This window comes from Camelus bactrianus, chromosome 7, assembly GCF_048773025.1.
Source record: "Camelus bactrianus isolate YW-2024 breed Bactrian camel chromosome 7, ASM4877302v1, whole genome shotgun sequence".
Taxonomy (NCBI): domain Eukaryota; kingdom Metazoa; phylum Chordata; class Mammalia; order Artiodactyla; family Camelidae; genus Camelus; species Camelus bactrianus.
Genome location: NC_133545.1, coordinates 83,077,510 through 83,201,967, shown reverse-complemented (window position 1 = coordinate 83,201,967; position 124,458 = coordinate 83,077,510). Strand labels below are relative to the sequence as shown.

The 124,458-nt window shown below is 39.4% G+C and overlaps 1 protein-coding gene across 3 annotated transcripts; it reads left to right on the top strand.

The window, feature by feature from the left end:
- The first annotated feature begins 22,829 nt into the window (after positions 1-22,829).
- On the top strand, positions 22,830-113,254 carry COA1 (cytochrome c oxidase assembly factor 1). 3 transcript variants are annotated; one of them, XM_074367705.1, is made up of 6 exons: positions 22,890-22,974; positions 91,131-91,182; positions 100,665-100,764; positions 102,861-103,009; positions 111,968-112,044; positions 112,909-113,254. In XM_074367705.1, the coding sequence occupies exons 3-6, from the start codon at positions 100,680-100,682 to the stop codon at positions 113,009-113,011; spliced, it is 414 nt and encodes a 137-aa protein (XP_074223806.1). In that variant the 5' UTR covers positions 22,890-22,974; positions 91,131-91,182; positions 100,665-100,679; the 3' UTR covers positions 113,012-113,254. The 3 variants fall into 3 exon arrangements, with proteins under 3 accessions (XP_074223805.1, XP_074223806.1, XP_074223808.1); XM_074367704.1 differs by lacking the exon at positions 91,131-91,182 and having other exon boundaries at positions 22,830-22,974; XM_074367707.1 differs by lacking the exon at positions 91,131-91,182 and having other exon boundaries at positions 22,926-23,063.
- Positions 113,255-124,458: the final 11,204 nt, after the last annotated feature.

Genomic DNA, 124,458 nt, shown 5'->3' with positions numbered 1-124,458 from the left:
ATTTGCAAATATTTTCTCCCATTCTGTGGGTTCATGAAGCTTTTTGATGAACAAAATTTTTTAATTTTCATAAAGTCCAATCTGTCTAGTTTTCCTTTTGTTACCTGTGCCTTTGGTGTCATATTCAGCAAATCATTGCCAAATCCAGTGTCATGAAATGTTTTCTTCTAGTTTTATTGTTTTAGGTCTTTAGGTCCTTGATGCGTTTTGAGTTAATTTTTATATATGATGTTAGGTTAGGGTCTAAATTTATTCTTTTTCTTTGTGGATATCCAGTTTTTCCATCAACATTTGTTGAACACACTGTCCTTTCCCCATTGAATGGCCTTGGCACCCTTGTCAAAAGTCATTTGACCACATTTGAGGGTTTATTTTTGGGTTCCCTATTCTAGTCCATTGGTTAATATCTCTGTCTTTATGCCAGGTACCACACTGTTTTGATTAATCTAGATTTGTAATATGTTTTGAAATCAGGAAATCAAGGATAAGTCCTCCACTTTAGCTCTTTTTCAGGAATTTTTTGGTGGGCAATTTGAGGTCCCTTGAAATTCCATATTAATTTTAGGGTGAGTTTTTCTATTTCTGCAAAAAAAATCATTGGAATTTTCATATGGATTGCTTTGAATCTATAGATTGCTTTGGGTATTACTGACATTTTAACATTCGGGTATTATTGACATTTAACGTATTAACATTTAACATAATAACATTTAACATTTAATATTAAGTCTTCCACTCCATGAACATGGGATGTATTTCCATTTATTTATGGCTTCTGAAATTTCTTTCAGCAATATTTTGTAGTTTTCATTGTACAAGTCTTTCACCTCCTTGGTTAAGTTAATTCCTAAGTAGTTTATTCTTTTCAATGCTGTTATATATGAAATTGTTTTTCTAATTTATTTTGAGGTAGTTCATTGTCAGTGTAGAGAAATGCAACTTGTTTTTGTGTGTTGGCTTTATATACTGCTACCTTGCAGAAAATTGATTAGTTCTAACAGTTTTGGTGTTTTTTTTTTTTTTTTTTGGTGGATTTGTTTTCTACATATTAGATCATAGCATCCATGAACAGAAATAATTTACTTCTTCCTTACCAATTTGGATGACTTTTATTTCTTTCTCTTGCTTAATTGCACTAGCTAGAATTCCAGTATTATATTGAATAGAAGTACTGAAAGTAGGCATCCTTTGTTCCTGATCTTAGAGATTTTGGTCTCTCACTATTGAGTACGAGAGTCAATGGCGAGTTTTCATAAATGGCTTTTAGTATGGTGAGGTCATTTCCATCTATTCCTAGTTTGTTAACTATTTTTATCATAAAACAGTGTTGAATTTTGTCAAATGCTTTTTCTGCATCAATTGAAGTGATCCTGCAGCTTTTGCCTTCATTCTGTTGGTGTGATGCATTACATTGATATATTTTCAAATGTTGAACCATCCCACTTATGGTTATGGTATATAATGCTTTTAATATGCTGCTGAATTCTGTTTCCTAGTATTCTGGTGAGAATTTCTGCTTCAATAAACATTGACCTACTAATGTGAGATACTGATCTGTAGTTTTCCTTTTTTATGGTGACTTTGGTGCCTTTGTCTGTCTTTGGTATCAGGGTAATGATGGCCTCACAGAATGAGTTAGGGAGTGTTCCCTCCTCTTTTTTTTTTTTTTTTTTTTTTAATTTGAGAAGGATTAATATTCTTCTTTAAATGGTGGAATTCACCAGTGAAATTTTTCTTTGTGGGGAGAGTTGTTTAAATTACTAATTCAATCTTTTTGCTAGTTACAGGTCTATTCAGATTTTCTACTTCTTCATGATTTAGTCTTGGTAGGTTTTGTGTTTCTAGAAATTTGTCCATTTAAGTTACCCAATATATTGGTGTACAATTGTTCATAGTATTCTCTTATAATCCTTTTTATTTCTATAGAATCAGTAGTAATGTCACTACTGTCATTTCCAATATGAATCTTCTCTTTTTCTTAGTCCATCTAGCTAAAGGTTTGCCAATTTTGCTGATCTTTTTGAAGAACCAACTTTTGGTGTAATTGACTTTCTGTTGTTTTTCTATTCCCTATTTCATTCATCTCTGCTCTAATCTTTATTATTTCTTCTTGTCTGCTACCTTTGAGTTTGTTCTTTTTCCAGTTCCTTAGGTTGTAAAGTTAGGTTGATGATCTGAAATCTTTCTTGTTTTTTAATGTAAGCATTCATACCTATAAACTTCCCCCTTAGCACTGCTTTTGTTGCATCCCATAAGTTATAGTATGTTATGTTTTCATTTTTATTCATCCCTAAGTATTTGCTAATTCCCCTTGTATTTTCTTCTTTGACCCGTTGGATGTTTAAATGCATATTGTTTAATTTCCACAATTTTGTAAACTTTCCAGTTTTCTTTTTGTGATCGATTTCCAACTCTATCTATTGTGGTCAGAGGGGATACTTTGGATGGTGTCTATCTTTTTGAACTTATGAGACTTAATTTGTGCCCTAACATATGGTTTAACCTGAAAAATGTCAAAAGTGCCCTTGAGAAGAATGTGTAGTCTGTTTTTGAGTAGAATGATCTGTGTTATGTCTACTAGATCAGTTGGTTTATTGTCTTAAGTCCTCCATTTCCTTACTTATATTTTGTCTGGGTTTTTTTTAGCCATTCTTGTAAGTGAGGTATTGAAGTCTTTAACTATTATTGTAGAATGGTCTATTTGTCACTTCAATTTTGTCAATTTTTTCTTCATATATTTTGATGTTTTGTAAACTAGGTGTGTAAGTGTTTATAGTTGTTAAATCTTCTTGCTTGAACATTTTATTAATGTACAATGTCCTTCTTTGTCACTCATAATCTTTTTTTGTTTTAAAGACTATTTTGTCTGATATTATTATAACCATGTCTACTCTCTTTTGGTTACTTTTTTCATGAACTATCTTTTCCCACCCTTTCACTTTCAACATGTTTGTGTCTTTGGATTTCAAGTGAGTCTCTTGTAGACAGCATATAGTTGGATCATGTTTTTAAAGAATCCATTCTACCAATCTGTGTCTTTTGATTGGAGAGTTTAATCTATTTACATTTAAAGTAATTACTAATAATGAGGCTCTCCTGTCATGTTAGCTGTTCTCTCTATGCCTTGTAGCTTTCTTGTCTCTCATTTTCTGCATTACTGTCTCCTTTTGTGTTTAGTTGATAGTGAAATGTTGAAATTCCTTTCTCATTTCCTTTTGTGAATATTCGACAGCTGTTTGTGGCTACCATGGGGATGACAGTTAACATCCTAAAGTTATAACACTCTAATTTTAATTTATACCAGCTTAACTTCAATAACGTACAAAAACTGCTCCTTTACAGTTCCGTCCTCCCTGCTTTCAGTTGTTGATATCACAAAATTACATTGTGTGCCCCAAAACATAAACTAATAGTTATTTCAAATTCATTAATCTCTTAAATTATATAGAAAATGAGATTTTGAGTAACAAATCAAGATAAAATAATACTGGCCTTAAAATCTTTTTTTAAACAATAATGCTAGCTTTTACACCAATAATTGTTTTTTCTTTAAATGTTTCTTAAATCACATAGAAAACAAAAGGTGCAATTACAAATCATTGTTACAATGCTACAGCTTTTATGATTTCCAGTGTAGTTATTGCCTTTACTGAGATGTTTATTTCTTCACACAGCTTTGAGTTACCATCTAGTGTCCTCATTTCACTTTGCAGGACTCCCCTTGAGCATTTCTTGCAGGGCAGATCTAATGGTTACAAACTCCCTCAGTTTTTTGTTTATTTGGTAATGTCTTATTTCTCCTTCACTATTGACGGACAGTTTTCCCCCAAATAGAATTTTTATTGATATCTTTTTACCTTTTAGCACTTTAAGTATATTACCCCACTATCTTCTGATCTCCAAGGTTTCGGAAGAGAAATTTGCTGGTAATCTTTTTGAGAACACCTTGTATGTGATATTTACTTCTCTCTTGCTGCTTTCAAGATGATCTCTTTGGCTTTTGTGAACTTGATTATATGTATCTTGGTACGGATCTCTTTGAGTTCATCTTACTCGGAGTTCAGTGAGTTTCTTGGATCTTTATATACATGTCTTTCATCAAGTTTGGGATGCTTTCAGCCATTGTTTTTTCAAATATAGTCTCAGCCCCTTTCTCTCTCTATTCTTCTTCTTGGACTCTCACAATGCATATGTTGTTCTGCTTGATGTTATCCTATAGGTCCAGTAAGCTCTGTTAACTTTTCTTCAGTTTTTTTTTTCCTGTTCCCCATACCCCATAATTTTCATTGTCCTGTCAAGTTCACTGATTCATCTGCCTGCTCAAATCTGCTTTTGAATCCTTCTTCTGAAATTTTCATCTACCGTATTGTAATTTTCAGTTCTAAAATTTCTTTTTGGTTCATTTTTAGGTTTTCTATCTCTTTATTGGCATTTCCATGTGGCTCACACGTTGTTTTCTTGACTTTCGTGACATCTTCCTTTAGTTCTTTAAGCATCTTTAAGACAATTATTTTAAAGATTTGTCTAGTATAGCAGCCATTAGGTTTTTTTCAGGAACAATTTCTGTTTATTTCTTTGCTTTGAATGGGCTATGCTTTTTTGTTTCTCTCTGTGCCTTATGATTTTTTTTTCTTTTTTGTGGAGCATTGATAATTTGAATCTAATAATGAGATAATGCTGAAGACCAGATCTTCCCCCTTTCTCCGGGTTTACAGTTTTCCGTTTTTGTCATTGTTTTTATTTATTGTTTTTGTTTTGGTTGTCTGTGTGGTGACGCTTAGCCTGAGGTGTAAACTTAAAGTCTTCTCACGTCTTTTGTGAGCCTTTCCCTGGGCATGTGTGGTCACTTTCCAATTTTCTCCTTATAAGCAGTCGTTTTTATGTCCTACTTTTAAAGGTCTGGCTCCCAAAAGCAGAAAAATCAAAAGCCAAAAAGGAAGGCTGGCGGGAGGGGGAATAGGATTGACCCTTTTAATCCCCTAGATGTCACTTCAGTTGGAGAGGAAGGGCTTGCAACACTGAGAGGTGGGTATACTGACAATGGTCGCCCCCCTCTTTGACTCCATTTCTGTGATCATTAGCAGCAATCAGTGATCAGAGCACATATATTTGGAGGACAGACTCCTGACTCCTGCAAGCTGTATATAGCCGCTCCGGGACCTTGTGCACAGCTGTCTGCCATGTGGCTGGGGATGGGGGAATGGGTAGCTGCTACTGTGCTAGAAGCTGAAATTGACTGAAATTAACCTCAATTTACTGTCCAAGTCTTTTCCTGGAAGGGGAAATCCTTCTTGAGACTCCAGAGTTCCAAAATACTTACCTCAGACAGATCCTGAGAGTGCAATTATTGTTTGGGTAGGGAGACAGATTCATGGTGCATCCTCCTCCACCATCTTCTTAGGCTCAGGACTCTCACCTGTTAGGTTGACTGAAATTTCCCATAAATAAAGAATTCTTTATTCTATGACCTGCTTAACTAAGTGAGGTTTTGTTTGGTGTGGAGAGAGAAGGTAAGTCTTTAAAAAATTTTTGTTTGTTTTTTTTGGCAGGGGAGGGTAATTAGGATTATATATTTATTTATTTTTTAAAATGGAGGTACTGGGGATTGAACCCAGGACCTTGTGCATGCTAAGCATGTGCTCTACCACTAAGCTATGCCCTCCCCCTACTGGAGGTAATTCTTTTTATCTTGCCTTTAAGTTTTTAATCCCCATACCTATTTCCTGAAATCCATACTCCTCTGTTCAGCTATCTACGTAATGTCTCTTCTTGATACCCAAAATACATCTCAGTCTTAACATGTCCACATCTGTGCCCCTGACCTTCTCCCCAAAATGTACTTTCCCCATGTTATTGCCAACTCCATTCTTCCAGTTGTTCAGCCCCCAAAACTTGGTGCTATCCTTAACTCATCTTTCTCTCACATCCCATATCCACAGGTCAGGAGACTGTTGGATGGACCCTCCAAGCAAATACAGTCTGATTACTTCTTTCCAAACCTCCTTCATCTCCCACCTGAGTCATTGAAGTCTCTTCCTTCCTGGCTGCCTTGCAGTTTATCCCCACAAAGCAGCCAGAGTGACCTTGAAAAAAAGAAAAGATGAAAAGATCATGTCCCTTCTTGGCTCAAACCTTCCGGTGGTTGCCCATTTAATTCAGAGTAAAAGCCAAAACCCTTACAAGTCCCTTCAAGGCCCTACATGATCTGCTCATTGCTCTTGTTACCTTCTAATACGCTCCGTTATTTATTTATTTACTCTGCTTATTGTTTATTATTTGTCTCTTCCATCTACCTACCCCTACTCCCGCCTCTCGGTCCACAATATTGCCCTTTCTTGAAACAAGCAGCTGCCACAAGAAGGTTGCAGTATTTTCACGGGCAAGGCTTGGATCAGAAAGTGAAACTCTGGGCTCTGAATGTGAGATCGTTTAAAATAAACTACATGGAGAAGAGATGGTTCCCCAGGAGGAACTGCTGGGCTCTGTTGCTAGAGGAGATGCCGGGTAGGCAAAACTCATAGACGTTCACTTGATGAGTCAGACGAGAAACACCCAGAGGAACTTTGGGGAATCCTGTGAGAGGGGCCACACGTGTCCTCAGGTGTGGAGTGGAAGATGAGACGGCCAACACCGTAACTTTCTTGTCATGATATGTTATGAATTTGTTAGTTTATTTTTCTTAATCCTTGTGAAGTCTGATTTTATGTTTATTCCTTTTATGAGGACCGAGTAGTAACCCTCTCTAACCTGGAGGGTTTTCTGGTAGGTTTGTGGGGACAGTAACAGGTGGCCTCAGGTGACAAGGAACAGAAAGCCCCACTTGAACAGCATTTAACCATGAGGAGCCATGTTAGGGCTCCAGCTCCACTTCTCTGCCACCCTTTTTGCTCTTTTTTCCTCCCACAAGTAACACATTTTGTATAGATTTATATGGATTTTGATTAAGACAGCAGAATACACTAGATGTGAAATTCTAGGATCAGATCGCCAAGCATATAAGAAGGAATCAAAGGGAAGGGACGATTTGGAGATGAAATCTCTGTTCAGTCCTTGCTGTGCTATGATTTCCCCTCCTCCCCTTCTGAGGGAAGCTGCGGTCAGACTATTTCCCTCTCATCATGCCTGCAGGTTCCCAGAAGGCCACCCGGGGAATTTGGCAAATGTGTCAATATACTTGGGGGACCCTCTGGACTGTCATCTCCTCACCTGGGGAAGACAGGCTGCAGGCAGCAGGGGGCTGCTCTGCTGGGGTTGTCAGCACCCACAGAGGGTGGGTGCACAGGATGCATTTGCGTTTCCCGTGGATCAGGGGTGGGACATGCAGAAGAGACGGTCCTCTTGGGTCCAGTCCAATAAAGCCACTGAGTGGGGCAGAGGGTACTCTCAGGAAGAAGATGGAAGTAAACATCAGATTTTTAGAGGCTGAGGAAGGAATTTTATGGTCGTCTACCTAAGGGCAGGAGAATTGCTGGAGCAAGGTCCTCAGTGAGGGTCATCTCCAAAAAGTTTGTAAAAATCCCAGTCCAAAATTAAGATCCTGTATGTACATCTCAAAAATCTCATAACAGGAACTGTTCAGTTAGGTTCTGCTTATTGTTCCTTGCCGGGCAGAACCTTTTCAGTATCTCCCTCTTTCACAGACTCAGCAAATTGCTTATAAATTCATTTTGTTCTCTTGCAGAAAGTTTGCAAGAGAGAGGTACTACCCCCCCCCCCGTGTTTTGTTCCATCTTAAATGTCAAGACCTATTTGATTTAATTAAGACTCAGAGATTCTGACTTCTCCTTCTGATCCCTCACTAGAAGTGCAGAATCACTGGGATAATTGGGGTGGTTAAAGTTTGGGAGGGGGGAACCCTGTTTAAACCACTCAGTTTTATGTTTCTCTAATGCCTCTCCCAATACAAAGGTTCCTGTAAACTTAGTCCAGCTTATATGATAAGTTCATTTTAGAGCAGATCAAAACACATTGACTCCAAGCCCCAGTTCCCTCCCTTCAGGGACATCTAAGTGCAATTTTAAGGCTTTATACAGCCCGTTGGTTAGAACTGGTCTCACGGCTCCATCTAACTGCAGGACTGGAAACATGAGGGACTGAATGGAATCTTTGGTGAGTCTTACTATCTCGGCCACCTAAGGGCATAATGGAGTCCGTCATTCTACAGATATTTCTTGAGCACGTGCTAAGTGAGAGTTGGTATTCTGTGTAATGGGAACATACGTTAAAGAAACAGTTCTAGATGGCAGTGCCTGCAGGAAATCGTAGTTTTGGAAGAATCTCAGACAGAGGCAGGAGAGTGCAGCATCCAGCATGCATTGTCCTGTTTATGAACCCCTCTGAGATGTCACTTGAGGCGGGTGGGGTCACTGCATATGTAGGTAGGAGTGGTCAGCCAGAACAAAAATGGAGAGTAAGGCAAATGGGACCTTAGTTGTAGACATAGGCAGGGGGAGTTTGAGGATATCAGAATTACATCTGCATATTCTAATATTTTGAATGTGGGGAACACACACCTTGGAAGCGATTATCATATTTTCTGTGATATCAAAAAAAAAAAAAAAAAACAAAAACAAAACCCTGTGTCCTTGAGAGAGAGGCATCTGGATCCCCTTTAAGATTTGGAGGGACTCCTCCCTTGCCAAGGGGTCCAGCTGAGGAAAACCTACCTTCTTTTTGTAAAAGGAAGCGGCGGTCTGACGTGCTATTTAATCGCCTACCCAGAAAAATGGTTCAACTGCTCCTTCATCAATTTACCTCTCCACCTCCTTCATCTTCCTCCGTAACCTACATTAGGGTTTCTTGACTGACTCCTTTTACTGACCCACATTTTCCTTTCTCCTTGAAAAATATCCTGACCAACGCTAAACACTCGCAGCTCTGGCATGGCACACCCACTTTTATTCCCACCTGCTGGGCAATAAACTTACCAAGCATCAGTGGAGTGGGTGGACTGTTACGGCTTGAATTGTGTCCCTTGAAAAAGATCTGTTGACACCTTAACTCCCAGGACCTCAGGATGTGACCTTATTTGGAGGTAGGGTCCAAACAGAGGTATTCAAGTGAAAATGAGGTTGTTAGGGTAGGCTGTAATCCAAAATCACTGGTGCTTTTATGAAAAGGGGGAAATTTGGACAGATACCACAGAAAGAAGATGTCTGTAAATACAGAGAGTATTGGAATATTACACCTGCAAGCCAAGGAACACCAATGATTTCCAGCAGACTGTATGAAGCTAGGAAGAGGCAAGGAAAAATACTTCATGCACCACATCCTAATGACTTCCAAGTGTGTACCTCCCGGCTTGACTGCTCTCCTGGGCTCCAACCCTCTATGCCCAGCTGTCTGTCTTGTTCCCGGTGATTTTCTAGACCTACCATTCTCCTTGTGTATATTAGTTGGAATTCTATTCAGAAGAATTTCCCCTTGTCAGTTCTTTGGTTACCGTGAAATATTGTATGTACAGAAAAGGCAGGTGAATTCTTATTTATTTATTACTATTCTATTTTCAGAATACTGTATGGGTCCCTAACAACCACCAAAAGGGACCAGTGAGTTTGTTTTCTTAAGTACCACTGTGTACAGCAAAAAAACACCAGTCAAGCAATGAAAAAGCCACCTTCAGAATGGGAGAAAATATTTTTAAACTGTGTATCTGATAAGAGGTTAATATCTGAAATATACAAGGAACTTGTGCAACTTGATAGCAAAAAAAAAAAAAAAAAAAAAAAAAAAGAAAGAGAGAGAGACAGAAATAATCCAATCAAAAATGGGCAAAGGACACAGACGCTTTTCCAAAGAAAACACACAAATGGCCAATAAATACATGAAAAGGTACTCAGCATCACTAGCCATCAGGAAGTGGAAATCAAACCCACCGTGAGAGATCAGTCACTCCTGCTAAATTGCTGTTTTCAGAAAGATAAGAGATAACAAGTGTTGGTGAGGATGTGGAGAAAAGGGAACTCTTGTGCACTCTTGATGGAAATGCAAACTGGTAGAGCCATCATAGAAAACAGGATGGCGGTTCCTCAAAAAATTAAAAATAGAACTACAATATAATTCATTGCAGTATTACTCACAGTAGCCAAGACATGGAAACAACCTAAGTGTCTACTGATGGATGAAAGGATAAAGAAAATATTTATTACATATATAATTATTATGTATATGAATATTATTCAGCCATAAAAAAGATGGAAATCTTGCTGTTTGTGACAGCATAGATGGATCTTAAAGGCGTCATGCTAAGTGAAATAAGTCAGTCACAGAAAAACAAATATTACATGTTATCGCTTGTATGTGGAAACTGAAAAAGCTGAACTCACAGAAATTGTAGAATGGTGGTTGCCAGGGGTTGCCAGTGGGGAAAATGAGGTGATGTTGGTCAAAGGGTACAAACTTCCAGTTACAAGATGAAAAAGTTCTGGGGAGCTAATGTTCAGCATATGACTATAATTAATAATACTTTATTATAAACTTGGAAGTTGCTAGGAGAACAGATCTTAAATCTCACCACACATACACGAAAGATAATTATGCGAGGTGATGGAAGTGTTAACTAACCTTATTATGGCAATCATTTCCCAAGATTTAGGTACATCAAATCACCATGTTGTACACTTTAAATTTACCCAATGTCATAAGTCAATTATATCTTAATACAACTGGAAAAGAATTTAAAGTATCATTATGAACTCAGACTTTAATATACTTAATGCATTTAGATTCAGTGTAGTCATTACATTTTTTTTTTTTAATGTAGTCATTACTTTTCAAATTTGTCTCATCTTTGGCCAGGTCAGAATGACGTCTGTGTCCTTTTAACATGACTGCAGGAGTCTTTGATAGCTCCCTTGTTTTCAAACATCAGAAAATACCCCAGGTACGTTTGTCATATTCCCTGCCCTATATCTGATGCCAACTGGTTTCTTCAAAAAGCCTGCTTTCTTTTAAGAAGAAATAGTATCTCATAACTCCATTCTAAGCATTTAAAGCAGTGGAGGGTATAGCTCAGTGGTAGAATGTGTGCCTAGCATGCATGAGGCCCTGGGTTCAATCCCCAGTACTGCCATTAAAATAAATTAGTAATAAATGAATAAACTTAGTTATCTCCTCTTCCCCCCAAAGTTTCTAGCCCTTGAAGTATTTACTTTTAGTGGACTGTCATTATATCTAGGCCTTTTTAGTGAACAGGGCTAGGAAACACGTATTCATTTAAGAAAAGAAAAATAAATAAATTCTGTACTAATAGCAGTATTTCAATTCAAAATAAAAGTTTTCAAGTTTTTACTGCTTTGATTTTGACACCTCACTTTCTTATTGTGAAAAAATTAGTTCCCAACAATACTAATTAACTTACTTGATTTTATCCTGATACACACATAGACATTAATTGTTACATATATAAGCTATTGTAATAGCTTCAAAACAACAATTTTAGTACAAATATAAGCCTACTAAATTCAATTTGAGGCATCTTTGCAGGTGTTTTTTTCCTTTAGTTATGCAGTGAAAATACAGAGCTTTAAAGTCATAATAACTTTTCTTAAAGTGGTTATGCCACTAACTTTATACAGTTAGTTTCATTTGTCTAATTTTTGGCTTTAAATGGGTTTAAAAATATTTTTAAATGTAATTTCTGCTTTTAATTATGTGAAATGATACTTGTTTCCGAAATTAAAACTATAAAATCTGGTAGAGGTCTGGCTTCCTTCCCTGTCTCCTTTCCTCTGTTCCTCCCTCACTTCCTATAAAATGATTAATTTTATCTATTTTTTTCTAAAAATATTAGCAAAAAATATTCACCTCTCTCCTTGCCCCCCCATCTCCTATACAAAATATAGTATATTATCCATATTCTTCTGACTCTAATTTTTGGTGTTTTGTTTTATTTTTTTTTAACACTGCAACCTGGAGATCACTCTATGGACCTGTGAAGAGATCTTCATTCTTTCTTTTTTTAGCTGCGCAGAACTCCGTTAAATAGATGTATCACAATTTATTTGACTAGTCTCCAGTTAATAAGACCTTTCAGTAAAACCCAGTCTTTACTGATACAAAGAATGCCAAAATAAATGGCTTCGTGCATATTTCATGTTTGTAACAAATTTTAATGGCAGTGTAATATTCTGTCTTAAGGGTATGCTAGATCAATTTATTCATTTTCTTACTGTTAAGACATTTTGTCAATTTTCTAATTTTTATTATAAAGAATGCCACAGCGTCCATATGCAAAATTTTATTTCATCCTCTCTAATTATTTTTCTCTTAATCTATAGATTATATCAACCGTTTTATTATAACAATGAGCACTGAAAATATTATGCTAAGTAGAAGAAGCTAGTCACTAAGACCACATACTATATGGTTCTGATATGAATTGGCACAAATAGGCACATTTATAGAAACAGAAAGCAGATGACGAGTTTCCCAGGACTGGGAGAGTAGCTGGGGATATGGGGTGGTGACAGTAAAAAGATGTGGAATTTCTTTTGGGGTAATGAAATGTTCTAAAATCGACTGTGGTCATGATTGCACAACTCTGAATGTATAAAAGCCATTGATTAGTACACTTTAAATGAGTCAATTATATAGTTAATTACATTTCAATAAAGCTATTAAATAGGATTTTGATTTATGTCTGCTGCTTCTCTATTCTCTTCCTCATCTAACTTCTGCTTTTATCTTTATTAGTTCCTTCTATTGCTTTTTTTTTTTCTGGTTTACTTACTGGTTTTTTTCCCCCTTATATTTTCCCCCTTATTTTGGATCTGGATGTTTAATTCATTATTTTAATTAAAGATTTTGATTAACAGTGTTTAGTGCAATGAATTTTCCTCTGATCACTGCTTTACATGCATCCCATAGATTTCAATATGCAGTGATTTCACTGTCATTCTTTTTAATTTTGTAAATTCAGTCTGAATGTCCTTTCACCAAGAGTGCAAGAGGTTTTAAAATACGAACCTAGACTTCTAGGTTGACAATTTCTTCCATTCCACCACACTGGAGACGCTTCACTTCATTCTGGCCTCCACTGTTTCTGAATAGAAACTAGCCATTCGTCTTATGCTTGTATCCTTTTTTCCCTCTCCCTACTTTTAGGATTTTCTCTCCTCCTTTGGTTTTTAACTTTGATTATGACATGCCGACATGTGGGTTTTTGAAAGTCCTGGGGGATTGCTACACTCCCTGACTCTGTAGACTACTGCTGTAGCTACTGCTTTAAACCACATTCAGAAAGTTTTAGCTAATATTTCACTTTTGTATTTTTTGTGTATTTTGTATTGTATTATATTTTTGTATATTTTGTATACAGATATATTGTATATTTGTATATTTTGTATACAGATATGTTGTATATTTGTATATTTCACTTTTTGCATGTTTTGGAATATAAGATTGTGTTTTCATCCATTTGAGGGTATTTTTTTTTTAGTGTGCCTTCATTGTCCTTAGGGATATTATTCTGCTCATGCCTTTTTTTTCTCGTAGAAGCTTTTATGAGATTCAACTGTGTGATCTGTTTGCTTGCTCCATATTTAAGGGAGATTTCCATACGAGCGGAGGAGGTAAGGAAAGGTGAGCTCTCCTAGCCTCTCAGGTTTAGAGCTCCCTCTTCAATTGTTTTCATAAAGCCCTCCTCCTCCCCCAGTGATTGTACCTTCTGCTGCCTTTGCTCTTCTGGTCCTGACCAGCTCAGCTCGCTCTCAATGTGGGCTTTGCCCTGTGAGAAAACTGTGGTCACTTAGAGTTGAGTTCAAAGGGCTCAGACGAAGCCAGTCCTCCTGCCCTTACCTGCGACCTACAGTCTGCAAAGCTCCACTGAGTTTTGGCTGCTCTCAGATTGGCCTTGCGAGCGTTTTCAAGAATATCTTGAAAATTGGGGGGCTCCCCAGCCCTCAGAAGACCCTCCCGCACTCCTGCTGAGACCATGTGAGTTTTGTTACTGTGGGAGGTAGATTCCTACCTACTCAGATTTGAGAGCTTGTGGGAATATCTGGTCATCTGTTCTGTTGCTAATGTTGTCTGTAGGTTTTTGATGTTCCTACCCCACTTCCTCTGTTTTTATGGGGAGCTTTATGGAGCTTAAAAACATACAATATCACCATCATTTTCCCAGGAGATACAAAGAAAGGAAATGTATTATGAATTTTTTTTTCTAATGTCATCTTCATATTTGAACTGTAGCTAAGAGAGCATGAACTTCTGAGTTCCTCATTCCTGGATCGAAATCCCAGTTCTGCTGTTTATTATGTGATCTTGTGCAGCTGATTTACTCTTAGTGTCAGTTTTCTTACTTGTAGGGATGATTCAAAATTCTTAACAACTGGTGGAGCCCAGGTGCTGGCTGATCACAACGAGCAGTGTGACCTGTCAAAACAGATGCTTTTGAGTAACTGGTTTGGAAGTACCAGTGTGAACTGGCTGAAGATCGACCGTGCTCATCTGTAAAGTGGAATTGTAATTATATATGTCTTGCGGATTTACAAGGAATAAATGCAATAAATGTTTATAAAAGGTATCTGGCACAGAGCCTATGACATAGTGAGCACTTAATAAATGATATTAATTATTCCTACTATTAATCAAAAGTTGGAAAGTTTGTACACTTTCCCTGGATGCTCTCTTGTCTCGTTTAATCCCACCTCAGTGAATACTCTATTCTCCGAGTTTTCATAACACTGTGTTTAAATCACCAACATAGCATTTTATCAACACTTTATTGTATTTAGTGGTAGCGGATAGAGTGATATTCAAATTAGCATTTCAGAAGCTTTCTGGAATCCCAGGCCTTTGGTGGCTGGATCATAGGGATGTCTGGTGGATCTCAGAGATGGGACCTGGTTGTGCCTACGGTGGTGGTTGCGGGGTGCGGGGCACGGTCTATGGCATCAGCTATCAGTGTAGAAGTATTTCGATATCTGGCAACCAATAGGATCACACCGGTGTGTCCTGGATGAATTCAAGCTCTTAGCATAGATTGCGTCCTCCTTGCTAGCTTGCAACTCCTTTGTGGCCGGGAACTTATTGTGACCTGGATGCTCAATCAATTTTTGTTTGCAGTTGGGTTAAAAACATGCATGCACATAAAACAAGCAGGCAGAAGGGGGCAGGCTGTGCGTGGATAATGATTTTGGAGAGGGAGAAATACTTTCAGAGAAAGCGTCCTCAGTAAATAGAGATGAGTAAAAACACCTGTGCTTTACATGGGGCAGAAAGGCTCAGTGAAGATGCCCTGAAGCAAGTTTTTCAAACAATGGTGAAAACCACTCACAGCTAAAGGGGTGAGACCTGGAGATTGTCATTATGCGTGGTCTTGCGTTTTACTCCATCCAGCTGCTCTGTCCCTTTTCATTGGTAAATTCCACCCGTTTGCTCTTAGGGTGATGACTGATAATCGGGGCTCAGTACTGCCATTTTATCCTTTGTTCTCTGGTTCCTCTCACTTTCTCCACTGGTTCCTTCTCCTTGTGATTCTGTCTGCCATTTTAGTTGGTGGTTTTCCTATGATGCTTTTCTGTTTTCTCTTTTTAAATTGTATCACATCTTTGCTCTAGGTTTATATTCTGTGGTTGCCATGAGGTTTGTATGAAACATCTCATAAATAGCCTTTCTTTGCCTATATGAGTTCTGTTCTTTTCCTCTTCCCCTTTTGTGTTTTTATTGTCTCAAATTTTCCCTTTTTACGTTGTGAGTTAGTTACCCAATTAAAGTAGCTATAGTTTTTTTTTCACTACTTCCCCCCTTTTAACTTTTATGCTATAACTGTTTAACAATCCATTCTTAAATAGAGCTGCCATTTTCTGATTCCTTCTGTGTATTTATCACCTTGTTCAAAGTTTTGTATACTTTTGCCTTTTTGTTTCAGCAAGAAGAGCTCCTTTCAACATTCCTCATAAGGCAGGTCTAATGTTGATGTCCCAGATTTTATTTTTTTTCTTTCTGGGAAAGCCCTTATTTAGTCTTCATATCTGAATGATAACTTTGCTGGGTAGAGTATTTTTGGCTGACACGATTTTTTATTTTTCAATATTTTGAGTATGTCATTCCACTCTCTTCTGGCCTGAGGAATTTCTGCTGAGCAATCTGCAGATAACCTCATGGGGGTTCCTTTGTAGGTTACCATCCCTTTTTCCCTGGCTGCCTTTAAAATTCTTTGTTTGTTACTGACATTTGACAGTTTTAATATAATGTGTCTTGGAGAAGGTCTTTTTGTGTTGAGGTAATTTTGTGGACTCAAATATCCAGTCCCTTCTCCAGGCTTGAGAAATTCTCAGTTATCATTTCCTCTTTTTTAGAAGGGGTGGTAATTAAGTTTATTTATTTAGTTATTTTAATGGAGGTACTGGGGATTGAACCCAGGACCTCATGCATGCTAAAAATGCACTCTAACCACTGAGCTACACCCTCCCCCTTCAGTTATCATTTTTTTAAATAAACTCTCTGCTCCCTTCTCCTTCTGGGATACCCATTACCCTAATGTTCCCCTTCCTAACAGAGTTGGATAGTCCTAGTAGACTTTCTTCATTTTTTTATGTCTTGATTTTCTCTTTTCTTCTATCTGTATTATTTCTAGGTTTCAATCTTTGAGCTTGCTAATTCTCCCATACGATCTGCTCTATTTCCAATGCTTTCTGTGGTTTTTATTCCATCTTATTTATTGAGTTCTTCAGCTCCAGAATTTCTGTTTGGTGCTTTTTTTTTTTTTTTTTTTTTTTTTTTTTTGAGTTTCAATCTCTTTGGTAAAGTATTCCTTCGGTTCATGAATTTTATTCCTCAGCTCACTGAATTGCCTTTCTGAGTTTTCCTGTAGCTTGAGTTTCTTTATGACAGCTACTTTGAATTCTCTTATTAATTAGCCCATAATATTCCATGACTTTAAATTTGGTTTCTGGGGAATTCTCATTTTCTTTTTTAATACCATGTTACCATGGTTCTTCATGGTGCTTGATGAGTTGTTCCTCTGCCAGTGTTTTTGAAGTAATGAATGCTTTTCTTCTTTAGGTGAGGTTTTGTGTGTTTTCACATGATCCTAGTAATTCAACAGGTTAGCAATTAAGGGTTTTTCTTTTGTTTCCCAGTAGGTGGCGCGATAGCACAAGTTTTTGGTTTCTCTTACCCAGCTGCCTCTGGTTATATTTGCGAGTCTGCAAGTTCGGCCCTCTAACACCTCTGTCAGGGCTGTTGCTTGGTGCGCTCACTGTGCACCTGGGGTCATCGGTGCCTTTGCTGCTAGTGTCACTGGCATAGCCACTTGGGGGCACCAAGATGGCAGTGCCTCTGCGGTATCTGGGGTCTCCTGTGGCCGTGAAAGGAGGTGGAGGGGTGGGGATGGAACCTGTGTCTCAGGTGTCTACCGTGATCAGGGTGGTTGGATTTGTGGGCACTGCCACTGCAGTGCAGGCAGGATGTCGGGGGTTGGGGTCCGAGTTGCAGGCACCTTCATGGCCCTAGGGACATGATTGCAGGCGCTTCTGTTGCTGCCGTCTGGTTCCCTGTGGCTGAAGTCACGGGTACAGCTGGGAGGCTAGTTTTGCGTGCACTACCGCTTATGCTACTGGGGTCACAGACATCACTCTTTTTGTTTCCCTGGTTCCACCTCTTCTATGTGTCCTAGTCCACCCACCTTTAGATGCACAGATGTGTGGAATTCTCTGGCATCCTGGTGTGTTGGGCAGAGGCACCTTTGTTGAATTATGGATGTTTTACAGGTTGTAGATTGAATGGGAGATGCAAAGAGAGCGTCTCATACTGCCATGATGCTGACCACTTTTTCTAGCTTCTTCAGGTGGAAACTCAGATCATGCTTTTCACTTTTCTTCTATTTTAAAACAAACATTTAATGCTCTAAATTACCCCCTAAATATCTCCAATTGATTAGCGGTTTTCCAGATATTTTCCCGTTACTTATTCCTAGTTTAATTCCATTATTGTTAGATAACACAATGCATGTTTTCAATCTTTTAAAGTTTATTGAGACGTTTCATACCCTGGCATGTGGTTTATCTTGGTGAACAAAAACCACATACATTTGAAAAGAATTTGTGTTCTATAGTTACTGAGTGCAGTGTCCTATAAAATATCAATTAGTTCAAAGTGGTTGATAACGCTATTCAGATCTTCTATGTCATTACTAAACTTCAATTTAGAGCTTCTGCTAAATACTAAGAGTGCTGAAAGCTCCAACTAGCATTTCGAATTTGTCTATTTCTATTTTCAGTTGTCAGTCTTACCGGACTTTAGGTGATTTCTGTATTCAGTTTTTGAGCCTTAAATAGTTCAAAAGTCTTCTCCACGCATGTATTTCAGGTGTCAGCCAGAAATATGGGCAGTTTATATACTGCATTTGGTCTTCCTCCTGCCTTCTCTCCTTTTGGGTATTTCCTGTCTTGGATTTCCCCTCACTTTCTAACTGTGCTAATTTCCCCCAAATTCTGCCTTCTGGTTTTTCAAGTCAGTAAGAGTGAGAGTAACAACCGGGACCAGCCCTCAAATAAAAAGCTATAAAAATGGCAAAACTCACTGAGTCCCATTTCTTTCTTACAAGCATAAACTCCTGTCCAGTATATGCCTTCTTTTGGGATTCTCCTGTATCTTCAGGGATTTATTTTTTCTATTACGTTCAGAGTTTGCAGTTTTTACCTGTAGGAGCATTGGTCCAATAGGAAGTACTTGACTGTTACTGGAGGCAGAAACCCTGATCTTCCTACTAAGGTCTGTAAGACCTGTACTGATTTCTCTTCTCTCATTCCTGGTATCGGTAATTTGTGTCCCTTCCCCTTTCTTTTTGACTTATCAGCTAAGCTAGAGGTTTACCAATTCTATAAATCTTTTAAAGAACCACCTTTTACATTAAATTGATTTCCAAAATTATCTTTACTTCCTTTCCTACTATTTTTGTTTTTTTCCTGATTTTTTTTAAAAATGGAAGCTTAAATAATTTAATTGAGACTTTTGTTCTTTTCTAATGCAAACATGCAAAGCTATAATTTTCCCCTCTGTTTTAAAATTTTTATTCAGTTCAAGATATTTTTCAATTTCCCTTGTGATTTCTTCTTTGACCCATAGGTTATTTACAAATGTGTTGTTTAATTTTGAAAATATTTGGAGTTTTCCCAGAAAGCTTTCTCCCATTGATTTCTAATTTAATTATATTATGGCAAGGTAACATATGGTGCATAATTTCAATTGATTGAGATCTGTTTTATTAGCCAGCATAAAAGTGAATATTCTGCACACTTAAATGGTACATTTTGGTTTTTTGTGAAGTGTTCTCTGAATATCAACAGGTCAAGTTGGTTGATAATGTTGTTTCAGTCTTCTACACACTTACGGAGGTTTTTATCTGGTTGTTCTGTGGATTACTGAGAGATGAATGTTAAAATTACCCACTGTAATTACCCACCCATAGCAGATCCATGCAATTCCCCATATAAACATACAGAGCAGGCATAGACTTTGGATTAAAGGTGACAGTTTGTTAGAGATTACAAAGAGCTTTCCCAGGTTTAAAACTGAGGGTATTGCCGTGGAATTTCATGTAAATAAACTAGTCAGGACTCAATTTCATGATGATAGTATGTAGGATCAGTAAGAAAAGACATTCATCCCAATCTAGCTAATGCTCATTTTATTAGTGTCTTTAAGGCAAATATTATCTAGTTTACACTTACTTTTATGGCAAGATGTAATGGTCTGCTCAATTGTTTTCTCAAAGCATCTGTGTCAAAAAATTTCCCTGTTTTCTCAATAGCTGGATACTTCTTTATCATAAGAGATTATCTACCTCCATCCCCAAAACTACCAGCATGCTTAGTGGGGAAATTCTAGCAACATTCCATTAAATACACGAATAAGACAAGGAAGCCTTCTGTCTTCAGTATTATTAAACTTTTTTTTTTTTTAAATGGAAATACTAGCTAATGCAATTAGATATGAAAAATAAGAGGAATAAAATTTGGAAATGATTAGGTAAAACTATCACTATTTCAATATGGCTGTAATCCTAGAAAATAAAAGAATCACTTGCAAACAATAAGGTAACTTAATAAGGTAGTAAAATATTAATATGCAGAAAACAATACTTCCACATGTATAAATAACGACCATGTATAGTATCTCCATTCAGATTTGATAATTCTAGGCTGCTGCTGAAAGATAGACTGGATATGCTGGATTGGACCCTGCTGCTACTGAGTGCATTTCTCAAAGTGACCATTTCAGCAATTAATAATACTCTTCATGGAAAGCATTATAGTCAACCCCTCACCTCTCTCCATCGTCTACCCTTGCCCTGGCTCCTTAGAAGTTAGGAGGTAGCAAAACAGATCCCTTCCTTAAATATATAGGAAAGACAGACATACGTATCAGATGGGATACATTTGACTGTAAGAAATAGAATCCTTGTCTCAAGTTGACTTAATGATAATAGTGTAACTAACATTTTCGAGCACTTACAACATTACCACCACCATTTAAATTCATTTAATTTTCATACTGTCTTATCAGAAAATAAGAAAAATGCATGAGATATTGCTACAAGAAGTTCAGAAAAGGGGATGAGTTCTGGGTTTGGAATAATGTTTGTATCACTTGATGAAGCTGTCTTCAGCATCAGCTTTATTCTCTAGGGGTTGGCAAACGTCCATGCTGAGAGGAGAATGTGTTAGAAACTTTCCTCTAAGCACGACATGAAAGTCCTTTCCCTTCAGTCTGATTGCGCCAACTTGTGTCACTTGTTCATCCCTTGATCAATAACCATTCCTGGAGGAATTCTGTAGGCAACTGGTTTAGATGTGGTCAGTACCATTTTCTAGTGCTGGGAACAGGGGGCTATCTGAACAAAATAGAGATTTTGTTACAAAGGAGTAAGAGAGCAACAAATATCTGGTAGATATCTACCAATATTATTCACTATAGGGTATTTTTTAAAACCATAATAAAGTTAATTTCAAAAGTTTAGCAGATGATGTCAGTCCAGACCTAGAAACATAAATTCTGAATTTTTAAGCAAATGATCAGAGAAGCCTATTTTACGCTTTCTTATTCACAGATTAAATTAACACATTTCTCTTTCTGGTATGGCAAGAGAATTAATTGATTCAGGGTTTATTTTCATGAACATTGTATAAAATTCACCTGTCTGTCTGTCTGTCTATCTATCTGTCTATCTAAAACCTCAAAGTGTTTTGTTAGTTGATTTGTTCCAAGCCTGAAATGGGGCATTGCAATCTTCTTTGGATGTTTAACAAGTCAATAGTCAGTGATTACTTGATGGATGCATATTTTATTTCTTCATTTCCTCTGATGTATGAAACCATTCAAATAGCCCTTACAGTTCAAGCACCTCAAAATCTGATTAGTTTCTATTAATTCCTCACAAAAGATCTATTCTGGGGATTCATAATCTAATAACAGGCTGCTTTGATAATGCGCTTATTTAGCCAGTGGGCATCAAAGACATGGGATGTATGTATGGGAACCTGTCTGTTTTATGGGAAGAAAACAAAAGTATTAATATTTTTTATCTCACTTTTTGAAAGTTTTATTTCTTGTGAAAGTTTTATAGTATGTGTATGTATCAATACCATACATAGTACGCATACATAATCTAATTTTCTTTTCTGATGGGAGATGTGTGATGGTTTTGAAGACCACTGCCTTAGACTAAACTTGATTAGTCTGATAATAGAACCTATCAAATTTAGGTGACCCACCCATTGTGAAGACTCATTGCTTTGTGGAAGAAAGGTACTTGTGAGGTAGGCTGGGACCCGGAACCCTTTACTGGAGTGCTTGCACCTGGACACACATCTCATGTTCTTGAGCAACAGAATACAAAGAAACTGTAAGGGACTAAGAATAACTGCACACATTTGCACTTGGGGCAATTATGAACAATAAGGTACAAAAAGGCTACAAACCAACTGCCACTTCCAAGGTGCCATGAGCAGAAACAGGGTACATGACCCCTGCACATGGCACCACAAAGGTGGTGGGCAGACCACCTAAGCTAAGGACCCACCCCCATTTTTAACTCCATTTAAGGGCCAAAGCAGTTGCCTTCAGCGGCAACTGTTTCTTGTTTTCACTCCCTCCTGCTGTAGCACAACCCTCAAGAAAGCCTTGCCTGGGATTCTCCTCTGGCCTCCACCAATTTCTATTGATTAAAGAGTCCAGGAGCCTGCGTCGGTAACACCTGGACTTCAAACATAACATTAAAAAAGTAAAAGATGACGTTAACAGTAGCAATGAGGGCAACGGAATGATCAAGATGAAAATAATAACTGGCGTTTATTGAGCACTTACAAAGTGCCAGATTATTCGGAGTGCTTTACATCCTCACAATAAATCTATAAAGTAAATACTATTATCCATTTTACTACTTAACTGCTTGAGAACAGAGACCACTACAGGCTTTCTTAGCACTACATTCCCTGAAGCACAGTAAGCATTTAATAAATATTTAGTGAGTAACAAAAGTTAGTGTTGTCAAATTTCTCAGCCGAGGAAGGCAAGTTGGACTTCAGTGTCAGACGGGGCTCAGATGGCCCGTGGTTTTGCATGCTTGGAGGTGAGCCCAAGCGCCAGGTGAGGAGCAATACGAGCCACTGGTTTAAATTTCCTCGGCAACCGCTGCGGGACTGAATGTGCACAGGGGGCCAACGGGGCGCAGAAAACAAGCGGGGATTTAAGGAGATAAATCGTCTCCCGGCGCGGGTAGGAGGTTCGGCGAAGTCCGCTTGCGCAAGAAACTTCCACAGGATCAGCCTCTGGGGCGCCGCGGGGCCGCATTCAGCCGGCGGCTCGCGCTTGCCGACGCTCTAGCCACGTGAGGAGGAGACGCCGGAAGTCTCGACTGCTCCCCGCGGGGCGTGTCCTCCCGCCGGCGTTCCGCCCACCCGCTCCCCACGCCCCGCGTCCGGAAGGAACCGCGCGCGCTCCCCGGCGTGGTGCGTCTACGCCTGACAGGTTAGCGGCCCCGCGGGAGAAAGAGTAGGGTCTCTGCTGCCGCGGGTGCGTTTGTTGCCGCAGTCCCGGAGGCCGCGTTTGCGGGCCAGGTGGGCTGCTGCGAGGGGAGTTCCCTCAGGGGCCACCTACCGGCCCTCGGCTGCTTGTGTGGCGCCTGTGGTCCCGTGGTGGGCTCAGTCCTCGGGGTGCTACCAGGTGCCCCCTCCCGGGTAGCTAACGGAGTGGCCTTGCCTGTGGTCCTTGCCGAGCGTCCCAGGGGCACATTTGTGAAGAGGTGGAACTGGGCACTTTCTCGGTGGTCCCCACAGGCTGAGGAGGACCCTGCCCTGATGAGTGTAGAAAAGAATTTTCTGGCTTATTGGTCACAGTAGTTTATGTCCCCGTCACATTTGAGCTCCTTTCCCAGGGCTGACTACAGAAGTGATTGTCAGTGTAAGTGATTTTCAGGTGTTTGTATATGTCTGTGTGAATGTCTGTCAATCAACCAACCTGTGTGTGTGTGTCTGTGAGAGGAGGGCTTTGTGTAATTTAAAAAATCCGTAAATAGGCTTATAATTTGATACTTGATTCTGCTGTATTTTCCCAACTCCTCTCCATTCTTGCCTGAGGAGTCTTGCCCTGCTTCACCTTTGGATAGAAGTAGCAACTCTCTACTTAGACTTTACACATTTAAAACACAGATCTAGGGGGTAAGGTATAGCTCAGTGGTAGAGCGCATGCTTAGCGTGCATGAGGTCCTGGGTTCAATCCCCAGTACCTCCATTAAAAACCCCAAAACTACCTTCCTCCCTCCACATACACCACCCCCCCCCGCCAGATCTGACTGTGTTAAAATCTAATGTTACAGACCTTTCCATTGATGCAGGATAATACAAATTCCTTAGACTGCCTCCTTCTTGCTTCTGCTGAATTTTTTGTTCCTTTTATGGAAAACACACCTACAAACACTCGTATGCCCTCCTCATGCCAACCTGCAGTAATTTCATCTCTGGATATGACAGAGTTTTGTAAATGGTTTACCCACGTTTAGAAAGTTACTTCTCCATTCAATTAGAATTTATTGAATTCCTGATACTGCCAGGAACTGTTTTAGGAGCTGGCGATATAATGGGAGGAAAAAAACCCCTCCAGTCCTTTTGAAAAATAACAGCTTAATTGAGATATAGTCACATACCATGGAGTTTTAAAATATACATTGGTTTTTAGTGCATTTATAGAGTTGTACAACCCACACCACAGTTTTCATCACCCCCAAAAGAAGCCCTGAACCAATTAACAGTCTCTCCTGATTTCCTCCCCTCACCCTACTCCTAGCCCTAAGCAATTACTAATCTACTGTTTATATATTTGCCTACTCTGGACTATTCATGTACAGGAAATAATAAACTGTGGGGTCTTTCTTGTCTTCTTTCACTGAACATTCTTGTTCATCTGTGTAGCATGTATCAGTACTTCACTTCTTTTTATAGCTTTTTATTTTGTAGTATGGCCAGACCACTATTTATTTATCCGTTGGTCAGTTGATGGACATTTTGGGTTGTGTGGCTGTTACGAATAACGCTGCTGTGAGCATTCGTGTACAAGTTTTTGTGTGAACATTATGATTTCATGCCTCTTGGTTATATACCTAAGAGTAGAATTGCTGGATCATATGCTAACTCTACATTTAACATTTTGAGAAACTGCCTGACTGTTTCCTTAAAGCAGCTTCACCATTTTCTATTCCTATAAACAGTGTATGCAGGTTCTGATTTCTTCACATTTTTGTCAACACTTGCCATTTTCTGTTTTTTTTTTTTTTTTTTTTTTTTTTTAATTTTAGCTATCCTGGTGGGTATGAAGTGGTATCTCATTGTGGTTTTGATATGTATTTCCCTGATGACTAATGACGTTGAGCATGTTTTCATGTGCTGGTGGCCATTTGTATATTTTCTTTGGAGAAACGTCTGTTCATATCCTTCGCCCATTTAAAAATGAGGATATTTGCTCTTTATCATTGAGTTGTAAGAGTTCTTTCTATATTCTAGATACAAGTCGCTTATCAGATATATGACAATCTTGTAGATTATTCTGTCGTTCCTTTAAATGAAAAGCACATGAGGTTAATTTTTGCTCTTCCTGAAGACCATGTTATAGATCTGTGGGAGTAATTCAGAGTGAGTTGAACAACTTCCACGTGTGAAAGACTAGGCCTAGGAAAAATGATGTGAAAACCCTGTGAGTAGCTCTTTAAGATTTGAGATGTAAAGCACGGGGAAACAGTTTATCTGATTTTTCCATTCCCTATTGAGTTTTTGTCTTTTTCTTATTGATTTGTAGGACTTCTTTGTATAGAGGTATTGATTTATTATCAGTCTGTTTGCCTGTTAACTTTGTTTTATATCTTTAAATATACTAACGCTTTAATTTACATTTTTGTGTAGTCAGGATTGCCAGTCTTCCTTTAAAGGGCTTCTGGGTGGCGGTTTGGGATGGCTGTTCTTAAATGATGGGAATTACGGAAACTGACACAGTAGTTCCCCTGTTAGTGTGACATCTGCGTCCCTGGTACTGTATTTAACTTTATGGGCAGGACTTCATTGTATTGCCTTCATAGCTTCTGTGTATTTCACAAATTGAAGGTCCGTGGCAAACTTGCATGGAGCAAGTCTGTCGGTGCCATTTTTCCAACAGTGTTGGCTCACTTCATGTCTCTGTGTCCCATTGCAGTAATTCTCACGGTATTTCAGACTTTTCATGATTATATTTGTTATGGTGATTTGTCATCAGTGATTCTTGATGTTACCATTGTAATTGTTTTGGGATGCCCTTAACTGGGCCCATATAAGACGGTGAACTTAATTGATTAACGTGTGTGTTCTGACTGTGCCACCAACCCCATTTCTCTCCGTCTCCTTGGGCCTCCCTAGTGCCTGAGACACAAAGATATTGAAACTAGGCTCATTAATAACCCTACAATGGCCTTCAGGTGTTAGGTGAGACTAAGTGTTGCATTTCTCTCACTTTAAGTCAAAAGCTAGAAAAGACAAGCTTGGTGAGGAAGGGATGTCAAAAGCCAAGATAAGCTGAAAGCTAGGCTTCCTGCACCGGAATAGTTAGCCAAGTTGCAAATGCAAAAGCGAAGTTCTAGGAGGAGATTAAAAGTGCCACTCCAGTGAACATACAAAGGAAAAGAAAGCGAAACAGCCTTATTGTTGATACGGAGGAAGTGTTAGTGGCCTGGCTAGAAGATCAACCAGCCACAACACTCCCTTAGGCCAAAGCCTAATCCAGAACAAGGCCTTCACTGTCTTCGGTTCTGTGAAAGTCGAGAGAGGTGAGGAAGTTGCAGAGGAAAAGTTTGAAGCCAGCAGAGATTGATTGATGAGGTTTAAGGAAAGAAGCCATCTCTGTAACATAAAAGTGCAAGGTGTAGCAGCAAGAAGCTACAGCAAGTTCTCCGGAAGATCCAGCGCAGAGAATTAATGAGGTAGTTAATGTAGATGAAATAGCCTTCTGTTGAAAGAAGATGCCATCTAGGACTTCCCTAGAGAAGTCAATGCCTGGCTTCAAAGGACAGGCTGACTCTCTTGTTAGGGGCTAAGGCAGCTGATGAGTTTCAATTAAAGTCAATTCTCATTTACCATTGCGAAAATCCCAGGGCCCTTAAGAAGTATCTGCTCTGCCTGTGCTCTTTAGATGGATCAAAGCCTGGATGACATCATACCTGTTTACAATATACTTTACTGACTATTGAAAGCCCACTGTTGAGACCTGCTTCTCAGAAAAAGATTCCTTTCAGAATGCTATTGCTCATTGACAATGCACCTGGTCAACCAAGCGCTCTGACGGAGATGTACAAAGAGATTAATGTTGTTTTCAAACCTGCTAACACACCATTTATTCTGCAGCCCATGGATCAAGAGGTAATTTCAACTCTTAAGTCTTATTATTTAAGAAATACATTTCCTAAGGGCATAGCTGCCATAGATGGTGATTCCTCTGATGGATCTAGGCAAAGTCAGTTGAAAACCTGGAAAGGATTCACCATTCTAGATGCCATTAAGAAACATTCATGATTCATGGCAAGAGGTAAAATATTAACAGGAGTTTGGAAGAAGCTGATTCCAACCCACATGGGTAATTTTGAGGGATTCAAGACTTCAGTGGAGGACATACTGCAGATGTGGTGGAAATAGCAAGAGAACTAGAAGTGGAGCCTCATGATAAAGCTTCAAAGGATTAGGAGTTGCTTCTTATGGATGAGCAAAGAAAGTGGTTTCTTGAGATGGAAATCTACTTCTGGTGAAGATGCCGTGAAGATTGTTGAAATGACAACAAAGGATTTAGAATATTACGTAAATCTAGTTGATGAATCAGTGGCAGGGTTTGAGAAGAGTGACTCCAACTTTGAAAGAAGTTCTGCTGTGGGTAAAATGCTGTCAGACAGCATTACAGGCTACAGAGAAATCATTTGGGAAAGGAAGAGTCAGTCGATGAGGCAAACGTCACTGTTGTCTTATTTTAAGAAATTGCCACAGCCACCCCAACTTTCAGCAACCACCACCAGGATCAGTCAGCCACCATCAACATCAAGGCAAGACCCTCCACCAGCAAAAAGATTATTTTTCTCTGAAAGCTCATATGATGGTTAGCATTTTTTTTAGCAATAAAGTATTGAAATTTATTTTTAGATATAATGCTACTGCACACTTAATAAAATATAGATATAACGCACTGGGAAACCAAAAGATTTGTGTGACTCACTTTATTGCAATATTCACTTTATTGTGGTGGCCTGGGGCTGAACCCACAATATCTGAGAGGTATGCCTGTATAGCGTTCATTGTTTCAGACTTGTGCCTCCCTATTTCTCTGCCTTGAAAAATATACTAACATCTACTTAAGCTTTGTTGGTTCATTTAGTTTTCTATTTCAAACATTTCTAGAAGTTTTTCCTTATTCTCATCTTCATGTTTAATACACTTCATTCAATTGGTGAGAGCTATATTGGACAGTTGGTCATCAAATATTAGGTACTTATTGCATGCCAGCAGAAGTTTGAAGATTTTCTGTGTGCAGAACTTGAATGTAACTTTGCTGATTCTGTGTGGATTGGGGCATGCTGGGACTAGTAGTTTTATAAAATCCTATTCATGTTATTTGGTGTTTGTTTTTCTCATTTCATTGGTTTGAAGGTAGTGGTAATTCAGATATTTTTTGGGGTCTCTGAACATTTTGAGTGTTTGGGGAAAGCTATATATCATAGCTCCTTAGTAAAGGTTGCATTTCTATTTTATATACAGTGTCTGAGGCTTCCCTATGATTTGTTAAGAGGACTCTGTTTATTGCTTTAGTGTTTTTAAAATAGTGGTAAAATGTACATAACATGACATTTAGCATTCTAAGTGTACAATTCAGTGACATAAAGTACATTCGTTTCATTGTGCAACTGTTACCACCATCTTCTGCCGGATTTTCATGTTCCCAAACTGAAACTCTGTACCTGTTAAATAATAGCTCTCCATTCTCCCCTCTGTTTAGCCCCTTGCAATCACCATTCCACGTTTTGTCCCTGGAATCATACAATATTTGTCCCTTTTTGTCTGACTTACTTCACTTTGCATAATGTCTTTAAGGTTCATCCATGTTGTAGCATATTGTAGAATTTCCTTCCTTTTTAAGGCTGAATAATATTCTATTATATGCATATATCACATTTTGTTTATACATTCATTAGTTGACAGGCATTTGAGTTTCCATCTTTTAGCTATTGTGAATACTGCTTCTATGAACATTGGCACACAGTTACCTGTTTGAGTTCTGCATGTCTTACCATAAGTGGAATTGCTGGATTATAGGGTAATTCTCTGTTAAGTTTTGGGGGAACTGTCCATAGGCTTCAGTGTTTTTTGTCACTCACATAAAATATGAGATGTAAAAGAACCTTGCAGTTTAGGCATGTATTAATGATCATACTTACCTTTCTAAAAATATAAATGTAAAGAGCCATCTCCTATTTGAAGAGATGTAGAAGTTTTTGTCTTAGGACTTGGAGATCTTTGAGTTTTAAAATGATGTTCTAGAATAACAGGTTTACCTGGATGGAGTCCCAAATCCTAAACTTCTTTATGATCCAAGCTCCTTGTTTTTTGTTTTTCTTCATTCTCTCTACATTTAGTCTGTTTGAGCAAATTACTCATCATGTCAGCTGCTAAAATGGAGGTGATTTTGCATACTTGTGTCATTGCAAAACTCTGGATTGCTCTGTTATCATTTGCTGCTCTAGCTGGATACTTCGGCAATTACTCTGGTATGCTGTGAATACAGGCAAAGTTAAACCTTCCCCAGTATAAAGATAACCATGTCATTACTCAGTGAAGAATGTGAAATGGCCACTATTATTTTTTTTTATTACTGTACCATTATTTTTTCAACTATTCCCCTGATGTTGGAAGTGTAAGTTGTGGGTACTGGCCTCCCTGGGATAAATGGGGAAGTGTAGATAAGCAGACGTCAGCATGTCTCAACCAAATCTTAGAAAACTAAGTTCTCATGCCTGCCAGACCCTCCCTCTTCCCCTCCAATTGCAGCGTCTTTCATAAGCTCCCTGTGAATATTTCCTCATCATTGTGACAGCCCATACCCATGGTAAACATCGAGCATATTATCAGGAGCCATGGAAGGAAGTGTTAATGTGACTTTTGCTCTTCAGTTTGGGCGCATTCGTCATCTGGGCTCTCAGCTGGTAATCCATCTGGTGGGCTTCTGGACCCTAATGGCCTTTGGCATCTACAGGTGCACTGGAAAGGTCCCCAGATGGCTCTGGATGCTCTAGACTCTTGGAACTTGAATATAACTTAGACTTGTTTGCGATTTCCCTGGCATCCGGCAAATACCAAGATTACATAGATGCTGAGTACCCAACTTGGGGTTTATGCCTCAGCTTTTTGAGGAAGACAAAACACAATTACATAAAAATGCCTTTTTAAGATAGGTGAATATTCCCAGTTTTTGGTAATAGATTGTTACTGTTCATCAGACTAGCCCATCCTAGGGACAGAATGATTTACTTCTAGCAAACATCGGTAACCTTTAGAAACACTTCCAGGTCCATATTTAAATATTTCGATGCGCTTGTGTCAGATTAGGACCTTTCTAATTTTATTTGGGCCTCAGGTCTTTGGGCGGTAAATGGCAAAACTTGAATTCTATGTGAATCCTTTTGCATTCAAACTTTTTATGATTTTTCCTCTTTTCTATAAATTTATGGCACTATTTTTGTCCTCTTACTTGTTATCTGTCATTTAAATAATTGTCATGCAGTAAAGTTGACTATTTTACCTTTTGGCTTAGTTCTGTGAATTTTACTACATGTATAGCTTTGTGTAACTGCTACTGTAATCAGGGTGTACTGCATGCACCTCAGAAAGTCCCTTGTGTTTTCTCCTAATGGTCACTTTCCCATCACCCAAGTAACCAAATCCAAAAAGTGAATTGTCATTTTGTGCTTTTTATGGTGGGAAGCAGTACAGCTGTAACCCTTCCCTTTCCTTTCCTAGTGGTTTTAATCCAAGCGTGATAGGCTAAAAAGGATTGAAATAGACTTAATCTCTTTTCATTTTCTCTCAGAAGCTCAACAAACTTTCTTGCAAACTTGATTAGAAATAAAAATATCTTGCTCGTGATGCCTTCCAACAGGCGGCAGTGTTGTGCTGTAACAGGACATAATAAAAACTGCTAGAAAATAAGGTTTTACTTTAGGAAAACAGGACGGTTAATTAAGATTTAACATTTAACTCTAGAATTTATTTTCTTGAATCTGTTCCAAAATCTTACTCCTAGCAAAGCAATCTGTGGAAAAAAGCATCCCTCTTTTATATTTGTTTTCAAATAGTTTTAAATGTTTCCAGGGTTAGGAGTTCACACTTTGTTTAAAGTTCACCTTTGTGGCCAGAATAACTCCAGTGTTCTGGATGAATCCGTGAGCTCTAGAATCTTATCAGCAAGACTTCAGGTGTTTTATATGCCAACTCTCTTTATCACGTGGAGGATCCCCATCTATAATATCCCTCACAATTGGTAGCATTAATTAATTAGAAAATGGAGCAGATGCAGAAGAAAAATACAGATTTTGATTGCCAGCACTCCGGGTTTGAAACTTTAACAGAGACGTTCGGTGAGAAATTATCAAGTGGAGCTTATGAGACATTCACAATTCGGTGACTCATAGGTTTTCAAACCTTACCCACTTGAAAGGGGGTTCCCGGTCTGATACTTCCAGCCACTGACATCTGACCGTGTACTTCCCTGGGAACTGAGACCACCATTTACCTAGATGCCCATGCAAGATATCTGGGATCATCTTTAAGACCTCTCAACATTCTCTTAATTCTACTTGTTAGATAGAATTTCTCAAATGTAGTTACGACTCTACCTCTATCATCCTAGTCCAAACTACCTTGATCTCTCACCTGGATACTGCTTCCTAATTGGTGTTAATACCTCTATTTTCCACACAAAAGCTATTTAAAGAAATACAAAATTTGATCATGTCAGTCTCCTGCTTGAAACTCTTCTATCTTTTACCGTTATACTTAGAATAAACTTGAAATGTTTAACTTGACCCACAGCATTGTTCCCTTCCAGCCCCACCCCATGACCTGGCCTCTCTGCGTATTGCTTCAGCTGTGTATCATGTCACTTTCCTTTATCATGCCACTTCCCCTTGTTCACTGTCCTCTGTCCTCTCTGATGTCCTCTTTGTTCCCTGATTGGAGGAGGGGAGAGGAATAGAAGCAGGGAGACCAACATGCAATTTGGGTTAAGAAATAATGGCTTAGTAATATATTAAAGTTTGTGGCTCAAAGGGACATTTTCGTAGCAATCAGGAACTCATTGCTTTGTCACTTTTCAACTCCTCAAGTTAGATTGAGGGATAAATGCACATCTGAGTTCAGATTCTACGTGGAAAGAAAATTATATTCCACCGGAGAAAAGGAAATTTAGGACCAGACAGTCCTTGCCTGCTATGTACCAAGTGTGGACAATCTTTGCATTTGAGAGCTTTCACTCAATGTGCCTAAAATGACTCTATTTTTGTAATTTCATCATTCTAGCACTTAATTATGCATTAACTTTTTCATATGTGTCAGTCTTGCCTCAGCAACGATTTGGAGCACACAGCCATCTGGGGCTTCGATGTCGGTGGCATCCTGAAGAAGTGGTAGTTTTGCAGCCTGTGCTTGAGTTTTCTCGCTTCCCCAGGCAGCTCATTCCTTTTTGGGATAGTTTTGTCTGTTGAGAAGTTCTTCTCTGTCTTGAACCAGACCGCTGGCCTGCGGTTTTCCCACACTGGTTCTAGCTTTCCTCGGAGCCACAGAGAACACCCTACCTTCTCTTCTCCCATTAGCCCTTTAACTATTGAAGTAGCTGTTGTAGCTCCCAGCACATTCTCCTTGATAAATTTCCTCAGCTTCTTCAGCTGTTTCTCAGTGTGTTCACTATTCTGGGCACCTTCTACAGACTATCCTCCCATTCAGTATTTGAGAGTGTGATTCGGGACTTCCTGCAACACAGTCAGTTAAGATACTCATTAAAAGTGAAGATTCCTGTTGTGTTAAGATGGTAGATTGACTTCTGATCTTGCTCCCTCATGCAGCCCCACTAAAACTACAGTAAAGACCCAAAGGACAGGAACATCCGGAAAGGGGACAACAGCAATACAAGTTGAAAAACTGAAAAGCCCAAGAATGAGTGGAGATTTATCTAGACACGTAAGACTCATGAACCCTAAATTGGCAGAAGGAAAAAGCGATACTGATCACATTTACCCGGTAAATCCTCAAAAAGCAAGAACTGGGCAATGCCAGGTATCTCTGGAAATTGGGATACAAGGGAGATAAAATAAGGAAGATGGGGTGAATATTGCTGAGAAGTAACTCCCGTGGATTCTGTTCACCTTGGGACAAATTCTGGAGGCTCAGAACAGATGATCTCTGGATAAGGTGGTATTTATTTCCATATGGGAGGGCATTCCTAGCATTTCTCAGGAAATTTTATGTTTAGTCCAACCCCAAATCCTGAGGAAAGTCATTAAAAAGTCAGGAAAACTGAAAAAAAGAATTTAAAATTTCCTGAGAATTAAAGGTCAACGCTGAGTAGAAAGTAAAGGTGTACATTTCTGGGAACTGAGACAGGAGCATCTTGGAGACAAGCATCATGATTTAATCAGCTGGTCTTACTCGTTGTTGCCATCTTATAAGTAAATGTTTCATGCTCTGTCTGATGCTAACAAGTATTCTTACAAATAAAATAAGTTTCTATGCATAGTATACTTCATATAAATCCTGTAAGTGGTCCCCAAGAAATAACAGGTTTGGGAGCAAAATGGATCTGTAAATTGGCAGTTACAACATAGTATTCTGTGTAGTACTGTTAACCTTGCTATGAGATTATAATTTAACGTTGTTTATATAAATATTACCCACTAATATTTGCTGCTGTTTTCAAGTTCAGAATATTCACTGATAGACTGTAGTTTTGTAAATCAGAGGAACTGAAAAGAAGAGGGTATGAATCTTTTGGTGGAATACACCAATATAAAATGAAAACTTAATCTAAAGTCTGAATTAGTGAAAGCAATATTGAGTTCAAAGCAAAACCAAAATCAGAATAAAGACAAAATAGTTTTATCGTTAAAAAAGGAAAGAGCTTATTTCATAGACATTTACCCTAACACTCAACTTGAAGATGCTTTTTGATACGCTCTGAATTTGACCAACGTCAACACAAAAGGAGTGAAAATTTTCTACATCTGGAATATTTGTCATGAAAGACTATTGAACAGAACATGTAATAATACATGGTGTATTTTAAAATTTTATTTTGAGAATGGTAAGTCCTGGATATTTATAGTATTATCCTTCAACTATTGCAAGAATTTTTATTTAGCATTTTATATTAATGTTTCTTTTTAAAAGTCTTTTTCTTTCCCCTCAGGTTTCTTGAGATACACCTGATGAGTAAGTTTGTGATACACATTATACATTGTGTAAGTTTGAGATACACAACGTGATGATTTGGTACACATATATATTTAGAAATGATTGCTACAGTAAGGTTAGTTCACACCTTTGTTACCTCACGTAATTATTATTTGTTTGTTGGGTGTATGGTGAGAACATTTCAGATTGATTCTCTTAGCAACTTTCAAGTATATGACACAGTGTTAGCTATAGTCACTATGCTATACATGAGATCCCCAGAATTTATTTATCTTATAACTGGAAGTTGTATCTCTTGACCAACATCTTCCCATTTCCCCAGTCTTCAACCCCTGGCAAACACCATTCTATTCTCTGTTTCTATGGGTTTGACTTTATAGATTGCACATATGAGGGATATCTTATAGTAAACGTTTTTCTCTAAATTGTTTCAATTCATAATGTTTTCAGGGTCCACTGATGTTGTCCCAAATAGCAGGATTTCCTTCATTTTTTTAATGACAGTAATATATGAGTGTTTGTGTTTGTATCCATTTTTTTTATCCTTTCATCTACCACTGGACACTTAGGTTATTTCCATGTTTTCAATATTCTAAATAGTCCTGTAATGAACATGGGAGTGTGGCTATCCCTTTGACATAGTGATTTCGTTTCCTTTGGCTGTATATCCAGAAGTGGGATTGCTGGATCATGTGGCAGTTTTATTTTTAATTTTTTGAGGAATCTCAACACTTTTCCATAGTGCTGTACCAATTTATATTTCCACCAAAAATACACAAGGGTTCTTTTTTTCTGTATCCTTATGAACATTTATCTCTTGGGTTTTTTTTTTTTTTTTGATAATAGCCATTATTCTAACAGATATGAGGTGATATTTTATTGTGGTTTTGATTTTCATTTCCTTGATGATTAATGATGAGTATCTTTTCATGTACCTGTTGGCCATTTGTGTGTCTTCTTTGGAAAAATGTCTGTTCACATCCTCTGCTCATTTTTCAGTCTGATTATTTGCTTTTTGCTATTGAGTTGTATGAGCTCCTTATATATTTTGGATATTAACCCTTATGAGATACATGATTTGCAAATACTTTCTCCTGTTCTGTAGATAGCCTTGTTGATTGTTTCTTTTGCTGTACAAAAGCTTTTTAGTTTGATGTAGTCCCACTTGTTGATTTTTCCCTTTTTTGGGAGGGTATTAGGTTTGATTGATTGATTGATTGATTGAATTTTTAAAATGGCGATACTGGGGATTGAACCCAGCACCTTGTGCATGCTAAGCACGCACTCTACCACTGAGCTATACCCTCCACCTCCCTGGTTTTTCCTTCTGTTGTTTACGCTTTTTGTGTCATAGCTAAAAAAATCACTACCAAGAAGATCATTGTCAAAGATCTTTTAATCTTATTTTCTTCTAGGAGTTTTATGGTTTAAGGTTTTACATTTAAGTTTTTTTTTTTTTTTTTTTTTTTTTTGGTTATAGACTGGACTGCATTTTATTTTATTTTATTTTTTTTAACATATTTATTGATTTATAATCATTTTACAATGTTGTGTCAAATTCCAGTGTTCAGCACAATTTTTCAGTCATTCATGGACATATACACACTCATTGTCACATTTTTTTCTCTGTGAGTTATCATAACATTTTGTGTATATCTCCCTGTGCTATACAGTGTAATCTTGTTTATCTATTCTACAATTTTGAAATCCCAGTCTATCCCTTCCCACCCTCCACCCCCCTGGTAACCACAAGTCTGTATTCTCTGTCTGTGAGTCTATTTCTGTCCTGTATTTACGCTTTGTTTTTGTTTGTTTGTTTTTTGTTTTTGTTTTTGTTTTTTAGATTCCACATATGAGCGATCTCATATGGTATTTTTCTTTCTCTTTCTCGCTTACTTCACTTAGAATGACATTCTCCAGGAGCATCCATGTTGCTGCAAATGGCATTATGTTGTCAGTTTTTATGGCTGAGTAGTATTCCATTGTATAAATATACCACATCTTCTTTTTCCAGTCACCTCTTGATGGACATTTAGGCTGTTTCCATGTTTTGGCTATTGTAAATAGTGCTGCTATGAACATTGGGGTGCAGGTGTCATCCTCAAGTAGATTTCCTTCTGGATACAAGCCCAGGAGTGGGATTCCTGGTTCATATGGTAAGTCTATTCCTAGTCTTTTGAGGAATCTCCACACTGTTTTCCATAGTGGCTGCACCAAACTGCATTCCCACCAGCAGTGTAGGAGGGTTCCCCTTTCTCCACAGCCTCTCCAGCATTTGTCATTTGTGGATTTTTGAATGACGGCCATTCTGACTGGTGTGAGGTGATACCTCATTGTAGTTTTGATTTGCATTTCTCTGATAATTAGTGATATTGAGCATTTTTTCATGTGCTTTTTGATCATTTGTATGTCTTCCTTGGAGAATTACTTGTTTAGGTCTTCAGCCCATTTTTGGATTGGGTTGTTTATTTTTTTCTTATTGAGTCGTATGAGCTGCTTATATATTCTGGAGATAAGCCTTTGTCGGTTTCACTTGCAAAAATTTTCTCCCATTCCGTAGGTTTTCTTCTTGTTTTACTTCTGGTTTCCTTTGCTGTGCAGAAGCTTGTAAGTTTCAATAGGTCCCATTTGTTTATTCTTGCTTTTATTTCTTCTAGGAGAAAATTTTCGAAATGTATGTCAGATAATGTTTTGCCTATGTTTTCCTCTAGGAGGTTTATTGTATCTTGTCTTATGTTTAAGTCTTTAATCCATTTTGAGTTGATTTTTGTATATGGTGTAAGGGAGTGTTCTAGCTTCATTGTTTTACATGCTACTGTCCAGTTTTCCCAACACCGTTTGCTGAAGAGACTGTCTTTATTCCATTGTATATTCTTGCCTCCTTTGTTGAAGATGAGTTGACCAAAAGTTTGTGGGTTCATTTTTGGGCTCTCTATTCTGTTCCATTGGTCTGTATGTCTGTTTTGGTACCAATACCGTGCTGTCTTGATGACTGTAGCTCTGTAGTATTGTCTGAAGTCTGGGAGAGTTATTCCTCCAGCCTCTTTCTTTCTCTTCAGTAATGCTTTGGCAATTCTAGGTCTTTGATGGTTCCATATGAATTTTATTATGATTTGTTCCAGTTCTGTGAAATATGTCCTGGGTAATTTGATAGGGATTGCATTAAATCTGTAGATTGCCTTGGGCAGTGTGACCATTTTAACAATATTGATTCTTCCAATCCAAGAGCATGGAATATCTTTCCATTTTTTAAAGTCTTATTTAATTTCCTTCATCAATGGTTTATAGTTTTCTGTGTATAATTCTTTCACCTCCTTCGTTAGATTTATTCCCAGATATTTTATTACTTTGGGTGCTATTTTAAAGGGGATTGTTTCTTTACTTTCTTTTTCTGTTGATTTATCGTTAGTGTAAAGAAATGCAACTGATTTCTGAATGTTAATTTTGTAACCTGCTACCTTGCTGAATTCTTCAATCAGCTCTAGTAGCTTTTGTGTGGACCTTTTAGGGTTTTCTATATATAGTAACATGTCATCAGCATATAATGACACTTTTACCTCTTCTTTTCCAATTTGGATCCCTTTTATTTCTTTTTCTTGCCTGACTGCTGTGGCTAGGACTTCCAGGACTATGTTGAATAGGAGTGGTGATAGTGGGGATCCTTGTCTTGTCCCAGATTTTAGTGGGAAGCTTTTGAGTTTTTCACCATTGAGTACTATGCTGGCTGTAGGTTTGTCATATATAGCTTTTATTATGTTGAGATATGTTCCCTCTATACCCACTTTGGCGAGAGTTTTTATCACAAATGGGTGTTGAATTTTATCAAATGCTTTTTCTGCATCGATTGAGATGATCATGTGGTTTTTGTCCTTTCTCTTGTTGATGTGATGTATTACATTGATTGATTTGCGTATGTTGAACCAGCCTTGTGTCCCTGGGATGAACCCCACTTGGTCATGATGTATAATCTTTTTTATGTGTTGTTGGGTTCTATTTGCTAAAATTTTGGTGAGGATTTTGGCGTCTATGTTCATCAGTGATATTGGCCTATAATTCTCTTTTTTTGTAGTGTCTTTGCCTGGTTTTGGTATCTACATTTAAGTTTTTTATAATCCATTTCTGAGTTAAGTTTTGTGAATGGTGTAAGAGAGGGTTCTGATTTTGGTTTTTTTTTTTTTTTGCTTGTGAATATCAAGTTTTCCAAACAACAGTTATTAAAGAGACTATCCTTTCCTCATTAAGTATTCTTGGCTCCCTAGTCAAATACTGGTTCACCACATGTGTGTGGGTTTGTTTTGGGGGCTCTCTATTCTGTTTCATTGATCTATGTGTTAGTTTTTAATGCCAGTATCATACTGTTTTGATTACTGTAGCTTTGTAATATAGTTAAAATCAGGAAGTGTGATTGTTTTTCCTTTCCTTCTCAGGATTGCTTTGGCTATTTGAATCTTTCGTGGTGTTATACAGATTTCAGAATTGTTTTCTCTGTTTCTGTAAAGAATGCCATTGGAATTTTCATAGGGACTAATTAAATCTATAGATGGTTTTGGGTAGTATGATCATTTTAACAATATTATCTTTTAATTTATGGACATGGGATATATTTCCATTTGTTTGTGTCTTCTTCAATTTCTTCCATTAGTGTCTTACAGTTTTAGAATACAGATCTTTCACCTCTTTGGTTAAATATATTCCTAAGTAGCTTATTGTTTTCAGTACTATTATAAAGGGGATTGTTTTCATTATTTCTTTTTCAGATATTTCACTGTGAGTGAATAGAAATGCAGTTTTTTTTAATATGTTGTATTTTTGTATGTTGATTTTGTATCCTGTAACTTTATTGAATTTGTTGATTAGTTTTAACAGATTTTTGGTATAGTCTTTAGGATTTTCTATATATAAGGTCATGTCATCTGCAAACAGAGAAACTTTTCTTCTTCCTTTCTCATTTGGTGCCTTTATTTCCTTTTCTTGCCTAATTGCTTTGGCTAACACTTCCAGTACTATGTTGAATAGGAATCATAACAATGGACATTTGTGTCTTGTTCCTGATCTTAGAGGAAAAACTTTTAGCATTTTATTATTTAGTATGTTATTAGCTATTGTCTGGACTTTATTATGTTGATATACATTTCTTTCTATAGCCTCTTTGTTCAGAGTTTTTATCATGAAAGGATGTGGAATTTTTGTCAGTTCCAATTTTATTAAGATGATAATATGATTTTATACCTTTATTCTGTTGGATCAGATTTATTGATTTGCAGATATTGAACCATACTTTCATCCTAGGGACAAATTTCAGTTTATCATGGTGACCTTCTAATGTACTATTGAATTGAGCCTGCCAATATTGTGTTAAGAATTTTTACATCCATATTCACCAGGTATGTTGGCTAACAGTTTTTTTTTTTTTTTTTCCTTGTAGTGTCCATACCTGGCTTTAGTATCAGGATAATGCTGACCTGGTGAAATAAGTTTTTGAATGTTTTTTCTCTTCGGTCGTTTGCAAGAGTTTAAGAAAGATTAATGTTAATTTTTTTCAAGTGTTTGGTAGAGTTTACTAGTGAAACTAGCTATTCCTGGTTTTTGTTGTTGTTGTTGTGAGGAGTTTTTGGATTACTGAATCAATCTCCTTACTCCTTACTAATCTGTTCAGATTTCCTGTTACTTCATAATTCAGTCTTCATAGGGTTTATGCTTGTAGGAATTTCTTCATTTCATCCGGGTTATCCAATTTGTTGGTGTATAATTATTTATAGTAGTCTCTTCTGATCCTTTGTATTTATGTGGTATCAGATATAACATCTCCTCTTTCACTTCTGATTTTGTTTACTTGAGTCTTTTTTATTTTTCTTAGTCTGGGTAAAGGATTGTGAACTTTATCAAAAACCAGCTCTTAGTTTTGTTGATTTTTTTTTTTTTTTACTGTTTTTCTAGTCTCAATTTTGTTTATTTCTGTTGTCATCATTGTTATTTCTTTCCTTCTGCTAACTTTAGGCATAATTTGATTTTCCCTTTCTAGTTCCCTGAGGTGCGAGTTTAGGTTGTTTATTTGAGAGCTTTTTCTTAATGTAGACATTTAGAGCTATAAGATTCCTTCTTAAAAGTGCATTTGTAGCATCCTATGAATTTTGGTATGTTGTGTTTCCTTTTTCATTTATTTCAAGATATTTCCTTTTTAATTTCTTCTTTAATCCATTGGTTGTTCAGGAATGTGTTGTTTAATTTTCATACATTTTTGCATTTTCCAGTTTTCCTCCTATTATTGATGTCTAGTTCCATACCATCTTGTTCAGAAAAGATACTTGGTGTCATCTTAGTTTCTTAAATTTGCTAAGACATGTTTTGTGACTACACATATGATCTATCTTGGAGTATGTTTTGTGTGTGCTTGAGAAGGATGTGTATTCTGCTGCTTTGGGATGGGATGTTCTATATATGTCTTTTAGATCCATTTGGTCTGACATAATTCAAGTACAAGATTTCCTCATTGGCTTTCTGTCCAAGTGATTTATCCATTGTTGAAAGTGGAGCATCAAAGTCCCCTAGTATCATTGCGTTGTTGTCTGTTTCTCCTTTCATATTTGCTTAAGATATGTAGATGCTCCCTTGTTAGGTGTACACACACACACATACATAGATGAGATTGATATATCCTCTTGATGAATTGATCCCTTTGTCATTTTATAATAATCTTCTTTGACTATTTCAACTTTTGAATTAAAGTATATCTTTTCTGAAATAAATATAGCTGCTTGTGCTCTCTTTTGGTTTCCATTTGCATGGAACATACCTTTTCTATCCTTTTGTTTTGAGCCTACGTGTGTACCTAAAGCTGAAGTTTGTCTCTTATATGTATCACATAGTTGGGTCTTGTTTTTCACTTGTGCTGTCACTCTGTGTCTTTTGATTGAAGAATTTAATCCATTTATATTTAAAGTAATTACTAATAGGTAAGATCTTATTAATGCCATTTTATTAATTGTTTTCTGCTGTTTTTAGTTTCCTTTTCCCTGTCTTCTTCTGTCTTCCTTTGTGAATTGATGATTTTCCATAGCTTTGATTCCCTTCTATTTTTTTGTTTATCTTCTGCAGGTTTTTGTTTCTTTGTTACCATTAGGCTTACATACATAAACCATCTTATAGATATAACAATCTGTTTTACTCTGTTAATAATTTAACTTTGATTGCATGCAAAACCTACCATTTTAAACCCCCACCTTTTATGTTTTTGATGTCACAATTTATGACTAATTTGCAAATAACTAATTATAGCTGTGGTTATTTTTCATACTTTCGCCCTTTATCCTTTATGTGGGAGTTAAGCGGTTAACACACCAATATATTACAGTATTAAAATATTATGAATTTGACTATATACCTACCTTTACAGTCTGTTGTATGTTTTCATGTTACTATTTAGCATCCTTTCATTTCCCCTCGTAGAACTCCTTTCACCATTTCTTGTGAGGCAGGTGAGGTAGTGGTAGAGGCAGAGGTAGAACTCCCTCAGCTTTTGTTTGTCTGGGAACATCTTTAGGTCTGATTTCTGAAGGACAACTTTGCCAGGTAACGTTTTAACCTGGAGTTTTTTTTCCTTCAGTACATTGGATATATCATACCCCTTCTCCTGGCCTATAAGGTTTGTATTGAGAAATTCACTGCTGGCTTTATGGGGGTTCCCTTGTCAGTGAGGATGTTTTTCTCTTAGTGCTTTTAAAATTCTCTCTTTGCCTTTTAGGTTTTAGACAGTTTTATTTTAATGTGTTTTGGAGAAGATCATTTAGGACTAAATCTTTTTGGGGAACTATGATTTTCATGAACTTGGACATCCAAATCTCTTCCCATATTTGGGAAATTCTCAGCCATTATTTCTTTAAATACGTTTTCTGCCCTTTCTCCCTTTCTTCTCCTTCTGAGACTGCAGTAGTATATAGATGATTTCTCTTAATGGCATCCCATAGTTCATATAGGCTTTCCTCACCTTTTTTCATTCTTTTTTCTTTTTCTTCTCTGAAAGGATAATTTTAAAAGTCTTGCCTTCTACTTCACATATTCTTTCTTCTGCTTGATCCATTCTCCTGTTGATGTTCTCTATTGTATTTTTCATTTCACTCATTATATTCTTCAGCTCCACAATTTCCATTTGGTTCTTTTTCATTTCGATCTCTCTGCTAAACTTATCTTTATTTTTTTCTATTTGGTTCCCGATTTTATTGAATGATCTTTGTATTCCTGTAGCTCATGACTTTCTTAAAAAACTGTTTTGAATTCTTACTGGGTAAATTGCTGATCTCCATTTCTTTAAGTTTGGCTACTGGGAAATTATTGTGTTTCTTTTGTATTCCGTGTTTCCTTGATTTTTCATGTTCCTTGACATCTTGCATCATTGGCTTCACATTTGAAGAAGCACTCACCTCCTCCAGTCTGTACTGATCGGCTTTGGGAGAGAAATATCTTCTGTCACCCCTGTAAGGGATTCTGAGGTTTTCTCGGACCTCTTCTGTGGTACCCTTGATGCACACTTCTTGCTCTCTTGTGGCAGAATTCTTAAGTTTGTATGCCTTCTTTTCATCCTACAAAGCTAGAGTGGGTGCTGATAGCCTCCTTTTTGCTTTCCCTAGGGTGGAGCTGAATATTCAAGTTTCTGGTTTCTCCTGGACTGTCTTCCTAGGCATGCTCACTAGTTATCTGCAAAAGCTTGCTCTTGCTGCCATGGACAGCATGCAGGGAGCTATCCATGGGTGGGAGGCTATGTGGGTGAGGCACAAGGAGTGCTGAGGCTGCCCATGAGCCAGTTGTGGAGATCTGCTGGGAAGGTGTTCCCAGTGGCTTGTGGGCAGGCCTATGATAGAGTCCACAAAGTCATTAATACAATCTTTGTCCCTTTGATATGTTCCCTTCTGACCCCTGGCTGTTTTTCTCTAAGCCTCCCACTGCCCTGAGTTGTGCAGCTCACAACTCAGTACTCTGATGGAGCCAGAGAAATGGGCCTTGTTGGCAGCATCCTACACAGCTAGGAAAGCCAAGCCCTCACATTCTCATGCAGGAGAAATCGCTGGCCAAGAAGGGCTCTCTTGGCACTGAGCTGTGCCCCTTTGTGGGAGGGATGACACATTAAGTCAAACATTTCCTCTTACCCTCTTCAGTGGGTACAGTCTTGGACTTTTTGTTTCAGTGTGTGCTGGAACTTCTCTGCTGGACTCCTGGATTCCTACCAAGGCTCTCTTGTCTGTGGGTAGTTAAGTCCTAACTGGTGTTCTTTGGGGAGATGACAGTAGAAAACTCCCTATTCTGCTATTTTGATGATATCACTCTCTCCTGAAGTCTTTTGTCATCCCATGACTAATTCAGATACAAGTCATTTTTATATGTTTATGGAATACATAATCTTATCACAGTGTATTGGTTCATAACAAGCCTGCATGGATTTATTATTGGATTTTTTTTAAACATAAAGCCTTGGAAACTTTTATTATAACCTTATTGCAGAAAAACAACTCACTGTGTATTTTTTATAGTCACTCATTATTTAAAAACAAGTAAGTGAAGTCTTAAGAAAAATACAGAATAGCTTATAATTTGGGAAATTTGTTTCTTGTTTCCAAGTCCCAAACATTAATGTCTGTTCAGAATTTAGAAATAATATTGGGAAATACATTATAATTGTGATAAAAACAGAAGAATAAATGATTGTATGCATGCTGAATCTGAGAGGATTGTTGCCCTGCTCCCATTCTCGTTCCTCCCATTTTTTTTTTTCTCTAGGTTCACATAATTCTGGTAGCCAAGTAGGAGACTGAAATATTGTTCTAAGGGGATTCTGAATAGCCCTAGACAAAAGACTGGATATGAATTTCCTTGAAGATGTAAGTCACCAAGCCCCACTTAAACGTTTATCTATAAGCTTTTTGGTCCCTGGTCTTAATCATAAGCAAACACCCAAGGATTTCCAGTTATTTGAGGAAGACCTTTTACACTGAAGGTTGAAGATGGGAACTAAAACAAACAGAGAAAAGCAACTTGGAAGAGACTTTGCAAAGAGGAAAGAACAACTCTCCCAAATTATTAATATATTAGGAGAGATAAGAGATGAAGATGAAATAAAAAAGGATTCTATAAAAAGCATAGTCAGAAAACAAACAGTTCAAAATATGATAGTAAAAATGAAATTTTAGGAGCATTGTAAGATAGCATTCAGGAAATCTCCCTAGAAGCAGAATGAAAAGACACATAGAAAATAAAAGAGAACACTTAGCAGACTATTTTTGAATTTCAGTACCCATACGATTAAGATCAGATAGGGAAAATAGGGGGAAATGAAAAGGGGAAAATAATAAATAATTCAAATTGAAGGTTAGAGTTCTCAGATTGCATGTGCCCAATGAGTGCCCAACCTAATAAATGAAAATATACCCATGCTAAGGCGCATCATTAGGAAATTTCAAAACACTGGGAGGCAAAGAGATGATTCTTGAGTGCAAAAGACAGGTTATGTATAAAGGATCAGGGATCAGAATGGCTTTGGATTTCTCTGCAGTAACCTAGGAATGCAAAAAGAGCAGAGCAATGCCTTTAAAATTCTCAAGGAAAATTATTTTGAACTTAGAAGTATATATTTAGCTAAATTATGGCCAGCTAGAATAAAGATGTTTTCAGACATACAAGGTCTGAAAATTTTTACTTCCCCTGTCTCCTTTATTAGAAGCTATTGTAGGGTGAGAAACACCAATTGAGAGTAAACTAAGAAAAAGAAAGACATGGGATATAGGAAACAGGAGACCCAAAAAGGAGAGAGATGAGGGGAATCCCCAGAATTACACTAGGAGATTCCAAGGTGCTGGCTGTGTATCGTATGTAGAAGGCAACCACTCTAGGTGGAGGGCTGTGAAGTAAGACATAGGGAATAACTACCAAGATGCTTGCTTGCTGTTATGAGTCCAAACTCATCCTGCTCACCACACGACAGGCCACATAAATCAGGAGACGCGATGTTGGGCAAGGGATAATGACTTTATTTGGAAAGCCAGCAGATCAAGAAGATGGGGGACTAATGTCCTAAAGGACCTTATTCTCCAAGTCAGAATTCAGGCTCTTTATAATGTGAAGGGGAGGATGTGTGGTTGGTTGTTGCAAACTTTTTGGTGTCGGAATCCTTTGTTCTTGCAGCTGTCCAAGTAATCAGGTCATGATATCCCTGTAACCTCTGACAAGACAAATGTTATTCTCTCTTCTGCAACTTTTTATCTCTATACGAATGGAACAGTGTTATACCCTTAAAGGTCAGAGCCTTGAGAATGGGTTATCTTGTGTATTTCAGGCTGTAGGCAGCATTCTTTTACAGAAGGTGCAGAACCAGCAGGACTAAGCACAGGAAACAGTGCACAGGATTAGAGCTAAAGGAACAGGTCTAATATGGAGTCAGATTTGTTCTTCCCTGTTACATCACAGTTCTGCATCTTTAACCCGAGGACAGAATACCCTGGTGAGCTTGACCCAGATTTTATCTGTTCTCAGCTTGTCTTGACCATGTACTACAGAACTTCTGGCTCCGCCTCCATGCCCTGCTATCTGACTCAGCTGAAGACACTTGTTGCACATCTCCGATATATTCTACTTTGACCTACTCCCAAATCCTGGTGTAACCATAGTGAGCTTAGAAACAAAAGATGAACAGAGCTGGCTCTCTCATCTGTATTCCTGCTAAGTTCAGTGATAACTAGAGGCCCTGGCTGTGGTTGACCTATGTGTTTTCCAGGATTCATGTCTTTGCCTGCTAACTTTTTCAAAGTGGAGGAATTCTGTTAACTTTGTGGAAAGCTGAAACTGGACAGTGACATAGAGATTGTTTAGTTTATCTTTCGCTATCTTCCCTTAACTACCTTCATTTATAAGGGTACTATGCCCTCGTGTATCTAGGTTTGTGATTTCCATTAATTTTTTCAAAACTAGAAATACATTGTTTAGTGATTATATATATATTTATTTATTAATATATTAAAAGTAAAACTAATCAGAAAACAAGGGAATGATTAACACAGAAGTCAAGATAATCGTTACCTCGGGGAGGGGAAAGCAGATGGGATCAGGGGTCTCGTAAAGACCTGGTAAAGATCTGTATTTAAAGCAGTGCCAGTGGCTGCATGGAAGTTAATCTCATTAATTTCTCTTCATATGTGTATTTATATATAAACTCTTATGTATATTCTTACATGTGTTTGATGCATATGAAATAGAAATTTTTCCTTTTTTAATTGACATAAAATGTTACATTGCTATTAGAGGTGTACAACATAACGATTTGATATTTATATAAATTGCAAAATGATCACCACAATAAGTCTAGTTAACATTTATCACCATTACATTGTTTTATTTTTCCTTGTGAAGAGAACTTTTAAAATCTACTCTTAGCAACTTTCAAATATGTAATACAGTATTATTAACTATAGTTACCATGCTGTACATTACATCCGCATGACTTATTTATTTTATAAGTGGAAGTGTGTGCCTATTGACCCTCTTGACCTATTTTGCCCACCCCCTACCCCCTGCCTCTGGCAACCATCAATCTGTTCTCTGTATCTATGAGCTTTTTTTTTTAAGATTCCATGTATAAATCAGATCATATAGTATTTGTCTGACTTATTTAATGTCCTCAGAGTTCATTATGTTGTTGCAAATGGCAAGATTTCCTTCTTTTATGTGATTGAATAATATTCCATTGTGTGTGTGTGTGTGTGTGTGTGTGTGTGTGTGTATGAGAGTGTATGAGGGGCAGGGGGGGGGAGAGAATTTTCTTTATTCATTCATCCTTTTGATGAACACTTAGGTTGTTTCCATATCTTGAATATTGTAAATATTGCAGCAATGAACATGGGGATGCATATATCTTTTTGAATTAGTGTTTTCATTTTCTTTGGATAAACACCAGAAGTGGAATTGCTAGATCATATGGTGATTCTATTTTTAATTTTTTTGAGGAACCTGCCTACTGTTTTCCATGGTGGCTGCACCAGTTTACATTCCCACCAACTGTGCACCAGGGTTCCCTTTTCTCCACATCCTCTCTGACACTTGTTCTCTCTTGTCTCTTTAATAATCGCCATTCTGACAGGTGTGTGGAGATATCTCATCATGGTTTTGATTTGCATTTGCCTGATGATTAAGTGATGTTGAGCATCTTTTCACGTGCCTGTTGGCCATCCATATGTCTTCGGAAAAATGCCTATTCAGATTCTCTGCCCATTTTTTTTTATTAGATTGTGTTTTTTTGTTATTGAATTATGAATTCTTTATGTATTTTGGATAGTAACCTCTTATCAGATATATGATTTGGAAATAGTTTTTCCTTTTTGGTAGGTTGCCTTTTCATTTTATTAATGGTTTCTTTTGCTATGCAGAAGCCTTTTAGTTTGATGTAATTCTATTTGTTTTGGCTTTTCTGCTTTTGATTTTGGTGTCAAAGCCAAAAAATCATCTCCAAGACAGATGTCAAGGAGCTTACCACCTATGTTTTCTTTTAAGGGTTTTATGGTTTCAGGTCTTACATTCAACTCTAATCATATTGAGTTGACTTTTGTTTATTATGTAAGATAATGTTCTAGTTTCGTTGTTTTTACATGTGGCTGTCCAGTTTTTTCAGCATCATCTGTTGAAGAGACTGTTGTTTTCCCATTGTATATTCTTAGCACCTTAGTCATAAAATATTTTTTTGGGCTCTGTTCTGTTTACTCATCTATGTGTCTGTTTTTATGCTAGTAAATACTTTTTTGATGACTATAGTTTTGTAATATGGTTTGAAATTAGGGAGCATTGACGCTTCCAGTTTTGTTTTTCTTTCTCAAGATTGCTTTGACTTTTCAGTGTTTTGTGTTCCATAGGAATCTTAGGATTGTTTCTTTTATGTGTGAAAATGGCATTGGAATTTTGATAGGGATTTCATTGAATTTGTAGGTTGCTTTGGTTAGTTTGGACATTTTAACAGTATTCTTCCAAACCTTGAGCGTGGAATATTATTTCATTTATTTGTGTCTTCTTCAGTTTCTTTCATCAGTGTCTTACGAATTTCTGTCTGCAGATCTTTCATTTCTAGGTATATTCTTTTTGATGCAACTGTAAATGGGATTCTTTTCTTAATTTCTCTTTCTGATAATTCATTATTAGTGTATAGAAACCAACAGACTTTTTTGTATATTGATTTTATATCCTGAAACTTTGCTGAATTTATTAGTTTTAATAGGTGTGTGTGTGTGTGTGTGTGTGTGTGTGTGTGTGTGTGGCATCTTTAGGGTTTTCTATATATAATATCATGTCAACTGCAAATAGTAACAGTTTTACTTCTTTCTGATTTGGATGCCTGTTCTTTCTTTTTCTTGCCTAATGGCTCTGGCTAGGAGTTCTCATAATATTTTGACTAAAAGTGGCAAGAGTGGGCATCCTTGCCTTGTTCCTGATCTTTGGGGAAAAGCTTTCAGTATTTCACCCTTGAGTGTAATATTAGCTGTGGGTTTTTCATATATAGCTTTTATTATATTGTGGTACATTCCTTCCTATACCCACTTTATTGAGAGTTTTTTTTTTAAATCATAAATGGATGTGGAATTTTATCAAATGCTTTTTCTACATCTATTGATATGATCATTAGATTTTTATCTTTTACGTTGTTACTGTGGTGTATCACATTGATTGATTTGAAGATACTGAAGCATACTTGCATCCCTGGAATAACTCCCACTTGATCATGATGTATGATCCTTTTAATGGATTGTTGAATTCGTTTGCTAGTATTTTGTCGATTTTTACATCTGTATTCATCAGGAATTTTCTCCTGTAATTTTCTTTTCTTGTCCTTGTCTGGTTTTGATATCAAGGTAATGATGACCTCATACAATCGGTTTGGAAGTTTGCTCTCTTTCGTTTTTTGAGAGTAAATTGAGAAGGATTGATATTAATTGTTTAAATGTTTTGTTAAATTCACCAGTGAAGCTATCTGGTCCTGAACTTTTTTTGGGGGCGGGAGGAGGTTTTTGATTATTGATTCAATCTCCTAACTGGTAATCAGTCTGTTCAGTTTTCTGTTTCCTCATGATTCAGTCTTGGTAGGTTGTATGTTTCTTGGAATTTGTCCATTCCTTATAGGTTGTTCAATTTGTTGGTATATACTTGTTTGTAGTAGTCTTTTATGATCCTTTGTATTTCTGTGGTATCAATTGTAATATCTCTTCTTTCATTTCTGATTGTATTTATTTGAGTCCTCTCTCTTTTTTTGATGGTGAGTCTAGCTAAGATTTGTCAATTTTGCTTATGTGTTAACAAAACCAGCCGTTGGGTTCATTGCTCTTTTTTGTTTTCTTTTTAGTCTCTATTTCATTTATTTCCACTCTGATCTTTTATTATTTCCTTCCTTCTACTAACTTTGTGCTTCATTTGTTTTTCTTTTTCTAGTTCCTTGAGGTGTATCATTAGATTGAGATTTTTCTTGTTTTTTGATGAAGACATTTATTGCTATAAAATTCTCTCTTAGAACTACTTTTGCTGCATCCTGTAAGTTTTGGTAAGCTGTATTTCCATTTTCATTTGTCTCAAGATATTTTTAATTCTCTTTTGATTTCTTCTTTGATCATTGGTTTTTCAGTAGCATGTTGTTTAATCTCCATATACATGTGACTTTTCCAGTTTTCTTCTTGTAATTGATTTGTAGTTTCATAGCTCTGTGGTCAGAAAAGGTGCTTGATGTGATTTCAGTCTTAAAATTTTTAAGGACTTGGTTGTAGCCTCACATTTTCTTTCCTGGGGAATGTTCCATGTCCACTTGAGAAGAGCGTATATTCTGTTGCTTTTGGATAGATATTCTGTATGTGTCTGTAAGTCCATCTGGTCAGTGTCTCATTTAAGGCCAATGTTTCCTTCTGATTATGTGTTTAAATGATGTATTTGTTGGTAAAAGTGTGGTATTAATATCCCCTACTATTACTATATTGCTATCTATATTTCTCCCTCAGATCTGTTAATATTTAGTTTATATATAATGTGCTTCTACAATGGGAGCTCATAAATATTTACAAATGTTATATCTTCTTGGTATATTGACTCCTTTATCATTATGTAATGACCTTTTTGTCTCTTATTACAGTCTTTGTCTTAATGCCTATTTTGTCTGATAGCAGTATGGCTACCCTAGATTTCTTTTGGTTTCTATTTGCATGGAATATTTGTTTTTCATCCCTTAACTTTTAGCCTGTCCTTATATCTGAGGTGAGTCTGTAGTAGGCAGCATATAGATAGGTCTTCTTTTTTTTTTTCAATCAATTCAGTTACTCTTTGTCTTTTGATTGGAGAATTTAGCCCATTTACACTTAAAGTAATTACTGATAGGTATGTAAATAGGTACGTGCTTATTGCCATTTTGTTAATTGTTTTCTGGCTGTTTTGCAGAAAATTTTTAGAAATCAAGATTTATAGGCCCCACCTTCAGACCCAATGCAATGGAAACTTTATAAATAATTTCTAGGAATCTGCATTATAAATCTTAACTCTTAGTTAATAATTGTTACTCTAGTTGATCTGTTGTATTAAGTGTATTGCCCAGTATTACAGATGTGGTCTGAAGAGTACAGAATGAAGTGGGTCCATCTCTTCCCTACTTGTAGTTCCCTTGCTCTTGTGCATATGAGAAAATGATTTTCTTCTGCCCAGTTACACCAAGGTGTATCATACGATCCCTTATCTTTTCATGACCCTATTCTACCTAGATTTAATTTATGTCAGAATATGTTAAAAAGCAAATCCTAAGATTTCTGCTGTCACTGCAGTGGGTTTTGTAAAAAGTGTGGGGTGAGCTATTACATGGTATCTAAGATGTATTACAGATGTAAAGTTGTTGTTGTTTTTAAGCTTACAGTGCCAAAATTTAAGGGGGAAGAAGGGCAGAAAAACCCAAGCAAACAAATGTAGCATTGTTTTCCAAGGTGACTTTGCTTGGGGCATTCATGTCAAAAGGCTCCCATGTGACTTCCTACATTTAGTTACAGTGAAACCTGACAGCTGCCTGGCTGTTGTTTTCGTGTCACTTGCGTATTCCCCAGTGGAAAATCTAGTCTTTCAGCTTCTTTGTGAAACAAATATCACATGGATATTAGCAGTTTGCTATGGTGGGAAGGACTTAGCAACTGAAGATTTCAGTTAAGATCTGATATTCAATACTTTCGTTCCTGTTCCTTTTTTTTTTTTTCGTGTGTAATTTGGGGCAGTAATACCTGCCGAACTGCTGGAGTTGGGAGGATGAGATGAAATAATTTATGTCAAGCTCTTACCACACTGCCTAGTTGCTACAGAAATATTTGCTCATAGAGTATTAGTTTTATGAATACCCTTTGCTCTAGCCAGACATTTGGGAATCATCTATGAATTTTTTTTCTCTCTTTTACCTAGCAAAGATCTTTCCATTTCACCTCCTTAACAGCCCTAGAATGGGAGTGAGGCATGACCCACATTTTATAACAATTGGGCTTTAAGCAGGCAGTAACTGAATCAATCCTTCAGGACACCTGGTTCTCTTCTGCCTTTATTAGTAGTAATCAATGTTAGTTTCCTAGAACTCTAAAAGGATTGTAGTAACTTTCACTTCCACTGGGAAAATCGGCACTGGTAGTACCAATTTCATAATAAGTTTGCCAGCATTGCCAGAATTAGGCATTTTAACATTACTTATAAGTTGAATAGGTATTAAAATAATACTTTATTATAACTCTTTCTTGGGTGTGTTTTTAGGCTTAACGCTTTCACATGTGCAAACATTGTAGGCTTGCAGGATATTGTAAAATGTGCAGTTTGCACAACCACACTCCTGGGTTCAGATCTAGGCTTTGCAGTTTTGTGATCTCTGTCAAGTTATATACGTTTTCTAGTGTTGCTTTGCCACATTTTAAAAAGGGATTGGTAAGATTTAGTTACATACAGGGTGTGACAACTATTAAAAGATAAATTTATATGAAAATGCATAAGACTGAGAAAAGCCAAGACACCCTTCAAGAACAAAGTGGAACAGCTTGTTTGATTAGATCTCAAGATTTCTGATGAAAATTAAGCTAAGATTAATGAAGGCAGTGTTCTTTTGGTGCAAGGATACATGATACTCTTGGTTCAGTAGCTCAGTAGAACAGAATGAGGAATACAGAAACAAGCATATGTGTATTATAGACACTTGATTTATGAGAAAGGTGGCACGCAGAACAGTCAAAATAAGATATTTCAGTAAATGCTCGTAGAGCATCACATATATTCATATGGAGCAAAGTGAACCAAGACCCCTATTTCATACACCCAAAATAAAGTCCCAGTGGATTGTAGATCTGTTATGAAAGCCAAAATAATACATATTTTTAGGAGGCTATATAGGAGAATATCTGTGTGACCTTGGAGTAGGAGAAATTTTCTTAAATAGGACCCAAAAAGCATTAACTATAAAAGAAAAATGATAAATTAGATTTTATTAAAATTAAGAACTTCTGTTCATCAAAAGCCACCTTTAAGAGAGCGAAAGGCAAGCCACAGAATGGGAGAAGATATTTGCAGCACTCTGACAAACAGCTCTTCCATCTGGGTTGACACGTGTATGTGTCTCACTTCCTCAGTGGCCTCTTGGCTCCATCTTAGCGAGGTTTCCTAGCAATACTCAATTCATTTTGATTTTCCTTTCACAGTGTTTGTGGAATGAATAAAGACTTGGTAGGGATTAGAATGCTGGGGGACAGGCCTGGGGGTGTGCTCTGCAGCCAGGAGGCTTCCTGGGTGAGCCAGTGAGACTATGTGGGCACACGGCAGGGCGGCAGGAGAGCAGTGAGGAGAGGAGGGGCCTGGTTTGGGATCCCCAGAGCAGACTTGGACTTGAACCCTGGGTCTCTCGTTTTTTTGGTTGTGTGTATTTGGGAAGTCTACGTATTCTCTCTCACAATGGCCCGTTCTTAAAAATAAGGCTAAGTTTAGAATCCACCATACACGGTTAGAATTAATGAGATGATGTAGGCTAGTATTTACCCACAGGTCTCCAGTCCTGTTATATCATCTCTGTTGGAGTTATTGTTCCTTGGAGGTGAGCGGTGGCTCTGCCAGCGGTGGGTGGATGGGGTCACTACAGATCAGTGAGAAAAAGACAGATCAATAGAAAAAGAAGTGAGAGACTTGAACAGGCACTTCACCAAAAGGATGTCCAAATGTCCAGTAAAAAGAAAAGGTGCTCAAGACCACAAGTCATTGGAGAAATGCAAATTCAAACCAGGGGGGCATATAACCTCTACGCATCTACCAGAACACTAAATTAAAAGGACCGACAGTAGAGAATTTGTGGGAACATGAGCAAAGAAACTCTCATACACTGTTGGTGGAATACAGATTGGTACAACCGCTTCTGCAGTTGGCAGTGCAGAAGCTGAATGTATGCATACTTTACGATCCTCCTGTTCCACATCCCACAGAAATGGTGTGTGTTAGTTAATGATTAATTGAGGGCTCTAGTTTTCATTGTAGAAAAGCATTAATTGAAAATAGTTGAAAATGGAAGAAGCAACAAATGTGTCAGAAGAGAGTTTCACTACACTTCTGTCATTTTTAAAAAAATATTACACTGCTCGTCGGTCACACAAAAACTTGGAGCATCTGAATTTCCAAGGGCAAAGTCACTTTATGTGTGCTGGCTAGAACTGCCCCTATCTAATCTTTACAGTTCAAATTTATGAGTATAACATCAAGCTCTCAATTAATCATTAATCAGAGGACTTAGGCAAATGCTCACAAATAAGCCTGTTAAATTTAAAAAGTTTTAATGTAGTTATTTTTCTCATTGCAAACAGGATATTATTTTGAAGTTTTTTCGTATCTAATTGTTGAGTACTTACAAGAATGTTGAGTTTTATAATTATCACTTACATCACACTTGATTAAGCTCATTGATTCTATAGTAATGGTTTTGAGTGATTTCTTTGTGTTATCTTTCTGTGCAGTCATATCATTTACATCAACTGGTAATAATGGTGATGAAAAAAATCTTCTCTGTTTAAAAAATATCTTATTGCACACCAGGATTCGTAAAGCAGTGGAATTGTCATCTTTATTTAGTCCTATCCTCCTCCCTCCATACTTTTTTAAATAAGTAAAATTTCTCTGTTATTTGCTTTGCTGAATTTAAGTGGCACTTTTCTCTAGATTGTGCTTTAACCCCTGAATTCCTAGGAAGGGTCATGGACTAAATAAAGGGCTCAAGCCAGAATATAAGTAGGTTGAAAGCATGGATGATAAAGGGTCATTGAGGATTCTAATATTACTGCGTATCTTTTAAGCTTTTGTATCAAAATACTCTGTGCATTTATATGAGGTTTTCTTTCCAGTAAATCTTTAAGGAAAGATGAAAAATTTTCTCTACTTTTATTGTTAGTTACAAACAGGACTTTCACACGTTATTTTTTAAAAATAATTTCGTGGTAAAGAAGTGTTTTAACTTTTGATGAAAAGGATTCCTTGGAGTAATATATTGCTCTAAGTCTATATAAGCCTTTTGGTTTTGTTTGTAGCTTTCTTTCTTTTCTAGAAACGAGAACAGATAAGATAGACAGGATGTATTGGCATAAACTCATTACTGCTGTTGACAAAAATGATATGTTAGTCCATATTATAATTTCTGTGAGGCAGGGGACCCCTCTGAGCCCCCAGTAGCCTGGGAAGTACTTACTTCTTTACATAGCACCTAGGAGAGAGGTATGTGTTCTGGGTGCAGAGGCTAGCGTTGCTATGGCTTTGTTTTCTTAATTCACTACATTTGTAAACTAGAAAGAACATTTGCCATCCCATTTAAAAATGTTTGGTTTTTATTTTTTTTCTTTTCCATTTTATGGTTTATTACAAGATACTGAATCTAGTTCCCTGTGCTATATAGTAGGACCTTCTTGTTTATCTGTTTCATATATCGTAGTTTATATCTGCTAATCCCAAACTCCTAATTTATCTCTCCCTCCCTTCCTCCTTTGGTAGCCCTGTTTGTTTTCTATGTCTGTGAGTCTGTTTCTGTTTTGTAAATAAAGTTCGTTGTTATCATTTTTTAGATTCCATGTATAAGTGATATCATATGATATTTGTTTTTCTCTGTTTGACTTACTTCATTAAGTAAGATAATCTTTAGGCCCATCATGTTGGTGCAAATGGCATGGTTTCATTCTTTTTTATGGCTGAGTAATATTCCACTGTGTGTGTATGTATGTGTGTGTGTATGTGTATATATATACACATACACACACACCAGAAATTATATTTGAAATCTGAGGCCAGAATTAGTTTGAATATTTATATACACACAGCACATCTTCTTTATCCAGTCATCTGTTGATGGACATGTAGGTTGTTTCCATGTCTTAGCTATTGTAGATAGTGTGGCTGTGAACATTGGGGTGCATGTATTTTTTTGAATTAAGAGTTTTCTCCGGATATATGCCCAGGAGTGGGATTGCTGGATCACATAACTCTATTTTTAGTTATTTAAGGAACCTCCATACTGTGTTCTATAGTGGCTGCACCAGTTTACATTCCCACCCACAGTGTAGGAGGGTTCCCTTTCCTCCACATGCTCTCCAATGTTTATTATTTGTAGACTTTTTGTGATGGCTGTTCTGACTGGTGTGAGGTGATACCTTATTGTAGTGATACCTTTTTTTAATTTTTATGTTATTTTATTGTTTTTATTGAGTTATAGTCAGTTTACAATGCTGTATCAGTTTCTGGTGTACAGCACAATTTTTCAGTCATACATGAATATACATATATTCATTTTCATATTCTTTTTCACCATGAACTACTGCAAGATCTTGAATATATTTCCCTGTGCTATACAGTATACACTTGTTTATCTATTCTATATATACCTGTCAGTATCTACAAATCTCGAACTCCCAGTCTGTCCCTTCCCACCCACCTCCCTCCTGGCAACCACAAGTTTGTAGTCTATGTCTGTGAGTCTGTTTCTGTTTTATATTTAAGTTCATTTGTCTTTATTTTTTTTAGATTCTACATATGAGGGATATTATATGATATTTTTCTTTATCTTTCTGGCTTACTTCACTTAGAATGACAATCTGCAGGTCCATTCATACTGCAGCAAATGGCATTATTTTAGGCCTTTTTATGGCTGAGTAGTATTCCTTTGTATACATAAACAACAGTTTTTTTATCCAGTCATCTGTTGATGGACATTTAGGTTGTTCCATGTCTTGGCTGTTATAAATAGTGCTGCTCTGAACATTGGGGTGCAAGGGTCTTTATGAATTAGGATTCCTTCTGGATATATGCCCAAGAGTGGGATTGTTGGGTCATATGGTAAGTCTATTCCTAGTCTTTGAGGAATCTCCATACTGTTTTCCACAGTGGCTGCACCAGACTGCATTCCCACCAGCAGTGTAGGAGAGTTCCCTTTTCTCCACAGCCTCTCCAGCATTTCAGTGATACCTTTTTTAAAATGGAACTATTATAATAAAATACAGCATGATTGCTGTGAGCTTGAGTATTATACTATAAATTCACGTTTTTTTCCCTTCATATATTTACAGGGATTTTCCTACATTTTTGGAAGGCTGATCATTCTCTGCCCAAATTTTTTTCTGATGTTACCAGAAATTATATTTGAAATCTGAGGCCAGAATTAGTTAGAATGTGTGTCTAAAGAATTTTTTTATGAGACAAATCAGACTACTTTCAGAGGCTTGCTTTCTTGTTCTTTTATTATGAAAAATTTCATACATACACAAAATTAGAGAGCATAGGATAACATATATGTATGTATCTATGACCCAAATGTAGTAATTCCAGAAGATTTCATTTGTACTGATACTGGAATATTATTACCATTTTGAGGTTTTCCATGACTTACTGTGGTCCCTACTTCTCCAATTTAAAGAATAACTTTGCCACCAGATAATGCTAAATATTTAGAGCCTAATTTGGAAAAAATCCATCAAAATCATAGAGCATCCTGGATTTGCTGGCACAGTCTTGATTTTTGTTTAGTGTGGGACACTAAAGAGGTAGAAGTTAAGTTTTCCCTTGCCCCTAAAGTGCTTACAAAATGATGTAAATATATAAATATACTTATATACTTAACATAGATCTACCAGATGAAGAATCACAAGAACAGATGGAAAAATATACCTGAAATAATCCCATGCCCTGGCATTTGTATATTCGAAAAGTTAATCTGACTCTAATCATGCCCCAGGAATTCCCCACCTCCTGCATAATTTTTCTTTCAACATATTTCTCAAATGCCTCTGGCCATGACTTCTAAGATAACTCTCATTCTGACATGATAAAGTCTGTGATATGCTAATTAGCTGTTGGGATGTTAACAGCATTCTAAATATCTGTAGGATTACTTGTAAGACATCAAATAAGCTTCTGTCTAGGACATACTGAATCAATGAAAACATTTCTAACAGAATAGTGTAAAATTTCCTTTTTGTGGTTATGTGACAGTGGTGGTGTCTGGTGAAAAGATTCGAGTGGAAATGTAAGCAGTCTTTCTAGGCTGGGAACTATTAGGAGCAAGTCTATAACACACCCATGCCAATTAGTACTTAGAGAAAAAAGTTTTCACTTCTTTTTTTAAAACAAATAATAAGTTGACTCTGCAGATCCCACGGTTCGCTTTAGACAGACATAATTAACTCTGTAATTAATAAAGTGAATAGCTTTTAATTAAATCGTAATAACTACCTCGGTTACAGCCAGAAGGTTGCACAAATGTCTCCTCTCAGGGCTGTTTGCATTCCCTGCTGTGCTTCCTGTAAAATCTACCAAGTGAGGGGTATATGTGACTTTTTTCCGCACTGAGCCTAGTGTATCAGAGTGCAGGATTCACCTTTAAGGGTATATTCTTTTGTGAATGTCTCAGTTAATGTCTTTACCTCCCACTCCTATAATTTGATGAAGGAAGTCAAGATATAATTGTAGCTTTCCTAATCCACCCTGTTTTGAGTTCTCCCAAGCCCTAGATGTCTCTTCAGTGCTAACATGAAGCCCTTGGGAATTTGCAGGTTTCTGGTGGACAATTGCAAAAATGTTTATGCTAATATAAGGTGGTGGGGGTAAGGGCTTGTGACTTTCAAATGTGCAGGTGCTTTTCAGAATGGATATATCAACCCTTATGCAGATGGAACATTTGTTTAGTAGAATGGTGTTCTTGGTGTGCCCTCCAAGCAATATTTAATTGTGAAGGTTATTTATTTAATCACTAACTGCTGATAATGGGCTTTTAAAAGCACATTCTAGTTTAGATTAGTGACCTTGGAAACTACGTACCTAACCAGGTACAAACCACAGGTGTGACAAGCTATTGATTCATACCACATAGCCACGAACACAGTTTACACAGCTAATTAGCATAATAGGGTTGTTCTTGGGCTAGTTGACTCATCATTTTTGGCTCATGGCTGCCTGGTGAATCAACTCTTTAAACCTTCACTGTGCAGGTTACACGGCAGGATTTGCATTGCCTTTTGTCCTGTGATTCTCAAGGGTTCTGTATAAATACTCATGGGTGGCAAGCATCAGGATCCTTACAGGATATTACAGCAAGAAAACCATAGCACTGAGAGGCCTGTCATTTATGCTAGCCAGCTGGGTTTATGCTTTTGTATCTGCAGATTGTGCCCATGTCAGTGAAACTAACCTGTCTGATTTATCTAAGGGCTGAATATCTGTTTTTCATATTGCACGTGGTTCCATAACTTTTGTTTTGACCTTGCAAACGTTAATTGTCCTGAAATCATGCTTTAATGTCCCTAGACTCTTGTTATTCTAAGCGATCCTAAGGAGGATTTTCTTCCGAGTTCAAGTTCCACCGGCACTTTCTAGTTTGGGTAGAAGGTCTGAGAAAACAGAAGCCATATCACTGATCCTACTGGAATCAGAAACCTAAGGCTCTAAGTGAAAGATACGTTACTCATCTGTACCAACTGGTAATTTTAGCTCACGTGATGAGTCTCGGTGTCTCTTACTGTGTCTGCTTCAAATTGCATTTCCACTTGGCAGCCTTCCCTGGGGCATATTTACATAGTAGTGTTTACAGATGATTAATATTTAAATAGAAAAGTGCTACCTGAAGGTCCTTTTAAGGGAAGAAAACTGAGGTGGAATAGTCAGTGTGATGGCAGCTAACCCTCTTGTACCATGTACAACTGGAATTCCGTCATTTTCAGAAAAGCCCTGGCAGCGTTACCATTCATTTCAATTAGAAGAAGCTGGTCAATGTTATTGATGAAGGTTGGAAAATGTGAAATTTTAATCGTATAACTTTTCTTAGAATGCTTGGTTAAAATGTAATATGCTTGGTTTAAAATTATGAATATTTTAAGCATGAAGAAGAAGTTTACAGAATAACATAACAAATACCCATGTTCCTGTTGTCTACATCTGTCAAACTCGGTATTTTCCCTTAGTTGACAGGCTCTTTTTAAGAAATAAAACGAAGTGGATACAATCAAAGTACCCTATATCATCCTCCCTAAATCTATTTTTCTGTCATCTTTCCTTCCTCTTCAGAGATAACCATTGTCCTGACACATACTATTATATATAAATATTGCCATACAAGTTAGTTTTGTTTTCCATGTTTTCAATAATATACATATACATACACACACACATAGCATCATACTGTAATACATATCATTTTGCAACTTGCTATTTGTTCGTTCAGCATTGTGGTTTTTAACTACAGGTGTGTTGATAATTGTATGTTGGTCATTCATTTTAGCTGTTACATAGTACTCCATTATATATATCTATTATACTTTATATATTTCCTGTTGGTAGATATTTGGGTTTCTGGTTGTTTTGCCTTTACAGACAATGTGGAAGTGAGTATTCTTGTACTTATGAGAGAGTTGCTGTGGGCCCTAGACTCTGGGATATATATGCAGAAGTGCTGGGTTGAAGGGCATATGCATCTTCAGCTTTACTAGATATTGCCCAATTGTCCTCTAAAGTACGTGTATTAATTTATACCCTTGCTTCTGGTGTAGAAAAGTTTCTGTTCTTCATCGTCTTCGTCGTCGTTGTCGTCTTCCTCTTCTTCTTCTTCCTCTTCTTCCTCTTCCTCTTCTTCTCCTTCTCCTCCTCCTCCTTTTAAATAACCAGTTACTTTTTTTTTGGTATTTTTATTTTATATGTTTTTGTTTTTTGGCGGGGAGGTAATTAGGCTTATTTATTTAATTTTATTTATTTTTTAATGGAGGTACTGGAGATTGAACCCAGGACCTCGTGCATGCTAAGCATGCACTCTACCCCTGAACTATACCCTCCCCTCAATTATTCTTGGTTTTCATCAGACTTAAATTCTTAGCATATGATTGGGTATGTAGTCGCTTTTCATACTGCTCTAATTTGCATTTTCCTAATTATTAATGAGCATACATTCATTCAGTGGTTGAACTGAGTAGTGCTAAATGACAGGCCAAGTCCTGAGTGCTTACATTCTAGTAAAGGGAGGTGGAGAATGAACAGACCTGAAAATGCGTAGTGTCCTAGATGGTAGTAAGTGCTGTGCAGAGAGAGAGAAGAGAGCAAGTACCATGTGGATAACTGGAGGAAGGATATTCTAGCAGAGGGGATAACAAATGAGAAGGGTGACATGTTTCTGTGTGACATGTTTACAGAACTAAAAGGAAGCCAGGCAGCTGGAATAGAGTAAGTAAGGGGGTAGGAGGAGGCGAGTGAGCATTATAAAAACTTTTTCTTTTACCTTGAGTGTGATTGCCACCTGAAATTTGAGGATTTTGAATAGAGGAGTGACATCATCTTATTTAGGCTTTAAAAGGACCATAGAGTGTTGCCGTGTTGAGAGGACACTGTATAAGAGGCTGAAGGAGGAAGCCAGGAGACGAATTAGGAGGTGGGTTGTTCTAATCGATGCAAGAGATGATGGTGACTTAGTCCAGGGTAGAGATGAAGGTGGTGCAAAGTGTTCACAGTCTGGATATCTTTGAAAGTAGAGTCAACAAGATACGCAGGTATATTAGATGTGGAATGGGAAAGAAAAAGTACAAAGTTTTTGGCAAGGACAGCTTTTCAGTGAAAGGGATTCCTGGGAGAAGCAGGTCTGGGGAGGAGCGAGGACTGAGGAGTTTGGTTTTGAACACGCAAGCTCCAGCCTTCAGGTTAAGATGTTGACCAGGCAGTAGATACATGAGTGTAGAGTACAAAGATGTCTGAGCTAGACACAAGGATGTCAGCCTAGAGGAGTGGTTTAAAGCCCCGAGATTGGATAAAGGAGTGAATGTGGAAATAGGAAAGAAGTCCAAGAAGAGCTCTGGGCCAGACCAGTGTTTAGAGGCCCGAAGGATGAGGCTTACCAACAAGAGAGACTGAAATTGAGTGCTCGGTAAGGAGGAGGAGAACCCGAGTAAGTCGTGCCCTAGAAGCCTACTGTAGGACCTGTTTCAAAACAGGGCTGGTTGGTGACATCAGATGTGCTCTTATAGATCAAGTAAGATGACTGCTGAGACTTGACCTTTGGTTTTACCAATGTGTGGGTCGTCCAAGACTTTCACAGGAGCTTTTTCTATGGAGTAGTGAGGAGATAAAGATCAGGTGGGTATGTCCTCGATGGAGAATGGAAAGACAGGAATTGGAGCTAGCAAAAATAGATATCTCTTTTGAAGAATTTCTCTCCAAGGAGGAGTAGAGAAATGGGACTGTTGCTGAAAGAAGATACGGGATTAAGAGAGTTTTTTTTCAAAGATAGGAGCTACTTAGCATGTTTGATACTGATACGAATAATAAAATGAGGGGAAACTGATGATGCATAAGAGAGAGAGGAGATTGTTGGAATGAGGCTGAGTACATGAAAGGAGATGGGATCTGGAGAACAGCGGAGAGACTGACTTTAGATGGGCACAGCCGTTCATCCATAGTGGCAGTGGGAAGGCAAGTGTACTTTGGCACAAAGGTAGGTAAACTGATAGATTCTGATTGCTTTTATTTTCTCAGTGAATTAGGAAGCAAGGTCCTTTGCTGAGCCTGAGGAGGGGGATGGAGATGCAGAAGTGAGAAGAGAGGAAAAGGCGTGACCCAATCCTCCAGGAGACCAGAGAGATTGTCTGTGGTTACAAGGCTCACCATGGCCCACCTGGAGTCACTGGTGTATAGTGAAGCCAGTCAGCAGAGTTAAGTTTGTTTTCTTCCTCCAGCCAAATTCACCTGTGCAGATAAGGTGGAGGTAGGATTTATCTAGGATTAGGGTTTTCCTGGTGATAATGATAGAAGTTGAGGGTCTGTTCAAAAGAGGTGGGTTATAATCATGAACCATGGACTCTAGGTTGGGTGAGGGACAGTGAAAAGGTGGTAGGGTCAATGGATCATAGAGCTAGGGTTTTAAAATATTGGGGTAAAGATACTTGAGGAGGTGCATTGTAAAAATAGAGGGTGGCTGGAGAGTAGGATGCTAGAAATTGAGATTGCGAAGGACTCAAGTTATTGGTAATGACAAATTCTAGGTTGTGACTGTGGGAATGAGTAGCTGTGGTCAAGTGAAGGATGGGATTCTGAGAGGAGAGGAGAATGTCAAGGATCATCTGTGTGGGTATTTAAATCATCATATATTTTGTTTCTAGGAATTTATCCATTTCTTCTAGGTTGTCAAATTTGTTGGCATATAACTGTTCATAATAATCTTTCATGATCTTTTGTATTTCTGTGGTATCACTTGTAACATTTCCTCTTTCATTTCTGATTTTATTTATTTGAGTCCTTTTTTTTTTCTTGGTGAGCCTAGCTAAAGGCTTGTCAATTTTGTTTATTTTTTCAGAGAAAAAATTAGTTCATTGATCTTTTCCATTGTCTTTTTTTTTGAGTTATAATCAGTTTACAGTGTTGTGTCAATTTCTGGTGTACAGCACAAGTTTTTAGTCATATATGAATATACATAGATTCATTTTCACCATAAGCTACTACAAGATCTTGACTATATGTCCCTGTGCTATACAGTATAAACTTGTTTATCTATTCTATATACACTTGTCAGTATTTACAAATCTTGAACTCCCAGTCTATCCCTTCCCACCCCCCTTCCCCTGGCAACTACAAGTTTGTATTCTACGTCTGTGAGTCTGTTTCTGTTTTATATTTATGTTCATTTGTCTTCTTTTTTTTTTTTTAAATTAGATTCCACATACAAGTGATATCATATGGTCTTTTTCTTTTTCTTTCTGGCTTACTTCACTTAGAATGACATTCTTCAAGGACATCCATGTTGCTGCAAATGGCATTATATTGTCATTTTTATGGCTGAATAGTATTCCATTGTATAAATATACCACCACTTCTTTATCCAGTCATCTGTCAATGGACATTTAGTTTGTTTCCATATCTTGGCTTTGTAAATGGTGCTGCTGTGATCACTGGGGTGCAGGTGTCTTTATGAATTAGGGTTCCTTTTGGATATATGCCCAGAGGTGGGTCGTATGGTAAGTCTATTTTTAGTCTTTTGAGGAATCTCCATATTGTTTGCCACAATGGGTGCACCAAACTGCATTCCCTTTGTCTTTTTAGTCTCTTTCATTTATTTCTGCTCGGATCTTGTATTTCTTTCCTTTATAAACTCTGGGCTTTGGGCTTCGTTTGTTTTTCTTTTTCTAGTTCCTTGAGGTGTAATGTTAGGCTGGTCATTTGAGATTTTTCTTGTTTCTTAAGGTAGGCATTTATCCCTATGATGAACTTCTCTCTTAGAACTGATTTTGCTGCATCCTCTAAGTTTTGGTATATTGTTTTTCCATTTTCTTTTGTCTCAAGGTGTTTTTTGATTTCTTAAATTATCGTGCATTTTGATGAGAACAGTGTTAGAGAGGCTATTACAGCCAGGAGCTAAAATCTTTAAGGAGTGAGGTTGGCGGTGTCATGTTGATGATTGCAACAGGAGAATTAGGGATGGTATGGTCTGATAACATGAGACTGAAAGCTAGAATTTTAGGGAGGAGTTGAGACAGTGGTTTGGAAGTGGCAACGAGAAATAAGAACATCTTACCTCCAGCCTAATGGGAAGAGGAGTGTGAGAATAAAGACACCTGGAGTGAAGAGGGATGCAGGAAGAGCCAGGTTTCAGTTGGCAATGGCTTTTAACCCTGGCTGCACATTTAAATCACCAGGGAGGGCTTGTAAACATACCATTTCCTGTGTCCCAGCCCCCGGAAATTCTGACTCAGATAGTCTGGGGTGGAGCTCAGGCTTAGGTAATTTCTTTTTAACTCTCAGGTGATTGTATGTGCAGCCAGGGTTGTGTCCCAAGCAGGAAGGTCTGAGAAAAAGTTGAGTAATTGGGGATGATAAGACATGTTTCTGAGGGCATAGAGAAAGGGTTCCGCAGTTTGAGAGAGCTGCGGCTTCTTTTCAAAGTTTATTGCCCTTTGGAGTTTCTGTGAATTGCCTATTCATACTCATTACTCTTTTATCCTATGGATGAATGTTTGATTTTTGTTTAGGCGTGAGCTTGTTATCAAAGTATTGCATGAATACTGAAAAGTACGCACCTGCACACATTGTGTAATGAGCATTCAAATCTAGAGACAGAACATTACTAGCATCCAGAAGCCACACTTGTGCCCCCCACCCCTTCTAGTCACTGTTCCCCCTCTACTAGGGGAGAGTTGATGTTTAAAAGGACCTTTTGCCATCCACCTTGAATAAGAATTCATAGCAAAGTATACTGGCCTTAGGTTATATGGTAAATCGAAATAGTCTCAGCCATGATACACAGAAAATGGCTTGAAAATCCAAGATAACATATTTTTTTATCTGAAAACTGGTCTCCTGACAGTACATTGTAGTTGGAGACATGTAAGAGACTTTTCTGCCTTCTCATTCATCAGCTCTATCCTATCCTGACTAGAAATGAGCTGTTTTGGCAAGTGGAGACATGCTCTCCGTGACATGGCCTCACCCAGTGAGCCAGTGCAGCTCGGGTCTTCGTACCTGCCTGACTGTGGTTCTGAGGCTAGGGTTAGGGCTTGCAAAACAGCCATAAGCCAGGCTTGAGTCATGGAAGAGAGAGCTCTGAGGACTGGTCACCATGGTTTTTCTTAACTGTGAAATACATCGAATAAATGTAAATTGCCAGGTGCTGCTTTTTGACAGCTTGTTAATTTCCAGCATTTTGACCACTGCTATTAAAAAAAAATAATAAAAGCTGGATTTTTGACCTACAGAATGAACAATGCAATGAACTTAATTTTTCCTTTGACAGAGAGCTGGGAAGCAGAAGCTGGTAGGACATGATGAAGCCACCTTGTTAGCATCAGGAGCAGGACACACCAGCTTCTTTGATTTTAGCCATACCTTGAGCATCTGTTGAAGAATAAAGCTAATTGAATATAACACTGTAAATATTAAAGACTATTTGGAAAAAATGGTAGGGTCAAAAATACTGCTTGCTGGCTTTCAGAGTCACATTGCATCACAGTCTCTAAAATTCTTTGAAGTTTAGCTGAGTACAGTATCAGAATATTGCTGTAATGAATGTATCAGTAGTTATTAATTTTACATTTCTGGAGTGCAGTATCTTCATCCTCTTGCCAGTTTCCTTACTCTGTACTGCCTAACAGTGACATAGCTCAGGTGCTCTGTGATGTTGTGTGACAGTGAGCAAAGACAGCTTAGGATGTCGAATGGCCGTAAAACAAGTCTTCCCAACTCTAGGCTGCATTGTCCTAAGTAAGTAAGCCTTTGGCCTTAAAAAAAAAAAAAGTAATTTGAGTAGAAAGATCAGTAGTTGCCAGGGGCTGGTGGGGAGGGAGAGGTGAACAGGCAAAGTCAGACGCCTTTCAGGGCAGTGACACTATTCTGTAATGGTGGAACATTTGCCAAAGCCCAAGGAATGTTAACACCAAAAGTGAACCCTAAATGTAAACTGTGAACTTTAGATGATGATGATGTGTCCCTGCAGGTTTATGGATTGTGATAACTGTCCCACTCTGGTGCCGGATATTGATAGTAGGGGAGGCTGTGCGGATGGGGCAGGGGATGGATGGGAGCTCTCTGTACTTTGCACTCAGTTTTCCTTTGAACCTAAAACTGCTCTAAAAATAAAGCTTATTATTAAACAAAAAAGTAATTTACAGGCCTTTCTGATGGCATGTTGCAGCATTTAACAATACTTTCTAGCAAATTTATTCCCTTATCCATTATAAGGCTTTTATTTGATAGTATACACCTGGTAATATTTGTCGTCAGTAAGTATGAAAAATAGCTAGCTGTCATCCTCTCAAATATTAGAAGATTTGTGATTGTAGAGGCGAGCAAACCTAGGCCTTTGGAGATTATGGGGACTAGAGCTCAGGTTTCCAAACATTTGTTACTGAAATCACAACCTTTATTTCATGATCCCTCTGTAAATACTCTATTCCTGACTCCAGCTACTATGTCCTTAAAAGTGCTGGCTCCGTATAGTTTTCTTTTATACAGTCACCATTTTGAAAAGCAATTAGTTACAAAAAACTGTCACTTCCTTGCTGTGTAAATTACCCAGATAAATTTACTTCTGAATTCTCAAAGCCTACCTTACTAATATTTATGTAAGTGTTAATTGAGGCCAAAAAGTGGATGTCCAGATTATTATTTTGGAGGAGCTATCCCTTTACTTTTAGGTAGTCTGTAATTCTTTATACTTTTCTGTGTTCTTCTGGCACATTTGTGTAGGATGCTAATGATTATAATTAGTTCTTTCTGGAAAAAAGTCTAGGTACCGTTTCTGGGGATTTAGTTACGTTGAATATCTGAGAATTGCTACTGTCAATAAACATTCCATATCGTGGACAGTATTCTTTTGTAATAGGGATTAACTACATAATATATTTCAATACTTTGTCTTTTTAAAATTAGTATTCTGAAATCATGTAGAGTGGGCATTTGATTAAATTTTTAAGGTTGTGTCCTAGGTGTTTAATAATCTGTTGATTGCCAATTTCATAACTCATAGATTATTCATCCTGAATAACACTTCCTACTTCTTAGGAACTGGTTCCTCCACATTTCTTAGTCCTTTCTCCCCAACACAAAAGATTGGTTAACCTTCTAAAGCTTTCTCTCTTTTCCTAATAGTATAATATTATCATTTTATATATTTGAATTATTAGAATCATCAGAATATGTCATCTGTTGGCTCTTTTAACTTACGTGGATTGGGTTGGAAATTTAAGTAATAAATGATGCTATGGAGTCAGATTTTTCCACACACTTAGATGTTTCAAGGTGTTATTTATTTGGCCTTCAAATAAAAAAGTCTACTTTTCTATTCTCCATCCCCATGGGAAGATGAAATGCTAAGCCCTGGTTTTAAATTTAAGGAGAATAATCTTCTGGTCTCTTTTTTCCCTTTCTCCCCTATTGCATTACATCACAGCGTTCTGACTTGGAAGAGACCTTGGAGGATAATTTAGATCAACTTTTTCATTTTATGGATGAGGAAGTGGGACATAGAAGTTAAGTGATTTGCATAAGTGAGACCTTGTAGCTAGCACCAAATCTTGGACTCAAACCTTGACTCTCCCCCTACTTTTTTTTTTTTTTTTTTGTCTCTTTGTGCTTCTTGGTGTTTCTTCTGACTCAATCCATTCTGCAGTACTGTCGATTAGTCCTTGGTAGCCTTGTCCACACCGCTTCCTGAAGATCTGCAGAAGCATAGACTTGGAACCACAATGGTTACTTGTATTTCCTCCAATCTGTGCTGTTTCCCTCCTTTAAACAGTATTGCTTTACCCACGGAAATCGGTGGAAAAAACCCTATGGAAAACTGCTCGTGGCACTGTGGTAGGCAGAATAATGTCTCCATCCCCAACCTCCCTCCAGCTCCCGGTCCCCACCATGTTCACGCTCTAATCCTTGCAACCTCTGAATATGTTAGGTAACATGGCAAAGGGGAATTAAGATTGCTACTCAGCTGACCTTAAAATACAGAGATTATCCTGGATTAACTTGGTGATCTTAGTGTGATCACAGGGTTCCCTAGAAGTGGAAGAGGGAATTGGAAGAGAGACCCAGAGAGATAGTAGTGTGAGAAGGACTAGGCCTACTGTGGCTAGCTTTGAGAATGGAGGGAGGGACCACGAGTCAAGGAAAGCAGATAACATCTACAAGGTGGAAAAGGCAAAGAAACAAATTCTTCCATAGAGCCCCCAGAAAAGATGCATGCTACTGACACCTTGGTCTTAGCCCAGTGTTAGACTGTGTCAGACTTCTGATTAACAACTGTGAGGTCATAAATCTGTGCTGTTTTTTGCCACTGAGTTTGTGGTAATCTGTTACAGTAGCCACAGAAAACTAATACAGGCATTTATACTGCTCCTCAAAAAGTCATCCACAAACACAACCCATGTTAAGAGGCTACATAAAATTTTGAAATGGGTCTGCTAGTGTCAGATGCTGATCCAGTAGTCCTGCCTTGCTTCAAGAAATTTTTTTCATATATATGTATTTTTTATTGAAGTCAAGACTTAAATATAAGACAAAATTTAAACACTATAAACCTCCTAGAAGAAAATATAGGCAAAACATTCTCTCACATAAATCTTAGCAATGTTCTCCTAGGGCAGTCTACTCACGCAATAGAAATAAAAGCAAAAATAAACAAAAGGGACCTAATTAAACTTATAAGCTTTTGCACAGCAAAGGAAACTATAAACAAAACAAAAAGACCACTTACTAAATGGAAAGAAATATTTGCAAATGATGTGACTGACAAGGGCTTAATCTCCAGAATATACAAACAGCTCATACAACTTAATAACGAAAAAACAACCTAATCCAAAAATGTGCAGAAGACATAAACAAGCATTTCTCCAGTGAAGATGTACAAATGGCCAATAGGTACATGAAAAATACTCAACATTGCTAATTATTGGAGAAATACAGATCAAAACTACAATGAGTTACCACCTCACACCAGTCAGAATGGCCATCATTCAAAAGTCCACAAATGATAAATGCTGGAGAGGGTGTGGAGACAAGGAAACCCTCCTACACTGCTGGTGGGAATGCACTTTGGTGCAGCCACTGTGGAAAACAGTATGGAGATTCCTTAAAAAGCTAAAAATAGACTTACCATATGATCCAACGGTCTCACTCCTGGGCATATATCTGGAGGGAACTCTTAATTCAAAAAGATGTATGCACCCCAATGTTCATAGTAGCACTGTATACAATAGTCAAGACATGGAAACAACCTAAATGTCCATCCACACATGACTGGATAAAAAAATTGTTGTTTATGTATACAAAGGAATACTACTCAGCCATAAAAAGGCCTAAAATAATGCCATTTGCTGCAATGTGAATGGACCTGCAGATTGTCATTCTAAGTGAAATAAGCCAGAAAGAGAGAGAAAAATACCACATGATACCACTTATATGTGGAATCTAAAAGAAAAAGACACAAACTTATTTCCAAAACAGAAACAGACTCACAGACACAGATAACAAACTTACGGTTACCAGTGGGAGAAAAGGGTTGGGAGGGGATAAATTGGGAGTTCGAGATTTGCAGATACTAGCTACTGTATATAAAATAAACAACAGTTTTTTTTTTATTATATAGCACAGTGAACTATTCAATATCTTATAGTAACCTATAATGAAAAGGAATATGTGTATGTATGGCTGAAGCATTATGCTGTACACCAGAAATTGACACAACATTGTAAACTAACCATACTTCAGTTAAAATAAAAGAACTTTTTTGTCACCTTGTGATGTTTATCAGGGAAACTACCCATATGACTGCAGAGGCTTGCTATTTATGAAAGAGACTGAGTGAAATGTTTATCTTGCTTCTTATTTGACAGAGGAGGAAAATGCTGGGCCATTGCCTGGTTACCTATTTCGCTTGCTTAGCAGGCTAAAAAGTGCACGTTTGACACTGACTTGCCAGGATGTGGCCAACACATCTATTAGCTCCTGCGAGTGATGCAGTCCTTGACTCGATGCAGCACCCAGTTTTTTTTCTCATTGCCCAATGACTGTTGTAGAGCTCATTGGTGTTGGGGACTTAATTTTGCAGAAGCCTCAGTGAGTCAGTGTAGGTCACTTAATATCTGTGTGGCTGGGAGGCTTAAATTCACCCAAAGCTTCTGTCTTCTCAGCACATTTCTAAGTTAGGGCTACCAGGAAGGCAGAATTCCTAATTCTGACTTTCTGCATTTGTTCACTCCCTGGCAGGGAAATTTTTTATTGATGTAAAATTTCTTGACCCAATATGAAATGAGGACTTTTCTGGGCCCTCCTTCCTGCACTATCCAGTAATTTCCCAGGTATAGGGAAGAAGATATTCTATATTTTTGTAGACCTTGGGGTCACTAGTTATTGGGGTCACCAACTAATTCTTGAAGATGGCATATCATAGTTTTGCTTTTTTTCTTTCATCCATTATGATAATCTCTGGCTTTTAATCATAGTGTTTAGACAGTTTACGTTTATTGTCAATATGGCCAAGTGTGAATCTGCCATCTTGCTCTTTGTTTTCTGTGTGTCTCCTCTGTCTTTGTCCTCTTTCTTCATATTTTCCTGCTTTCTTTCTGATTGAGTGTTTTTTTGTGATTCCATTTTTATCTCCATCATTGACTTATTAGCCATACCTTTTGCTTTATTTTTAAGTAGTTACTTTAGGGTTTACAATAAATGTTGAACTATTAATTTGCCTTCAAGTAATATACCATTTCACCCAAGAACCTTAGAAAAATACACTTCTATTCTACACCCTTATCTTGTGCTATTTTGTTATATATTTTATTTTTACATGTTATAAGCCTGTATACTTTATTATTAAGTTTGCTTTAAACAGCCAGTTAGTTTTTTTCCAGCCTTATTGAGATATAACTGATAAAACTGTAATATATTTAAAGTATACAACGTGATGATTGATATTCTTATAGATTGTAAAAAGATTCCTATTCTGCCATCTTGCTGACATCACTTCCAATTAATCTTTAAAAAGACCAAAAATGAGAAAATATTGTCCTTAACATTTAGCCATGTATCTTCCATTGTAGCCCTCTTTGTTGCTTTTACTCCTTTTTGTAGTTCCAAATTTCCATTTGAGATTTTCCTTTTGCTGAAAGAACTTTATTTAGTATTTCTTGTGAGAAAAGTCAGGCAGAGAAAGATAAATATTACATGATATCACTTATACAAAGAATCTAAAAAATTAAACTTGTAAAAAGAAAGACTAAAATGGTGGGTACCAGAGGATGGGTGTTGGACCAGTAGGACAGATTTTTAAGGGGGTAAACTTGGAATGGGTAATAAATAAGTCCTAGAGTTTTAATGCACAGTACAGTGAATATAAATGATGTTGTATTATAATCATCAAACTTACTAAGAGACTGAAACTTAGTTATTCCAACCACTAAAAAGAAATGATAATTATGTAACATGATAGAGGTGCTGATTACTGCTACAGTGGTAATCATATTACAGTATATGAATATCTAATTAACATGTTGTATACCTTAAATTTACACAATAGTATGTGTCACATATATTTCAATTAAAAAATTCTCACAGCGCATGTCTGCTTTCAGTGAATTCTGTTAGCTTTTATTTGTCTGGAAAAGTTTTATTTTGCCTTCCTTTGTGGGAAATACTTGTGTTGAGTATAGAATTCTGGGTTGGCAATTTTTTTGATTCTGGCCCAACATTCTGCCAACTGAGAAGTATTTCCTGACATGCAGACTTGATTTCCTGTCCTGTGCAGACCCTCATCTCTGACCACTAGACCTCAGCAAGATTCCCCACAGATGTGCAGACACCAGATTGCAGTCACTGTCTCTTCCCCTAAGGGGCCTTAGTACATTTGCGTGGAAGAGCAGAGAGTTCCTCCTTGCCAGGATGGCATGTGTGAGCCTGAAGGAAAAGCTGTGGTGCCTCCCACTCAGATGACTCCACGCTTATGCCAGTCGGTATTGTTCTTTAGTTTCTGTGTCCAAATGGAATAGCTAATTTCCACCTGGCTCAAGGAGCTCAGTTCAGATGTCATAGCTCAAGCGAAGATGATGATAAGGTAAATTACAGCCACACTGATTGGCCTGACTCAGCTACATAAGGATGAAGAGCTGAGAGGCCATGGATGTGTGGAGTAAGAGTGAAGTGTCTTGGAGGGTGTGTGCTAATTGTGGCAAATGTTTTCTTCTTCCTTTGTATACTAGAACCCTGGTTTTAAGTTGGAAATATTGCTCAATGAAAAGATTGCATTTTCAAGTTCTTTTTGTAGCTCGATGTGAATATATCACTAAATTTAGACTAATGTGATGAAGGAAGCATTGTGTGCAACTTCTAGAAAGTGTTATGGAAAGGATTGAGCCCTGCTTCCCCTCTTTCCTACTGGCTATTATGGGCATGTGACAGCAGGAGCTCAGGCAGCCATCTTGGACCTTGAGGTGGGGGTGCTTGTTGAGAAGGGCACATCATCAAGAGGGAAAGAGCCCGACACTGTGAACTGCTGTTCACCCGATGACTACATCGGGGCTTCTTTTTGTGGGAATACAATTACTTCCCATCTTGTGTAAGCCATTGGCTTTGTCTAATTGTCTGTTTTTGCTCTTGTTGTCCACGGCTATGTGCAGTTGAACTTAATCCTGACTAATGAAAGCAGGGTGACTGAAGAGGCCAGGTGTTCATCCTGGCTGACCGAACAACTGGTGATGCATTTGGAAAACAACAAACAGGTTCGGGGCTTCTGGAGGTAGATAATCCTATAGAACAATTAGGTGCTAACACGGATAGATCTCTGCAGTTACATTTTTTCTTAAACATGAAAGCATTCAAGCTGCGTTTGAATCTTTTTTTTTGCTTTTGCTTTCTTAGGCATAAACATTGGTCTCATACCTTAATCACTTTAGGAATTTGATGACTTCGTCTTACATCACAGTGGAGTTTGAAATATCAAGGCTCTCTCTGCTTCATTTCCTGTTAATGAAGGTACAGGTCTTAATCACATTCTTGAATTAGAAAGAGACTTTTAGGTTTTGGGATCCTCAAAAGATTAATTGAAATAAAGCATGGAGGAATGCCTGATATGTTAGAACTGTTCCTGAAGTGCTGTTTGTTTTCTCTTCATCTTCAGTCACCAACTGTTAAAAATATCACATGAAAGTTTCCTGTCAAAATTACTGTTGAGCACACTTATGGAAAATTAATTTCAATTTACATTTTTGGCTTTGTTACCATAAAACTTTGAAATAAGAGTAATGTTGGAGTGTAGAGTTCACTTTGCTTTTTTTTTTATCTTTCAAGCTATTCAAAGATTTTTTTTTTTTAGGATGCAGGTATATCTTTAATCATTCTCTCCCTCTGATCTTTCTCCCTCTGGACAAATATGATGGATTTGTGGTGGTGGTTTTAAGCTTGAAGCCATCGGGAAAGCATTTAAAATGTCTTTAGGCAAGCTTGTTTTCCGGATCTTCTCATCTGGTAGTTAGTGATGAAAGCTGAATGTCTCTGCTTTTCCAAAAGTATGTCTTTTGTTGGTGCCGGCAAGCAAGTTGGAATTTGAACGACTTGTAGAATCTTTCAAGGCAGTGACTGTACGTGGGAGAAGGAATCTTTCAGGCAGATTCTGAGCTAGAGCTGATGTAATGCATCTCAGGGAAGCAGTGATTGGAACCCAGGTAGCTTCGAGCAGGTAACTTAATAGCAGAGGATACATGCCAGAAATAAGCATGTATAAAAGAAGAAAAGAAATGGAAACAGTAAGACCATTGATTACAGAATACAAGAGGGAGGAGGGTTTAGGGCATTTCTGGAAATCCTTAGAGGCCAAAGGCTGTAAAAGGCAGGACTCCATTTTTCTTCTGATGTAGCAGTCATTAAGGAATAATAATATCAACATTGAAACTCACCTATGCTATATCGATTTTTTTTTTACCTGTTTTATAGCGTAGAACAGTGTCGTATACACAAGTCCTTTTTCTCCCAAACTGTGCACTTCACTGAAGACAAAGGCAGGCACACTTGGAACTGAATTGACAGCTTTGTGGCTGTAAAGATAAATATAGCACTTTTCAGGTAGTGAATTCATGAATAATCAATGAAGCAGCAAAGGACAAAAAGTGACATATGGCAGCCGGGTGTGGATTAAGTCTGATTGTCACATTCTCCTCCCCACCTTTTTCCCTTCTCTAGTTTATTGAAGGAAACAAAGCCAGCCGCACGTAGCCAGAACACAGTCCCTCTGGAAAAAGCCACATGGGCAAAGTGATAACAGGGGAGTTTTTTCATTAAATGTCTCCTCTGCTGTTTGGTTGTGTTAATAGTCCAGCTCAAGTTGTTTGTGTTAATTGAAATTTTATTCAAAATGAAAATTTGACTTGAATTCTTAAAATAAAAAAACTAGTAAAGCCGTTTTTAAAAATTACTCCTACACCCGCATTTCCAAATAAGTAACACTTAACCAGTTACGCGAATTTTGCCAGTGTTTCTCAGTAAATAAACCACAGATGCATTTAGCTGACTGTGTTTTCATGCCTTCACCTAGTGTATAAACCAAAATAGAGGGAAGGCATTCTTGCTTTTTCCCTTCGTATCAACCAACACTTTATTGAAGATAATGGTTTTATTATTTTCCATGAAAAATAACACAGATTTAATGAAATTCCTTGGTAACCCCAAGGTTTTTCAGAATAGTATTCTGAGAAACTGTTAACGAGGAGGTATTTATTCACAGCCCAAATAATAACTATACCACTTAAAACATTATTCTTCCTTGGCAGCTAACGAAGGGTGGGTTTTTAGTCCAGTGAGTCAGTTTGCAGCTTGCGTTTGCCTGGCTTTGTACCAGGGATCTGATTCTGAAAAATTTAACAGTGGAGAGTCTCTAAATAGCCTGATTCTCCAGTCCTCTCCATCCCACTCTTTCCAAACCCCTTGAAATTGTCAGAGAAATTAGCAGTCACTTTTGATTAAGTACATGTGATATAAAGTGATAAAAAATTATTATTTGTTTTGAATGGCTCCTTTAACTTCTCAGTCCCCCCAAAAAGGTTCTGGAAACTTGCTCTTAGACTTAAGATTTCCATCTGAGTATGAACGGCTTGTTCATTTATTTGTAAACAATGTGGATCTTTTATTGTGGAAGTTTTTTCTTTTTTATTGGAGTATTGATTTACAATATTGTGTTAGTTTTGGATGTACAGCAAAGTGGTTCAGCAATATGTATATTTTGTCAGATTATTTTCCATTATACATTATTACCTGAGGGTTTGTATCTGTTAATCCCATACTCCTAATTTATACCCGCTATCCTTTCCCTTTTGTTAACCGTAAGTTTGTTTTCTGTGTCTTTGAGTCTATTTCTGTTTTGTAGATTTCATTTGTATCATATTTTAGATTCCACATATAACTGATATCATATATTTGTCTTTCTCTGTCTGACTCATTTCCCTTAGTATGATATTCTCTAGGTCCATCCATGTTGCTACAAAAGGCATGATTTCATTCTTTATTATGGCTAAGTAATATTCTGTTATCTAATACTACATTTTCTTTATCCATTCATCTGTTGATGGACACAAGTTGCTTCGATGTCTTGGCTGTTGTAAATAATGCTGCTATAAACATTGGGGTGCATGTATCTTTTCAAATTAAGACTTTTCATCTTTTCCAGATGTATGCCCAGGAGTGGGATTGCTGGATCAGATGGTAGCTCTATTTTTAGCTTTTTAAGGAACCTGCATACAGTTTTCCATAGTGGTTGCGTGGAAGTTTTAATGAGACCTTAGAGATCAAAGTCTGATTTGGGTTAGGTATATAATATTGGACACCAGATGATGGTGAGTGGACCAAAAGTCAAGTCTATGAGAGTAAGATGTCGATGGGGCATCCCTTTGCTTTTTTCAGGAACACTTAAATTGATTTTTATGATGAAATTGGCCACCACTGGGAACTGTCATGGTGGAGAGATGATAAGAGACACTTTGTTTTCCTTGGTAATATAGAGAATCCTCTGTCTTCACTGCTGGCTTCCAGAGGGGAATGAACATGAAAGGATTGTAGCCTAAAGAAGCTTCTTCAGAACTCATTCTCCCCTTGGTCCCTTTGCCTGTTCCAGATTCTGAATGGGATTGCATGTACACTAAAGCTTTTGGATTAGGTCAAGAGCATGGCCGTTAAGCACTATGAAGAGTGCCGCTTTTTGAGCTAGCAGCCGAGGTACGGTAGTTAAGAACGTGCACTGTGCATCTCTGCTATAAGATGCTGGTATATTTTCCAAAGACGGCTGCACTGCCCACCCCCTGCTCTTTATAGTCTGTGACCTTGACACTCCTCCACTGAGAGGAGGGGCCTCTATCTTTTCCTCTCCAGTCCGCACAGGCCTGTGATTTGCTTATGACTAATGGAATGTGGCAGAAGTGCTGAGTGATGTGTGAGCCTAGGTCAGAAAGGCAATTTAGCCTCCACCTCGTTTTCTGGGGTACTTGCACTTGGATCCCCGTGTTGCCATGTAAGATGTCCTACTGTGTGGAGCTGCTATGCTGTGAAGAAAGCCCAGGACACAAGGGAGGCCATAGGCGGGTGCTCCAGTTGACAGCTCCAGCTGAGATTCTAAATGACAGTCGTATCAACAGTCTGATCACTTCTTGCAAGTGAAGATTTTACCAGATGACTCCAGCCACCGGCCACTGAGACATACCTAGTTGCTGGTCTTCTTAGTTGTAGCCTCAGACATTGTGCGTTACCTTTGTGCCCTGTCCAAATTCCTCCCCTACAGATTTCACATATGATAAAATTATTTTTCAAGCCACTGCATTTGGTGTAATTTGTGATGTAGCAATAGTAACTGGAATGAAAACCGTGGCAAATTACTTGACTTTTGTGCCCCTTAGCTTCCTGTCTTTGAAATGATGATGATAATAATAGCATTCTTTCAGAGAAATGAGTTAATTATGTAAAGCATTTGGTGAAGACCCTGGCACACGGTAAGGGCTCATTAAATGTTAGCTATTAACGAAGGGAAATTCATTAGACTACTTGATCCTAGGTTGTAATCTCTTCAGGTTATTCTCATTTAAAGATGTGGCCCTTTGGGTTTCCAGCTTATTGTGAGGAAGGTCTTAGGTTAGATGGTCCTCACTTTTATTTCTGTATTGGTCATCCTGAGAATCAGTCAAAACAAAGGTTCTAATTTTCCAGGATCAGCAAGGACCCTTCGGAGGAAATGTGGCTTCAGAATTTGCCTTCTATACTGAATTTTCATTCCCATTTCATTTTTTAAGAAACTATAGTAAAATATACATAACATAAAATTTACCATTTTGTAAGTGTACACAGTTCAGTAGCATTAAGTATATTCACATTGTTGTGCAAACATCACCACTGTCCCCCTCCAGAACTTTTTCATCATCTCAGACTGAAACTGTGCCCATTACGCAGTATTTTCATTACCCTGCTCACCCCAGCCCCTGGTAACCACTATTCTACGTCATGTCTGTGCAAACTTGACTTTTCTAGATACTTCATATGAGTAGAATCATGTAATAGTTGTCTTTTTGTGTCTGGCTCATTTGACTTAGTATAATGTCTTCAAGGTTCATCTATGTTATAACATGTATAAGAATTTCACTCTTTTTAAAGGCTGAATAATGTTCCATTGTGTGTGTGTGTGTGTGTATGTGTACACACACAGACACACACACACACACACCCCCATGTGTAGTTTATCCTTTCATCAATTGATTGGATCCTTTTTGGCCATTGTTTATAATGCTGCTATGAACATGGGTGTTCAAATATCTGTTTTTGAGTCCTTTCATTTCTTTTGGGTGTATACCCAGGAGTGGAATTGCTGGATCATATAGTAGTGATTCTATTTTTAAGTTTTTGAGGGATCACTGTACTGTTTTCCTCAGCAGTTGCACCATCTTACATCCCCACCAGCAGTATGTGAGGGTTTCAATTTCTCCACATCCTCAGCAACACTTGTTATTTTCTGCTTTAAAAAAAAAGCAACACTTTAATGGGTGTGAAGTATCTCATTGTGATCTTGATTTGCATTTCCCCAACGAGTAGTGATGCTCAGCATCTTTTCATGTGCTTATTGGCTAGTTTTATGTCTTCTTTGGAGAAATGTCAATTCAAGCCCTTAGCCCAGTTTTGAATTTGCTCAGTTTTTGTTGTTCAGTATTAGGATTTGTTTTTTGTATATTCTGGATATGAATTCCTTATCAGATATGTGATTTGCAAATATTTTCTCCAATTCTGTGGGTTACCTTTTTATTCTGTTGACAGTTGCATGTTTATTCTATTGATATTCCGTTGATAAAATACCCTTTTATGCACAAAAGTTTAAAATTCTGATGTAGTCCAGTTTATCTATTTTTTTATTTTGTTGCTATGTTTTTAGTGTCATATCCAAGAAATCATTGCCAAGTTCAGTGTCATAGAGCTTTCAGAATTTTATAATTTCAGCTCTTAGATTTATGTCTTTGATCCATTTTGAGTTATTTTTTGTGTATGGTGTAAGGTTAATAATCTGTAATAATACAGATTATTAAGTTATTTTCAACAGGAAGATTGATATGTAAAACCTCTCTTTAAAAAATTTCAGTAATAAAGCAAATATTAATCATATGGTCTTCAAATGACACACTGCTAATGTTTCATTTCTTTCAGAAATTTCTTCTTTGAAATTCTTCTTTGTTCATGGGTAGGCAGGTATAGGATTCCCAAAAGTGAGAGCTCGAAGCAGTCAGTATTCATGGGTAGTAATTTTCAGAGATCTGTTGAGGGTCTCCTAATACTAAAGGAATCAGCAAAGCAGTGCATTAATTATTTTATTTGGATAGTACCAGTGAGCCACTGATTAAACATCTGGCTCTGTTCAAATTCATTATAGGATCCCTTGATAAGATTTTTCATGTAAATCCTCTTGAACTGTGTACCAACAGTACCTTTCCCCCCAGCAGGGTGTCTCTGTGTGACGTCACCCCCCTGTAATTCAGAATAGTAATTGATCGCGAGGTGTTTAGCAGGTAGTTTGTTACATCTAAGAACTGAATTAAAGTCATTAATTTTCAATACAAATTAGGGTGGATTTACACTTAATCGTATAATAGTTTTCTCCTTGCTTCCCTGAACAGGGGAGAAAGAGTGTTACAGCAAATGTACTTATTTATTCTATAGCCTGGAAGAGTATCTGGGCTTGTAGGTGTCATTTATTATGTGTGTTAGGGGAGAAAAAAATCGTGAAGGGCTATTCTTGTTTGAGGGTATCTATGACAAATGCAAAGTGTAATATTTGTTGAAAAACAAGCTTGGCTAATGACCTTCAACTTTTAAATTACCTTCCACCGAGAAGCTTTATCAGTTTATCCAGAGTTTTGACCATAGCTAATATTTGTGCCGTGGTTCAGCCACGGAGCGAGCACAAGCTGGGATGGAGAGAGGGAGGTCACGGGAAGCCTGCCCATACGTGTCCTGACGATAAGCCCTGATACCAAGTTGTGCATGTTTACTCCCTCGGTGACTAACTCAATAAAGCCTATTCATTAAGGAAATCTTGTCCTTGACTCAGGTCCATTTGTCACAAATCAGTCTCCAATTTTAGGGTTCCGTCAGGCTGGAATCACGGACAAAGCATGTTGCTATGTTCATTCTTTTATAACACAAGGAGTGGCTTATTATCACTTTGCCCACAGCAATATCATCAGCAGTTTTATATGTTTAGGGTGATTATTCCAACACTTCCTTAAAGCCGTTGAGCCCTTTCACTTTTGGAGCAAGAAAGAAGCAGTCTTTGTTGTCTGTGAAATGCTTACCACTTGCCGCACATTGTATTATGTTGAATCCAAGACAGTTAATACAGTTTGTCCTTGCAGGTAAATATAGAGTCTTGTTAGGAAGACACAACACATAAAACAGGAGAAAAGTTCACCCAGAGCTGAATTTTAATAGCTTTGATGTTTATCAAAGACCATCTTAGTCCTGGAAGATTTATAATCCATATAACTGAAGTGTAAGAACTGTTACTGGGTGAGGGGAGAGGAAGAAGCATTTAAAAACTCTGTTTAAGAAGCCATTGCTGAACCTCTTTTTTAATTTCAGAAACTCTGATAGAATCTGGGGTTAGAAAGATCTGATTATACCTGCAAGATACTCAAAGTAGAGGGGGATAAGAGCAACTCAAAACTATGTTGCCGTTTACAGATTACAAATTGCTTTTATGTTGTTATCTCCAGTAGTCTTTGTAACAGTACTTTTGGGGCTTTACAGCTGGGGTGATGCAGAGACTGAATGAAGAATGGAGTGGGTATTTAGCCCCATTCCTGTGCTTCCTCAGTGTCTTCATGAGATGCTAAGTGAGGATTAGACCAGCTCCGTAGGGGGCACAAGGGACTGTGTGGGACCTTTGGAATGCATCCTCTGTTGGTCTTCGAGTCGCTTTGCTAGGGTAAAACGGCGAAGCAAAACCATTTAGTAGTTCGATAATATTGAAGACATGAGGTATTTACATTTCTTTATTGTGACAGATGTGTGGTAAGTACATGATAGACATCAGACAGTGTATTCATTGACCGTTCTATTTGCTTCTGCTGTCACTTTTAGTAATTTAAGCATGCTTAATGCAGAAAGAAGATTTGTAAGTACAATTAAGTATGAGATCCAGAAAAAAAGTAATTTCCTCAGCCTCTTATCACCTGGAAGGAGTCACGGTGGACATTTTGGTGTACCTCAAGTTATTTTTTTAATCCGTAAAAAATAAATCCCATTTTATTGAGATCATGCAGCGTATACATGATTGAATTATATTATACTACTTTTTATGTAAGTACTTTCCCCTCACAATATAAATAGTTACTATTTCTTGAGGATTTACTATATATTTGGCATAGAGCTAATATATAATTATTTTATAGTTTAAAAGGATGATTTTTATATTTAGAAATATGTACTGTTCAATACATGTGAAAGAATCTGTGTGTCCCGTATACACGTTGTGGGTTTCTGTAACTGATCACCCAATGTAAGAACAATGTGAGAACCAATACTATTGAAGAATGACAAAATATTCCACTGTGGCATAGGGATTATTTTGAGCTAAAGGCACTTGAAAAATGGCAGATGCAAGAAGGGTGCTCTGGCCCCATCTATTCTTTCTGAAATCAGGAGATAAAACTTGCAAGGGAAAGATGCCCTCTCGACACAGGAGGAACCGTTCTTATCGCTAGAGACAGGAATTGAGCCGGAGTGGTCTGTACCGACAGACTTGTTAAAATAACTCCTATCTGCCTCTAGCCTTTTCCACAGTTGCCTCTCCTTGTCTGCCTAATATACAAGCACTTAGGTTTTGCCAGTCCTTTGGGTCTTCATTTTCTTGTGGAGACTGACATGTACAAATAAAATGTGTATGCTTTTCTCCTTTTAACCTGTCTGAAGTCAGTTTAATTCTCAGGCTCAGCTGGAGACCCTAAGAGGGTAAACGTCGGGTTTTAGGAAACTCCACCACTATGCTACTCTCTAACCTCCCCATCACAAAAACTACTACCTTCAATTTTGTTTATCATTTCTCTCTAGCTTTTAAAAATCATGAATTTGTGTGTCCCTAAGCAATATATAATTTTGTTTTGCTTATTTTTGAGATTTTATGAAAACATTATCATGTATTGGTTTTAAGAAAAATACTCATGTTTCTACATGTTGCTGCCTTTAATGGTGGTTGTTCATTCATTTTTATTACTGTCTGATATTCCTTTCTGCTAATAATACCATCATATATTATTTGCTTTTTTAGAGCATTTGAGTTGTTTCCAGTGTTTGGCTATCTTGAGCAATGCTATTATTCATTCTTAGGAGATGTGAATGCTGAGTTTTACAAGGTCTCCAGAATTGTGATTCAGAGTGATTATACCAGTTTACATTCCATCAGCAGTATGTGAGTGTTCCCAGTGATCTTCATCCTTGCTAAATAACACTTGGCATTTTCATGTTTCTTAATTTTTGCCATTCTAATGGATATGAAGCCTTATTCTATGGTCTTAATTTATATTTCCCTGAAAACGAATGAGATAAAACACTTTTTTTTATAAGTTTACTGCCATAAATCTTCTGTGAAATGTCTGTTTATATTTCTTGCTCATTTTTTCTTTTGAATTGTTTATTCTTATTGGTTTGTAGGACACGTATATGTTCTGGATACTATTTCTTGGGTAGTTATGGGCATAAGAGTTATTTTCTCCCAGTTCAAACTTGTATAAGTTTTGTCTGAGTACCTGTTTTTAGTTCTTTTGGGTACATACCTAGGAGTGTAGTTGCTGGATCATATGGTATCTCAATGTTTTAACATTTGGAGGAGCTTCCAAACTGTTTTCCATAGCAGCTTTACCCTTTTATATGTCCACTAGCAATGTATAAGAGTTTTGATTTCTCCACACTCTCACAAACACTTGTTATCACCAGTCTTCTTTTTTTTTTTTTTTTTGATGTGTAACATTCTATAAATTTAAGGTGTACAACATGTTGAGTTGATGCATTTATATATTATGCTTGCCATTGTAGCAATGTTTAGCACCTTTATCACTTCACATAATTATAATTTCTTTAAGTGATTGGAATAATTAAGATCTAGTCTCCTAGCAAGTTTGATGATTATAATACAATATTGTTGTATTCACTGTACTGTTTGCTGCTTGTTCCAAGTTTGTGCCCGTAAGCAATGTGGGCTGCCCTGTTCTCTAATCCCCAGTCCCCTGGTAACCACCAATTTACTCTCTGTTTTTTAGAGTTTGGCTTTTTAGATTCCCTATATAAGTGATGTCATATAGTATTTGTCTTTTTCTGTCTGTCTTATCTCACTTAGCATAATGTCTTCAGGGTCTGTCCGTGTTGTAACATTGGCAAGCTGAATAAAATTCCATATAAACACACTTATGCACACACACATATACCACATCTTCTTTATCCATTCATCTGTTACAAGCACTTTGGTGGTTTTCCTCTCTTGGCTGTAGTGAATAAAACTGCATTAAACATGGGAGTGCATATATCTCTTCAATAACCTGTTTTCAGTTCTTTGCGTTTATACCCAGAAGTAGAATTGTTGGATCTTACAGTAGTTCTATTTTTAATTTTTTGAGGAAATTCCATATTGTTTTCTGTAGTGACTAAACCAGCTTACATTCCCACCAAAAGTGTACAGGGGTTCTCTCTTCTTCACATCCTCACCAACATTTGTTATCTCTTGTCTTGATGATAGCAGTTCTAACGGGTGTGAGATGGTATCTCATGGTTTTGATTTGCATTTCCCATTGTTAGTAATGTCGAGCATCTTTTTCTGTACATGTTCACCATTTACATATTTTATTTGGAAAAATGTCTATGAAAGTTCCTCTGCTCATTTTTTAATCGGAGTTTTTTAATTTTATGAATTTTTAATAATGTATCTTGGCTATTAATCTCTTACCTGAAATGTGGTTTGCAAAAGGTTTCTCCCATTCTGTAGGTTGCCATTTCACTTTCTTGATTGTTTCTTTTGTTGAAGCTTTTAAGGGTGAAGTAGTCCCACTTGTTGATTTTTGTTTTTGTTGTCTGTGCTTTTAGTATCATGTCTAAAAACCCATTACCAAGACTCATGCTGAGGAGCTTCTTCCCTGTGTTTTCTTTTAGGAGTTTTATGGTATCAGGTCTTATGTTAAGGTCTTGATCCATTTCAAGTCAGTTTTTGTTAGCGGTGTAAGATACAGGTCCACTTTCATTGTTCTGCATGTGTTTATCCAATTTCCCCAACACCATTTGTTGAAGACACTATACTATCCCCTTTGGGTATTTTTGGTTCCCTTATTGACCACATATGTGGAGGTTTAATTCTGGGTCTCTATTCTGTTCCACTGGTCTATGTGTCGGTCTTTATGCCAAACCATACTGTTTTAATTACTATCGATTTGTAGTATAGTTTGAAATCAGGAAGTGTGACGCCTCTGGCTTTGTTCTTTTTTCTCAGGATTACTTTGACTATTTGAGGTCTTGTGTATTTCTATACAAATTTTAGGATTGTCTGTTATATTTCTGTGAAGAATGTCATTGGGATTTTGATGGGAATTGCATTGAATGTATAGATGGCTTTGAGTAGTATGGACATTTAACAATATTTATCCTTCCTGTTTATGATCATGGGATAACTTTCCATTTGTTTCTTTAATTTATTTCAACAAGGTGTTGTAGTTTCATTTTATAGATCTTTCACTTCCTTGGTTAAATTTATCCTTAGGTACTTTATTATTTGTGAAGCTATTGTAAATGGGATAATTTTAAAAATTTTTTTCAGGTATTTCATTATTAGTAATTACAATTGATTCTATATGTTGATTTTATACCCTGCAACTTTACTAAATTCACTGATTAGTTCTGGCAGTTTTGGAGTAGAGTCTTTGGGATTTTCTATGTAAGAAATTGTATCATCTGCAAATAATGACAGTTTTACTGCTTTACGATTTGGATGCCTTTTATTTCTTTTTCTTGCCTAATTGCTCTGGCTAAGTCTCCCAGTGCTATGTGAAATAGGACTGGTAATTACAGGCATTCTTGTCTTGTTCCTTATCTTAAAGGAAAAACATTGAGGTTTTCACTGTTGAGTATGATGTTAACTGTGGGTTTGTTATATATGGCTTTATTATGTTGAAGTGTGTTCCTTTCTATACCCAGTCTGCTGAGGGTTTTTATCATGAAAGGGTGCTGTGTTTTGTCAAATGCTTTTTCTGTGTCTGTTCAGATGATCCTATGATTTTTTAATCTTTTATCTATTTATGTGACTTATTACATTTATTGATTTGTGAATGGTGAACCATCTTTGTATCCCAGGGGTAAATCCGACTTGATCATGGTGTGTAATCCTTATAATGTGTTGTTAAATTCAGTTTGCTAATATTTTCTTGAAAATTTTTGCATCTGTATTCATCAGGGATTATTGGTCTTTAGTTTTCTTTTTTGTGTGTCCATATCAGACTTTAGAATCAGAGTGATGCTGGCCTGGTAGAATGGGTTTGGATATGTTCCCTTTTCTTAAGCTTTTTGGAAGAATTTGAGAAGGATTGGTGTTAATTTTTCTCTTAGTGTTTGATAGAATCTGCCAGTGAAGCCGATTGGTCCTGGGGTATGTTTTGGGAGGATTTTGGTTGCTAAGTCAATCTCTTTACTCATTATGTGTCTATTCAGATTTTCTCTTTCTGATTCATTCTTGGTAGGTGTGTGTGTCTAGGAATTTTGTTTCTTCTAGGTCACCTAAGTTTTTGGCATTTACTTTTTCATATTAGTCTTTATAATCCTGTGTATTTCTATAGTATCAGTGTGAAGTCTCCTCTTTCAGTTCTAATTTTAGTTGAGTCTTCTATCTTTTTTTAGTTAGTCTGGCTAAAGTCTTGTCAATTTTATCTTTTAAAGAAACCACCTCATAATTTTATTGAACCTTTTTAGTTTTCCTTCTGATCTCAATTTCATTCATTTCTGATCTGATCTTTGTTCTTTCCTTCCTTCTAATGTTGAACTTAGTTTGTTCTTCCTTTTGTGATTCCTTGAAGCTTAAAGTTAGGTTGTTTATCTGAGATCTTTTTTAAAATACAGGTATTTATTGCTATAAACCGCCTACTTAGTACTGCTTTTGCTGAATCCCATGATTTGGTATGTTCTTGTTTGTTTGTTTATTGTTTCAAGATAATTTCTCCTTTGACCCATTTGTTGTGCAGGAGTATGTTGTTTAATTTCCATATATTAGTAAATTTTCTAGGTTTCTTCTTTTAATTGACTTCTAGTTTCCTAGAATTGTGGTCAGATTGGTATGATTTCAGTCTTTTAATATGGTAAGATTTGTTTTGTGACCTAACACAATCTATCCTTAAGATTGTTCTGTGCACACATGAGAAAGTGTATTCTGTAGCTGTTGGATAGAATGTTCTGTGTATGTCTGTTAGGTCTGTTTGGTCAAAAGTACAATCAAGTTTCATGTTTCCAGATTAGTTTACATCTGGATCATCTATTCATTGTATTTAGGGGATAAAAAGTCCCCTATTATTATTGTATTGTTGTCTACTTTCTCCTTCAGATCTGTTAGTATTTGCTATATATATTAGGTGCTCCAGTGTTGGGTGCGTGTATCTGTTTACAGTTAAGTCCCTGTGGTTAAATGGACCCCTTTATCATTATATAATGATCTTTGTTTCCTGTTACGATTTTGACATAAAGTCTATTTTGTGTGATGTAAGTATAGTTTTCTTTGTTCTCTTTTGGTTTCCATTTGTGTGAAATATCTTTCCATCCCTTCACATTGAGTGTATGTGTGTCCTTAAAGCTTAAGTGAGTCTCTTACAGGTAGCATACAGTTGGACTTCTTTTATTTTTATTTTTTTTAATGCATATAGCCACTCTATTTCTTTGATTGAAGAATTTAATCCATTTACATTTAAAGTAATGATTTGTAGATAATTACATACTACTGCCAGCTTATTAATTTTTTCTAGATGCTTTCTTGTTCCTTTCTTCCTTTCTTACTCCTTTCTTTTGTCAACTGATTATTTTTCATGGCTCCCCCAACCCTTTAAAAAAATCTTTTGTGTATTTTTTTTTTTTTTGCTTTGATTTCCATGAAGCTTTCATAGTATATCTTATGGCTATAACAGTCTATTTTAAACTTACTGCATTTTAACTTCAATCACATACAAAAAAACTCTACTCTTCTACTCCCCCTACATTTTTTGTTTTTGTTGTCACAATGTACATCTTTTATCATATTGTATATCCATTAGCAAATTATTGTAGTGACAGTTATTTTTAATACTTCTGTCCTTTAATCTTTGTCCTAGAGTTAAGTGATTAACATACACTATATTCCAGTACTGGAGTTACCTGAATTTGACTACTTAACTTTACTAGTGTGTTTCATATTTTCTTGTTACTATTTAGTGTCCTTACTTTTTAGCTTGAAGATCTTTTAACATTTTTTTGGTAAGGCAGGTCTAATAATGATGAGTTCCCTCACATTGTTCTTTTTCTTTCTTTTTTTTTTGTCTGGGAACATTTTCCCCTCTCCCTCATTTCTTGAGGACGACTTTGCTAGATAAAGATTCTTGGTTTTCATTTTTTTCTTTCAACACTTTGAATATATCATCCCACTCTCTTCCAACCTGTAATGTTTCTTCTTAGAAAGCCACAGATAGCTTATGGGGTGGGGGTGGGGAATGCCATTGTAAGTGACAAGCTTCTTTTGTTGCTCTCAAGGTTCTCTCTTTGTTTCTTAATTTTGAAATATATATTATAATGTGTCTTGGAGAAGATATCTTTGGGTTGAGTTGTTTAGAGATCTGTGAGCTTTAAGAACTTAGATGTCCAAATCACTCCACCATTACATCTTTAAACACATTTTCTGCCCTTTCTCTGTCTCTCCTTCTGGGACTCCCATAATGAATCATTTCTTTCTTTTAATGGTGTTCCATAGGCTTTCTTTATTCCTTTTCATTCTTTTATCTTTTTGTCTCACTAATCGGATAATTTCAAGTGACCTGTCTTTGATTTCACTGAGTCTTTCTTCTGTTTGATCTATTCTGCTGTTGAAGTTCTCTGTCAAATTCTTCAGTGATTGTATTTTTAGCTCCAAAATTTGGTTCTTTTTTTATGCTTTCTATTTCTTTGTTATACTTCCAATTTTATTCTTGAAATGTTTTCTTGATTTCCTTATTTCATTAAATTGTTTATCTGTGTTCTCTTGTAGCTCTCTGACCATCTTTATAATAATTTTTTGAATTTCTTTGTCAGGCAATTCATGTATCTCCATTTTGAGGAAGTCAGTTACTAGAATTTTACTGTGATTGTTTTGTGGTGTCATTTTTCCTTGTTTCTTTGTGAGTTGTAACCTTGTATAGGTATCTGTGTATTTGAAGAAGGGGTCACTTCTAAACTTTATGGACTGATTTCACTAAGGAAAGGTCTTCACTTGCAGGTAGGGGCAAACTGGAGTGTGCTGTAAACCTGAGTCTAGAGGTGCAGGGTGCCACATGTAGGGTCATGTGGCACCTCTAGGCCCCATGATATGTGGTGTCCTGTCAGTTCATGTAGCAGGAGTCCACTACATCAACAACTGTGTGATCCTTGGCTAGAGCTGGAGGGGGTCCACAGTGGCTGCAAGGGTCCTTGAGGTCCTCAGTGGTGCCTGTAGGTCCAGGGGCTAGGTCCCAGGACAGGCAGTGGTGGCCGGAGTTGGTGGTTTGCACATACCTGGTTGTGAGGGCCAGCTGCAGGTGCCTGTGTGGGCAGGATTGTCGGTGAGGGAAGAAGCTCACAGTGGCAAGGTCAGAGGTTCAGTAGCAGGGTCAGGGGCCAACTCTAGAAGACTTGGCTGTTAGGGTTTACTTGTGAGTCCGCAGGAGCTAACTGCAGGGACATGCCCAGCTTTGGGAGCCAGTATCTGGAATCAAGGCCGGCGAGTATAGGGGTGTGTCTGCCAGGGCTGTCTTGAGCCCACATGAGGTGTAGGCCAGTGGCAGGGGTTGGGGCCTGCTCTGGGAGCCTGAGCAGCTGTGGGGACCTGGGCTATCGCCATGTAATTGTGTGGCTTCAGGGGCTTGCCACGGGCATGGTTTTGGAGGCCTGTGACTGGAATCGGGGCCCGTGGCCTGCAGGGGCTAGCTGCCAGCACGTGCACCTGTGCAGACCAGTGACAGGAGTCAGAGCCTCATCCAGGCCCACGAGCAGCCACGCGGGCCTTCGCCGTCAGTACGCACGTGTGTGGCTGCAAGGGGCAGGCACAGCGGCGGGGGTCAGCCGTCGGGGCCCGGGCTGATGGCTTGCTCACGTGCAGCTGCAGCAGCCAGAGCTGGCTGCTGGTGAGGCTCCCAGGCTCAGGCTGGAAGTCGGGGTTGGGAATGCGGAGGGCCTTAGGCCCTGTTGGCTGTGAACGTGGGAACCTGTGGGTGAAAATCTCAGCAGTGAAACCTGCAGGGGGCCCACAGCGGCCGTGCTGGCTGTTTGTCTCGTCAGTGGTGAAAGCTTTTGGGTCCTCTATGGAGCAGTTGGTTGGAGTTTGCAGTGAGGCCGTCGGTGATGAAGGTGGCCAGGTCTGCAGTGTCAGCAAGGCCTGTTTTTGTCCTCAGAGGTGAAAGCTGCTGGGATCCTCTGGGAACTACGTTACTCCTGCCGCACGGCTGATATGGGTAGCCCCTGACCTTCCTCCTGTTCCTAGCCTCTCTGTATGGGTCAGCTTTGCTGGTCTCTGGTGGGGTGAAAATGCGGCCGGTCCTGTGTGCGGTGCCCTGCAAGGCTGGGGAAGCGAGTAGCTTTCCTCTTCCTGCCAAGGAGAGCCCTCTCCCCTGGAGGAGTTCCTTCTTGGCACCGAGCGGTGCTGGCCTGGGGGGATGGGCTGCTACAGGCAGTATTAAACTTTCTTCTTTCCTTTTTTTGTGCAGTTATTCTCAGGCTTTTTCCACTGTGTTGCTGATGCTTCTTAAGTGGATTGCTGAGCTCTCCTGGAGCTATTTCCATCTGTGGACATCTGTCTAATTGTTGCTCTTCATTGGCAGATGCAGGCTGGGCTCTCTCACTTGGCCTTATTGGTGTTGCCATTCTTGGTTGTGTGTTTTTTACCATGCCACACGCACACACACACACCCCTTTGGGAAGGAAAAACATTTTATGTACAGAGAAGTATTCAGTGTGCAGTATTTTGGGATCTAGACTTCTTTGGCCCAATGTTGTGTTTCTAAGGTTTATTGTCACCTGTTCATTGTCACTGCTGTATTGTGTGTCTTTCTACGAACATATAATGGTGGTTTTGCTGTTGTCCGTTCCATCACTGGAGGACATTCTTATTTGGGGCCTGTTATAAATACCATGGCTGTGAACACTCTTGTATGTGCTTTTTGATGCATGTGTGTATGTTTTCCTACTATACACATATCTTGGAGTGGGATTTCTGAGTTACGGGGTATGTACGTGCACACTTTAATAGATACTGTCAGACAGTTGTCCATGGTGCTTTTAGTTGCTTACACTCCAGCAGGAGTATATGTGAGTTCTAGTTGCTTTGAGGACATGCATGTAAAGCTCTCCCATGTTTAGTAAATATGTGGTGGCTATTTTTGTTTTTATGGGGGTGACTCCCAGGTGCCTTACTTAGGCACCTGGATTGCTTCCATCCCCCCCAGAAGGACACACAGGAAGGGGAGAGCGGGTGTGGTGTGGGGGATGGGGAGGTGAGGGAAGATGCTCACTTAGGGACGTGTGTAATAGATTTAGTTGAAGCACAGAAAGGATGCCTGGCCTAGATGAGATTTGGGGATCTTCTTAGTAGACCCAACTCAAACCATTGAATAAGACCTTAAGTGAAGGTTGGGATGGGGTTGGAAGTTGGGAGAGGAAGAGGGTACATTATGTGTATTCGTTTGCTGGGGCTGTCATAACAAGATACAGCAGACTGGGTGGCTTGAACAACAGAAATTTATTTCCTCACAATTCTGGAGGGTAGAAGTCCAAGATCAAGGTGTCATCGCTTTTGGTTTCTTCTGGGGCCTCTCTCCTTTGCTTGAAGATGGCCGCCTTCTCCCTTTGTCTTCGCATGGCCTTTCCTCTGTTGGCTTGCATGTCTCTGTTCAAATTTCCTCTTACGAGAACACCAGTCATAATTTTGATTAGGGCTTACCCTAAAGGCCTCAGTTTAATTTAAGTACCCCCTTTAAAGACATTGCTTTCAAATACAGTTACATTCTGAGATAGTGGGCATTAGGGCTTCAACATGAATTTTGTGGTTGAAGGGGGAGGGGGGCAATTCAGGGGTAATACAGGGCAGGTAGCGGGCTGTAGGTCCCAGTAAGGAACTTAAGTAAGAGCACTGGCCAGAGAGGTGAATGGAAAATACATAGAGAGTTGAGTCTGTGCAAGTTAAGGGAGGGTTTGAGGGATGGTGGAGTCAACCGTAAGCCTCCCAGATTCTAATTCTAATCACCAATACCTAATTGTTTTATTGTCCTACATTCTCTTTTTCTAAATGGAGGCTTTTAGTAGAAACGCTGAAGTAAATGTTTGATAGGGCTTACCTTACTCATGCTTGCTTGTAAAATACTTACGAGTCAGAGTCTACTGTATGAAGAAATGCCAGAAAATACTGAATATCTTCTTTTGTGTTTTCAGATCTATAAGAGAACGGCCTTGCAGTGTATTTTGTTCAAACAGATGAGACGTCGTGAGTAATCAGATTTAGAAATCTTAGTTTGCTATTTAAAGCATTCTACCAAGATGCTTTTATCATTTCTAAATTCTAACTGCAAGCCTTTTAACTGGACTTCCTGCTTCCTTTGTGCCCCTTCTAAAGAAAATCTAAAAAAAAAAAAAAAGAAAAGAAAAGAAAAAGAAAAACCAAGCCAGAGTATGTATCCCCTGAATGCAACCTTCAGCAGTTTCTCATTATATTTGGAATAAAATTCCAGACACATCTCATGTAGCCACAGGGCAACATCAAAACCAGGAGACTGACATTAGTGAGGTGTGTGTGTGGAGTTCTGTGCCACTGCATCACACGTGGATTCCTGCAGCCACCGCAGTTAGGTTAGATACGGAACTATTTGCATCAGGGCTTAGCCTGATTTACTTGCCCTCCCCTGGCTTTCAGATTACTCCTTCGGTCTCAACTCAAATCTTGGGTAGAGAGGTCTTCCCTCCCTCCCCAGCTGACATTTCTCTTTCCCCCTTGCATATTCTAGCGTGTTCCATTTACGTGGGTATGTATGTAGTAGGTAGGTAGGTTGGTTTTGTAAGCAGCTGCGCAACTGTCTCGCAAAGGGGAGATGTGCGCTCCCACCAGCAGTGGTTGCCCCACGTCCAGCATGTGGTCTTTTCAGTGTTTTGGATTTTAGCGGTTCTAGTAACATTGGACATCGTGTATCTTTTCATATGCTTCTATGTCATCTGTATGTCTTTCCAGTGAACTGTTTGTTCAGATTTTTGCCCATTTTTTAATCAGGTTATTCGTTTTCTTATTGTTGAGTTTTATGAGTTCTTTGTATATTTTGGATAAAAGTCCTTTATCAGATATGTCCTTTGTGAATATTTTCTCCTAGTCTGTGGCTTGTCTTCTCATTCTCTTGACACTCTATTTTTTAATAACAATTTTTTAAAATTGAAGTATAGTTAATTTACAATGTTGTGTTAGTTTCAGGTGTACAGCAAAGTGATTCAGTTATACATATATTCTTTTTCAGATTTTTTTCCATTGTAGATTACAAGGTATTGAATATAGTTCCCTGTGGCATACAGTAGGTCCTTGTTGTTTATCTATTTTATGTATAGTTATATGTATATATTAATCCTAAATTTCAGATTTATCCCTCCTCCTCTTCCCCTTTGGTAACCATAAGTTTGTTTTCTAGGTCTGTGAGTCTATTTCTGTTTTTAAATAAGTTCATTGGTATCATTTTTAAAGAATCTACATATCACTGATATCATATAGTATTTGTCTTTCTCTGTCTGACTTCACTTAATGTGATAATCTCTAGGTCCATGCATGTTGCTGCAAATGGCATGATCTCTTTTTTATGGCTGAGTGATATTCCATTTTACATCTTCTTTACCCAGTCATTTGTCAATGGACATTTAGGTTGCTTCCATGTCTTGCCTATTGTAAATAGTGCTGCTGTGAACATTGGGGTGCATTTATCTTTTTAAATTAGAGTTTTCTCCAGATACATGCCCAGGAGTTGGATTGCTGGGTCATACGGTAACTCTATTTTAGTTTTTTAGGGAATCTCTATACTGTTCTCCATAGTGGCTGCACCAGTTTACCCTCCCACCAACTGTGTAGGAGGCTTCTTTTTCTCCACACCCTATCGAACATTTATTATTTGTAGACTTTTAAATGATGGTCATTCTGACTGGTAAGAGGTTTTGTCTTATTGTAGTTTTGATTTGCATTTCTCTAATAGTGATATTGAGCATCTTTTCATGTGCCTGCTCACGATCTGTATGTCTTCTTTGGAGAAATGTCTATTTAGGTCTTTGACCCATTTTTTGAATTTTTTTTTTTTTTGATATTGAGCTGTATGGGCTGTTTGTATATTTTGGAAAATTAACCCCTTGTTGGTCACATTGTTTGCAAATGTTTTCTCCCATTCCGTAGGCTGTCTTTTTGTTTTGTGATGGTTTCCTTTGCTGTGCAAAAGCTTCTAAGTTTTATTAGGTGCCATTTATTTGTTAATTTGTGTTTTGTTTCCATTACTCGAGGAGACAGATCCCAAAAAGCGTTGCTTGTATTGCCCCCTCCCCTCCCCGCACGAGTAACCACTAGTTTGTTCTCTATATTTGTGAGTCTGCTTCTTTTTTGTTATTTCACTAGTTTGTTATGTTTCTGAGATTCCACATATAGTATAATTTTGCTATATCTCTTCCATTTAACAGTAATTATAATGATTGGTTTGGTTGATCTTAGTTCTAAAATTGGCTTTTGTCATTCTCTCACTCTGGATTTTCATGTTTTTGATCTTTCATTCCACATTATGGGAAAACTTCTTGAATGTAACTTCCTCATTCTGCCATGTTAATTTGGCTGTTTTTCTCCTGTGCTAATGTCAGTTCTGCTGTTGCATTTTCAAGTTTCCTTGAAATCTCATCTGAGTTTCTTCCATTTCCTTCTTAACATAGTGTCTCTTTATTCCTGTTGTGCTTGGTTCTTACAGGCAGTGTCTTTTAATAACTAATTAAGCATTCAAATCAATGCTTTTCTTCCTATTACTTTATTTCTGGAGTAAATAGTTGCCACTGCCAGTCCTGTGTCTGCTTACTATGAGGTACTTACTAGGGTTGCAGTGTTTGATGGATATAGAAAAAGAACTTCTGGATGGAGACGGGAGAGGGGCTGTCAGGACTCACCCAGCCTGCGACTCGCTGCCTGTTTCCTGATTGCTGCAGACGCAGAAACTCAGGGCTGGGGTGAAGGGAGGGGAAGGGCTGAACCCTCTCCCCACGTACTTCCTGGCAGCTGTGCTATTACCTTTCAGAGGCAGGGGCGCAGTCAGCCGTTGGGGTGTGTCTCCATCTGCCTTCATTTGCACTGTAGTTAGTGGAAATTTCTTCCTGATTTTAGTAAGTGGTTATTTTTCAAAGCAAGCTCTACTTTCTGTCTTTTCTTGTGTGTGTCTTTATAGGTACTATCAATGGGATGTAGCTGGGTGCCCACTGAAACTAGATATTGTCTTTTGTTTAATCTTACATTTTATTAATCTTTTTAAAAAAGTGAATTCTTCTTACTGGCACCAAGGACCTCTTTCTGGGTAGCCCCTGTGTCCCTGATAGATAAGAAGAATGTTCGGCAGCCTTTTATTAGTATTCTTAATTCAGCTGAACCAAGGGGGAGAGTTGACTCGTGCCTGCCTGATGATTATCCTGAGTTCAGAATAGAGGGTTTTCCTCTTGAAGCATTCAGTTATTCTAAGACTGCAGAGCCAAAACTGGGGCAAAGCTAGCACTAATGTTTTTATGTTTAATTTTTAAAGTGCTTACCTTCTTAGTCTTCTAATCTGGGGCAAGAGCCTTAAACAACAGGAAATGATTTTCTCCCAGTTCTGGAGGCTGGAAGTTCAAGACCGTGGTGTTGGCAGGGTGGTTTCTTCTGAGGCCTCTCCTGGGTTTGCTGACGGCCTCCCTCCTGCTGCCTCTTCACGTGGTTTTCTCTGTGCGCCTGCATCCCTGGCGCATCCTCCTCTTCTTAGAAGGACACTAGTCATAATGGATTAGAGCGCCACCCTAGTGACCTCATTTCAACATAATCACCTTTTTTTTTTTTCCATTTCTGCTGAGGTGTAATTGACAAAATTGTAAGATCTTTAAAGTATACGTTGTAGTGAGTTGATAGATGTACACACTGTGAAAGGGTTCCGTCTGTCTAGTTAACAAATCCATCATTTCACATGTTTATTTTTTTGGCGTGAACATTTATGGTCTTTTAATTAAAAAAGAACTTTTATCGTTTTTACTTGCATTGTTACAGTTTTGTTTTATGTTGTTAGCCTTTCTGTTTCCTTTTGCTCCAATAGAATCCATTTCATTCTTCTGAAATTTAGCCCTGTTGTCTTTCTTCTTTTGCTATTCATATTTCTTTGCTTAAATTCTTTGTTTTCCTCTGTTTTGGGGTTTTTGGTTTGATTTGTTTCTTACCCTTTCATTCTAATTTTAACTCTTCCTGCCTCAGTTTTTTAGTGTCTGTTTTCTTAAGCACGATTCCATCCCATCCTCTGCCCTCCCTCCCCCTCATGGTTTGATTTGACTGAGGCTAGAAGGCTGTGTAGTCCTCAGGGTGGTAGTAGCTGTGAGCAGTGTCACTCAGCAAATAGGGTTGTTTCTCCTCCCAGTAGTTTCTAAGCAGATGGTATATCTCTTTGTTTTGTCTTGACCCCTGAAGTTATAACTCTGGGGCATGTCAGCTTTTGGAGTGGCCCTTGGTCAGCACGTTCCACCTTTATGAGAAGCTGATGGTTGTGAAGTCCGTGGTCTGTAACGTGTGTTTTGTCACTCAGTGGAAAGACCGTGGCCTCTGGGGTCAGACAGGTACACGTGATAGCTCTGTCCACGGGCTGCTCCTCAAATAACGCCAACCCGCACCAGAGGTGGGGACTGCGCCCTGGGCTGTTTCAGCCTTCCCTGGTTGGCTCCTGCCTGTGGCTCGAGCCCTCTGGGTGCTCCTGCTCACCCACCTCGTGGGACTTCCACAGACCTCCTTCATCTGCTCGGGGGCTTGAGGGGCGGCGGGAAGGCGGGGCCTCCAGTGCTGTGCCAGCTCCTGCAGCTGTCTGTTAAAAAGATTGCCCTTTGGCTGTAGAAAGGGGTTCAGTACTTTGAAAAAGGTTTGTAAGCCATTGGCCTCTGGGGGCCAAAGCCAGCCTTTGGTGTCAGAGCAGAGCCACTAGAGCTGCTTTCTGGAGGGACCTTGCCTGCACTTTGTTCCGCATTTCTGTGGCTAACCAACCCCTTCATTTTCAAAATGGGTTGCAACTCTTTCCTCTTGGTTGACTGCAAAGCAAAAAAAAAAAAAAAAAAAAAAAGCCAGAAAAAAACTCCTAAAAAAAAAAACATAAAAAAACAAAAAAATCCCTCAAACAACAAAAAAGAACCCCACTTTTCTTAACTGTCTGCGAGGTAGACTAATTGAATTGGAGTTTCTTGCAGATTTGCACGTCAAGTTTAAAAAATTTCAATTTTTATCCAAGGCTTAGTTGTAAAATACTGCATTCCTGGAGGTAGTGTAACATCTCTCTCTAGTTCTTCAGTGCCTTTCTGAAATTTTTTGTGAGGTTGCAAGGGCTGCTGAGTTACTCTTCCAAAGACAGCTGATGGGGCACGTAAACTGAAAATTAAAAAGGGGTGGGGGCTGAGCCCCCTTTCCTGCCCCCCACCTCAGTCCCTTCACCCCGTTTTGACACGTGGAGCAGCTCCCCGGAGACCAGGCCGATCATGACTGCCTTAGCTCACCACGGAGTCAAGGCAGCCCAGCAGACCTCCCTCCTGAGTCCTATTTGGGTCCCTTGTAAAATCCTTTTATGTTTTTTCTCAGACTGTGGTTGTGGTTTTCATTATGAGCTGTTGTAAAAAATAGTCATTTGAAAACTATGAACTTAAAAAAAAATTCTAGAGGTGTTGTTTGCAACGCCAGCCACTTCAGAGATTTCCTGTCTGAGCACGTGTGAGAGAGCTCTTCCTCAGGCTTGGCATGTCATTAGCAGGTGTATTCCTCCATGGATGCTCTGGACCTTGTATCTTGCTGAGCAGATAGGAAGCCCAGTGTCCAACCTGTGGCCACTGTGAGGAAATGTCTAGTGCATGGGAGTGTGTGTGTAATTTGGGGCTCTGACTTTACCCCAGCCCTATTTCTCTTCTTAAAATTATTTTCCATTTGTCTTCATTTCCTTATCCATTTATTTTCTCCTCTTCTAACATATGTGTCCTTGTTAGCCCCATCATTTCTTTTTGGAAGAAGCTGGTGTAAAAATTAGCAAATAAGAACTAGTCTAAATATTTTCAGAAACTGTCCATTTGATCCACTCTCACTACGCCGGCCTGAGCTCTTGGCTGTGCTGGCTGTCGCAGAAGTCCCTTGGCTGGCCTCCTGCATCACCTGTCCTCCCTGTCCGCAGCCCCTCACTGGCAGAGCAGACCCGGCAGCTCTGGGCGCACGGCCTTGCTGAGCAGTAACCACCTCCATTTCTAGACCCATTTGCTGTGGCCACCCTTCCACTCCCCTAGTCCCGCAGCTCTTGCTTCTCTGCTCTGCTCTGCCTTTGCTTGTCATTTCTGCAGGTCCGAAGCCCTCTTCCCGCCCCTTCATCTTTCTCTGCTCGGAGCTGGTTTCCTCTGTGAAACCTCTGCTGATCCCCTCCACGCAGGGCAGACCACTTCCTGGGTGCTGCTTCCTCTCCTGGTGCACACGTTGGGTCGCGCTGTCTGGGCTGCCTGCCCATAGGTGCCTTTGTTTGAATTAGACCGGGGCACTTCATAGAACTTCCAACTGTTGGAAAGCTGTCTTAATAAATGGATGGGTCTAGGCTGCTCAGCCTGTGATTGGTGCCCTGCTGGGGGCAGGTGGCGGGGGTGTGTGTCCTCACTGCACAGTGGTGCTCCAGAGCCCTGTCTGTTGTAATCACCATGAGTTGTCTGTATGTACTCCCTCAGCACCGTCTGTCTCACCAGGGCAGGTCGGCCACAACTGTTTTGTTTGCTCAGCTAAAGGAAGAACAATGGTGCAAATACACACCACACTCTTGTCTGGAAAAACAGCAGGGAAGGCGTACCTGACAAGACCTTTAGCACTGAACATTATGAATATATTGTAATTCAGAGATTTTTTTTTTTTCTGCACATCCCAGTATTCCTGAAACTCAGATATCTTACAGTGTATCGTGGTAGGTGAGGAGGGCACAGCCCCTGGAGCTGGACTGCCTGGGTCTGACTCCCCCAGGTCTACCACTTACACACTTATTTGTGTGACTCTGGGCACATTACTTAACCGGTCTGTGCCTCAGTTTACTCATCTGTAAAATGGGATGATAGCCGTTCCTACTTCATGGGGTTATTGTGAGAATTCAATGAATTATTATATGTGCAGTGCTTAGAATAGCACCAGGCACATGGTAGTAAGAGATACAAGTGTTAGCTGTTGTCAGTATTGTCGTTACAGGCTACAAGTACATTTAACATACTGTTATTTCTTCCTCACCCTGAAAAGATGTTTTAACCCACTGTGTACAGCCTGCATGGATAGCATCTTGTGCTGGTGGCTGCGGACAGGCCCCGCGAGAGTGTGCGCTGCGGTCACACACGCTCTCCCGCCCACACCAGTACCAGTTTTCTGGTTGCTGCAACCAAACGTGCACAGTGCACAGACGGGGAACCAGCCGGCTTTGTTTTTTTTCTTCTCAATATGGCAGAAGAGAAAGAGGGGAAAAACCACGGCCTTTTACAGATGAGGCTTGTTTTAGAATTTAAACTTCTTGTTCATCTTGTAAAGCTGGGACTGGTAATCAATCACGGCTGTGTGAAACCAGAAACCAGAGAGAACTGGGTTTGAAAAAGCGATTTTAATGTGAAATGTTTTTCTGATTGCTGGGCAACTTCCCTTTGATGATTTGCAAGGAGTCTGGGCTATAAAGTGGCAGAAGGTGATGACTGTTGCAGGGCTGCGTTCCCCCTCAGAAGCCTCTGGGGCATCCTCAAGTTAGACGGTAGATGAGCATCATTCCCCGGGTAGTTGTGGGTTTCTCCTGGTCTTCAGTGTTCACTTGTGGCTGTAATGCCGCCTGAGAGCTGGGGTGGCTCTTCTGGGCATTTCCTCCCCCTGGTGTCTCATGCTCACTTAAGAAACTCCAGCCACGTGGGAAGCTGTGCATAAGTCCCGCTCGCAGCCCCACCCTGCTGCTCTCTCCTTCAAGTTAAGCAAGATCTGACTAATGCATTCTTTAGAGATGCTCTGACCATTTTCATTATGCGACTAAATGGCTCTTCCCAGATCCTGTTACTGTAATTGACTTCGCCTTCAGCTTTGAGAAATATTCCTCCCTAGTCTGGGGCACAGCCGAAACGCCCGCAGCAGTTGCAGGACATTGATTTGGGGTTTCAGCAGCCTTTTCTTAGCTGAACAAAGCAGTGTATAAGTGAATAATACAGGGATGATCTGAAAACTTCACCCTCTAATTCGGTACGTTTATCAAAACCTTGGATTCAATGATACCTCAGTGCAGAACTGGTCAGCTTTAGCCCCATTCGAGGGTGTGTTTAGTGATCAGTTCCCCAAAGGAGTGTCCACATGAGGAAGTTCACCCAACAGGCCTTCTGACCTTCAGGATTCAGAAACGACAGGCAGGCAGTTGCTACCGCGCTCCGTGTTCTAGAAGGCGGAGGAGCGGACAGTGAGGATGTGTTTACCTGGACTCAGATCAGCCAGTGGAGGGACCAGCGTTATCCCCAGTTCTGTACTGCGGTGCCTCCAAGCCCTTGAGATCATGTCACGGGCTTTATTTCCTTTGAAGCACATACAATCCAAGGTTCAGTATTCAGACGGGGACATAAACATTTATGGTTATCTTTTCCTTTGTCTAAACCTGGAATTTCCATCTCTGCCCAAGATCGCGCTCTCTCTGTCTCTGTTTTTGGAGAAATGTCAGCAAAGAGGGCAGAGGAATTTACTAAATCTCACCTGGGTTGAGGATGCCCTGATGCCTCTGGGTGGTCAGAGCCAACTGGAAGCCCACAGTCTGGCTCACAAATGCATTTTGTTAAAAAAAATTGGTTGTCCACGTTTAGAACTTAGGCAATTTCACATAAAAGACTTGAAAAATCGGAAGATCCATCCAGACTTGGCCCACGTGGTGCAGTTAGCCGCCCCTCCTGAGCCGTATCTGTCTCTCTGTGCAGTGTCTGTGCTCATTTATGTGACTTGTCTGGCCGTGAGGGCATTTCAGTTGTGACCCCTGATCCAGGCCGGTGTCCTCCTCTGTTTTATGGCTGGGTCTCTAACACTTCCCAGAAAGGCCCAGGCCCGGGGAGAGGAGTGGTTAAGAGGCCCCCAGGAAGGAGGATCCCTGGTGCCAGCGAGGCCCACCTGCTGCTTCTAGCCCCTCCCTTCCTGCAGGGGGCAGGAGTCAAGGCCAGGGTGGGTCTGGTGGACTGAATTTGCTGAGCCAGCCCCCCTCCATCTCTTCATTCAGCCTGAAAGTCATGATCACAGTTTCCTCATCCAGGGGGTGGGGCATTTTTCAAAATATGAAAGAAAACAGCCAGTGCCCGCTCCGGCCCCCTCGTCGGCTTTACAAGACCAGCTACTGCCACAAAAGGATAAGCTTCCTGTTTACCAGCCGGGACGAGACAAAGTGGTTGTGCTTCTGGCTGTGTGGGACTTGGCACGCGGGCTGGGTTCTGTCCGTCAGGGCGGCAGGGCTGAATGCTCGCTCTGTGCTCAGCCATCGCCCCCACGGCCTGGGTCCTGGATGCGGGCCACCCTCGGGAGGGCCCTTTGCTTGGGCTCCAGAACCGGCCCTGGCGTTCTGAAAGGAAGCGCATGAGGGAAGGCGGCCTCGCCTCCTCGCTGGCTTCCCTCCGAGCCTGCCTTTCCCTGTGCGGCCCGATCCAGGCAGAGGCCCTCAGCATGACCCTGAATGTAACCATAAATGCACATCTTTTGTTTTTAAGTCTCCAGGAAGCAGGATGCCAGTGCCTCTGGGGAAGCTGGTCCTTTTCACCGGTGTGGCGGGTACTGGGACCTGCGCCCTCCTGTACTACCTGATACAGAGTGAGTGTCCGGTGAAGCTCCCGAGGCAGGGCTTCCTCCCGGTTCTCTTGCCCCATCCGCCACCAAAGGAAATGCTTCAGATGCTTTCAGCAGATTAGAGAAAGAAGGAGAGAGGGCTATTTTTAGAAGGCAGCACACCATTCCATTGGCTATAGCTTCCTTCTTATCCCATGATCCCAGTTTTCCCAGGAGCCGCAGAACATGTGAAAGGAACAGGACCTGTGTGCGCCAGTAGCCTGGCAAAAAGCAGGGTGGCCCTTCACTCCAGTGCACGCAGATCCGTCAGGATTTCTGAGATTATATAAAGAACAGAGGGAGGGGTGGGTACCAGATGGTTCACAGGTGTTGGAAGCTGGCTCTGTCTCAAGTGTCCTCGGCCTGTGTGCCCTGCCATTCTCTACGGTTGACTGGGTGGAGGAGGGGACCTCGAGCAGGGGACTCTGGCCAGAGCAGAAAAATAAAAGCAGGGTCCAGGCTGGCAGAATCCTGACAGATGCGGCCTCCAGCCCCATTGCACCCAGATTTGAATTTGTAAAGACAGGCCACAATTATTGGGAGCAGCCGAGACATTTAAGGGCATTTCAATGCTACTGGTTGCGAAGCAGCCGCAGTTTTTTTTCTAGACTGACTTTCTTTGAAGCTCTTTTCTGCCCGCCCAGCTTGGCTCCCCACCCTGACTCCACAGCGTTCTCACTTCCTGCCAGGCAGACAGAGCCATGGCCCTTGCACTCATTCCTCCCCACCTTCCTTCACAGCCGGCCCAGAGGTCCCTGAGTCCGGAGGTGGCCGGAGATGAGTATTCCCAGGGATAATCATACTGAAATAGCTCACCCTGCTCTCCCCTCTGCCAAAGGGACGGAAGCAGGATTGGGCAGGAATGAGTACATTTTCGGGTCAGGGGCCAGACAGCCCTTCCCCCTTCGGAGGCTGGAGTCAGCTGGTAGTGACTGTCCAGCGGGCTTTGCAGCCCTCTGCCTGGGTTGAATCCCAGCTCCAGCTCTTGACTGGCTGTGTGGCCTTGAGGGAGAGTCTGTCACCTTCCTGGGTCTCAGTTATTTTATCTGTATGATGAGAGGTAATATTAGTGTCTATGCGTGGGTTCTCGTGAAAAAGATATCTCACAACCTGTGGGATACTGAGAACTGAGATACACAGAGTCTAGCCACAGAAATGGCTCAGTGAAGGTGAACTGCCTGGACCCAGCTCTGCTCCTCCTCCTGTCTGCACTCCGTTCATGCTTGCAGCATCCCCTGCAGCTGCGCTCCTGGGGAGCCGCACAGAAGGGGCGTTCTCCTTGGCCTATCCAGGCTCAAGCCTCCTCCCTTCCATTCCCGCGATCTGGCCTGCAGAAGGAGGCCGTTCTGTTGCCAAGTCAAGAACCCTACTTGGGATGCTTACCTTTGCTCTCTCTGGAGCAGCTTGTCCGTATGCTTTCAGGGAGGTGCTTCTTGGAGTTCCTAAGAGCCTTTGGCCAAGAAGGGTACCTGAGGCTGAGAGCAGCTTATAAGCTTTCTCTGTATGAAATGTTGGCATAAATCTACAAACCTGATGAATTAGCATTTTCCTGTCCTATTTCCTGGCCCGAAGGTTTTATTGTAGTTGACGCTGTGTTTCTATTTTATGCTGCTTTATCAGGACCTTCCTCTTAGTGGAGGGAGCAACATTCAGAAGCCGAGGCCTAGATTCTGGCCCCAGCCCAGCCAGGTCACTTTGAGCAAGTCATGGAGTCATAGGACTTTAGAACCAAAAGGAAAGTTAGAGAAGATCTGGCTAAACCCCTCTGATGAAACAAACAAGGTCATGAGTGAAGTAGGGAAATAAGAGATGAAGAAACTGAGGCACAGAAAGGTCAGATACCTTGCCGAAGGTCACCCGCACATCCCCACTGATCCTGAATTTCTTTACTTTGGTTTTGGAGTCTCTAAGATGGACAGTTCAGAGTAGATGGTCCCTAATGACATTTCTACCCATAAATTTCACATTTATTTTTGTTTCCATGCGATACATGAATTGCATCATTTAATTTTCTACAGAGTCTACCTGACCAAGTCAATAAAGAGAAAACAAAAACTGTAACCACTCTGTTTCCCACTTAGAAACTTTTTCCAGGGCTTCCTATTACCAGCTCGCATTGGAGCAGCTGCGCAGCCACCCTGAGGCACTGGAAGCGCTGGGCACTCCTCTCCAGGTGCACCACCTCCGACTCACCGACAAGGACAATTTCGTGGACATCGCCGATGCCAAGGTAACGCGGCCCCCCTGCGGATCAGGTGAATTGCCTGCTGCAGTTGGCGGTGGGTGGGTGGGGCTGCCAACATTTGGAAGGAGTCTTGGAGGAAACTGGAGGAAGGTTTGGTATGGGAAAATCCACTATATAAAATTGCCACTGGGTATTACTTAGCAGCTTTCAAAAAAGCATTATGGATTAATTTCTTTTTGTATGGTTTTCTTCCTTTCTGGGGAATTGATGTGGCAGGGAAAGCTGCGTTTGGGCTCAGGTCGCCATCTTAAACTGAAGCTTGTAGAGAAGTGACCAGTGGTGGTTTGCCACCACTTCAGCTTTGAACTTGAAATACATCTACAGCCAGTCAGTGCTCATTCAGATATAAACGACTTTTCAACTAAAGCTTATTTATTTACATTGCTTCCATGGAATGCCAGTCCATTTTTTTCAGCTTTATCTTCTCATCTTTTGTAGTTCAACTGATGTAACTCAACTGAATATAAAATACACTTGTTCTTCTGTTTAACAGATATGTGTTGAGTACATGCTGAGTTAGAGGAATGAATCTGAGTTGTGTGGGGAAGGAATAGAGAGACACAGCGGGCTTTCAGGGAGTTTATAGTTTAGAATCCCAGAATAAGACATGATGAAGCAAATGCTGTGGCAGAGGCCCAGGAGGGAGTGGTTAGCGAACCAGGAGGTTGTTTTGAAGCCAGGGAAGCCAGGCTGAGAAGCAGCGTATACACAAAGGCCCAGCCCTATGTTCCCTGCCAGCGTGAGCTCAGCGGAGGTCCAGCTGCCAAGGGAGGGTGTGGTTAGGGAGGAGGGGCAGGGACAGAGGGCTATGACATCATCACGTGAGGCGTGTGCACTCGATTCTGTGACCAGCAGGAGCCCCCAGGTGTTTTGAGGACAAGAGTGAGGTGATCTGACCTAGTTTATTTTTATTATTGTTGTTTTTATTATTATTTTAATGGAAATAGTTTTTTTGAGACTTTTCCCCCTAACTATGAAAGCAATTCGTGCTCAAATATTCTGATAAAAATATTTGATGTTTTTAAAAAAATTTTATCAAAGTATATTTGATTTAAAATATTGTAAAATTGTTAGTTTTGATGTACAGCAGAGTGATTGAGTTGTTTGGGTTTTTTTGCAGGTTATATTCCATTATAGGTTACTACAAGATATTGAGTATAATTCTCTGTGTTATACAGTAAATCCTTGTTGCTTATCTGTCTTTCTCTGTCTGACTTATTTCACTAAGCATAATATTCTTTAGGGCCATCCATGCTGCAAATGGCATTATTCCATTCTTTTTAATGGCTGAGTAGTATTCTACTCTCTCTCTCTCTCTCTCTCTCTCTCTCTGTCTATCTATCTGTCTATCTACAGCACATCTTCTTCAGCTGATTGTCTGTTGTTGGGCACTTGGGTTGCTTCCATGTCTTGGCTATTGTAAATAGTGCTGCGATGAACATTGGGGTGCATATATCCTTTTGAATCAGAATTTTCATTGTTTTCCAGATACCTACCCAGGAGTGGCATTGCTGGATCACCTGGCAGCTCTATTTTTAGCTTTTTGAAGAACCTCCATATTGTTTTCTATAGTGGCTGCACCAACTTACATTCCCACCAATAGTGTGGGCATGTTCCCTTTTCTCTGTACCTTCTCCAGCATTTATTATTTGTAGCCTTTTTGATGATGGCCGTTCTGACTGGTGTGAGTTGATACCTCATTTTGGTTTTGATTTGTATTTCTCTAATAATTAGTGATATTGAGCATCTCTTCGTGTGTCTGTTGTCCATCTATATGTCTCCTTTGGAAGAATGTCTGTTTAGGTCTTCTGCCCATTTTTTGATTGGGTTGTTTGTTTTTTCACTATTGAGTTGTATGAACTGTTTGTATATTTTGCATATTAACCCCTTGTTGGTTGTATCATTTGGAAATACTTTCTCCCATTCTATAGGTTGTCTTTTCACTTTGTTTATGGTTTCCTTTGCTGTGCAAAAGTTAGTAAGTTTGATTACATACCATTTGTTTATTTTTGCTTTTATTTCTTTTGCATTGGGAGACAGATCTAAGAAAATATTGCTATGATTTATGTCAAAGAATGTTTCACCTATGTTCTCTTGTAGGTGTTTTATGGTATCATGTCTTATATTTAGGTCTTTAAACCATTTTGATTTTATTTTTGTATAAAGTGTGAGGGAAGGTTCTAGTTTCATTGATTTACATGTAGTTGTTCAGCTTTCCCAGCACCACTTGCTGAAGAGACTGTCTTTTCTCCATTGTACATTCTTGCCTCCTTTGTTGTAGATTAATTGACCGTAGGCATGTGGTTTTATTTCTCTGTTCTGTTCTGTTGATTTGTCTTTTTGTGACAATACCACACTGTTTTGATTACTGTAGCTTTGTAGTATAGACTGAAGTCTGAATGAGTTATTCCTCCAGCTTTTTTCTCAGGATTGCTTTGGCAGTTCTGGGTCTTTTGTGATTCCATATCAATTTTAGGATTATTTGTTCTAGTTCTGTGAAAAATGTCATGTCATTTTGATAGGGATTGGATTAAATCTGTCGATTGATTTGGGTAGTATGGCCATTTTAACAATATTAATTTTTCCAATCCAAAAGTGCAGGATATCTTTCCATTTCTTTAAATCGTCTTCAGTTTCCTTTATCAGTGTTTTATAGTTTTCGGCATATAGGTGTTTAACCTCCTTGGTTAAGTTTATTCATAGGTATTTTATAATTTTTTAAAGTGATTTTAAAAGGGATTTTTTTTTTTACTTTCTCTTTCTGATATATCATTATTAGTGTAAAGAAATGCAATAGATTTGTGTATATTAACCTTGTAACATTTATTAATTCTAATTTTTGTGTGAAGAATAGGGTTCTCTGCATAGAGTATCCTGTTGGGTGCAAATAGTGAGTTTTACCTTTTCCCTGCCAATTTATATACTTTATTTCTTTTTTTCTTCTTATTTTGTTGGTCTAATTGCTGTGGTTAAGACTTCTAATACTATGTTGAATAAAAGAGGTGAGAGTGGGCATCCTTATCTCGTTTCTGAATTTAATGGAATGGCCTTCAGCTTTTTGCTGTTGAGTATTATGTTGGCTGTGGGTTTGTTGTAAAATGGCCTTTATTATTTTGAGATGTGTTCCCTCTATATCCACTTTGGTGAGAGTTTTCTATCATGAATAGATGTTGAATTTTGTCAGATGCTTTCTCTGTGTTTATTGAGATGATAATGTGGTTTTTGTTAGTGTGGTGTATCACACTGATTGATTTACATATGTTGAACCATCTTTGTGACCTTGGAAAAGGTATCTTTATCTGCTTTTGGTATCGGGGTCATGGTGGCCTCATACAATGAATTTGAGAGTGTTCCCTCCTCTTCAATTTTTGGAATACTTTGAGGATAAGTATAAGTTCATTGTATGTTTAGTAGAATTCCACAGTGAAGCCATCTGCTCCTGAAGTTTTGTTTGCAGGGAATTTTTAAATTACAGATTCTGTTTCACTTCTAGTGATTGGCCTGTTCCAATGATCTGGTTCTTGACTCAGTCTGAGCAGACTGTATATTTCTAGAAACTTGTCCATTTCTTCTCGGTTGTCCAATTTGTTGGCATATAACTGTTCATAGTACTCGCTTATGCTTTTACATCTCTATGATATTGGTTGTTACCTCTTCTCTTTCAGTTTTTATTTTGTTTATTTGGGTCCTCTCTCTTTTCTTCTTGGTGGATCTGGCTAGAGGTCTGTCAATTTTGTTTATCTTTTCAAAAAACCAGTTCTTGGTTATATTGATCTTTCCTATTGTTTTTTCTTTAATGTCTATATTATTTATTCCCTCTTTGATCTTTAGTATTTCCTTCCTTCTGCTGACTTGGGTTTTGTTTGCTCCTGTTTTTCTAATTCTTCAGGTGGTAGTTAGGTTGTTAACTTGAGGTTTTTCTTATTTCTTGAGGAAGGCCTGTATTGCTGTGAACTTCCCTCTTAGAACTGCTTTTGCTGCATCTCACAGGTTTTGTAAAATAGTTTCTTCATTTTTCTTTTGTTTTGAGTTATTTTCTGATTTTTTCTTTCATTTCATCATTGACCCATTATTATTATTATTATTTTAGTAGCATGTTATTCAGAGGCCACATCTTTGTTCTTTTCCCACTTTTCTTTCTCTGGTTGATTTCTTGTTGTATACCATTGTGATCAGAAACAAAGCTTGAAGTATTTCCTATCCTCTTAAATTTGTTGAGGCTTGTTTTATGGACTAGTATGTGGTTAATCCTAGAGATTGTTCCTTGTGTGCTTGAAAAAAATGTGTATTTTGGGTTTTTTGGGGGTGTAGTGTCCTGTAGGTATCAGGTAAGCCAAACTGGCCTGTTGTGTCATTTAGGACCTCTGCTGCCATATTGATTTTCTCTCCGGACTATCTGTCCATTGATACAGGTGGAGGTGTTAAAGTCTCCCAACTATTATTGTATTTGTCAGTTTCTGCCTTTATGTCTGCTAGTATTTGCTTTATGTATTTAGGTGCTTCTATATTGGATGTGTATGTGTTAATGAGTGTAATATCCCCTTGTTATGTTGATCCTTTTATCACTGTATACTGCTCTTCTTTATCTTTATGACCTCTGTTTTAAAGTCTTGTTTTGTCTGATTGAGTATTACTACTCCTACTTTCTTTGTTTTTTATTCCTTTCCTTTTGTGCTTTGATGATTTTCTTTTGTAGTATGCTGCTTTTCTCTTTGGTTTTTGTGAACCTGTTGTGATTTGTGGTTACCATGGAGTTCAAGTATGTTTACCCTTAACTATATTCTACTTGCTTTAAACTGATAGTCATTCAAGTTCAAACATATTCTAAAAGACCTACATTTTTATACTCCCTCCCAATGCGTTTTGTGATTTTGATGTCCTATTTTACTGTTTATTGTAATTATAGTCACTTTTACAATTGTTTCTATTGTTTTTTAATTGACGTATTGGCTTATTTAAGTGATATTCAATCCTTGCTAAAAATTTGCTTTTCCTATTGTGATTTTTCCTTTCTTTTAGATTCTTGCTTCTTTTCTATCTAGAGAAGACCTTTCAATATTTCTTTTAGGGTAGTTTTAGTATTGTTGAATTCTTTTAGTTTTTCCTAGTCCAAGAAATTCTTTGTCTCTTCTTCTATTCTCAATGATAATCTTGCTGAGTAGAGTGTACTAGGTTGCAGGTTTTTCCCTTTCAGGACTTTGAATATATCATGCCACTCCCTTCTGGCCTGCAAATTTTCTGCAGAGAAGTCAGCTGATTTGGGGGTTCCCTTGTAAATGACTATTTTTCTCTTGGTGCCTTTAGAATCCTCTCTTTAACTTAGGCCATTTTAATTATATGTGAGTCTATTTGGGTTCATCCTAATTATCTTATTTGGGACCCTCTGTGCTTCCTGTACCTGGATATCTGTTTCCCTCTTGAGGTTTGGGACATTTTCAGCCATGATTCCTTGAAATACATTTTTGATCACCCCTTCCTTCTGGAACCCCTATTATGCATAGGTTAGCACATTTTATATTATCCCATAGTACTCGTATGTTGCTTTTATTTTTTATTTGACATTCTGCCTGCTGTTCTGACTGGGTGATTTCCACTTTTCTGTCTTTCAAATCACTTATTTGTTCTTCTGCATTAGTCAGGTAGTCATTGCTTCTAGGTCACTTTTGATCTTGGCAATTGAATTATCAATTTTGGGGGTTAATCTTTATAAGTTCTGGCTCCTTTTTACAGTGATCTGTGCGTTTCTATCAATAATCTTTCTTAATTCCATTAGCCTTTTTACTACCACCTTTTTGAACTCAGGATCTGGTAGACTGGTGAGCGCTGTTTCATTATTTGTTCTTTCGGGGGATTTCTCTTGCTCTGTTAATTGGGAACAGTTCCTCTGGCTTTTCCTTTTACTTAACTTTCTCTGCCTCTAGGAATTTAGAAGAAACAGTTATCTACTGGGTCTCGAAGGGGCTGCTTTTATGTGGGAGCATCCCTGTTTATCCTGTGTGTATCTGGTGTCTTTGGTGTGAGGGCTGGTTTTGGAATAGACACCAGCCGCATCTTTCCTCGGCGTGCTGGCTGTCACTTGGTTGACAGGGAGTGTGGCTGGTGCTGCCAAATCTAGAGCCTGTGCGGATTGTGAGGCCGGGCTTCCTCTCTGCTCAGTGTCACCGCCCTGTCAGGGGCAGGCTCTGCTCCCCAGTTGCTGGAGTAGAAGCCCGGAGGGTCGGGTTCGGTGAGACTCTGTTGCCCTTGAGTGCGTGCCCTGTCCTGAAGGAGATGACTGCAGAAGCCGGTGAGCCCTGGGAGGTCGCCACCTAGGCAGGCTTTCAGGACTCTGCTCAGAAGGAGCCCAAGGGTGTGTCCCTTTCCGTATTGTGTCCATCCCAGATCTAGGGCAAGGCTGTGGTGTGGAGCAGGCTGGGGCTGGGGGTCAGGGTGTTGTGGCTGCAGGAACTGAGGTGTCTGTGCTGCCGCCAGAGATCTGGGCTGCCTCTTTGGAAGACCTGTCTGCCCTAGGCCTGGGGCTGAGCTGCGAGGTGGCCTGGGCGGAGTCAGGGCACTGTGGCTGGGAGATGCATTGCTGTGTGCTCCCAGGTGCCCTGGCAGTGGCCACTGCCGCCCCACCCAGACCACACCCCAGGCCCTCCGGGCTGTCTCTGAGTGCAGACCCTTTTCCCGAGGCCAGGTTAGCCCAGATCTCACACCAGGCTGTGGTGTGGAGTGAGCAGGGCGGGGTTGTTTGTCTCATATGTGCTGGGAAGCGTGGTGAAGTGGCAGCCACCAGTGCAGGGGTCTCTCCAGCCTCCTTGTCCACAAGCCAGCAGGCGCGCACCCTCGCGAGTAGAGTCTAGGCTTCTCCAGCCCGTCTGTCTTTCCCAGCAGCCAAGGGGGCTGTGCCCTCTGCGTAGGACCCCAGGACAGGATGCCCAGTGTGTGGCTTGACCTGCTCACCCTACAGGGTGAGTGAGGGTCCACCCATCTGGACCTTCCCTTCCTTTCAGGTCCCTCCCAGGGGCACAGGTCCTGACACTATGCCTTTGTTCTGTCCTACCTGGTTACATGGAGAGCTTGCCTGCAGCTCTGGTTGTATAGGAGTTCTTCTGCCAGATTCCAGTCAATTTTCCATGAGAATTGTTCCACGTGTACATGTATTTTTCATGTGTTTATGGTGGGGAGGTGAGCTCTACGTCCTCCTATTTGGCCATCTTGAGCTCCCTCTGATCTGGTTCTAAAAGAAGGTGGAGTCATGCAGACTGGCAGTGACCAGGGACTGGATGCGGGGAGCCACCTTTGGGAGAGCAGTGTGGGCACACAGGGGTGCCGTGGTGAGAGTGTGAACCAGAGCTGTGGCCCAGAGAAAGAGAGATGGACACGAAGGCTGCTGTGGTGGCCAGGTGATAGGACTTGGTGACAGTTTTATACCAGGTGTGGGTCAGAGGTGATGCTATAACGTCTGACATGGGTGGTTGGTGAGACAGCAGTGGCCCTGAGTGAGTCAGGGGTGGACGTGAGTGCCTGCCTGGTGCCATGTGTGCATGTCACCATGTCCCTCATGCCGTGGGGTGTGGCTCCTTGTTTCCCCAGCTCCAGCTTCCCCTGGCTGGATCCTCCCAAGCATGAGAAATCAGAAAGGCCAGGGATTGGGTCCTGCTGTCCCCTGGGTCTCGAAGCACAGGGTACAGGGCCTGGCCTCGGTGCTCGGGACCCTGTGGGCACCTTTGCTGAGGGCGGGTTCCCTGATCTGGTTACCACATCTCGCCCCTTCACAAGGCTCAGTCAGTCTTTAGTTTTCACTGAAAAGCCAAAAACATTGCATTCGATATTTGTCTAAGTAGGGGCCTGAGCAAACACCTGCCAGCTCGCTCTGAGGCTCGCAGGCTCATCCCCAGGCTCAGGGCAGCGCAGCATCCGGGCTGCATCCCCACACGGTGTGAGCCCAGCTGCGGCGACCGGTGATGACAAACCACCAAGAACTCCTTGTTGTCCGTCCCACACGGGCCTTCACACACTTTCCGTAAAGCCTGGGCTCTGTGGTCCAGGTCACAGTCTGGACCAATTTGCTGGTAACAGTTCCCCCTTTTAAACAGTAGACTTTTTTTTTTTTTTCCTACTTTATTATGAAAAGTTTCAGACACACAGAAAGAGATCAAAGAATTTATGCTGTGGAACCAATATACCTGCCCTGCCACCTGGACTCGAATACTTGGCTCAGTTTGCTTCATCCTGTGCCTATTTACTTAGCTCTGTCTTTGTCCATGAGCTTGTCTTCTTCACATCCATACACTTCACCTTTAAATACATAAGCAGTATGTCATTTACTAGAATTTAGTATTTTTTATGGTTCTTTTTTTTTTTTGTGGTGAAAGTCACACTCTGTGAAAGGTACAAATCTAAGTGTCCAATTTGATGAATTTTAATAAATGCATCCATCTGTGACTCAAGCCCCCACCTGCGTGTTTTCTGTTCTCATCACCTGCGAGTTCCAGCATGCTCTTCCCAGCTGGTCCCCTCCCATCCTCCAGCCCCAGCAATCACTTTTCTGATGTTTTTTTCCAACCTGGTTTGGCCTGTTCTAAAACGTGGAACCATGCATTACGTACTCTTGGGTAAGGCTTTTTCACGCCACGTGTTTTGGACCTTTAACCATGATGTTGTGCGTATCAGTAGTTCTTTTTTAACTATGGCTTTAAAAATACTCATTGCAAATACTCAGGGCATTGAGTTTGGCCCAGATGGTCTCCTTGCCAAGTAGAAGGACTGCCATTGACCTCACCAAGCCATCCAAGGTGGGGCAGGGCATTTGGAGGGAGCCAGAAGGAAAATCAGGTGAATTCTTCACTGTGCTCAAGTTAGCAAACAACCAGATTCTGTGGCTAATCACTGGATTTTGTAGGGTCATCTCTTGAGAGGACATCATACCCACTTAGATCTCTCATTTTACACCCCCAGTTGAAGATTCCTGTCTCCGGACCCAGGGCAGAGGGCCATCTCTATGTCAACTCATCCAGGGATGCCCCCTTTAAGAGGTATTATGGGAAAGGGGGTGGGAATCGGGGAACGGGAGGAGAACCTTCCGCTGGAAACAATCTTGATTCCCATTTTCAATTGTAGTTATAGGATTGAGGTAGTAAGAATACGCTTTTCAAAGCTTGAGAAGTTTCACGGGCTGGACAGCAAGCCAGTGCCTTGGCTTCTAGCTCCGCCCAGACATTTTATCCCATGCAGCCTACTGAGTTGGCCTCTCCTTATGCTACTGAATTTGCAGGACTTCACAGTCACAGGGGTCGAGGTCTGCCGTAACTCGATGCTGTGTCTCTGTCCTCCCTCTTAAGATGAATAAGGCAGGGGTTCCTGTTCCAGAATTATTCATCACATTCTTTATGTAAGCTCCCCACCCCATTAATTGGCTTTCCTTGCCTGGTTGCCAGTAGCTACGTTCACTCACTTCCCCTACGGGAAGCCTCTCTCTCAGAGATGTTTGCTATTTAGCCAGGATGTGTTTTAATTCCTGAGGACAAAAGGAGCGGCAGCCCCGCCCACCTCCCCCTAACTCGCTGACCCCTGAGCCCGGGGATTAGCAGAGGAGCTGGCCGGCCTCCAGCGGGAACTGAAGGTCGAGGGGAATTAGGAAAAGCGAATAAGCTGCTCCTTCTCCTCCCCGATGTCAGCCCTTCCCTGTTAAACTTGCCCTGTTCTTGATGCCAGTTAAATAGTGAGCGCCTGGAATAAAAGGCGCTGATGTTCTATTCACAGCACTAACATAAAATAGTGTTTCAAAATTTAAGATGACATTATTCCAAACCACTGCTTTTCTCTTTTTTGACCCTTTTTTTTTTTTTTTTGGCCTCAGTGTTTCCTTGATTAGAGACTGTATTTTTGGTTTCTCTCAGGTGGAACCTCCAAGAGGTCTTCTTAGAGCTCAAGGATGGTCAGCAGATTCCCGTGTTCAAGCCTGGTGGGGAGAACGGTGATGATGCGGTGAAAAGGGAGTGAAGGTGACCAGCTCCCTCCCAGCCGCTCCCCCCACCCCCACGTGCCCTGCATTCAGCCCCCGGGCGAGTGGCCGTTCTGCTGGGATGCTGGTTTCTGTGTCACTCTCCTTGGGCCACAACAAATGCTTCTGTGGTTTTTAATTTAATCAGAAAGAAACTTACTATAATTTATTAGAATGAATGTACTTGAAAGTTCTCTGTACAAAAGCAAAGCACAGAATTAAAGGAATCCTATTCATAACAACATGTTCGCTGATTTTTGCTATTTCTCGTCTCTTTCTTTTCCTCCCCTCACACCCCTCCCATCAGTGAGAAGGTTTTCTAGTACTGAGAAGGCTTTTAATTGTTAACATCAGAAAGCCAAGGCAGAACAGGCACCCACTTCTGTTTCATTGCTCTGCCCTGACGTCATGTTAAGTAGCTTGTGGACAGTCTCGAATACCTGGGCCTTTTTTCTTCTCCACTGTTACTTTATTTCTGTTTTAGTCACCGAAGATTTACAAAACAACTGCCATAATCCAAATAATTTGAAAGCTTAAAATATTTATATATACAAAAGCACTCGTGGGACTAACACAGGATGTCCATTTAAAGCTGACAGGCCCTCCTTTGTCTCCTCTCCACACAACTTAACCACGTAGTAGAGAATCTTACCTGTAAGTTTTATTAGTCTTATAAGGGGACAGTATTTCAGAGCCAAAAGATCTTCCTTCTGAGCACCAGAGCCTACAGAGTCCAGAAATCTGGTACCTTTGCTTGGAAAACGCCAATTTAACCCCCTTAATATTATTAGGCTTAATATGGTTGTAATAAAGGACATTTATGAGCTCTCTTCCTGTATTCTGAATATTCATTGGAGAGAAGCCTCTCAAAAAAGATTAAGTTTAAACGTGCTGGTCGAGTACAAGGCCTTTTATCATTGGAAATTCTTTCTGTTCTGTAGTTTGTTTCTTTAAAAAGTATGTTCTTTGAATAGATGATAAAGTGAAAATATCTTTCCCTGAGAGCACTTTTTCTCTTGTGTTTGTTAAATATTACGATCTATTCACTCTTTTAAAACAGTGAGTGGTAGAACACTGTACACACAGTTTTGTGCTTTATGTAACGACTATGTACCGTTCTGTTGTGTACGTATCAGTTTATATATTGCTTCATATCTGACTGTTCTTTTTACAGCTTTCATTTCCTTTTGGTGTTTTGTTTGCTAGATTTTTTTTTTCTTGCTATGGCCAAACTGTAGAAAACCGGTGCCAGAGTGGGCCCTCTGTTCTGAAGTAAAAGTAAGTGACCGTTTCTGTTTGTGGAGAATTTGGATTAAAAGGCTCTTCTAACCCAACTGATGGGAAATAATATTATGGAGTGAGAAGGCCCTTGATTTCTATTTGAAAAGTCAGCATCTCGGGTGCTTCTTCCAGTTAAGCATACTTCCATGTATGTACTTACTAATGCCCTCATGGTTGACTGTGAACAGGCCGGAACCCAGTCATCGCAGTGGACATCTACATTCCTCTTCTTGAAGCAATGATGTGTATTTGCAGCCCACCACTTCCTGTGTATCCAGTAATCACTGTGGCTCAGCCATGGACTCCCAGTAATGACCCTGAAGACATCTTGGAAAACACACGGTCATCAGAGGCCAAGGTGACTTTTCACCGTGAGCGGCGTTAGAGCGAGTCATATAGACCAGCGACTGGCGAGAGGGCGGCACTGGAATTGTAGGAATTATGGGTTTGTGACAACTGAAGGAGATCACAGCCAACAGGTCAAAAACAACAGCCAATAAACGGCAGTCGGACTCCCACGTGCCTTTACGGAAGCTGCTGGTCTCTGCTTACAAGCTGCTTCCCAGCTGCGATGCTGGGCGGCTGCAGAGGGACCAGAGCGCCCAGCAGTGGTGCTCAAATGATGCAGCAGAGAAAGATACTGCTTTGAAGGAATCCAAGAGGCCCGTTGAGTCCCCTGTCCCTCATGGTGGACTAGTGACCTGATGGCCCTTGAAATCTTAGGATTTCAGACATGATGGAGACCACCTTGCAAGTAGAGGGAACAGGAAAGAAGGCCTCAGCAGGAGAAATGTGAGCCATGCTCCAGAAGGAAGACACCCCATTCGGCCAGTGGATGGGTTTGTTGAGGAGACAGTAAAAGGCAGCCCCGGACAGGAGAGGTGGCCACACCGTGAAAGCCAGCGCCAACCTTTTGCATGCAGCTTGTGTCCATCAGATTCTGGAGTAAGTATCTGATTCTATTGTTAACAAAGGTTTAAGAGGCTGTGCTGAATTATACTGACAAGACCTAGATGACTTTCAAATAAGTCACAGATTTTAGATTTGGCCTTTTCCTCCCTCTCTCCCTTCCAACATCCCCCATTCACCAATCCAGGGATTTAACAGTACCTGATGAGACGAGGTTTTATTACGCGCCGTTTTTGGGAAGGTTACCTTCAGCAAAGACGGAGCAGCCAGCCCTGTACAGCGAGTGGGAGGGTCAGGGAGCTGCTCCACCTGCAGCGGCTCCACGGGGCTTTCTGAGGGACAGTGGCCACAGGCTACTTGAGTCTTTGGTGTCATTTGTCCATATGGAAAATATGAGTCCGTATTTACCAATCATTGCCTGTCTTACAGGTGAGGCCGTGTTTGTACTGCTCACTGGGACGCTTGGGCAAAGGATGCTGTACACACAGGAAGCCAGATGACCGTGAGGATCAAGGAGGAGGCGAGAGGCAGGTCGGAAACCCTCCAGGCTCCACCCACACAAAGACCCCGGTCCCCTCCTTAACCAGGCCGCGGTCCAGGCTTGTCTGGCCGACTTCAGCCAGTTGCTCAGGAATGTGTACAGAGAAGCTGGCACTTTACAATCCAGGCTTCAAAAGCAGGAGATGAAAATACACAGGTATGTATCAGATCACATGCGGTTTATTAAATGCCTTTTATTAGGTAATATGCCTTCAAGGCAGAAACTATTTTTCTGCCACCACATATCATTCCTATGTTTTAAATTTAGCTACCATTTTACTGCCAAATTCTTTTTATAAAGTACAAAACTATAGACTGATCTCTTATGAACGTCACAAAATTCTAAACATTAACAAGCTGAATCCAATGACACATAGTAGTAAGTGGCACATTGTATTTTTCATGAATTATCTTGGTGCCTCTCCCTTGCAGTGCCCTGCTCTGTGGACAAGTGTTGACTATGTGGTTGGTTTTGGCCAATGGACTGTGAGTGGAAATGACGTGCAGGACTTCTCAGTTAGAAGTCTGAGTTCCGGCCCCTGGTTCACCACGTGCTGTTTTCTTTCTTCCCCAAGATCAGTGATGTCCCAGCTGGCAGCCGCACCAAGGACCTGGGCTCTGGAATGAAGCTGTGTGGCAGAGCTACAGCTGACCCACAGTGAAGGTCACGGGACACGTGGCATGAGCGAGAAATAAACCCTCCTGAGCCTTTAAGGTTGGGGGGCCATTTTTACTCCAGCTGAACCGGACAGTTAACAGTGACTAGAGGTTTATTTCAGGAATGCAAGGGTGGTTCCATGTGAGGAGAGCCACTAATATGGTTCATCCCATTCATAGAGCTGAGGAGGAAAATTATGTGATAATTTTTGTAGGTACAGAAAGGCATCTGACAAAAGGTGCATTCAAATGAGAACGAATGGATAAGGTAGGTAGGGGTGTGTGTGTGTATGTGTGTAGACATACATATTTCCAAAGTCATCATCTTAATTGCGAACCAGTAGAGGCTCTTCTAAGATAATAATTGATATAGTGCATCCTTAACATTGTATTGTATCCACCACAGTTAGATAAAAAGAAACAAAAGCAAGAGGCCTAAAAATCAGACAGGAAGAGTAGAGCATTGCTCTTTATGTAGATGATGACTTTGCAGCTGCAAAATCCACCACGATCTGTGGAACAGTACAGAGTAGTTAGCAGAAGCTATGAGATTAATTGTGGAAACAACATTCTTCACATACGCAACTAATAACCAGTTAGCAGTAACAGGGAGCAGACACTATTTAAAATGGCAAAAACCAAACCCAAACAAAAACTGCTTAGGAAGAAACTTAGCAAGAAAGCTGCAAAACTGAAATGAGAGCACCTGAGTGCAACGGAGAGATGCGCCATGTGCCTGGACGGCAAGAGTCTCCATCATAAAGATGTCACTTCTCCCTGAGTTACATTTAACACAATACCAATAAAAATTTCATTAGGGTTTTTTTTTTTTTTTTTTTTTTTTAAAGCTAGACAAGCTAATTAGTCATAAACTCATTTGGAAGACCAGATAAGTGAAGATGGCTAGGAAACCCCGGCAGAGGAGGGAGGCCTGGGCTTCCAGACGTTAGAACTTATTTGTAAATGAGATAATGAAAGTGCTGGCACAGGGAGAGAGGATGCGGGGAAAGCACAGAAGTGCGTGTGGAAAGCTGGTCATGCCGAAGGCTGCGTCTTAATCAGGGAGGGAGGGGAAGACGAATGGAGAACGGTGTTGAACCACCTGGCAGCTGTGTGCAAAAAGATGAAACTGGAGCCACTGCGCACCGTACAAATTCCAACTGGATCAAAGATCTACATGTGAGAATAAAACCATCTAATAAACTACTCGCAGAAAAATATGGGTGAATTCCTTTATAACCTGGAAGTGGAGAAGTAGCTAACCATGATTCATTATGGAAGTAATACAGGACACTGACTATGTAAAAACGAATTTCTGCATGTCTGAAAACGCCACAGCAGAAACCAAATGATGCACAGAGGGAAATGTTTACAATTTAAATCACAAAAGTTAAGATCTCTGATTTGTAAAGAGCAAAAGTTAAGAAAAATAGTAACCAAATAGAAAAAGGGGCAAAAAGATATTATGAATTCATGAAAACGAAACGTGACTCTTAAACATGTTAAAAAAAAAAATGCTCAACCTCCCTCTTAAGAGGAATGCAAATTAAAACTACAGGAAGATACCATTTTTCTTCAAGCAGATTGGCAATAATCCCTAAATTTGAGAACCTCTTTTCTCGAAAGGCTGTGGGGAAACAGGCACTTTTAAATTCCTGGTGTGAAGACAAAATGATACAATGCCTGTGGAAGGGAACCACACATCTAGAAAGATGTCATGTACTGTTAAGCGTCCATCCAGCAATCCCACATCTAAGACTCTATCCCCAAGATACGCTGGCAAAAATGCAAAATGCCATTTGAGATTATTTCATGCAACGCAATCTGTAATAGCAAAAAATATATAACCCAAATATAATCCAGCTATCCATCAACAGAGAACAGGTTAAGTAAACTTTGATTCCATACAACTGAGAAGTCTACTTGTAAAAAGGAATTTTATATGTGCGTGTGCATATGAACCTATATATTAGCCACTAATTTCAAAAGGTATTTAATGGAAGAATAAGTAAAAGCAATTGTCTTTGGGACAGTGAACAAAACAGCAAGGGGGTCTAAATAGCAAACAGGGACGAAAGCTGTACTTCCCTGAATTTGAAACCATGCAGTTTTGTTTTTACGTAATTTAAAAATAAAATCACAGAACTTTCAAATATTTTTTAAAATACTGAAAGAAATGAACCATAAAGAGAAGCAGCATTCCAAGTGACTGTGAAACAGCCCAGTGAGTGGGAACAGATACACAACAGGGAGTTCCACAACCGTTAACTCGAGAGAGCAGAAACCCCCTGCTCTTCCCGCGAAGCACAGCCGGAAACCCTGGACAGACGTCAGGTGAACATTAACAATTCTGAAAGATGAAAATGGGGCAGGTTGGCTGGGGACCTTGGGACCCAAGTAAAAGCACAGCAGCGAGTTCCCTGGGTTTTCTTTGGCCTCGTGTGTCTCACACTAGGTGCTGGTGGAACCAGCAGCCCGGAAACACCAGAGGGAGAGACAACAGAAGCCAAGCGAAGCCTGCTCTCTCAACCCAAAGGACCAGGAAAGAGGCGGCCCGGAAAGGCAAAGGACCTTCAACAGTAATTGCCCCACTCTAGCCAGGTACCAGGGGAAAAGACACAGTTCCACCCCCTACCCCGGTCAGCAAAGGCCAAGCGGAAAGCCTACACTTCTCCTTTCTTGGCGGTAATGAGGCCTCCTCCCGTCCCACTGGGGTGGTGGCAGAGAAGGCCCACTGGGGAGTTAGGACTGTCAACCCTGCCTGAGGGTACCCAACCCCACGGGCATCAGCGGAGGCCACGCAGGGAGTCCACACTTCGACGTTCATCCAGCAGGAACATTCAGCCCTCCCACCCCCATGGCATCAGTGGGGTCCATGTTCTCCCGCGGGGAACAGTGACGAGGTGCCCCCCACCGCCTGGGGTCAGAGGCGGCCAAGCGGTGAACCTGGACCCCCAACTGGCAGCAGCGAGGCAGCACTGGGCGTACCCCCACTTTGCCCAGCAGTGTGGTGTCAGAGAAGGCCTGCTACAACAGGAGATTTACAGAACCCAGAGTCTCATAAAACTGAATGTCCAGCGTTCTACACAAGAGAAAACCATGCTTTCCTACCAAGAACCAGGAAAATCTCAACTTGAAGAATCAGGAAGTTGATGATAAAATAGAAATTACCCAATCTGAGCAGAGAGAGAACAGACTGAAAAACAGTAAAAAAAAACAAAAACAAAAACAAAACCCAAAAACCTAGTATTTGTGTCCTTGGAGTCCCAGGAGAAGAGACAGGTGGGGCAGAAAAAGCATTTGAAAGAATAATGGCTGAAAAGTTGCCAAATTTGGCAAAAGACATCAACCTACCTATTTAAGAAGCTGAGTGAACACCCCAAACAGCATAAACCTAAACAAGTCTCTAACACAAACTTCTGAAAACTAGAGGCAAAGAAAAAAGCTTGAAAGGAGCAAGACAGAAACCCCACCTTACCTACGAGGGAAGGTCATTCACACGACAGATGCCACCTCAGGAACCACGGAGGCCAGACAAGTGGCAGCAGATTTTTCAAGTGCCAAAAAGAACCGTCAGCTCTGAATCCTGTGCCTGGCGAAATTATCCTTCCGGAATGAAGGGAAGATAAAGACATTCTCAGACGATGGAAGACAAAAAGCATTTGTTGCTTGAACAGACCTAAAGAGTGACTAAAGGAAGTTCCTGAAACAGAAAGGAAGTGTTTAAAAAAAGAAAGGCGTCTTGAAACAGCAGGAAGGAGGAACAGTGGGAAGAATGAAAATACGGGTAGACACGATAGACTGTCCTTCTCTTGAGTTTTCCCAAGAACGGTTTGATGGTGCAAACAAAATATCTGATTTACTACTCGACCCAAACTGGTAAAATGTGGACATCAACCCATCTTTGTTGCAGCCACATAGTTGGCGTCTTGCTGCGGCGGCTGCAGGAATCCGCGTTGTGGTAAGACGGCACAGAACTCCACACACACTCTGCTCGGGCCTCAGTCTCTGGCTTTGATGTTGTCCTGTAGCTGTCTTTCCAACTTCCCGTAAGTCTAAGTATTTCAAAATAAAACGTTTTTAAAGGTGTAGGACAAGGGCACTGAGTAGGCTGCTTTGAAAGGGCAAAGGATGAGGTGATGGTCCTTCCCGCCTAACTCCCAGCTCTCTGACGACTGAACATACCTCTTCCTTAAACACCCTTTTTCCTTCTAGGTACATTTCTCTCACAATTTATTAGAAAGCTGGTCTTTTTTTTTTCCCCAAAAAAAGAAACATGTTCTTTACTGTTTGAGGACTTCCATCTCTGTGCGTTTTTACTACTTGGGGTTTGAGACTACTAACTACATTTCCAAAACCATGAAAATTTAAGAGTGTTATTACCTTACAGTGAACTTACTCAGAAAGCTGGTCCTTTTAATAAAGGAGGTGACTAAAGAGGCACTAATTTTCATGAAAACCCATCACCGTATATTGAAACTAAGAGAACTTTTTTTTTATGTAAAAAGCTTAGTTTTAGTAAAATAAAACTCCTCTTATTTTAATAAAAACTGTAAGAAGGAATGCAATCAAAGTCCTAAGATTACTCTGCCATGTGAAATAAACTGCTCCCCAAAGGACTGTCAGGATTGGTTTGAAATAGGAATTATCTCCTATTTTATATGTTTAGGTTACAGTAGCCTGGGGGTTGGCAAACTGACTCTGTGAAGGGCCAGAGAGTTATAACTATTTTAGGCTGATTATGGCATAAGATCTCTGCTGCACCTGCTCAAGCCTGTGGTTCTGCATTAAAGCAGCTGGAGACAAACGTAAATGAACAGGCTGTGTTCCAACAAAGCTCCATTTACCAAACAGGAAACAAGGGTATATACAGCACGCCGGCCTCGGTACCAGCCTGGTCTCAGTTACTTATCCTCCAGTTATTAAAACAGATCCAACCAAAATCAAGTTGCACAAAAATAATTTTTAAAGACGACTCTTTTATGAACATACAATGTAGCCAAAGGTAGACCCCACGGAGGCAAAGGCCCCGTGAAGCTCAATGAATCTATTCTCTGTTCTGCCGGCAGCTGTAAATCTTGGGCGAATCGCACATTCCCCTCTGAGACGCTATTAGCTCATCTCTACTTCGAGAGAATGAGAGGAGGGCGTGTGTTTTTATTTCCCAGTTCTGTCACTGTGAATTTCAGTTCAGCAGACTTACTTTCACTGTTACCACCACAACTTTATACTGCCTTTAAACGAACAATTTCAGAAGAAAAGTACACTCATTTTTGTTTAAATAAATTAGAGTTCTGATAAAGCACAATGAGCTAAAAATGACCATCAGAAGGTTAGGTGTATCAAAACCCCAAACTGGAGAGTATCCAAAACAACTGCACCAAGTAATAAAATATAAATAAAAAATATATAAAAATATAATAATATAACATAAAAATAAAGTATAAAATAAAAAGGGACAAAGTTAAGGATGTACAAGGTCTCTCCACTGAAAAATATGAAAGTGCTGATCCTTATTTTGTAGTTGGCTTTTTTCCTTTGATAACCATGTAAGTTTAAAAAGCTAAAGATCTAATCTGTTCTTAGAAACAATAATTAGTACATATATGTAAACTAAAAAAAATGTGCAGTAGACCGTATATATGTATTCACATGCAATATAATGTGTATGTGCAGTCGAACTATAGTAATTCTACCTAATAAAAGTGAAAAAGGAAAAAAAAACCTATGAGATCGAATACACGTATGTATATATATGACTAGGATGTTACGCTGTGCACCAGAGATCGACACATTGTAACTGACTATAATTCAATTAAAAAAAAATCTATGAAAGAAATATAAAACAATGCTGAGAAAAGTGGGAATACATACTATGTTTATAGATTGGAAGACTCACTATTAAAAAGTCAATTTGATCTACAGATTCAATGAAATCTCCAAAATCCCAAGAGGCTTTTTTAGGGGGTAATTTTGGTAGAAGTTGACAAGTCAACTCTAAAATTTCTTTGGAAACGCAAAGGACCTAGAATAAACAATAATCTTAAAAAAGAAGGAACTGGAAGTCCTATTTCACTTGACTTCAGGACGTATATAATTCTCACAAAGGATAAGCAAATAGATTAATGAAACAGAAGACTGTGCAGAAACAGATCTACAGATACACGGTCAAATGACTTCAGACAAGGACACCAAAACAGCTCAATGGGGAAAGGACAGTCTCTTTGACAAATGGTGCTGGAACCACTGAATATTCACATGAAAAACAGACATATTTGACCCCTACCTAACATCAAAGGGGGAAGAAGTTAATTCAAAGTGGATCGTGAACGTGAACATAAAAGTTAAAACTATAAAGCATAGGAAAAAAATAGTATCTTTATGACTTTGGGGTAGGTAAGGACTTCTTAAAGAGGATACACAATGCGTTCACCATGAAAGAAAAATTGATCAGTTGGACTTCATCAAAATTAAAACCACCTTCCTTTCAGAAGATACCGTCGAGGAAACAAGACAACTCACAGAATGGGCAAAAGGATTTGTAACACATAGATCGGACTTGTATCTGGAATATATAAAAGAGGATCACAAGTCACTATCCAATTAGAAAGGAAAAAAAAGGACAAAAAATATGATCCAGCGAACACTGGCACAGTATTCCTCATTGGTCATCAGGGAAATGCAATGTAACCCACCACGAGATGCCATCACGGACCCGTGAGAATGGCGAGAGGAAAAAAGCAATGGCCAACACTGTGAAGCACCCACACCTCTCCTGTGTTGCTGGCAGGAATGGCAAACGGAACAATCGCTTTGGAAACGGCTGGGTATTTTCTTGCAAAGTTTCATGTACATCTACCCCATGACCTAGAAACTCCTATTTAATCTAAGAGAAATGAGTAAGTGTCCACAGAAAAATACCTGGACAATGTCTAGAGCAGCTTTGTGCATAGGAGACAAAACCTGAAACAGCCCACGGGTCCTGTGAACAGAGATGCGGTTTTACATCAACTGCTGTGGGATGTTCAAAAGCGCTCCCCGGCAGTGACAAGGAACACGCTGCGGACACAGGCGCCAGCAGGGCTGGGCCTCAGGAACGCCACCCCAGGGGTACGTGCCACCCGACTCCATGCACACGAACGTGTACATTTGTCAAGCCCGACGCGGGCTGCTGTGGGCTTGCAGCTGTTCGTGTCACTATTTGCGAATTACATCCCCCCTCCCACAACAGACGCGCAGTCGGAGATGAAGGCGTTTGTGGTTAAGACTGAGGTTTGTAATCCAGCTCTTTTAATTCTACAGCAAATTAAAGGTACGAGGTGGTAAGTGATCTTGAACAACTTTTGACTACCTTATTTTTAACTTGATCAGTCTGATTCAAATTTCTACAAGTGTGAGCTTAACATGGATTTAGGATTCGTCTGCTGGTACCTTGGAATGACCAACATCGGCGTCCAGGGACCGACATCGCTCAGGCCTCCATGGACGAAGCCGCACACCTTCCCACGGATCACGAGGACTGAGGTCCACCTCCTGTCTGACCTGCTCTGGGCCGCCTCTTCTCTAGAACACTTTCTTTCAAACTGAGCTCAGTTGGAAAAGTTTAAGAGTTACCACAATTAGCATCTGAGCTTCCCCTCTACCTACCAGAGAGAGCCGTATTCTCCTACTTTTCATATGAGAACAAAAAAACCCCCATGAAAACACAATTTCCCGACTGACTAAAACGCCTTGTACATTTTGCGTATTTCATGAACAACTTCTCATCAAGCTAAAATATTATCACGTTGAAACCGTGTGGATAAACTCAACAGTACTGTTAAGTCCTTCATAACCCAGTCAAAAGGAAAAATGAACAGCTTTAGGTAAGTGCAGAGCTGGTTGGTTAGTAATTAATGTTAAGATTTGACTTGGTCCAATATTGTGAAGGCATTTGTGCTCCATTTATAGGACATAAACCAAAACCTTTCCTAGTCTATGTGCTTCTTAAGAAGCTCTGTACAACTCTGAATTTAAGGCACAAAAACTGCTAAGGGTGAGCAGCGCTCTGCAGACAGTG

Coding starts and splice junctions, on each gene's coding strand:
- COA1 (XM_074367704.1), top strand. CDS start 100,680: ATGCCAGTGCCTCTGGGGAAGCTGGTCCTTTTCACCGGTGTGGCGGGT. Junction 103,010..111,967: donor TGGACATCGCCGATGCCAAG/GTAACGCGGCCC, acceptor TTACACCCCCAG/TTGAAGATTCCTGTCTCCGG. Junction 112,045..112,908: donor AGGGATGCCCCCTTTAAGAG/GTATTATGGGAA, acceptor GGTTTCTCTCAG/GTGGAACCTCCAAGAGGTCT.